The sequence below is a fragment of the Grammomys surdaster genome, unplaced genomic scaffold, assembly GCF_004785775.1.
Source record: "Grammomys surdaster isolate TR1022 unplaced genomic scaffold, NIH_TR_1.0 168, whole genome shotgun sequence".
Lineage (NCBI taxonomy): Eukaryota > Metazoa > Chordata > Mammalia > Rodentia > Muridae > Grammomys > Grammomys surdaster.
The window spans coordinates 4,560,932-4,674,024 of record NW_021604616.1 but is presented as its reverse complement, the minus strand read 5'-3'; the positions used below and the strand labels follow the sequence as shown (position 1 = coordinate 4,674,024).

Below are 113,093 nucleotides of genomic sequence, written 5' to 3'. Positions count from 1 at the left end.
AAGGAAGGAAGGAAGGAAGGAAGGAAGGAAGGAAGGAAGGAAGGAAGGAAGGAAGGAAAAGAAAAAAAGAGAAAAACTCTAGCAATATTATGATATCATAACCATTACAAAGAATAGAATGCCAATACTGTCATCTGGACAAAAGATAGGATTCAGATCCCACGTTTACTTATCAGAGTCTTATAGTTTCAGTTGTAGGTTATATCAGCTTCTGATCATGTACGAGAGGTCTATTCCAAGTGACATATGTGGTGGTTTGAATAGGTTTGGCCTCCATGTGTCTGGATGCTTGGCCCACAGCTACTTGCAATATTAGGAGATGTGGTGGTGTTAGAGAATGTGTGCCATTATTGGAGGAAGTGACTGTGGAGGTGTGCTTTGAGGTTTCCTGTGCTAAAGTATGGAATCAGAGCCTCCTGATGGCTGGCTGCAGAACACAGTCTCCTGTCTGCCTTATGATCAAGATGTAGAACTCTTGGCCCCTTCATCCTCAAGTCGTCTGCCTGCACACTGCCATGCTTCCCACCATCATGGCAATGGACTAAAACTCTGAGACTGTAAGTCAGCCCCAGTTAAATGATGGTCTGTGTAAGAGTTCCCTTGTTCATGGTGTCTCTTCACAGCAGTGATACTCTAACCAAGACAACATCCAAGTCTGGTAATATTGTCAAAATGTCAGGAATCAGGAGTTGGCAGATGGAAAGGACTTTTTCTGTCTTAGAGGTGATCAGAGGCATCAACATTCATTGGAAAGAGATGAGCACATGACACAATAGGCAGAAAATCTACATGTTTAGTTAGCAGCTAACATGTCCCTTTTTGTTGCTCTCCCTAGAGAGCAGTTTCCTTCAGCCTCTGAGATGCTGTTCTTTTCTTTCTGACAGAATGATTGGTTTTCTGAACAATCATTCTTATGGTTTCGTTATAGTTTGAATGTGAAATTTCCTGCACTGGTTCATGTACTTGAACATGTAGTCTCTAGGTGGTGACACTTTTGAAGCTCATGTGGCCCAGCTAGTTCAGTTGAGTCACTAGAGACAAACCTTTATTAGTTTTGACCCATCCCTGCTTGAGTCTCATATTCTTTGGTTCCCACACTTAATTCCATGTGAGAGGGACCCATTCCTGTGCCATGAGAAGCCATGTCTTCTCCATCATATTGGATTATGTGTTCTGAAACTGTGAACCCAAATAAGTCTCTTTTCCCTCAGGTTGCCTCTGCCATGTAGTCTGGTCCAAGGAGAAGAAAACCAACTGATATATTTTAGTGAAGTTCATATAGTGAGAAACATAATGATATAGTGTGTCAGCCATTGGCTCTGGTTTATGAGCAGACTGTGGAGGGTCCTGAAGCAGTGAGACAGAGACCTTTGGAAATCATCATCTGTCTAGTGTATTCTCTCTCTGATAGGATACAGCTATGAGAAATTTGACCCCAAAGGACTCTTTGCAAACATGGGCCAATTACTCTAACAAGTAATTATAAACTTAGCAAATCATAGTTCAAACCTGATTAAGTAGGTGAACTCTATTTGTAATTAAGTTTTATGAGATTAAAATATTTAAGTTGAATGTCAGTATTGGAATTCAAAATGTTCTGGATTTCAGTTAAACATCAGTAAGATATATCATTCCATGTTTAAAAATCAACTCTGCCATACAAGCTTAATGTCAGTTTAATGATTTCTTTGTCATTGTCCAGTATCTTTATATCTTATGTAATGAAGAATTTATAATAAATTATAATTCTTATAATTTATAAGAATTTATAATTATTATGGTGCAAAATTAATTTAATTCAATACTATGAATAGATGCAGAACAATCCTAAAAAATGAACATTAGGGAAAAAAACCCCAAATCATAGGTCAAGGTGATTGTGATCATATTAATTACTTCTAATTTCTTGTGATCAAATGTAGTTGTTCACAATTCAATACAAACTTTATGTCTTAAGGAGATGTTCCAAGGATCTTTTCAAAAACTTTTAGAAATAATTCCCTTGCAACTTTTGTACTCATGAGACTTTCCCATATAGTCAGAGTTAATGATCCTAGAAAAGATAAAAAATATATATGAGTGCTTGCCAACTTCTGAAAACATTTCTTGCTTCCATTAGGTAAGAGCCATTGATTACATTTATTTCATTGGCTTTTGATCAATTAACATTAAAATCATCAGTATACAAAGAATATTTGATTCACTGATACTATTAACATTTTGCAATTCCTAACCTAAAAGTTTAGTATCATGGTTTCTAAGTGACTATGTCATAAATAATGAAATTAGGTATACATGGACTGATCCTGTGATGTCAGTCAAAGCTCATAACAACAATTTCCATAATCATAATAAATTCATTGAAGAAAATGCTGCATGTCTATGAGAATATAATTCTAATATAAATATCCCAAATAACATCCACCAATGGAAGGCTGGACTACTGTTCACTGAATGAGGGAAAGTGACCTTCTGACTGACAGTATCACACTACAACCAAACTGACATGAGAAGAGACGTCATTTGCACTGGAGCACCAATGTATTTGGTAGATCTGATATCCTATTACAAAAGTTTTCCACAAATTTGAACAAAATTCACTCATATATAATTTGTTTTGTTTATAACTTAGAGACACAAAATATTTCCCTTTACAAAATAGAAATAGCATATATGTTTAGTTTATCTTATGATCCCAGGGCACAAGTATAAACCAAATTTGACACGGTAATTTTCAAACACTTAGTTCATGAAGTCAATTTTTCACTTGAGTTTTGGCTTTATGGGGCAAAGGACTTCTTTCTTGACTAGTAGTTTTAGGTTAAAACCATCTGATGACTCAGTTGGACAGTGATTTCATTAATGATGGCAAATTTTCTTTTGAAATTTTTTTGTCTTCTTTAGACATAAGAGTAAAATAGAAGAGATTTAAACAACAAAAGTTTTTGTGGGTAAAATAATGACTGTACACCAACATGTGTGTTTTTATTACGTATTTCATTTCATATTACAGATGTCAAGGTTCAATGTGGCATCCAAATAAAGGACAGGTCATAAATTTTAAAAACTGTGGTTGATCAATTGTTTTTACCACCTCTTAAGAATAATTACTGCTAAGGAAATCCAAAATATATTTATAGGAACTCAAAATACTTTTAATGGAAGCTCGTGTGATGATATATCTCTACTTAAAGTAGTTTCTACACTTTTCCAACCTATATAGTTCTGATTTACTTCAGTGTTCTTAAAATTTTTACCTGAAAGTCTATCAGTATAACCAAGAAGTTTGAGTACTATCAGGACTTCGTTCTGAAGAGGAGTGAAGTCAGAAATAAATGGGGCTTTGTCAGTATCAACAAGGATTCGTGGGGGTAGACAACTCTGAAAGCTGTATGATCTACTCAGGGTTGTAGGAAGACGGGCCACAGTTAAGTAGTATATAGCAATAGCCCATTTTTGCACAAAATTTGCTTCACTGTCAGAATAGTAGTCATATCTAGAAGACAAGTAGACAGAGCATCAATTAGAATTTATTTCCTGAGAATTTACATCTCATTTGGCACAAATCATCTGCTATCAAAAATAAAACACAGACATTATTTTTGTTTTGAAATTTGAAAGGAAGGTTGAGAATACAGTGAATTTGGCTTGTCTTTCAGGAGTTGTAAAGCTAGGTAAATAAAATATAAATCTATAAAGGTTGATCCAATTAATCACTTCTTTTTAATATTTTACTTTCCATTTATGATACTCCTTAGGCACACTGTGCATGAAACTCATGAAGTAAACATGTTAAAATCTCTACAGTCTATCTATGTAACAACAAATTCGAACAAAGTCTAATGCCACAAGCTAGCAATTCACAATTGCCATGCAAAGCAGGAAGATCAGAGGGTCCAGAGCTGTTTTCAGTTGTTAGTTTGGTATACATGCAATTCATTTTTTAAATTAATGAATTGATGAATTTGTTAGTAGATAAATGTATCATGCTTGTTACTTGTTACTACTTGTTAACCTTGGATGAAGAGACCAAAAGTAATTCCTGCAACTTGAAAGTTTTAACCTGTATAGAATTTGGGATTTTTGTTTTGTTTTTGTTTTACATGTTTTCTTTTGTTCTTAAAGGAAGTTTAAAAGCTGGGTATGGTGGTGCAGGCCTTTAATCCAAAGGAAAAGGAAAAGAAAAAAGAAGAAAAAGAAGAAAGAAAAAGAAAATTCTTCGTCTTGTCTTCTCTAATAGGAAAAAAAAAACAAAACAAAAAGAAAAAAAACCAAAACAACAATAGCACCGGACGTTGAGACTCTAAATCTCTAATTTTCTCTTGAAATTTGATACATTTAAGAAACCATCAACAATATAAGTAGTGATTACAACCACAAAATGTAAGCTCTAAATACCAACACAAAGAGCAGTACTGAACAACTCTATCCAGAGCACACTGGTTACACACAGTGTGAGGATCGTAGAAGCTAATCCATGGCTTCCCATGGTGAGGTTTCAAACGCCACTACACAAAACTGCAAATAAAATAGAACGTGCTAACTATATAAGTGTGTTTAAAGAAGACTGGCCATAACAGGGCTTGGTGACAGATGACTATCATCTTGACTACTCCAAAAGGTAAATTAAAGCATGATGCCACATGCAATTCAGGAAGATAAACACTTCAAGTCTACACTATGGTATGTACAAGTTCACATCAAGACCAGCCAGGCTGGGTCACTGTAACAAAACACAATCTCAAGATAAAAATTTAAAGACAGGCCATGGGATAAAGGTATAAAACTCCCAGGTAGGGCTTACTATGGATTCATGGGGCTCTGAGTTGCTTCAATTGGAAGCACCATAAAACAGCCATAAAGCACTTTTATTTTTATAATTATTTGATTTTTATTTTTTATTGGTTATTTTATTTATTTACATTTCAAATGTTGTTCCCCTTTATGGCTTCCCCTCCAACCTACTTATATGAGGGTGTTCAAGAACACAAATTGAGCCATTGTCTCCTTATACAAAGCTCAAGTCTAAGTAAATCAAGGAACCTCCACATAAACACAGATACACTGAATCTAGTAGAAGAGAAAGTGAGAAAGAGCCTCAAACACATAAGTTCAGGGGAAAATTTCTTGAACAGAAGACCAATGGCTCAAGTTCTAAGAGCAACTCTAGACAAATGGGATCTCATAAAATTGAAAAGCTTCTGTAAGGCAAAGGACACTTTCAATAGGACAAAATGGTAACCAACAAATTGGGAAAAGATCTTTACCAATCCCATATCTGATAGACGGTTAATATCCAATATATACAAAGAACTCAAGAAGTTAGACTCCAGAGAACCAAATAACCTTATTTAAAAAATGGGGTACAAAGCTAAACAAAGAATTCTCAATTGAGAAATGTTCAACATTCTTAGTCATCAGGGAAATGCAAATCAAAACGACCCTGAGATTCCACCTCATACCAGTCAGAATGGCTAATATCAAAAACTCAGATGATAGCAGATGCTGACAAAGGATGAGGAGAAAGAGGAACACTCCTCCATTGTTGGTGGGATTTCAAACTGGCACAACCACTCTGGATATCAGTCTGGCAGTTCCTCAGAAAACTGGACATAATACAACCTGAGGACCCAGCTATACCATTTCTGGGCATATATCCAAAATATGATCCAACATTTAACAAGAACACATGCTCCACTATGTTTATAGCAGCCTTATTTATAATAGCCAGAAGTAAGAAACAACCCAGATGTCTTTCAACAGAAAAATGGATACAGAAAATGTGATGCATTTACACAACGAAGTACTACTCAGCCATTAAAAGCAATGACTTCAGCTGGGCAGTGGTGGCTCACGCCTTTAATCCCAGCACTTGGGAGGCAGAGGCAGGCGGATTTCTGAGTTCGAGGCCAGCCTGGTCTACAGAATGAGTTCCAGGACAGCCAGGGGTACACAGAGAAACCCTGTCCCGAAAAACCAAAAATAAATAAATAAATAAATAAATAAATAAATAAATACAATGACTTCATGAAATTTGAAGGCAAATGGATGGAACTAGAAAATATAATCTTGAGTGAGGTAATGCAGTCACAAAAGAACACACATGGCATGTACTCACTGATAAATGGATATTAGCCCAAAAGCTCAGAATACCCATAATACAACTCACAGATCATTGAAGCTCAAGAAGTAGGAAGACCAAAGTGTAGATGCTTCAGTCCTACTTAGAAGAGGGAACAAAATAATCACAGGAGGTAGAGGGAGGGAAGGACTTGGGATGGACACAGGAGAGGAGAGGCAACAAAGCACTTTTAAGGAAGGAGGAGAAGAAAGAGAGAAGGAGGGATAGAGGACAGAAAGCAGTATGTGTACAAGTAGTGAGCAGCAGTGTTGATGGAGTGGGTATGTGAAGACAGGTCCCGCACTGCATTGTTGTAAGTTACTGCACTTTACAGAAGACAGGAGCCTGTCAGGCTCTGCCTTGCTTCAGGAGAGTTCATCTTCCAAAGCAGCCGTGTGCTCCCTTTTGAATACAAAATGAGGCAGAATAAATCTACAACCTGTCTGTGAAGCAAGCAATCACCTCCAACCAGCACTAATCATGAGATTCAGACTGATAATAACTGCTATACATAAAATATCATCACTTACAGACTTGCCAGCTTAAGTCAAGAACATGTGGACACATGGGCATCTCAAGGTCATATCAGAAACACTACACATATAAGATTATTGAACACTTAAAACCACCAAATTTAAAAAAAAAAAACTCACATCAGGATCATATATAAAGAAAGAAAAGTCATGGCTCATGGTAGAAGATGGGGAGACCACTGATACCACATGCATTATGGAATTTATAGGCAGGCTCTCAACTCATAACTGTCCATGATTTCAGTTCAGCAAGGTACCCACTCAGGTAATTGACTGCCCCTACTCCTTACTCTGAGTATCCCTGAGATTTGAACCAGCTTTGCTTCTGCAAATCTTCATCAGATAAATGATTGCCTGCCTTAGGAGCTACAGTGACTGATTGGTACTCTTTGTCTCTCTGTAGGTATGTATGTGAATCACAACAGATGATCTGAGAATGAATATCAGTAATTAATATGAAGTTAAAGAGATTGTGACTGTTCATTACAATAATTTTGAAGAAAAATTAATATTACATCGTATATTACAGGAACAAAATTGGCCTGGCATATAAATTATTATTATTATTATTATTATTATTCAGGAATTTCTGGCATTGTGTAAAAATACAAATATATTCATTTAAGTTTCTGATGAAGCATTTTCAAAATAGTTTGAATACAGCCAAGTTAAGTTTTTTTTAAATTATTTCTTCTATTTTCTGAGGATGAGATATAATTACATCATTCTTCTCCTCCCTTTCACCCTACATGACTTCCTATATACTCCACCCAGATCTCTTCCAAATTCATGGCCTTTGTCAGTTACTGTGTATTTGTGTGTGTGTGTGTGTGTGTGTGTGTGTGCGTGTGTGTATTGGAGGGGCATAGAGGCCTTGCTTAGATTCAGCTATCCTTTAATATGGGTGAGGCAGAAATAAATATGAAACAGAGCTTTTTGCTCAGTTTACTGGTTGTGGCTGTGCCTTATATCTCCTAAAGATAGAGTTTCCTCACTAAAGGAAGGGAACACACAGTTTATATTCTGTTCCATTCATTTACACTTATTTATACACTGTAGCAGTTTAAGAACATTTATAAGTTGAATATGACTTTTACAAATATGAGAAAACTCTAAGAAGAATAGGTCTTTTAAATCCAGCTTGTAAACCCCTTATACTAGAGGCAGCAGAGCCTGCAGGGAGAGGAGAAGACCTGGGAGTCACAAGGAATGTGAACATTAAACTTTCTATCCACTAGTTATACAGTATTAAGTGCCAAACTGAACTGACATGGCTCAGACTCTGTACCAGTAGAATGGAATAAAGCTGAAATTATGGTACACTGATGAATGTACTGATTTCTTTTAATATTCTTAATATTAAAGAGGAGTACACAATTATTATTTTATCTAACATATGCTAGCATTTTAATAATTGTCTTTAAAGATTTATTAGCAATCTAGGAAAAGACAAGGATGAAAAGCCTGAAGTTCGAAGAGTAGATCACAATGATCAAAGCAATATTTTGCTATAATTACTGAAGATATGATCCTGGTATTTACATCATTTAATAACTAAAAATGTCATGGTGTTCTATTTTAGAGCTTCCAAATAAGTATGGCCCTTCCTAAATGCAAGGAATTTGGATATATAAAACCATGAGAGAAATGAAGTATATCTGGAAAGAAAAACTTCTACAATCACTATAAATTTTCAATGTTCTGCATACTCATGATTGCTGTTCTCTGAGTTGTATTGTGCTGTAGCCTGGAGAGCTGGCTCAGTGGTTAAGAGCATAGGATCCTCTACCAGGAAACCCAGGTTTGATTCCTAGAGGACCTGGATTTGATTTCCAGAATCAACTTGGTGGCTTACAACCAGCTGTCCAGTCCTAGGACTTTCACAGTTTTTATCTGGCCTCCATGAGAACCAGGCGCATAAGCGGTGCACAGAAACACACATACAGGTAAAATGCTCATACAAAGAAAAATAAAGATTATAAGGTTTTATTCTTCTATTGATTACTCATTTATTTTTAATAGAAATATAAAAATTCTCTAAATGTAGAAAAGTAGTCTATAACAAAAGTTGCAGTTTGTCCACCGCTATTCACAAGGTAATTTAATTCTCTTTTCTCAGACTTCATGTATGTGCTTGAGTATATTCATCTATGTATGTGTGTATGTGTGTGAGTGTGTAAGTGTGTGTGTGTGTGTGTGTGAAGAGAGAGAGAGAGAGAGAGAGAGAGAGAGAGAGAGAGAGAGAGAAGTATGCATGCATGTGGAGGCCATAGTACAACCTCATGTGGTCCACCTATGTTTTTCCTTTGAACAGGGTCTCCCAGTGACTGCTAGGCTGGCCAGTGAGTCACAGGTATCCACTAGTTCTTACCTCCCCAGCATGGGTATGACAAATACATACCATGATGCTGGCTTCTATTATATGACTTCTAAGAACCAAACCATGTCTTCATGCTTTAATAGAAGGAAAGCCAGGGCAGGATCTCAAGCAATTGAGCCAACTGAGCTATGTTCTTTGCTGTTTCTCAGATATTGTGTGATGGAGATGGATGTAAACCTGGTGAAGAAAGAAGTTAGGTAGAGAGCAAGGTGCCTCAGGCTTCTGCAAATCCTTGAAGAGTCTTGAAGAACTACGTATGATATAACATGCATCAGCATAACAGCAGTGAGACAACACAAAGGACCCCAGCCCAGGGCAGTGGCTGCTTCCCTGTCTTCACAGAAATCTCCACAGAAATTGGCCTCCCTCAACAGGTTCCTGAACAGGCAAGTCAGATTCTGCTACAGAGCACAGGTTGTACTCTGATTTGCACTTGAACACATAAAGATACCCTAATTGACAAAATAACTACATGTAAACTTATGTACTAAACAATCAATTTATATCTGAACTCTGATGTTGGCCTCCGGAGTCTTTATCCTGAGCATCTTTGTAGGCTCCATGTCTACTCCCCACCACACACATCCCAGTCCCTGTATTCACAATAGTGTTTTTCTTGTCCCCACCTTCCCAAAATATATTTTAAGTTTGTCCTTCACCATCCTAATCACCAGTGACTACACTTGTTTTTGTTATTAAGATTAAAAGTTGTGATTTTTTGAAAAGAAAATTTAAAAAAATGAGAAAGGCTATGCTGGCTAGCTTTAGTCAACTTGACAACAAACCTAGATATATGTGGGAAAAAGGAATTTTCATTCAGGATTTGTGTCCATCCGATTGGCCTGTGAAGTATTTTTATGATTGTCCATTCATGCCTGTGGCCCCAATCCACTGTAGACAGTACCATGGCTGCCAGGTAGCCTTGAGCTGTACAAGAAAGTTAGCCAAAGAAAAGCAAGAGAGCCAGTTCAACACTCTTCCTCCATGGTCTCTGTTCCGGTTCCTGCCTCCAGGTTCTTGCTTGAGCTCCTACCCTGGCTTTTCTTGACGATTAACTATAACTGGTGAGCTGAAACAAACTTGCTCTTTCCCAAGTTGTTTTTGCTCATGACTTTTATTAAGTCAATGGAAAAAATCAAACTAAAGCAGAAACAAAAGTATTTCTTACCTATCTACAAAGGCACTGATGGGATACTCCAAGGATGAGGTATGGGCATCCCAAAACTTCTTCAGGAGGCCATCAAAGTCACTAGAAGGCAACTGCATGTACTGAAGGATAGAGGAAAGTGTTATGTGGGCAACTCTCCCTAAAATCCTCCCAGACTCAGAGATAGGAGCAACCATCAGCATGACTGAGAATGATGTTACAACAGGCTATATTTACTGCATAATAGCACGAGGAAAAAATAGTACTTTTTGGTAAAGCATATCAACAACTTGTAATGAGCTTCAAGTATCTACAAAGTTTCCATGTTTCCTACTTGGCAAACCTATTGCCATTTGTGGTATTTTTCCACTTGCATTGAGAACAGATAAATTTTGTGTTAGAAGTGTCTTAGAGTGGTGGATTCCTCTGGAACACACTGTAATTCTACATCATTTATGTTTTTAAAAAAACCTTACAATTTACATTTTAATATTAAGAAAAGTACATAATGCATAAAAAAACAATCACAAGGGACTTTTACAAAGAGCATGTCTGAGAAGTGTGATTTAAAATGTAAACAAATAACCTGAAAAAAGTCTTTCCATTTGTCCATTGTTTTGGGAAATGCAGATAGACAGCCAGAAAAATTATAACAAAATCTCATCTGATCCTTGGGTGGTGGCAAGATCGTGATTTGTTCTGGTGATATCCCTGTTTTTTGAGAATCAACCGCAGCAAGGAAAGGTAACACACTCAGATAATAATTTACATCTGTAAAAACAAAGGCTGGTTAGACCTACAGTCAGTGACAAAAAAAAAACATTTTTTCAGGAAGCATAAATCATTAAGGAAAATTCACAAATCTCAAATGATGATAAAAATTATCAACTAAAATTTATTGCGGAAAATCAGCTTTATAGTTTAATAGTCCTATAATCATGAGTATGTATACAAATACTGAAGTACCACATTTTAAGAAAGTCAATTTTAATGGTTTGCATAACAGTCTTATATAAAATCATTAAACAAATAAGAAAAGAAAAACTATCAAATTTTTCACAGAATGGTACAGATGTTCTCAGTGTTAATATTGTCAATACTAATTTTTCTATAATAATCAAGAACAATTATAAATTTGGAAAATGAATATTTTATGTTTTGCCACTTAGTCTAATTTTTATATATAATTCACTAAGTACTTTTATCCTGTTTCGCTGAAGCAAGAACTTTTGACTGGAAACCTAATAGGCTTTTCAGGGCTTCAAGCATCCCAGTTATAGAGAAGCAAGTCCTGCAGGTTTAAGCATTTTAATTTAGATAGTTAATTGGCTTATACTGATTCTTAACACTCCAAATTACTAAGCCAATCACAATAAATTGTAAATCAAGAGCTGTTGACAAGTCTGTTCATGTGTTTTGAGAAGAATGACTCAAGTTAGTGTCAGGGAAAATATCTGGTGGTTCATACTATTTACGAGTCACTACAAGAAAGTAAAATTTAATTCAGTGTGTCATTTATAATCATTTGAAAATTATTCTAATAAATTTCTATGTTAACCAATTTCAAACCAAAATATAGATTGAATTAGAAAATATATTCAAATTGTTTTTAGTATTGAATAAAAAATTATAGATTGGCCAAACAAAGTATAATGTTAGCCTGGCATGTTTGTGAGTTTCAGTATTCAGAACATTTGTTCCAAGCCAAAAAGAAAAGGATTATCATTTCAATATCAGGTTTCAAAGATTCTGAGTTCCCATCAGCAGTGCTGGTGCTTAGAAGCCTTTATAATTCCTTGGTTCAATTCTTTCGGGAAAAGTCTGACTCTATCCTTTAGCATTATTATATTCCATTTGACTGGTCAAATCTGCCACATGTCATCTAGACCACTGGTATATCTGATGAAGTGGATTCATTTTGAAAAAGGAGCAGTGCTATTTGTTTTGTCTTTTCCTCTAAAAATGCAGGTTAAATGAATTCTTTGAGACGAAGGTAAGATTTCTGTACTGAAAGGAACCTACCAGCCCACCAACTGTCCACAGAGACACACAGAATATCTTCATGTGCATTGCCACAGTCTGTCATTCCAGTGGGGTCAGCTAATCTACCTAGAGGACAGGGAAGGCACAGGTGTATTTGTTCATCATGAGCCTTCAAACTTGTTACATACACGCATTTAAGTTATAGGTACAAAATATTCCAAATTACTTATATTTTACTTACCATCATTCTCTTATATTGTATTTCTCCAGTCTCAACCAAATTATTTTCTATTCTTCAGCCACTTCAGAGTTATTGGATATTTTATTTACTGACATTTCAGATGCCATCCCCTTTCCCCATTCCTCCCTCCAGAAACTCCCTACCACACTCCCCCTCCTTTTTTTTTTTTTGCTTTTATACCATTTTAATTACATGCAAGTATTAAGGTCAGTTCTAGATTGAGGAACTAGCAATAATTTAAAAAATTGAGACAATGTGGTAACAACTTAGAAAATGTAGTCCAAAGTTTTAATTTGATGTTTACTCCCTTTATTTTTTATGTGATTGTTGACCCCATGATTTTTATTAGGAGCTAGAGAAGGCAATAAAATGTAAAGTTATGTAAGTAAAACTACCTGTAACCTATAAACTAAAAGTCAAAACTCTGAAGTGGCTGAAGAATTTTGACGTTAGACTAGAACAAGGAAGTAATTTCATGCAGGAATCAGCCTGCGCTCTTGTAGAATCCAGGACAGCCAGCCCATGGATTGCACACCTACAACGAGTTAGGCCTGCTCACATCAATCACTAATTAAGAAAATGACCTATGGTTTTGCTGACTGGTTGATCTTATAAAAGCATTTTCTCAACTGATGTTCCCTCCTCTCAGATGACATCAGCCTGTGTCAAGTTGGCATAAATCTAGACAGTATTGTAAAGTAAAGAGAATCATGTTTTCCTAATACATTCAGATTATACTGATATATAGAAGAATAAGTATCTTTCTTACCTGTTTGATACTGCCAGCCAAGCATCATAGGCAATCCCCACAAAAGATTTTGTTCATTTTCTGGACCATATCTTGCAAAATATGTAGCTGTCTCTTTCAGTAAGATTCTGTACATCCCCATTCTGTCAGTGAATACCCAAGGGTCAATTGTGTGCTTTCCATCCTCCAGCCTGTAGTCACTTAACTGCTCAGGGCTGTCTTCCCATAAGGGAGGATATGGAGCTGAGATATTAGAAATCTCTGCTACAGCTGCAGAGAAGCAGCCAGCCAGTACCCAGACCCAGGAAGCCAGGACAGCCATGGTGCCAAACTGGGAACCAAGAATGTGTCCAGGCTTTTATTGGAGAAGGAAGGAGGAAGCCAGGATACTTTCTTATCTCATGCTTTATAAGCAAGTTGTACTATTTTTGAGGCAGCGTGCCAATAAAGAAGAAACGTGTATCTTGCAGATAAGTATTAAAGATAATGGAGTTTAGTCATCATTCCATCAACAGTGCATTGTATCAGAACCTGAACACAAGCTGAAATTTGTCAGGTATTGAATGATGCAATTTATTAATGAAGAAATTCTTCTAGTATGTTTACAGTCTACTTTGTAATTACAAAGTATGTTACTGATAGCATTAGGTTGCTTCTCATTCACAAAAAAATGTTTAAATAATTCATAGAAAATACTGAATAATTAAATGTAAAAATATAGATATTTACAATAATGTATAAAAATATACTATAAAGTACATGTAATATAGTTATGGCATTCCTTTCTGTTTCAAGTAAAATGTTTAAAGTATATCAAATTATCTTAATCAAATAAATAAAGTCAATTTATTAAAAATATTTAAAGACTCCTATTAAATTTTCAACATTTGTACATTTTATCAGAATATTATTTAATAACTTACATTTCTGGATTTCTAGCATCAATAATAATAGTAAACAATAATATATACAATATATTTTATATTATGTCATATTGTATTATATTTTGCATGTCATATATACTATATTACTTATGATATATAATATTTATTATATGAAATATTTAAATTATATTACATTATGTTTAAGTAATATAGTAGGTGATATTGTTATATATTACATACAATATAATATAAGTAACATAATATAATAAATATATAGTATAATATATATATAATTATATACATATAATTTATACAAAATATTTAATATTAATATATATATAATATATCTAACATATGTAACATATAATACAATATACTATATATGTGTGTTATATATTATACATATAATATATACATTATATACAACATTCTATATAGTATATATATTATATGTTATATAATATATAATTTGTAGATATAATATATGTTGTGTATAAATATAAGTATTATATATCTATATAAATGTTTATATAAATATTCTATAAGTAAAATATAAATATATAACATTTTATAATATATGTAATGTATTTATATTCATAATATAAAATATATAATATGTAATATACAGTACATAACATATGATATATTACATGAATTATAAAATATAATTATAATACATTATGTGATATGTTATAACAATGAATATGCATAATCATATATGTAATTATATAATTATGGTATTTTATATATTATTATTATTATTATTATATGTAAATATATGTGAACCCCTAGAACTTAAAAATAAATAACATCTAAAACTGTTGTGATATGTCCTTTAATAAAAGATATAGGTCTTTTACCTTTCATCCATATTGTGACTTTTATCATACATAGAATGACCAAAATTCAGCACTGACCTTTAAATACACAGTACTAGTTTAATGACTGATGTAAAGATGATGTTATTTAAAGCCAGAAGACTGTAGAGCTATGGATGACCCTTGTATTTCTGGATGCATGTAATTTTATTATATTAACATTTAAAATTCAAGGATACCACTGATGCTGAGTTACACAGTTATCTGGTGCTATACCCACTAACTTAGTGTGCTTGAAGCCTGGTGTGTGATTCCCATCACTCAAGATGGGAGAAGAGGAAGAACAGCAATGAAATAATGAAACTGAGCAAATGTAAATGGCTGTATCCTGCTCTTATGCTGTTTGGACATTATCAGTAGACCAGTCTGTAAAGTTAAACAATGACAAGAGCTCTTTTATTATTAGCTAATTGTGACTTACTACCTATCCTAGTTAGCTTTGACTGTCAACTTGACAGAGCAAGAATCATCTGACAGCTTGGCCTTCATGTGTGCTCCTAACAACTGGAGCTGAGGCTATCCCAAAAGCATTTGCCTATCTGTGGGATATGTTCTTCTGGCTGGGCTGTCTTGTCTGGCCTCAGAGGGAGAGGAAGTGCCTAGCCTTGCAGAGCCTTGTTGTGCCAATGTAGGGGGATACCCTGGTGGGCTCCACTGGTCCACAGGAGAAGGGGAGGGGTGTGTGTGGGATGGATTGTGGCTGGAGGTGACCTGGAGGGGGCAGTGAGCAGGATGCAAAGAGAAAAAGTAAAAAATGAAATTCATAAAAAAGAAAACAGGAATGATGGACAAGAAAACCTTGTTTACAGGTTATCCAGTAGAGTAAGAGCTATGTTACAGCGTCTCTAAGCCAAGGAGCTAGAAATGTCGCAGCAGTATTGTATGATAAACCCTAGATCACAAACAACCCACTCATGTTCTTGCGTTTTGATATTATGTAATTACTCATGAATGTTCACCTCTGGCAGAGCCTGGAGCCCTAAGGGTGGACAGCGTGGATAAACAATGGTTATCATCGTCGTCATCGTCATCGTCATCATCGTCATTATCGACATCATCGTCATCATCATCATCATCATCATCTTCATCATCATCATCATTCTTTTGAAACAAGGCTTTGCCCACTCCAGGTTGATTTAGAACGTAGCAATGCTTAGCTGGCCTGGAGTGCTGGGTTTATAAGTTTGTCTTACCATATTTGGCTTTCAAGTCCTCTTCATGTCTGGATGCTTGAGCTCACTTTAAATATGATCCAGGACCTAAGTAAAACACTTGTATTAGCACAAATTACTCACTTGTAACTTCCTGGATACAAATAATGGACATACCAACCATGTTACTACATTCTCCACATATGGCAGATGACAGACCTCTACCTGTCCTCTCCAGAGTAAGGCTCATATTTTGGTACTCACCATTTTTGGCCTATAAAAATGTTAATATACAATGTTTTCTCTTTTTCTACGTGTGAGAAGTGACGTGATGCGACAGAAGGACTGTGCCGGACATTTATGCCTTGCCTACTTGTCTACTCAAGGCCATGCCTACCATGTCGACTCAAGGCCATGCCTACCATGTCGACTCAAGGCCACCTAAGGTTCCATCTTAGGCAAGAAGACATGGCACAGGGCTATCACTAGGATTTTTCTAAACTCTACCACTTATGTGTCACCTTGAGGTCTTAGCATGCTGACTATCTTAAAGGTTTTTGTGTGTGGTCAACTTGCTGGCTACTCACTACTTAATCAGGGTCATAAAAGTTCTTTGATATTTAGATTAAGATCATGATATAGGGCAAGTACGAGAAGAATTATAGGTTCTCTCTTTAACCAAAATGAGATATGTTTTCCACATCAGGAGAAAATTTAGGTAGTCCGAGTCCCAGGTGAAAGCTATGGACTGCTATGCAGAAGCCGGGCAATTTCTGGGTGTCTAATCCAGTGTAGTGGAAAAAGTAGAAACACAGAAAGAGGTGGTCTACACCACAGAATGAGAACTGTAGAAAGCCCAAAGCTAGCTCATGGTGAACTGATTACAAGAACTGTGCTGTTTCTGAGGAAATAGTCCTGTGTAACTCTGATGGTCTGTTTCACCTTCTAAAAAAGAATATTAGGCCTTCTGTTGCTATCAATCTGAACTACAAGTTTGAACTACTAAGTTTGATATTCTCTCTCTCATCTAGAGAATTTCCATCCAAAAAATGACAATATATTTGTTTGTAGTGTTGATATTTGGTAATTTTCTTTTAAAATTCTATTTCCTAAAGTTGCTTCTATTCATCCAATGGAGTTTAGCTTTCAGATCTTATCTTGTGACTTTTTAATCTGATTCTGTGTGTTGCCTTCACTGTTCCTTTCATTTCTACACAGTAACAGGACATTTGCTTTGCTATTGAAAAGGGTTAGGAAGCTACTTTTTTTGTCTCAGCTCTCTTACTAGACCCACATACACCAAGCCAAAGGAAGAAACTGAAATGAGTCAATCTAATTTTCCATTGTGTCAAACTAAAGCTAAGTCACCATGGTGCCATTTAAAAGATTTTTCTGTTTTCTGTTTGTTTGTTTGTTTTGTTTTGTTTTCATTTTTTAACCTTTAAGGTATAACTAACAAACTTCCTTTAGAATTCTCATGTATTCAAAATGTGCGGTTGAAAAAATATATAGAATTTTTAGTGGTTTGTATGTGTGTTTTAATATGTACTAAAACTAAACACCAAAATCTGTAATAAAAATTGTAAATCAGTGATTACTATACTAGGTCAGAATTTTTCAGCTTCTAGAGCATGTTGACAAGCATATGAATGCAAAATGTATAACTAGTATCACTGACATGACAGGAATAACTGGAAAGTCTATCTATGTCTGCGCAAGTGTTACTGCTCATAGTACAGATGTTAGCTATGGCAAAACACATTCTTTTCATATTGCAGTAGTCACTGGTAAAATTTTTGCTTCTGTCATGGATGGATATGTAATTTTATATATCAAATATTACTTTTTTTTTTACCTAATCTCTTTATCACATAACCCAGTAAGATCTTTCTTCTTCTCACAGTGAAATACTGTATATCCGTCAATCACCAGTAATCTTATTGAGTTCATAGTGAAAGGCAAACGTGGGCAGTTTGGGGAATAAAATAATTAGATCTTGCCTCCAAGCAAGATAGTAAATAATGAACTAAGACTTCAGACTGACCAAATCCTGCAGGCTTTACTCCCATTAACCCTTTGCTCACCTCAAGTCACACTGTCCCACTTTTAGTTCTTAGTTTATCAAGTTACAGAGCAATATGGAGGCTGGTCCTTAACCTCTTACCAGATAGATTAATTCTCCATTAATGTACTTACCTGACTCCTACATATCTTCTCCCTTTCAACTAACATTTTCTCAGGTGAACTTTTCCTTGTACTCCAAATTAGGCAACATTTCCCATTATACACCCTCAGCACCCTATATTTTTCTTTCCTTCATATAATTAAATAACATATAATTAAATAATTTATGTGACTATAGATTTAATATGTATTTCCCTAGACATTCTTAGGACACCCATTGTATGTCAGATGACTCAAAAGTATATAGGCACTGTGTGTATTGATATACCTTCTTGTTCCAATGAATGTTTTTAAAAGATTTTTTTGGAAACATGTTGTCTAATGTGAGCTCACTGTAGAGACAGTTCATGTCTGCAGGAGTTGGCACTGGATGCCATATGTCAAGAAGGAACTTTACACCATAGAGTTCAACCTCTTCGTCTTTTGTCTTCTAGAGATGATTAGAGCCATAGACAGATGTTGCTTTCTCAGAGTACCAATAAAAAATTCTCTCTTCCACTGATACCTCTCCATGGGAAGACAAACCTGGACCCTTCACACCCTAATCTTTTTGCTTTTAAATTGAATGGTAGCTTAATTGCCTGGGAGACTGACCCTCCCTGTATATCTGAGCAGCCATGCTGAACAACCTGCAAGTCAAGAAGGCAGCTCAAGGGATGCAACCTTTCAGTGATCACTTGAGTAATTTGGAGTGGCTCTTCCAAGATAGGCTTACCTTTAAACCACTAATGCTCCTGTAACCAGCTTCTGCCCAAACTCCTGTAAATAACCCCAGATAAGCTCATTGGTTCACTCAGCTAGAGTGACATGGAATGATTTCTTTAACTTGTCATGCATGCTTTAGGGCGAATACAAGTTTCTTCATCCTTCCCCAGGAACAGTTTCATAACAGGTGTGAAGTGTAGGTTGAGAAAAGTAGATGGTGCGCCAATCGATCCACAGGGCTGAGGTAATTCAGACAGCCAGAATGTAAGGCAATAATAAGGCTACAGTTCAGTTTGCTGGTTGCTTCCTGGAGAAAGCACTGCTCTTCAGAGGTGTGGAATTTTTTTCCCTAATGTGCACAGCAGCCCTGATCAGAAAGTTAAAACAAAGCTTTTAGAGTAATGTAAACTGGTTTTATGTTAAGGTCTTTGATATTCACTTGGACTTGACTTTTGTGTTGTGTCGGGTGATAAATATGAATGTTTGCATTTTTCTACATAAATACATTTAGTTAGAACAGCACCATTTGCAGAAGATAGTTTCTTTTTCTAGTGTGGATGTTTGGCTTCTTTTATTTAAAACAAGTGAACAAACAAACATGTGTCCATAGGTGTATGGATTTACTTCTGTGTCTTTGATTGGATTCCATTGATCAATCTGTCTGTTTTTACACCAATACTGTGTGGTTTTTATTACTATTGTTCTGTAGTACATCTTGAAACCAGGGATGGTGATACCACTGGAAGTTCTTTTGTCATATAGTATTGTTATAGCTATCCTAAATTTTTGTTTTTCCATGTGAAATTATTGTCATTTTGAGTCTGTAAAGAATCTTGTTGGAATTTTGATGGGGATTGTGTTGAATCTGTAGATTGATTTTAGCAGGATGGCCATTTTTACTGTGTTTATCCCATCAATCCATCAGAGAACATGAGAGATCTTTGCATCTTCTGATATCTTCAATTTATTATATCAGAGACTTGAAATTTTTATCATACAAGTCATTCATTTGCTTGGTTAGAGTTACAAGATATTTTATATTATTTGTGCCTATTGTGGATAGTGTTGATTCCCTGATTTCGTTCTCCATCTGTTTGTTGTTTGTTTATAGGCAGGCTATTGATATTTAATTTTTATTTTTATTTTTGTAGTTAATCTAGCTATTTTGCTGAAGGTGTGTATCAGCTATTGGATTTCCCTGTAGAATTTCTGGAGTCCCAGAAATTATTATTTATATATATTCTCATATCAACCGTGAACAGTATACTTTGACTTCTTCCTTTCCAATTTGTATCCTATTGATGTCTTTCAGTTGTCTTACAGTTCTAGCTAGAATTTCCATTAATGTACTCAATAGATATGGAAAGAGTTGACAGCCTTGTCTTGTTCTTGAGTTTTGTGGAACTGCTTTGAGATTCTTTCCATGTAATTTGATGTTGGCTATAGGCTTGCTATAAATTGCCTGAAGTATGTTTATACATGTTCCTTGTATCCCTACTCTCACTGAGACTTTTACCCTGAAAGTGTATAGGATATTGTTAAAGGCTTTTTATGAACCTGGTAAGATAATCATATGGCGTTTTTTTTTGTTGTTTTCTTTCAGTTTGTTTATATGGTAGATTACATGAATTGATTTTTGAATGTTGGACCATCCTTGAATCTTTGTCATGGAGCTTATGTGGTCATGGAAGGTAATCTTTTTTTATTATTTAATTAGATATTTTATTTATTTACATTTCAGATGTCATCCTCTTTCCCCATTCCTCCCTCTGCCCCCACCCCAGAAACCCCCTATTCCAACACCCCTCCTCCTTTTGGCTTTCATACCATTTTATTTACATGCAAGTATTAAAGTCATTTCTAGGTTTAGGAACTAGCAATACAATACATGCAAATTGTCAAGGAACAAGCAAGACAATAAACATGAATAGTCAAAGAAGAAGCAAGGCAATAAACAAAGTTCTATGATCACTCCTATGATCACTGTTGCTCAGAGTTTATCAGGATGACCAAAATATCTGAGCTTACTTCTCTGTCCTAGCCCAAAGTCATTTTTATGCCTGAAGCTTACTTCTTTGTTCTAGCTTAATGTCAGATTCCTGACAAACAGCCAATTTCCTTGTCCTTGGCTAATGTCAGATTCTGCCAAGCAGCCCCAAAAACCTCTCCACATTTGCTTCTTTATCATTTTATATACAAGACTGAGCATGTCTTAGGTCATTCTGACAAGAATGCCTTCATACCTGTCATGGAATATGCATTATCAAAAGCAATGCATTTCTGTCTTAGGTTGGTAAATGCAGAATCTCACCCATCCTTGGCTTGCCAGCCTTTTAAATTAATAACTCTGTATGGGGGTCCATTTTCAGTTTCAAGTCATGTATTTTGGCTGCCAACATGACAATGTTGTTAAAGACAAACTTTAACACAATGGGCAGGAATAAATTATTCCCAGGACAAAAAGGGCTAGCATGATCAAGCTATATATGCTTGAAGCTTGACCAAAATGGAAATATTGACCTCAAGCCATGGATAATTTTATCAGCAGTATCTGCAGCATCAAATCTCAGCAGAGCAGCGTTGTTTAAATTCATAATTTCACTATGCAAAGTTAAAAAACACAGAGAGGTGTTGGAATTGTACCAGATACCTTGCAAGTGTCTTTAAACCTTTTCTTAATTATAATGACTATCATTGTAAATTTTAGAAGTAACACAATTCCATTGGTATTTGGCATGACACTTGAGATGGTTCCTTACTCTTAAACTCTTAACCTCTTTCCAATAATTTGAATAGGATAAAGAGCATCAATCCAATGTTCCAAATGCCTATCTAAATCTTCTTCTAATACTCAAAACATTAGTAACATTTTTTTGTTAAATGATTAACAAAAGTAGCTGCCTTGACTTCTTGTGTCAAAGCAATTTCAGAAGCAGTGGTGCTAGCAATTAATGTAATTAAAGCTGTTATACTAGCAATAATCAACCCCACTACCTTCTTGCTTCTTCTTAAAGCCTAACTCGCTTCTTCCAGTACTTGGAAGCTTTTATCAGAATACCAAAGTTCTGTAATACTCAGGGTACTATAACAAAAATTGGTGGATAGACCCCATAACAGACATGCTAGGTTTCAACACACTAACACAATTAGAAAGTGTACAATCAATGCAACTTACAATAAATACTGCAGAAGAAACAAAATTAATTTTAACTTTACTGTTAAAAGAGTCTTAACACATGCACTAAGACTTGTTTGAAATATTTTCAATGTATTCTTGGGTCAGTTTGCTAGTATTTTATTGGAGGATTTTTGCATCTATGTTCATAAGGGAAATTATTCTGTAGTTATTTTTATTTCTTAAAATTCGGGTGATTTTGTTGTGAGATGACTGTAGCTTGTAAAATGAGTTTGATAATGTTCATTGTATTTTGTGGAATAATTTGAGGAATATTGGTATTAACTTTTCTTTGAAAGTCTGGTAGAATTCTGAGCTAAAACCATGTATCCCTGGGCTGTTTTTGGTTGGGAGATTTTGACGACTGAAATGTATTATAATTTACTAATTATGTTTATTTATAATTTTTACAAGTATATCAACTACCTATCAATTGAAAATCCAGATATGCAACAGAAATTAAATTTAGTCAAATTCTATGTTTTTCTGTCATGTAAACTACAGTTTTTCATATATATTTTATAATTTTATTGCTATGATGTTTATAATATGTTGGGAATATTTGCCTCAGTGTTTCTGCTTGCACTAAGTCCTATAGATGGAAAAATGGCCTGTTTACTTTCTCTACATCATGTAACCAAGATGCATTAGTTATTAGGGATCACACTGTCTTTCTACCTATGTCAGCATCAGGAGGTAGGTGGATTTTCTTATCCTGAATATCTTTCCACAGTCCCTCAATGATTTTCCTTGAGTTTTTATTAATGTAATACTAGAGACAGAAGCTAGGGCCATATGCATCTTAGGAAGACACTCTACCTCTGTGTAACAATCCTTTTTTTTTCAGTTGAAGTCTCATTATGTCACTTATCCTGGCCTTGAACTCACTTTGTAGCCTAAGTAAGCATTAAATCATCCTTCTGCCTCAGCCTTCAAATAGCTGGGATTTTAAGCCTGCTCTGTGAGGCCTGCTCAACATTTTCCCTTTCAGTGCCAAAATAATGTGCTACTGTTGTCTGAAAGGAACTTCACAGGTGTCATCAGTTCAATGTACAACTCTATGAAGTACATAACAGTGTTCAAAGACAGGATGAGGAAATATAGTCATGTTAGCATATTGGGTAACTGGTGCTTTATTCTCTCACTTCATTTTAATGCTTCATTCAGGTTTGATGTAGACACAGGGATGTGGGTGTTAGGAAAGCCATTTTAACCATATGAGCAATAAATAAAAATAGCAGTTCAGTTACTCCAGTTTTTGAGGCAAAAATAAAGTATGTAAAAAAGAAAGCAATGAAGCCTTGGATTGTGGGTTTAGGATTTTAATTCTATCCTCAAGAGTAGGTCTTATGTCTTGTTTTGTTGTTTTTTTTTTTTTTTTTTTGAAAATGTGAAGTGCAAAAAACCTAATTTTATCATTAGGAAAACTGTTCATTTGTTTTCAAGCACAAGCTTCATTCTCCTTTGTAGAACTAAGAGGAGAGATAAACAGTGTAACCCACACCTACAGTGATAAACTCTTGTTCCCACACTTTCCTGTTGTTCTCAAGTTTTGGCAGGAAGCACTAATCTCCCAGCTGGCTGCTCTGTGTAGACACTAGTGATGTGAGCACCAAGGTCATGGAGGATGGATAGATTATTTCCAGTTTGTACCAGCATTTCTCAGCCACATGTGAACTGAAGATGACTAAGAAATGAAATCATTCTATACTAAGGATGAGCCATTCAAAAGCTGCCTGTGATACTTTCCTAAATGTAGTGATTTTGCTTGTTTTCTTTGTGGGCTTTACTGTTTCCAAAGATAGAATCAAATTCATGATCTTCCTGTCTCAGGATCCTGTATATTGGGATTGCAGGTATGTGCCTGACACTTGGTTTATTTCTTGTTTGAAAAGCAAAGAGTTATATACTGGTGTTCAGATGCAGCTTGACTGGTAGGGTGTTTGCCTAATATATAGGAAGACAACAAACAAGGAGAGAAAACTTACAAAACAGATCACAGTGCATTGTTTACATAAATGTGGCAATTAGGATTTTATTGCTGTGAAGAGACATCATGACCATAGCAATTCTTTTAAAGGATATTATATGGGGCTAACTTATGATTTTAGAGGTTCATTCCATTATCATTAAGGTGGGAAACATGACAGCTTGCAGGCCAACATGGTGCTGAAGAAGGAACTGAGAATTTTATATCTTGATCCACAGGCAGCAGAAGGTGACTGTGTGCCATGCTGGGATTTCTTTCTTTTATCTATTGATATTCCCATAAGAGCTTTGGATGCTCTGGTGGTTTGAATATGCTTGGCCCAGTATTTGTGCCAATATTAGGAGGTGTGGCTTTGTTGGAAGAAATATGACACTCTTGGGGTGGGCTTTGAGACTGTCCTTTTAGCTGACCTTGAGATGTAGAACTATCAGCTCCTCCAGCACCATGCCTGCCTGGAAGCTGCAGTGTTCCTGCCTTGATGATAATGAGCTGAATCTCTGAATCTGTAAGACAGCCCCAATTAAATGTTGTTCCTTTTAAGAATTGTCTTGGTCATGGTATCTCTTCGCAGTAATGGAAACCCTAACTAAGACAGATCCTTATAGAAGTGACACATATTTTTTTGTTCGAATCAGTTACTTTGGGAGTCAAAAGTGGAATAATCACTAAGAAGTCATTCTCCAATCAGAATTCTAATAGATAAGACAATTTCCAGAAATAAAAGACACAGAAAAATGTTTCTGGCCATCAAGGTATATGAATTCATCTCCTCAGTTTTCCTATGTTTTCAAGAAATTAAAGTTTCTGAAGAAAAATAAATGAATGTATAGTTGAATAAATGGTGTAAAATGTGTGGGGTTAAAGATGTTTAGCCCTTATCTCCCACCCCATACACAGATGTCTTGCCCCAGTGCTCATAACTTATAAAAGGCTATGAGGGAAACCTTAGACACTATATTAATTTAGTTGTAAGACAGGTTAACGAAATATGATGATTTGAATGAGAAAGGCCTCTGTCTCAGTTTTGGTTACTGTTGCTGTGGTTAAACACCATTACCAAAGAAACTTAGGGAGAAGGATTTGAGCTTATCCTTCCACATCACTGTTCATCATTAAAGGAAATCAGGACAGGAACTTAAACAATGCAGGAAGGTGGAGGCAGGAGTTGATGCAAATGCCATGGAGGGGTGCTGCTTACTGGCTTGCTTTCCATGGCTTGCTCAGTTTGCTTTCTTATAGAACCCAGGACCATTAGCCAAAGAACAGCACCACCTATGGCAAAGTGGGCCCTTCCACCATCAATTGCTAATTAAGAAAATGCCCAAAAAGCTTGCCTACAGCCCAATCTAATGAACACATTTTCTTGGTTAAGGTTCCTGCCTCTCAAATGACTAGTTTGTGTCAAGTTGACCTAAAAGCAGACCTCCATGGTCTCATATATTAAAGTACTTGGCCCTAGTTAATGGAACTATGTGAGAAAGATTAAGAGGTTTGGGCTTGTTGGAGGAGATGAGTCACTGGGTGTGAGCTTTGTGGTTTCAAAAGTTCATGCCGTCCACAATGTTTCCCTTTCTCTGCCACATACGTGTGCATCAGATGTAAGCCAAAGGCTTGTTGATAGAATTCTTCTCTTCCCCTACTAAAGCGTTTATATAAATGAGCCTTTCAATTACGTAGAGAGAAAACTCTCCCAGGAAATCTGCTTGTTCCATAACTTTAAGAAATAATGTAAAAAGGCTGGTCAAGAGTATAATACTCAATTCAAATATAATTTGAGTATAATACTCAATTATAAGAATATTCTTATAAAAGACCCAAGCTTTACTTCCAGCACCCATAAGGAGTCTCACAGTCTTCTGCAGCTCCATGTTAAGAGGATCTGATGTCGTCTGGCTTCTGAAGATATCCAGGCATGCATGCGGTATACATATATAAATGAATTCAAAGGACTCATACACATAAAAGTGCAGCTATATACAATGGTCCCTTTGGCTATTGTCTATTTTCATTCTTAAATGATGTCCTTTGTGTAATGGTCTTTAGGTTCATTGTCTATTTTCATCCCATGAGATTCTTTCTCTCCACACTAGTTGTAAGACCACAGCCCACCGTCATTCCTTGATGATGTACCACTTTATACTGTGATGAGCTCTATATATGTTTGTCTGTCTATCTATCTATCTATCTATCTATCTATCTATCTATCTATCATCTATCTATCATCTATCTATCTTTTGTCTACCTACCTACTTACCTGTTCATCCATACTATGTTCTGTATGCCTCATCTAAACCATTTCAACAAGTTTTATAGGGGATGGAGAAATGAGGGAAAACCAGAACAAAATCCTGGTAAGAATAGGAAGCCTATTATTATATAGCTTTCATCTGGAGGTTATAAGATCTGACTCTTGCATGTTTGGCAAATACTATAATTTTGCAAATGAGAAAAAGATGACCATGAGATAGCTGAAGCGAGCAGCAGAAGTATCTCTTTAGAATATCTTTTTTCTCAACAGAGTGTGATCCTAAAGTCATAGTTATACCATGAATATAAATTTCAGCTTCAAAAAATAGTACATATTTGTGTTAAGACAACCATATGTAAAGATTTGCAGCTGGAAGCTTTGAGAAATAAATACGATAGACTTCACATCAAATCAAAAAATCTGGGATGGACATTCTCTGGCTGAGGGCAGTTGCTTATTGGGTAATAAATCAACAAATTCATTTTAAACTAATTATTTAAATAGAGATAGGTAAGTAAATAAATACAATATTGATTCTAAAAAGTTTTAATTGCTCATCTGAAATTCAAATGCCAGTAAGCATTATTAGTTAATTGATTAATAACTAGTACAAATTTAAAATGGGATCTATAAGGCTGGTGTCAGACACAGTCTTCTCACCTCAGCCAGGCTGGGATAGAGTATATCCAACTATATCCAGCTTGTTATTCTTTATTTATGTTTTTGGTCCTCCTAACAAAGGATATATATGGCCATTATACTTAGCAGAATTATTGTCCTTAGTAATTTCTTTATAATGACTAGGGCAAATCAACTTATTTGTGTCATATTTTTTAAATTAATAGATAACATGTAATGAAACTATCAAATAAAGTTTGTGTCACTTCATTGGATAGACATAAAATTATTTATAATATAAAAATGAGATTTCTTAGTTTTGGGGAGAGATAATTAAGCTGAAATTCTAAATAGAACACTGGAAAGCAGCTTTATTTACAAAGAAAGGCAAGAGCAAATTGTATGTTGTTTAAAATTTTTTTTGTATTTCTGTTCCCATAAATATTTTGTACAACAAACACAAAACATACTTTACAGCATAAAAGTTACCATATACCCAGTCCATCATTTTGTTGACTAACCAGAACCTCTGTCATCTCTCCTAACTAAAAGACTTAGTTCTGAACCTGGATTTTTTCTTGGCTTTAGAATGAATGTCAGCTGAAAACCATCCTTTCAAGTCTTTTCTCTCAAAGTAAATAGCTGGGATTGGCTATGAGACTATAAGTCTTCGACCCCTTCTGAATATCTTGTACCTTACTGATACAGATTGGTATAGTTCTGCTCTAATTGTATTTTGAGAGAAAAGTTTTATCTTAACTGGAAGGGTGATATGTAGGAGGAGCTATGGTGGGAGGAGTAAGGAGAGGAAGAGGAGGAGTATGAAGAGGAGGAGGAGCTAGGAGAGAGAGAGAGAGAGAGAGAGAGAGAGAGAGAGAGAGAGAGAGAGAGAGAGAGAGGAGTGGGGAGGGGAACATGGAGGTAGATGTTCTAGTGTCTCCATCAGTCAAAGATAGTTGGTATATCTAGGTATCTAGGTTGTGTATTGGGTTACACTTTACACTTCTGATTGTATGGGAATCTTGTTATTGAGCATTACCAAACTTATAAAGCCTTTGACTAACATTTTAAAATTAAAAATTAAAAAAAAACAAATAAAGATCTTAAGACCATAAAAAAAGTTACCATATTGCTATTTCTGCATTCTATGCTGCCCATCATTTCTCCTCAAGTCAGCAGAGTCTATTTGCTGGTTAATGTTCTATAATTCTTCTCGAAGTTTTTCTTCTCTTGGCTGTCACAGTCCAGATTATAGCAAGGAACGACTACTTGAGAATGCTATACTAGCAGCTCATTTCTTCCTCATTTTGATAACTTAGTACCTTAGTTATTACCTTAACAGAAACACCCCTGTCTGAGCTCACAAGTGTCTTCTTTGCCCCAAGCCTGTTTTCGGTGCCCCAGGGCACTGTTAATGAAATGGTCCCTTGCTCTGTTGTTGGAAAGGAAGTCAAGTGACCATTGCTTTCTCTCCACTACTTTTCCATATTGATCCACAGATAGATTGACCACACCAGGGGAGTTCCTTTCCTTTTTCCTTGACACAGGCCAGCCTGGTCCTGGGAGCTAGTACTGATTAGGGGTGCATGTCCAGTTTTTCCTTAACCTTTTGGCTGTAGTTGATAAACCTGTACCTTTCAAGGTATGTGGCAGCACATGACATGCAGGTCTGAACTGGAGAGAGACAGGTATGGTGTGTTCAATCCTCTCTGCCTTTTCATTGTGATTTTATGAGATTCAAAGGGTCTCTCCCTTAGTTCCAAGCAGAACTGAGAAAAATCCAAACACTTCATTACATCGTCCTTCCTTCCATTCTGAGTCTTTATTTCCTTTACAAAATTATAAAAAGTAGAAATATTTTAAAGAATTGTTTTAAGAGACAAAACTCAAATCAATTTTGCTTCTCATGTGTTTTTCCTCTTAAAATGGACTTGAGATCAAAATAATTTTTATGAATCATGTGCATTTGGAAATCCTTAGCTACAAATTTGGAAAATATATATTGGGCCACTAAGTATAGTTGTGGGAAAATAAACTCAGAATGATTTGAGGTAGATGGCACACACGTGAAGTTTAGCTTGAAGACTAATCTCCAATAGTTTCTGCCTACCTTTGAGATGAATTCAGTTCTTTTGTGATAGAGGTCTTATTCCTTATTCTCATTTATACACACAAGCTAATAATCTGAGTAAAAAGCAAAATTCCCCAAATAATCTTCTTTATTTGCTTCTCTGATAATTTTTGCACTTTCTGTAATGCTCTCTTCCAAGTTGAAATGTAATTCCTCATTGTTGATAATGAGGAGCTCCTCCTAGAAATCTTGCTACATTTAAAACACTGGAATAAATAGAGAATCATTTGACCAATAACACACACACCATTTAAAACCAAATGTTTAATTTTAGAGTAAGTTCTTCAAAGACAGAGGTCTGTACCATTTACCTGTGTATATTTTATTCTGTGGGACCAGTGGTGAGAGACTGCGAATCACATTCCCAAGCTCCCCCAGTACTGCAAAAAGATCAGGAAAAACACAGGATACAATCAGCCTATGGCTTCTAGCTCGGACCTGGTGGTTAGTTGCTCTTATGGTATTTCAAGAATGTTGAAAGGTGTTCCAAACCACAAAGGAGCAAAGCTTCCATGCTGGAACTTCTCCACATCAGATAGCAGCGAAGTAGCAAGCATCTATCCCAAGGCAGGTGTAGTAGCTGCCCCTGCTCTCTACATCCATAGCCATCTTTGTTGTCATTCCCTCATCCCCACCACCATCTGTCCTTCGACACAGTCCAACATCTTCCCCATGAGTTTCTATATGAGCTTAACTTCCTAGTGTTGTCTATGTTCTTCTGACTAATACTGATAAAAAGCTACTGAAACTCACATACTATAAGGAGTACTTAGGTTTCGACACAGAGTAAAAGGAATCTTCCAAAACTATGCTCCCTGTGAAGCAGAGGTCATGCTTCTAAAATGGAGACGTGAATAATGCAATATGTATTAAACCCAACATAGTTTTTCAGGATGTAAATGTGAAGATTTATATTTCAAATTAGCTTTTTTTTTTAAACTTAAAAATCTTGGCACAGGGCCTGTGAAGTGGCTCAGCTGGTCATAGCTCTGACCACCTAGCCCAATTACATGAATTTAGTTTCCAGGACCTATACGTTACAAGGCAAGAACTGAGACATACAAGATGTCCTCTGACTTCCAAAGGCATACTATAACACACATAGGCCTATATATCAAATTCTACTAAATTTTTTTAAAACTTCATGATAAACCTTCTTTAATCCTAGAAAAAAATAGGAAGAGGAAGTACTTTTCTCGTTTATTCTATGCAACGAATGTTACCTTCCCCAAAGCGAAGACATCAGAAAAACAGAAGTCCTTATTCACTCTGTGATATATGTCTAAAATTCTCAACAAAATGTTATAAAACTAAAGTCAGCAACTATAGGGTATGGTTTCATACCCTGCCTACATGTGGAATATTATGGGAAGGTTGTTTTATTTTCTCAATAGATATAGAAATGCATCTGGCAAAATCCAACTCTATTTCATGGTAAAAATCACTCAATAATGAGCAAATGGAATACCCCTTTGTAACTAAATATGGGAATCTTATAGCTAATATCACACTTGATGATGAAGACTGGACTCTTCCCTCTAAACAAGAAAATCAGGCTAGATGGGACTGGCAAGATTTCACAATGAACTGCTCTTGCTAAGACCTGAGTCCAGTTTCTCGTATCCACACAGAAGAGATTACAACCTCTTTTGACTTCAGATCCAGGCTATCCAAACCCTCTTTTGGGCAAAGTAGACATACTTACCCCCTTTCACATAGCTAACAATAAAATAAATCTTTAAAGTGGAAAAGGATATTCATTTTTACCATTCCTGTTCAGTATGTTACTGGATGTTCTTTCCAGGTCAACGAATATGGAAAAAAACCCATAAAACTAGCTTCAACAAATTTGAAGTAATTGGCATCATATTGAATGAATGTTCTCTCTGACCATATTAGAATCAAGTTAGAAATCAGTAACTGAAAGATAACAAGTAAGCCTAATTTAAAAAATTGAATAATATTCTAAGTAATCCATGGGTTGAGGGGTAGTCTTTCTATTGCTGATGCTATACACTTTGGATATTAGATACAGAGAAATCAATCTGGAACTGATCTAGAAGCTTCTTACCTACTATCTAGTGTTTGTTATGCAGTCTGCTACAGAACAAAGACCATTAAGGTTTTATCCAACCTTGGACCATGAACCTATAAGGTCTCCTTACTAGGTAATATATGCCCACAATATTCTGATTGAACTAAGGTCCTATTCCACAAGAGCACATACATGCTTGGTATTGTAAGCCTGATTTGAAAAAACCATTAGAGTTGAGAATGCCACAAGCCCTAGGGGGATATAGCACTCATGCATTTCTAAATGAGCATGTATTTAAACTACTTTCAAAATGTTTTATGTTTCTACTATAGACTAGCGTTCCTCTCAGTCTTGCCCAGAAACATCACCTTTGAGTGAAAGTCAAAGTAGTGAGTCTTGATTGGTCCAAATGTAGAGAACTAAATAACTGTTGAGTTCTCTGCCCTAAATATGGCATCAATATCATGTCTTTTAAGTCAAAGGGAGCATTGTGGACTAGGGAGTACATATTTGGAGAAAGAGAATTACTATGAAATGCTGTCTTCTGTCTATGTCATAGTCATTTTTGTCACAGTCATCTGGCAGCCATGACTACATGCAAGAACACATGAAAAGACAGAAAAACAGAAGGAAGACAAATGGACAAACAGGAGGAAGTAAGATAAAGTAACAGGGATGGAAAACATAATCATAGTGTATTGCATGCATTTATCCATCAAGTGGTCAAAATTTTAAAAACAAATAACAGACACTGCCAACCTAGCCAAAAGCAGATATGGAAAATATTTTTTTGTGTTTGTAAACAGGAACCTATCATGGCTGTCCTATGAGAGGCTCTACCAGCAGCTGACTGAGACAGATGCAGATACTTACAGCCAACCATTGGTCTGAGGTTAGGGACCAATATGGAAGAGTTAGGAGAAGGACTGAAGGAGCTAAAGAGGATTGCAACCCCATAGGAAGACCAACAGTGTCACCTAACCCAGACCCCTCAGAGGTCCCAGAGACTGAATCACCAACCCAAGAGCATATATTGCCTGGTCTGTGGCCCCTGGCACATATGTATCAGAGGACTGCCTTGTCTGGCATCAGTGGGAGAGGTTTCCCCTAATCCTATAGAGACTTGATGCCACAGGAAAGGGGGATGCTGTGTGTGTGGGGGGGGTAGCAGGGAGCACCCTCTCAGAAGCAAAGGGTGGGAGGACCTGGAAAGGGACAACATTTGGAATATAAATACATAGAATAACTTAATTAAAAAGTTAAGTAGAACTGACTTAAGTGGAAAACAACAAATGGAAATTTGTGCAAGGTCATGAAAATGGTGCTATAAAGTGCATTTACTTTAAATGCTTTCACCAGGAAGGGACAGAGTTATCAAATTAGTTATCTCATTGTCCCACTGAAGGAACAGAGAAAAATTACAAAAATAGACACAAAACAAAGGAGAAAATATGTAGGTCAGAGCAAGTATTAGTGAAAATGAGAACAGAGACTATATGAAGACAAAAATGTATTTATTAAAAAGATAAGTAAAAACATTAGAAGAGAGAAAGACCAGGGATAGAGCTCAGGGGTTGAACACTTGCCCAGCATGTGTGAGGCTATAGGGACGATCTCCAATGCAGCAAAAAGACACAGATGAGAAAGAAGCAGAGGAAGATGTAGGGAAGAAAAGGAGGATAGGGAAAGTAAGAGGGAGCCAAAACAATATTAACATTTCGGTGCCAAATGGTTTGTCCTGTGCATGATACTAGGATGTCTTAGTTGCTTTTCCTGCTGCTGTGATCAATCCTTTAAACAGAGGAAAACTCAAGGCAGGAATGCTTTATTTTGGTTCAGTTTGAAGTTAACAGTTTAACAGTTAACAGTATGAACTCATCATAGCAGGAAAGTCACAAGGAATAGACACTGAGGTAGCTGGTCATATCTTTTTTATTATTATGTTTACTATTTTTAATTTATGTATATACGAAAGTCTCTGTATGGGTATGTGTAACTGATTGAAGGTGCAGAACTGAGAAGACAGTCTTTGATTTCCTGGTGCTGAAACTACAGATAGTTGATAGCTGCTTAAGGTGCATGCTAGGAACTAAACTCAGGTCCTCTAGAAGAGCAATAAATGCTCTTGTCTGATAAGCAATTTCTCCAGCCCCTAACTCTCCTTATATAGTGCTGGAGCACACCTTAGGGAATGGTGCCACTCAAAGTAGTGTGTAGTGAGAAGACAAGAGTCAGAGGCCTCCTAGATGAATTTGGAATAAGTCACTCGGACGTAGATGGCATCAGTGATACCTATGGTCCAGATCTGCCTAGGGAGTATCCTGCCTCTGCATGGATTAATCTTAGAGCCAGAAAGTGTCTTCTTCTAGCCCCTTGTCCTACCCACTAGACAACAGTGGACGAATGCAGAACATTCTTGAACTTGATATCCCATTGTATAGGTTCCTGAAAGCCCAGTTCCCTTCCCATCAGACAGCGACGATCAGAATGATTGCTGCTACATCTTCACATAACACCACACTGCATTTGTTTGTCCTTGAGACTGAAATCTTTTCTTATTAAAACAGTTTGTTGCTTTAATGTGTATATAATGGAAATTTGTAGTCTCTGGGTTATCTAATTTTGTCTTGTCTATTCTATGAAGTAATGGATAGAATATTTATTTATTGTGTTCTCAGGAAACATTTATGTTCCAGGGATGAAATCAAAAGAAAATAACAGTAAAGGTGGAGAGAAAGAAGGACAGTACCACCTCATTCCCTTCTTGTCCTTTCTAGGGCTTCCCAGTGAGGTCCTCGGGTGGCATCCTGGCATTTCCAGCTCCTAAAGCTGTCCCATATTAAAATCCAAGGAGTACTGCCTCAATATTTCTTTCAGTGTTGTATGATTATTGTTCTAGTTGCCTACAAATGGGGCCTCACTTCCTACTTCTGCTTTTCAGGTTACAGATCTTGTATCTACCAGTTTCTTTCCAGGGACTCCTCAGTTCTACCGGAGCCCTGAAAAAGAAGAAACCGAAGCTACTTTTTTGAAAAACAAACAAACAAACAAACAAAAAAAAACCTGTGACTCATCTCACCCTTGAGCATTGAGGCTCTGGGTTCCCCGTGTAGTTGTGGTTTCAAGCCCAGATAGGAAAATGGGCTTAAAAACTAAATGATCCTGAGGAAACAAATTTAAGTGAGATTTAAATGGAGGTAACTAATTGATTGCTATAGTCTGATTGCACCCCTCCAGAATTCACATTGAAACTTAATCTCATTGCACCATTGTTAAAAGGTGGGCTTTTCTATTTACAGCACCATGAGGCCTTCTCACAGATAGATTTGTGGCCTTGTTAAACAAAGAAACCTTAGCTTTATTTGCCATTGTGATTTTGTATTCTGCTCTGGAAGGACAACACTCATATGTTAAGTAAGGCACAGCAACAAGATCCTGTCGTAGGTGTAAGGAATGTTATTACCAGACACTCAGTTTACTAGCAACAGCTGCCAGAGTTGTAAAAACTACAGTTCTGTTCCTCAGAAATTACCCACTTGTAGGCATCTTGTCACAATGAGAAGGAAGGGTTAAGAGTGCTCAGGGTGTTAGAATTATGCCAAATACCCTGGAAGTGTCTTTAAGCTTTTTCCTAATTATAATTATCATTGTAAATTTTAGAAGTAACACAAATCCAATAGTATTTGGCATGGCACTTGAGATGTCTCCTTACTCTTAAACTCTGAACCTCCTTCCAATAATTTGAATAGGATAAAGAGCATCAATCTGTTGTTCCAAATGCCTATCTAAATCTCTTGTATACTCAACACATTAGTAACATTTTTCTTGCTAAATGACTAACAAAAGTAGCTGTCTTAACTTCTTGTGTCAAAGCAATTGCAGAAGTAGTGGTGCTAGCAATTAAAGCTGTTATACCAGCAATAATAAAGCCCACTACCGTCTTGCTTCTGCTTAAAGCCAGACTCACTTCTTTGAGTACTTGCAAGCTTTTTTCAGAATACCAAGCTTCTGTAATACTCAAGGCACTATAACAAAAGCTGGTTGATAGACCTCTGTAACAGAAATGCCAGATTTCAACACACTAACACAATTAGAAAGTGTATAATCAATGCAACTTATATTAACTTTGCATAGTGAACTTGTGAATTTAAAAAACGCTGCTCTGCTGAGCATTGATTTGGCAGATACTGCTGATAAAATTATCCATGGTCTGAGGTCACTATTTCTATTTTGGTCAAGCTTCAAGAATGGCATATATAGCTTGATTGTGCTAACCCTTTTTGTCCTGGGAATACTTTTATTCCTGCTCATCATGTTAAAGTGTGTCTTTAACAACATCAACATGTTGTCATCCAAAGTACATGGCTTGAAACTGAAAATGGACCCCCAGACAGAGCTGTTAAATTAACAGGCTTACAAACCAAGGACTGGTAAGATTCTGCACAGAGCCTTACCAACTTAAGACAGAAGTGTATCACTTTTGTGGATAATGCATATTCCACAACAGGAAAGGAAGGCATTCTTGTCAGAAAGTCCTAAGACAGACTCAGTCTTGTTAATGAAATAAACAAAGGGGAAGAGGTGGAGAGCTTTTGGGGCTGCTTGGCAAGAATCTGCGTTGGCCAAGGACAGGGAAATGGGCTTCAGGCAGGAAGGAATCTGACATTAAGTTAGAACAAAGAAGTAATTTCAGGCAGGAATCTAAATCTTAGGCTAGAACAAAGAAGTAAGCTTCAGGCATGAAATTGACTTTGGGCTAAGACAGGGAAGTAGGCTCACATATTTTGGTCATCCTGATAAGCCCTTAGAAACAGTGATCATGGGAGTGATCATAGAACCTTGTTTATTGCCTTGCTTGTTCTTTGACTATTGGTGTTTATTGTCTTGCTTGTTCCTTGACAATTTGCATGTATTGTATTGCTAGTTCCTCAACCTAGAACTGACCTTAATACTTGCATGTAATTAGAATGGTATGAAAGCAAAAAGGAGGAGGGGGGATGGGACCAGCGATTTCTGAGGGGGGTTGAAGGGGGCTAGGGGATGACATCTGAAATGTAAATAAATAAAATATCCAATTAAAAAAAAAGAGTGCTAAGGATGCTGGCCCTCATTCATTCTGCAGTTTGTTGTTATGACCTGTGAAACTTTTCTGACTCTTTTGTAGACTGGGAAATGCCAGGATTCAGTTCATACTGTATGGATACTGATTGCTCACTTACTGTACCATCCCATACTGTCCACACAGAAATCCATATGAAACCAGAGAGTATACATGGAAACCAGTTTTGTAACGTGAGTGTTGACTGCAATATTGTGAAGCTATTAAACAATATGAGTAGTGAAGAGTATCATGCCCAGGTCACTGCAAGTCAAAATCAAACTCTCAATGATGCCTATCCTCTTGTTTCCTCTTTCTCCTCTGCCTTTCTTTATGGGAAAAAAGGATTGATTGCGGAGGCTTACTCAGGAGACCCTTCTGTTTCTAAACACTATCTTGAGAGACACTTAGGCCAGTTGTCATTCTACTTAATTCCCTTTGTGTAGTTAGAAATTGCAAAGTCTGTCCTGAAGTTTGCTCTAAGAAGAAAACAAATCATAGAACAAGAAAGTGTTTTGCAAACTTTAAGTCACACATGAAACAATGTATACAGGGGATCAGATTGTGGATATCCAAAGCCAAGCTTGGCGTCTATTCCTGGGCTGTCAGAGATTTCACACCTCTGAAAGACGCTGTCAGGGATCATGATGGTTGTCAGCATGCCTCTGGGAAAGTCTGTGAGGGTGTTTCCTAAAAAAGGGGAAATTTCCCGTATTACATGAAGGAAAAACACTCATTTCCTTCCTCCAATGTACCCGAGTTCTGAAGGAGCTTAATGGAAAAGCTATTGATTTTTGTGCTACCACTGTGAGTGTGCTTTCTGATGCCATCTTGTCTCTTCTGATGTCCTTGTCTTACATCCTCACTCAGTGTCTTCAGTCCCCCCATGTGAACCAAAGCCCAGCAGCTTCCAAGGATCCTCCTTCTGTACCAGATTCTGACTGCAGAGGGGACCAGCCTCTTGGACTGAGCAGCAACCATGTTCTTAGACTCTCCAGCATGCAGCCAGTTATTGTAGAATAACTACCCAGAATGCATCATGTCAGATAACCTAACAAATCCCCTTAGTATATATCCATCCTCTCTGCTCTCTCCCTCTAAGACAGTGATTTTTGAAGATGCTTCTAAACCTGGACTCTTCGTGAACTTGACAGGTTCCTCCAATGTAATCTGTTAGATTCATAAGATTACCGGAAATGGGCTCCATTTTAAGTCTTATGATTTATTTTGCTAACATCGCTTTACTGATATAAAAATAAATTTCTATGGAAGTGACACAGGAGCAGGCATCCCTCTGAAGTTTTCTAAAGGATGACTTTCCAATTTATTTATTTTGTTTGCCTCATGATGCCTCTCCTTTTTTAAAAAAGTGTATTTTCTCAGTGAAGTGGATAAGTTGTAAATTCTACTTAAGAAAACCACATAAAATTCAAAACAATAGAATACTATACAAAATAATTGTTATCTACCTAAAACTAATTTAATTTCATCATATAAGTTCTAATTTCATAGATTTAATACCATTTAGATGGAAACAGTGGATGTGTGCCCAAAGCTATATGATGTTGTATGTGGCTATCAACAGGTTTGTTTTAAACTCTGGTTATTCTGGGGGCAGCTGAATTAAACAATAGATATATTTAAGTTTGGAATAAAGGCCCAACTGGCATTCAGTATCAGAGGGAAGAAAATAAAGACATTCTTGTGTCTACAACAGTAAGTGTTTCCATACTTATTTTATTTAATAGCTTCCAGTGGCTGAAGACTTCAATATCAAATAATTATTTTTTATCCAAAAAATGTAAGTTTAAAGATGTTTTTAATGGAACTTAATACTCTTTTGGGGATTGGATGTTTTGTTTTAAGACTTTGTGGTGACCTTGTTAAGTCATTTACATAGAAGTAAATCATGCTTTGGAGAAGGGTCAGCATAATGAAACTTTCTCTTCATTTCCTATAAGGACAAGTGAAAGACATGGGTCATGTTTGAACTACTGAATAATACAAGTTATCACTTATATTTTATATTCTGTTTGGGGATATAAGGCAAATATTGATAATGTACATGAAAGTACAAACAGAGTGAGAAGGGAGAGGGAGGAGGGGAAGAAGGAGAAGAAGAAGAAGAAGGAGGAGGAGGAGGAGGAGGAGGAGGAGGAAGAGGAAGGAGGAGAGAGAGAAAGAGAGAGAGAGAGAGAGAGAGAGAGAGAGAGAGAGAGAGAGGGAGAGAGAGAGATTGAGATTCAAGTACTTCTGGTTCTGAGATCAGCTAAAAGTTTCAGTAATCGCCTGTGAAAAAAAGAGTTTTAATTTTTTTTTCAAAACCTGTTAGGGAAAACATCTCTAAATAGATATTCCTACTGAAATACTCCTGTAAATGATTAAAAGACCTTAACCCCAAGGACGATGGCATAATGAAAGTTTCAGGAAAGAAAAATGTCTACCCAGAATAGAAAAAGAACCAGTTAAAAATCACAACAATTAAAAAAATATTTTCACTGACAACTTCCACTTCCCTGGTAAATTTTCCCATAAAATTTATAAACTACTTTAAAAGAGAATATAGACTAATAATTTGTTTTAGTTTCTCCAGTTTTCTAATGAAGAAGCTCGACTACATGCTAATTTTTCTCAGTTCTAATATTCACATTAATATACGGTATTAAAATGGTCTCATTGGTCTATTCAAATGATAATAGAAAAGGTGGCTTAAGATTTTGAAGCCTGGCAAGGCAATTGTTTGTTGATAACAAAGAAAACTAATAAGTGATCAAAGACACTACACAAGTCCTAACCCACTAAGGTTTTCCTCAGTGCCCCTGCTTCCAAGCCAATGTGGTCATCAGATATATTACTTTGTTTTGTTTTATTAAAGACTCTAAGAATCCTAGGTCCCTACTGTCGGAAATCTTTATCATTTTTGGGATGAGATCAGAATTTCCCATTTTTGAAGGAGACCTCAACATTCTGATTTGAACATAGACAGGTGCTACAGATCATTCCCAGACTGCCTGGAATTCAGGGGCACCGAGGAGCAGATGTGACCACACCAATAATTTTAGGTTATCATTTCATGCCTCAAGGAACCACTTCTCCAGTGTTTTCTCTCCTCTAGTGGAAAAGTACTATAACTAGTGTCTGGTATCTAGGCTACGCTCCTGTGGTAGAAACGGTCCCTGAAGTATGCAAGATTGAGAAAAGTGGATCTATAACCTTTGTGATTTGTGCCAGACTCACATTCTAGACACTTAATTCCACTTAAGCCCTAGAAGTCTTCTTACTGTAAACCATGAATCTCGCCATCACCGTGCTACAGTCTCGAGCCTTTTAAGGCAATCTGTGATTTAAAAATTATTTTCCTTACTTCGGGGAATGGTATAATAAGGTGGAATCCTCTTAGTGTCTAGGATATTATAAGCAGAAAGCCCACTGACTTTGTATGGCAAAGAGAATTTCTTAACATTTTGGGTGAAGTAGAATTAATATTTCACGGACCGTGTAATATAATTGAATTTAAATGAGAACAAAGTTGTTTCTAAGATCCTCTATGTAGGATTCTAAGTATCTTAGCCTACTTCTTCTAGGCCACTTCTCAGTACAGATTTCATGTATCAGGTGTAAACAAATTATACCCTTGATGTACATCACTGCCCCTTATATTATTATCAATGCCCAATTTAGTTTGAGGCCTTTTTACACAGTATAAGAAATTCAATATAACTGAGCTGTCAACAAAAAATTGTTCATGATCATTCTTGTTATACATAACAAAGTGAATTAGTTTTTTATCTACTGATTTTGTGGAAATGATTAGAAAAGATGCATAAAAGAAAACAAAAAAACCAACCAAACAAAACAATCAAGCAACTTACCTCTACAGAGATAGAATTCCAGTTAAAGCTGACAACTGAAAACTTGGGACAATTTTAACAAAAGGGAAAATTCAGCACAATGTGATGCCTTTCTTTATCTCATTTAAGGAATGTTTGTTATTGAGAATGACAAAGTAAATTCATTACTTTGTCCTGTCAATATTAAGGCAGTCAAGTATACAGTTAAAGTCACATGAGACTACCAGATGGTATATTAAAAAAGCATGTGTGAGCATCTTATGCTTGCTCTAGAAGGCTAGTATATTAAACCTGTGACATTTTCATTTAACAAGAAATAAATAGTATCAGCTATTTTTACATGGGTTAAAATGCTATTTAAGATTGATTTCTGGGAAATTGTTAATGTTAGGTTTGTGTATAATTCTTATTTTTCAATATAGTTGGTGGCCAAGGAAGTTATTAAGTGATATATGAATGTCAAATGCCTTAGGTGAGTACCTATTAAAAGGTATGCAAAATATAAATAGGATTGTATATTTTCAATACTTTAAAATAAACACAAAGAATATATAGGTCTACATGTTATAATTTCAAAGTCAACACTAGCACATAATCTTTTACCTAAATACATAACCAGAATACTTCCTATGACAAAACATGCACCCACAAACACATGGCCATGCACAGAACCTTGTTTTCTGCATTTGCAAGGAAAGTTCGAATATACAATATTGTACACTGTGTCAACTTAAATCATATTGGAAAGTCAATGAGAATGGCAATAAAAAAAATCTAATGTAAGAAATTAAAGTACAGGTAGATAACTATCCCATAGATTAAAAACACTGAAGACTGATGGAAAGTTAGGATTTAGATTGCTTGTCCCAGTGGTCTTAGAAGATACAGAACAGAATAGGACTGTTTGTAAACATTCTGAATATTCAGTTTGGCAAAAGGTATGAGAACTTTTGTAATCCAGCAATCCAGGCTAGAGATCTAGAGCATCTGGGCTTCTGTTTGCAGAGAGACTTTATAGCTGTGGGCAGTGCTCCGCAAGGCTGGGGGTGCAGATGGTGATCTGGATGCCCATCTGGATGGGAGCCGGCGATTTGCTGGTCTAGCAGGTCGGGAAAATCCTTTTCCATTGGAAGGTTTCACTGCTATGAACTCCTACAACATAAACAAATGCTGTAATCTCTTAATACATACCACCTTTATCAAGCAAATATCCTTTTGATTATCATCATCGTCATCATCATCATTGTAACAATAATAAAAGTGTTCTTGAGATTTTATAGTTATGGTTCCAATGAGTCTTCTTTCATGAAATCGTTTTAGATTTATTTGTTTTTATTTTCTATATATGGATGGTATGTATGTATGTATGTATGTATGTATGTATGTATGTATGTATTATGTATGTGCACCATGTGTGTGACTGGTTTACACGGAGGTTAGATTTCTAGTTCCAGTGGATTCCCTGGAACTAGAGTTACAGACACGTGAGACAGCATGTGGTAACTGGGAATTGAACTCAGGTCTTCTGGAAGAACAGGAAGTGCTCTTATCTGTTTAGCCATCTTTCCAGCTCCTCCAACTGGTCTTCCTAATAAAGCTAATATCTTTAATCTGAGACAGGCAGCAAGGACAGATTCAGATGCTATTATCTCACTCATGGACAAGCAATAACCCTATTTTTTATGGCAGGAGCTCTGATTGGATAGAGAAGAGGTAGGCGGACCTAGGAGTGGGAGGAGGAAGGTATGAGGAAGGAGGAGAAGTGAGATGGAGGCAGATGTGTCTCATACTCTCCCCCTCCCCCTGCCTTTTTCAACTACCCCATGCTACAATTTGTTTATTGTCTCTTTGGAGATTTAAATTTAATTCACTGTTTTTTTTTTTTTTTAATGAAACAAAGCAATACAATCTGTTCCTAAGGGTCAACACTAAAATAATGCCTTGCAAATCCCTAATCAGTGAAAAGGTGGAAACACTCAGCATTTATTCTTAGTTCAGAAGAAATCTATTGGTTTTTGTTTGGCTCCAGTCACAGCTCCTACAGATTTATAGTTTCAGCTAAAACGAAGAGAAGTACAAAAGCCAGGGAATTATTTGTAGTGCTTGTTAGTGATAATAGCACACCATACAACACCTTATAAATCATGCTGTTTGAGTCACATATAGTAAAGGGCATTTTGTATGAGTCTTCATAGTAAATAACAACTTGCTTGGCCTTTCCCTTTACAACAAATGAGGACTATCACTTTTAAGTGGATAAAACAGGATAAAGGCTTAGTTAAGCACCCATTTCTATTAATTTCCAAGTAAAGACTATCTGTGACTATCTGTATTATGTAGACAGGCTTGTAGTGGCACAAACCAATGAGTTCTACTAGACATTGTTTTGAATTATTTTACCCACACATTCATATGACTAACATGGGTCATAGAGTGGGAAAGTCTGAACCAGTGATAACTGGGAAAGTGGAAGTAATTATTTATGTACAGAAATAATAAACCTTTAGAGTAAAACTCTGTAAATCAAGAAATATATATTCTGTTTCTTAAAGAAAGGAAACAAACAAATAACCTTCCCCATCTTGAAACCATTTTATATTAATCATCTCTCTATCTCTCTATCTCTATCTATCTATCTATCTATCTATCTATCTATCTATCTATCTATCTATCATTTTTGAGGCTTGGTGTCACTACATAGTCCAAGATAGCTTGAAACCACTTTGGAAACCACTCCAGTCTCATAGAGATCTACCTGCTTCTGCCTATAGAGTGTTGAAATTAAAGACACAGGTCACCACAAGTCAATGCAGGTGTCCCTAATATTATTTGTCTTAAAGAAATAATGTGCTAGTTCAAGTTTTAGAAACCATACCCTTGACTAATATTAAGGTGTTTCCTCATGGAGGACCAAGACCTTAAGAAGATGCCAAAATACGTCTGCATCCTCCATACATGATCAAGCAAATAGATTTCAGATCTATTGCTAAAGATGGACGTAGTCCTTGCTGTCTCAACTCTGCAATCTTATTTGAATCTACTCCTTGATCCACTTGCTGATTCCCATCTAGAGCAAATGTTCCATTTGACGCATTCTAAACACTGACTCAGTATGATGCAACCACTTACATCAGAACTACATTTGGTCCAGTTATCCCTGAAACATTTTGAGTTTTGCAGTGCAGACCTTGTCTCTGTCTCATAGGTTTTCAGCAGCTTTTCCACAACACCGTAATTTGATCTGGGGTCAGCTGACTTTGGCCGGCTAGAAAAACTGCTTGGTCGCCAATCATGCTCGTGGAACATAAGCTGATAGCTACTAGGACTCTCATGTGTCTGCATTTGTTTGACCAGGCCTGCTGAGGATACATTTGTGGGATCACTGAACATATTTTCCATGGGCACAGGAACATCGTCACTAGCTTTCAGAACATTGGTCCCTCTGTCACTTTCTGATATGTCAGCTCTGTGAGTAGTGGAGATATCACAGGTATTGAGATTGAGATTGTCAGGTGATTTTGTATAGCTTTCACTTTGCTGTATTGCTTGACAACTTCTGTCTGTTCTAAAAACAGTTCTGTTAAACTCATCAATCTTTGCAGCCAGCTTTTCATTCCTTGGAGTTGGGTCAAAATTGCAGTTGTAATTTCTAACTGGGTCCCTCTGTGTCACTGAGGGAACAAAGTCAGTTTTCACATGAAGATCAAGATGAAATTTTGTAGAGTTATCTGGAATCACCTTTTCAAATTTTGTTCCACTGGAGGTAAAACTAGTTTTTTGAGATGGCCTGGAAGGGCTCTTTTTTGTACCTAATACAGTGTCACATGACCACAAATTAAGTCGAATGTCTTTGTTACCTGGAGGCTTTCTATCTATTTTGACTTCTGGTGTCCAAGAGGAAAACATGGTACTATCTTTCAAACTCTTGCCTTCTTGTGGAGACAATGAGGCCTGCTTCAAGAGGAAATGAGGATTGCTATTTGTTTTGTCTTGACTCTCATGGGCCTCCCACATGTGGTATAAACTTTCCTTCAATCTTTCCTGAGCTTGTTCAGAATATGAGCTGGGGAGATTTCGAGAGGTACTTCTTGGAGGGGGAGTTGGTGGTGTTTCACTTCTTTGTAAACCAGTTGTACTCATTCCACAGCTGTGCATAGAATTGTTTTGGAGTCCATTGGTACAGCTCAGATTCTTTTTCTGCTTCTCTTTCTCCAAATTGGTTGGAAGAATGCCCTGGCCATTACTGATCAAGTGGTCCTCATGAGGCACATGGATTGTATTTGGCATTGCCTGGAGAACATGATCTGATTTCATCCTAAACAATTATAAGTTAAAGCATATTAATGACAATTTTCTTTTCAAATGAGCTTTGAAAAGCCATAGTTTTTTTTAATGCATTTCTGCTATAGAAAAAAGAGTCACAATTTGATCAAATGTTTATATATCTATAAATATATACTTATAGTGTGTGTGCACACATATAAATGTAATATATAAGTAATGCTATATATAAATAATATGATATATAAATAATGTGATTGTATATAATGTTACACACACACACCACACATTCTAAATCCACTTACTGCAAGTTCTCTTTATTGTAGGATAAAGTTGTCAGTGTCATCCCTCATTTTTCTTCAATCTGAAACTTATGCTAGACTCAAACTAGACAATGTAGTCACTTGAGTTTCTGCTCTTGACATTCCCATTTCTACAGTCTTTCTCCTGTCATATCTTTTCTTCCTCTTTTCCTATGCAATTTCTATTTCCTACTCATAATTCCTCTTCAGACTTCACTTTTCTCCTTGGATGCTAAATAACATTTAGAATGCTATTGTTCTGAATGAAGTATCATGAGTGCTAGATAACTCCAAATTAAATGTGTCATTCGAACTTGAAAGGAAAATAAGATTATATTTTATTAATCAAAGAAATGAGCTCTGATAAAGTGTGTCCACTGAGCAAAGAAAGTGATCATGAGTGACACAGCGGTGCTAGAGTGTAGCAGATCTTAGAACAATCTCATTAAAGAACATGCTGAGGCTTTGAAGTGCTTTCTGGAGGCCAGAGGGATGATGGTGAAAGCTTCACATTTCAATATTTGTGGCTTTTTTTGTGAGAATTTCATACAATATATTTTGCTCATATTCTTTGATCTTCCCTCAACTCCCCCGACGTGTCCTCTACCTCCCTACTCACCCAACTTCATGTTCTATTTTCATAAGAGTTTTGTACTACATGTGATTTGTAAATGAAAAAGCAAGTCTCTGCATAAAATAAAAATAGAGCAACAATGTGGACTACCAAATAATAAAATCACATAAGTAAAATAAGTCATATTATACAATTTATAAAAAAGCTTCAGTGACAACTTACAATGACATACAATAAGCACATACCAACACATGACATCAGGAGAGCTCAATAGGCAGAGAGAGGGCAGTGCACAGTGGCTGGCAAACTCTGTTGCAAGCTAGCACAGAAATTCTCAATTTCCTGACAGTTAAATAATAATAAGGAATCTTATGGTTGTAGTATTCTAAGAGAATATCAGATTTCTCAATGAGCTAAATATCAATAAAGAATAATCCATATTGACTATGCACAGAATTCCAAATTGTTGTTTTTTAACTTAGCTAGTATTTAGTCTAAGAGTTTGTGCCATGTAGACATGTAATGTGTTATTTTAAAATGTACATTTACTTCTATTCAGTATACATCACTGTTGAGAAATAAATGACCCAGCCATAAAATGTTTAAATAGAACAACTTACATTGTTCAAACACTACATTGTTAAAGTTGTCACAGTTTAAAAGCCAATTTAACTGGGTTTGCCAATTTGTATATTCGTCCTCTGGTCAAAAACTCAGATGGAGAAAGAACTTCAGTACAGGATATATAGTCATTCTGGACAGACAGTCTAGTTTACCTAAACACTGAAAGAATACAGTACAGTACTAATACTTACTTACGTTATGAAACATACTGGAAGATTACCTTTAAGGTTCATGAGCTAAGGTACACATGATGAGTCAGTGTAGATTCATCAACTATGAACAGAATTCTTTTTCATTCTCTGGTCTACAGTGATCAAAGGTGCCAGCCTACCTTCTGTGGTTAGAACGCTTTCGGATTTCCTCTTGAAAGGTACACAATTCTTCACTAACTTTTGCAAGTTCTTCAAGAGCCTTCATACCATATCACATAAAAGAGAGCTGCTGTTAGTGTGCTGAAGTGTACATGCTTCTTTAGAAATAGCTCCTGGCTGACCCCAATGTTACTTACTGTGTTAAGGGCAACAGAACACTCTATCGTCTCCTTAGAAGTCTTCTCCCCAGCCCAGGGCTCAAGTGCCTTCCTGTCTGTGGCCAAAGGATCCTGAAACCCCACTTTGATTTCTCTGTGTGTATTTTGTTCTGGAGACACTTGACTTTCTTCCCCAAGGAAATCGTTGTCTGTTTTCTTTTCCTTTTCTGGATCATCTTGGTCATTCAGCACTCTGAATTCACATTGTCCTGAGTTGAGGTGATCCGGAGGAAACTCCGTTTTATCTGGATCATGGCGAAGATCAATGACCTTAGAATGTTCATTCATGTTCATTTTCCTCCTCAGCTTTACTTCCTGGCAAAGCTGTAAAAATTAAAGATTAAAAATTTATTTTCCCTAATTTACTTGACCAATATATTCGTTTAAAGGCAGTCTCACTTTGTAGCCCTGGTTAGCCTAGAAGAAATTCTGAAGTCTAAAGTGGCTTCAAACTCCTAAAGATTTATCTGCCTCTGAATACTGGGAATAAAGCTGTGTGCCAGTATGGCCACATTTGATCAATATTCCTGATACTAAGCAAATCATTTGCGTTCTCTTTGCAATATTACTATATACTACCATTGGTGGTAATGCTTGTGCATACAGGCAGTGTCTCTAAAATAGAGTTGACTCACTGAGGGGGTGAGTAGTAAGGGCTTAGTGAGAGCGGAGAATATGTTTGTTTGCTATATGATATGGTCAGCTATTTAGGCAGTTAATTTTACTATTATAAGAGTGCATGATTTAAAAACATATGATTTCATTAATGTTAAACTCTTGCTATATCCAAAAAGCCCTTAGAGAGAATAGTCAGTAATAGATTCAACACACTGTAATTTTGTGAATGTACTTTTGCATTTTGTATATCTAGAATTATTTTATTTTTCAAAGAGTTGATTTCTCATCAGAAAAATAGAATGTAATGCCCATGCATTGCCTTACTAAAATTAGTCTTTATGGTTTATGGTTCCCCCAAGCTTTTCTGGCTAATCTCTATTCCAAGTTTCAAATGGTCTGAGTATGTACATTCTGGATTTTCAATAGCAGTTGCCATTAGTGCAGACAGGGGCTCAGCAGAGATGCATAGCACCTCCATGACCAATGTTGGATGCTCTCACTAGGGGATATTATTACTTAACATCATTGATTTTATCAGTGCATACTTGGGAATACACACTTCTCTAGCATATGGCTCAATATCCTGAAAAAATTTAAAACTAGAACCAATTAATTTTAAACAAAAATGCTCTATTTGTTAAACAATATAGCTATTAAATAAAATACTCTATTATGCTTTCATAATTATATGATTGTGTTTATGTTTTGTTTTTTAGTTTTCAGAACAAGTATCGATTTTCTTTAGTCTGTGAAAATATTTTCAGTTTTATCAGCATTTCATCCTAGCATTACACACTGTAGATTGTTATGTACATGACCAGAAGAAGACACCCTTCTGGAACTGAGATATTCTCTATGGGCAGTATGAGTACTCTCAACTATGTTGTCTTAAGCACAGGTAGGAAGTCCCTGGGTAAGAGGAGATGGAAGGAAGAAAGTAGAAAACGGTTTCTAAATTGTTGAAGGTCATAAAGGAATCATTATTCATAGATGTCTCAACTTATTTTAGAGGAAGGATGAAATAGCCCCTTTCTTCTGTTTTCTGTTTTGGTGTATCACTTTTTCACTCTGCGTTTTAGTCCCAACCTATTTATTTGTTGTTAGTCAGGGGAAAAAAGTGTGTTTTCATTACAAACATACAAAGCACTTACTTTCCTTATCGGCCTTAAAAAAGAGACTCAGTAATCTGTTAAATAAACCATAACATTTAATATTGCGTATTAAACAAAATAGAGCAAAATAAGTATAGTTAACTTTCAGCTGGAGAAAGCTTAGATGTACACCAAAACACATGTAGAAAGAAATATTTCAGAGCACAGTATGGGATGGCTAAGAGATGATTAAGGAGAATAAAATCACTGGCTATATCAGAGCCATGACATGTCTTTTGAAAAACCCACTTCCTAGTAAGTGTGTTAATATCTGGAGGACCCATGCCAGAATAAATCTGATGGCCACTGCTACTTTTCTATTTGGCATATGGCACACTTTTTGATGCTGCTGAATTACTTGACATCCTTTGGTATATATTACTCAGATATCACCTCAAAAATGATCTTTATTCTTGTGTTGTTATAATCTTAATACTATATCTCCCACAAATTATTTCCTGCATTTTCATCCTAGGTTCTAGTATCTGAACACTTATACAGATATATACATTACTTCCAGTACCATGCCTCTGAATTCAGAGAATAAGAAATTGATACATTGTAGAATAACATTACAAAGTCTTCCTTTTCATGTAAGACTATAAAATAAATGTCTCAGAGATATCACTTGGTGGAACTGAGCCAGTTTTGCTCTAGTAAATATAAGGAGATGTTTATTTCTTTGATGGAAGAAGAAACACAAAATAGTTCCCAATATCAATTGCATGTCAGCAGGATTTCCATTTCGAACTTAGACTTTACAGTACATTTAGAGTAAATCAAGCCTTACCTCTTCAATCTTCTTCTGCATGATCTTCCACTGACTCTCCCATTCTTTTCTTTCATTGTCAAACTGGTTCAGTAACTCCATCTTTTCCTTATGCCAGTCGGCTGCTGTGGTCTCCCAATGCTTACATAGGTCCATGGCAACTGTGTGCGTGTCAGCCAAAGGATGTCTGCTCATCTCTGCCTTCTCTTAGCTGTTTCTTGGAAGTGTTAAACTGTTTGATTTGAAGTGGTCTCACTTGCCTTTAAAATAAAGCCTGAGATAAACAAGACAGAGTCCCAGGCTTATGTGCTTTCTGTCAACATATGATTTTTGTCAAAAGTCAATGACATAATCAAACTATAGAAAGTTAAACAAAAAGAAGAGAAAAGATAACAAAAATCTGCGTATAAAGGAGTCTTTTTTTTTATAATACAGTCAATAAAGTGGTATTGTCCTAAGATCTTTTCCTCTTCTTTGAGATTAACAGGAAAATTACAGTGGACAAGCTGGCTAGCTGCACATGTAGGATATAAACATTTCCTTACCTAACTGCCTAATCTAAATAGACTTTCTTCATAAATATTCACAAGTTTGAGTATGAGATACAATTGTATGGTTGCATCTGCCTAGGTGTGCTCACTCTGTTAAAATGGAATTAACTGTTTATGTGGCAGTACAGGTTAGTTACATATGCCCATGATTTAAGATTGTGAGCCAGTTCAGGATAACTGTCTGAGTTCTGTATTCAGAAACCAAGCCCATGTCAAGTGGGAAGAATGTCCCAAGACCCAAAGCAGATAGTGACCTCTAGAGTCTCATGTCTCATCAAGAAAGTAGCCTAACTTAAAATTGAAAAGGTTGTTACTTTACTTCCTCAAATAAAATCTAAAGTATTATTGTTCTGTAAGAATTTTAACATATGCTAAAACTTATTCATAACCTCTTCTCTTTCACCTGCACTATTTATGCCTAGAATATAACTATAGAAAACAGTTATAGAACAATAACTATAGGAAACTGCTTTCTTGGGCTACCCTAAGGAGTCACCAAAGTAATTTGATTTCTCACATTCAGCTTAGGAATATTTAGGGTTTGAGGAGACAATTTAAAATACCAGATATGGGGATCAGAGAGATGGCTCAGATCTTAAGATTGCACACTGTTCTTACAGAGGACCCAAGTCTGGATCTCAACCCCCATATTGGGTGACTTACAACCATCTGTGACTCCAGCTTCAAGGAATCCAACATCTTTTTCTGAAGTCTGTGGACACCCACACTCACACATGCACATAACTCCCACCACACACACACACGCACACACAGAGTTAAAAATAAACTTCAAAAGGCTGGATATATAATTCTATTACAGACTTTGGTATCCTATTTATATTAAAGTGAGGATATTTGTAGAGTTATTATAAACTTTAGACAGTATAATAAATGCACAGTAATTTGAGAGATTAAAACACTTATAATTTGCACTTTAAGTTTTTTTGCTTTTTCTGAAGAAAGTTTTTATTAATAAAATTATGTGTCTTTGTACTGAATAGAACAAACATATTTACAAATGAATGACTGTATTTAAAATAATTATGCCAATGAGAAACATAGTGTTTCAGGAGGAGCACATACTTAACTTATCTAGGCCCTGGGCTGATCTCCCCAACTCCCATAAACACACACACACACACACACATACTCAAAAGAGAAGAAAAGAAAACTCCTAAACCCTGATTGTTCTGTTTACTAATTAATTATCAATTAATCAGCATTCACTAATCAATTAGCATAATTACTCATTAATATATGGCGGCAATGCTACAACCTTTCTGTTATTTACGTACAAATCTGCCAATAGTCAATGTGCACTGTTTCTGGCAGAATTAATTCTGCATGATTATGTAGGAAGAACTACTTTGAATTCACAGCAGATAGATGCATATTTCATAACTCACATATTAGATGACTATGAAAGATAACTTTACTTTTTGCCAGGCTTCTCCAGTCAAGATACGAATGAATTATGATAGACTACAAGGAATTAAAAACATAGCTCTTTATGTAGGCCTCCATTTCTTTAAAACAAAAAACTTACTAATGTTAATATCACTAGTTTCTCAAAAAACATTTACCAGTTGCACTTTGATAGTATTTGCATATTTCCCTGTCACTCACAGTATCATTATTAATTCAATCAAGAAAAGCAAACAATTTCCAGTTTAGTTACAAGCAGGCTCCCATGACCCTGGGTCACTCATTCACTCTCCATTTCTAACCTCATTTTCCTTTGCTTCCTCATTAGTCTTGGTTTTCTTTTGCTATGCACCCCACTTATAAGCCAGACATGAAAATCTAACAAAATGAAGAGTAAAGAGTTTCCCAAATTTAGAGTTTTGTTTTTGCTTTACATAAACTTGACTAATATTATCTAGTGATCCTTTAGGTCTATGCAAAACCTATTCCCAGGAGACACAGACTGGGTTTGTGTTGAGACTGAAAGACTGCTTTAAACCTATCTATAATGACCTGTGAGCTGAAAGTAACTCTCCGGCCAGGAAGAATTACCTCTCAGGAAAAGCAGAGACCTTTGAGACATCACAAGACCAATACAAATTTACCCAAAGACATGGTAAAAAGGGAGTGGAGTGATTACAGGATATTTAGAAAAGAAGCTTTATAATATCTATGCTTTGTTCCAACTGTGTTTAAATAGTGTAACTGGTCAGAAATCATCCTCACAAGGATGTACTACAATCAGTGTAACGGGTGTGTGCAAGTATTTGTTTGTTTGTTTGTTTTTTATTTCTAACTCCTCTTGAACCATGCACACCTCAGACTTTAAAGTGGTCAAGCCTTCCTATTTTTATCTACAATAAGGTCATCCGTAAACATCCTAGAACAATGTTGCCCCTTACAAGAGGAATATGCTAGCCCAGGAAACAGTCACGTGGGCCTGAATCCTGACCTTATTATCTGCAGAGTCAAACTCATCACTGCTGAAGGGTCAGTCTACACAGCTTCCTCTTTCCAGAGCCAGAGTAAAACTCGGTTCTTGACTGGTAATGGCTATGACTGAAAACCAACCATAGCCATTTCATACAAGAAAGAAGGCGTTCTGAAAGTTTATTTACAGCTGTTTCTCTGGCAATGTTTTTTTGGAAGGGCATTTCCTTAGCTTTGCTAGGATCTCAGTCTTGTCATCAATACACACTGCAACACAGATGCATCACCCTCTATAAACAAAGCATGGGGAGGGGCATAAAAAAACATTCTGAAGAGTAAGTAGCAAGTGAGAGAATGCATAACAAGAACCCAAACGCTGCTGTATCATAAGGAATTTTTTTAAAGATTTATTTTATATATGAGTGTTCCATCTGCATGTACACTTGCATGCCAGAAGAGGGCATTATATACAGAATATTACATTATAGATGACTGTGGGTCACCATGTGGTTGCTGGGAATTGAACTCAGGAGCTAGTGCTCTTAATCACTGAGCCATCTCTCCAGGACCACAAATTCTTGCTAAGTGCTGATTTCATCTTCCCTCTTTCCTCTCATCCTTTCCTTCACTCATCTCCTTGTAAGCCACCTTTTTTTTTCTAAAGTAAAACTGAGTATATCAGCTTTACCTCCTTGTAAGCAAATCTCAATGGGTTAACTTATATTCCCTTTGTCTGTATCTTGCCTTGGTACTTCTCAGTTTTCTTAAAGGCATACGCCAAGTTAAATATAGTGCAAAACAATTTGTCCCTAGTAAAAAGTTGGATAAATATTTAAAACTACTTTTTGTTATCATTCTAAATTGAGTCTTTAGAATGTTAGGCTAAATGATCAATTTTGTGGGGACAGAATGTTCTGTGATGAGAAGTTTCAAGGCCAAGTGGATCAGCCATTCAACAGCCTGGTTTTAGTGCTCTCCACTGAAGCCAGCATAAAAGCTCTCCTTGTTCTTAGCTCTCAGTCTTTCCCTCCCACAGATTCTGGGATCTCTGTGGGAGAGCAGAAAGGATTTCTACATCCTACATCCCCTTCCCTATAGCTCCTTGCTGTTTCATTTCAGTATCCCCAAATTTCAGAATAGAAGTTTATTAGAGGAAAGTGTAGAAAGAGAGGTAGTTACATTTGTTAGTTACACAAATGCCCCGCCCCTAGCAACACTAAACTAACATTCCATAATTCCCTTTAATCTATTTCTCCCCAAAACTAAGATTGTAAAGGATTGAGAATGGGTTGTGCACATGCTGTAATGAGAAACTGACGGTTCACTCCTGCCAGGGAGCAACATTTAAGAACAGCAAAGGGGGTCTCATGAAGTATACATGATAAAATACAAACTTTGATTATACACAACTTTGGGTTGGGAGGCAAAGATATAAATGCAGTAACATTGAGCAGAGGATTACTGCTGCAGTTTCGGCCCCTAGACCTACCTCGGTTTGGCCATGGTCACAGGTCTTTACCCAAGGCATGCTCAGTGCTTTCTACATCACAGTTATGATCATTTGAAACTCCATCTTGTCTGCTGAAACTGGATTTTAGCCATGCCAACTAAGGAGTGTCAGGAGGGCTGATCCTACTGCTGCTTCTGTCTCGGGAGAATTCTGCTCTGAGTATTTGGTTTGTTCCCATTATTTTCTCTTTTTCCTGGGCATATTAGATTTCTTATATTTCAGATTTCTTATATTTCAAGTCCTTTACACACATGAAAATGAAGACTCCAGAAAGAATGTCAGAGACAGCAATACGGCCAACCTCATAATTCCTAGAAGAAATCATTTGGCCTGATGTCAAGTTGCTACCGATCAATTTTGTGGGATTAGGAAGTCCCGTGCCTATACCTCAAAATACTGTGTCACCTGTCTTCAAAATTCCTTCCCTCACTTTCCAGGCTTTTATCCACCACTGGAACCATTTTAGGCAATTAAGGAATCCTATTCCTCCTGTGCTGTTCATCAGCAAATACATCTACCTAGAGACCTCTCACTTGATTTTATTAGAAGAGTAAAATGAAAAAAAAAATGCTGCTGTTCATTGCTATTTCTGCCTGCTCCTCATTTTCCCGCAAGGTCAAAGAAATGTGGCACAAAGAATTCCAAAGAAGTCAATCTTATTTTCTCACTGGGTCACTGTCTTTATTCTTGATTCTCCAGCTATTTACTGATAGTCTCAATTTAAGCTACAGATACATCATTTTTAGTTCCCTTAACCAATATGATACAAGCTTTGAATACAAACAACTTTTAGCTTGGGAGAAGCAAAGATCTAAAAGTAATAACAACCTTGAGCAAAGTTGCCTCTGCGATTTCTCAAAGACACCAGTGCCTGTGAGCTCACACTCTCTCAGAGTATGATAGTAGTCTTGAATAAAACTATATATATATATAGTTTTAGATTACAAATTTCAAACAACAGTGCACTCATGGGTTGTAAATTTTACATCACAGATATTAAAAATAACTTCATCCCACCACAGATTGCATTCTAATGAATAGTTAATGAAAACTTACACTGGGCAAAGTTTTTCTGAACTACTGAGAATAAATGAGAAACAGTCTCAGGGGTGAGGATGTTGCTGTCAGTCCAGGCTTTAGAAATCCACCCTCAGCAGCTGAACAGCCTCTTCTCCTAGTCAGTTGAATCCGTTATATACCCCGCCCACTGTTCTGAGGCCAGGACACCAGCATAGTCAGCAGGGGAGATGCTGAAACCACACTTACTTAAACCTCATCTTTAGTCTAAGATGCAGAAGCAGTCCCTTTGTATCCTTCCCTAACTGGTTTCCTCTTTCAAGTTTGCCGGGAAGAAACATACCTTCTTGCACTTGGGGGTTGTCCTGCGGCAGGTCAGGCTCTGCATGGCCAGTCTAGCAATGGAAGAGTCGAGGCACAGAGCTAGTTGTCTTAAAGAACAGTCTCAGTGATTCTTTTATAAAACAAAGGCCATCCATTTTCCACAATAGTCCTGACAAACCCCTTTGCAAATTGCACCCTCAAAGGGCTACTCAGCTCAGTGTCACAACAGCAGCTGGGCTACAGTGACGTCAGGGACTTGGAGGCGGCCTTAAGGCTGCTGCTTCCAACCAGAGCTTTGTAACTTTAGAGCAATTCTCCCTCTGGGTAAACAACTCCAGGTCCAGGACGTTTTTAACTTTTATAATGGAGCCCAGCATTTTCAAACTTGCCAAGAGAGGTCTGCTTGTTAGCTGCACATGATGATAATGGCTGTATTTAGGTTTCTTTTATTTGGAAAGTAGACTTTTTTTTAGGAGCAAGAACTATCTTCTTCCCCCATCCCCTCTCTTTCCCTCTCTCCCCTCAGTGAGATGCAGTTTCCGTGCCTTTGAAGTCTGGCCAGGGATGAAGTGGAAGTGCATCTATCATGTAAAGTGAGAAAAATGTGAAATATACACACACACCAGCAAGCGTGAGTCAAAAAGTATGTTGGAACATATTGAATGTCTGCCTTTATGTAAAATAAGAATGGGAGACATATAAAAAGCAGTGTGTGTGTGTGTGTGTGTGTGTGTGTGTGTGTGTGTGTGTGTGTGAGAGAGAGAGAGAGAGAGAGAGAGAGAGAATATGTATTTTGCCTTTTATATTCAGGCATCTAATGGTTTACTTTAGTCAATAAAGTCTCTAGGGCTAATATATAGCAAATAAGCTACATTGAATTTTAAGTAATAAGCTCCTATCTTCAAGTTGAAGTTTTCCACCTGTACATATTACAACATGTTATTTTTTGCCTACCTCCAGGCACCATCTCATATATAGATAAATTGCTTAACAATGGTAAACTGGTCATGGTAAAAATGCATTTATTCAATGTAATCAACTGACTAATGAATTAACATGTAAAGTCTTACTTTGCAGAACAGGCTAGTCTAAAACTCACTACTGCATCCCAGACTGGTCTCAACTTAGTACAATCCTGCTTTAGCTTTCCAAGCCCTGGAATTATGGTCATGAGCCACCAAGGTCAGCTTCTTTATTTCCATAGAAGGATGTTATACATGCAGAATAACTGAAAGAAATGCTTCCCTATGTTTAGAGAGCTGGGCTTCATAAGTCCAACGGCAGCAACAACCATCATAGTTACAGTAGTAACACTAGTTATTCATTGTGAGCAGCTTTAAGCAGAGCTATGTCCTAAGGACATCAGGTGGAGCTTTGTGTTAGTTTACTCCCTTAGCAACTGTCTCCACAGTTTTCATTAACCTGATCTTACTTATATCCATGGCTTAGAGAGCTAAAACATCTTGACAAAGCCCACAGAAAGGCCTCTGAGAGGCCAACTAAGACTTGGAATCAGTTTGGGGACCCTGGAATTTTGTCACAGGGACCTAGAGCTCAATTCTTCTGCCCTCATGTAACTGTGTGAGCCTGTGGCCTCTGTCTCTTCCTTAAACAATTAGATGTATTTACTTCATAAGGTTGTATGGAAACAGATACATGGAGTGATAGACAGTCACAGTTGGTTTCTCCTGCTTGCCTTGGTGCTAATGGAAACAGGAGGGTGAAGGAGAAACTTTGCTTAGAACCATCAGCCGGAGCTCTCAAGTACTGCCCCCAAGGACTCTTCATTCCAAATCATTGAGTTTCTACGTGTTCCCTGTAACTCAAGTTAGGCTTTGCATCTGGGCATGTTGGCATAACCCTGAAGTCCCAGAACCTGAGAGATTCAGGCAGAAGGATCAGCAAATTAAGGCTAACCTCAGATACTGGGGAAGTTCAAGGTCATCCTAGGCTCCATGAGATCCTATTCTCCAAACAAACAGACCATAAACCCATAAACAAGAACCAAAGAGAAGAAAGAAAGAAAGTCCTTTCCGAAATTCTATCAAAAAGTCAAATAGCATTTTGCTGACTTTCAGAAGTTATGTTGTGCTATGGACTCTGGTCTTCCCCGGGGATATTTCAATGTCCTTTTTCCTGCACTAATAAAAAAGAACTACGGTTCCTTTTTATTAGCTTCTTATATTATATGTAGATTTTTACCAATGAGTCACTTTAAATTTAACATTAATGTGAATATCTTCTAGCCTTTTCTGCTGAATAATTTTGTAAATATACATACACACATACACACATATATGTATACATACATACATACATACATAAACACATATTCTTTTGGTCTCTGTCTGTCTCTGTCTTTCTGTCTCTCTCTGTCTCTGGCATAGGCACATCAACAAACTGGTAGGATACAAAGAAAATAACTGTTCAAAACTGCTTCCTAGAGCTTCCAAACTTCATTTTAAATGGGGTGGCTATGTGCACAAGATACACGAATTGAAAAAAACTAATGATGGTATACATAGTCCCATAGTGACATTTTTACTCATTAAACGATTTGACATTCTAAAGTAGGTGTTAGAGTAACAACAATTTTATAGAAAACATGTCATTTATTGTGTAATGCAGATGATTTGTAAGCCATTTGGACATTTGATTTCATCTCAAAATAATAAAGCCACTCAAATTGTTGTTGTTCTCCATTTTAGAAAGTTTTACACACTCAGAATTGCATGCCTGCTAATCCAGTTTCAAACTGAAACAGAATATACACAGTATTTAATAAGAGTTAATAGAGAAGGACCAGCTACTATTAAGAAATAATACAGCAAATTATAAAAATGGTTTAAAAACATTCGCACTAATGATAACACTAGCCACGAGCTAGAGCATTTTGGAAAAGCAGAAGAGCAAGCACATGAATGGCATGAGCAGGTGTTTCCGGAGTCACCAAATTTAGAGCCAAAAAGAGCCTCTGAGGTCATCGAGCTAACCTTCTCAGTTTACAGTGAAGGGGGAGACCCTGTCATGAGATCATCCGCTCAAGGTCACCAGTGATGCCAAGAATAGAATCCTGGTCCTCTCATTCCCAGTGCAGTGCTGTGAAATTCAAAATTCCGACCAAGAGACAAGAATCAAGATCTGGGACCAGCATGTTGGCTGTGACAGGTGAATAAGATGCTGGCTTCCGGCTTTGTCAAATTCTGTTTTCTTCTGTGTTGAATCAAGGGAGGCCATAGTCTCTCTCTCAAGTGTGCCATAAACGCCGTATAGCTGAGAGTTTATTTTGCTAATCAGATAAAGAGACTTGGACCCTGGGAGATGGCTCAATGGGTAAAACTGTTAGTCCCATAAGCTTAATAGATCTGCTTCGATCCCAGTGTACAAAGCTGAATGATCTGGTGTGCATCTGTGACCTTAGCACTTCCATGGAAAGATGGGAGGCAGGGTTAGAACTGTTCTGAAGCTGAACAGCAGCAGAGACTAGGTACCCTATGCCCACATATATGGCATAGAGAGGACTGATGTCTCCAGGTTGCATTCTGACCTCTACTCTTCAAGCTAAGACAACTCTGGCTGCTCTAAGATGGGAATATCTGAGTTCATGCCTGCACATTTCTTTTTCTTCCTTCGTTACCATTCAACAATATTTACTGTGCGTTTCTGTTTCTATAAGAATGACCAAGAGCAGAGAATAAAATTGGGGAGAAAAGAGCTCAGAATTTTTATGCTATAGTTGGAGACCATATTATAAGCAGTATGTTTGAGGTAGTCATTCCTTCCACTGATAACTTTTTGACATTGCTGTTTGTTGTTTTGCTTGTTTGTTTTGTTTTTTTAAGGTAGAGTTTCTCAGTGTAGCCCTGGCCATCCTGGAACTCACTACGTAGACCAGGCTGGCTCCGAACCTGCCTGCCTCTGCCTGCCAAGTACTGGGATTAAAGGTGTATGCCACCACTGCCCATCCTTCCTTCCAGAACAATGTCTGCCTTGTGTAGTTTCTTTAAGGTATATGATCTCACTTGCTAAGCTGAACTTTTCAATCTTAACGTATCTCCATTTCTTTTTTTAAGGAAGAAAGATCTGGAGTATTTCAGTTAATATTTCACTTATAAAACTTTGATAAGCAGCAACAATATCCCAGGTCAGAATCGGGGGATTTGAAGAATAAGACAAATTCATGTATTCCAAACGATACTGTGAGGAGTTGAGGACATGGTGTCCACAGCATGGCTCCTCAAGTCCCTTTATTTGTGATTCAGTAAAGCGTTCCACCCAGGGATTTGGCTCAGTGTTACAGTCACCCACAGCTCACACTGCTCAGAGGTTTATACTGAGCTACTAGTGAAAACTAGAGTGTTCGTGTACTTTGAACTTTTCCAATCAGTTCATCCAGTGTGGACCACACCCCCTTCCCATCAAATGTGGTCTGTTCTCTGCATCCTAGAAGAGCAGAGCTTTAAGTGTGTGTTAAGAGAGCAAGAGTGACTTTGATGCATATGAGGCTCTGATTCTGGGTAAAAGCTGGGATGGCTACCCCAACAACATTTTTCCCTTCGAAGTTATATACTTAGCTGATTACATTTCAGCTAATGTACTGTTTTCCCAGTGTTGGATGCTTTTGTCGAAAGTCATGGGATGCTGGCTTCTTCTATTCTGAGGTCTGGTGACATGTAAATAGATATTTTACTCAAACAGATCCATCATGGAATTTATATATAGGCACTTCAGATGTAAGAAATAGTCCAAAGAAACACTTTTGAACTATCAAATTTTATTTTAAATTCTATTCCAAATTCTGAGTAAAATAACATCATATTTGAGAAATGTATGTTATTTAAAATTAGAAAAAGACAACTCTTTGAGATTTCAAATTAGTGTTTAGCATCTAATTCTACTATTTACATATTTATGACTTGTTGGTAATGACCAAAGAATCAAAATAAGGAGGGCATTCTGCTAAGGGCGTCTATTTAGTGTTCGCCACTAGAGAGCAAACCTGAGTCACTTCTCTTTGCCGGTAAGTTCTGAGGCCCAGACTGGCCATTTATTTAGGGAGTGATTTGGAGGAAATAATCCATAGTGTTCGTTAAAAACAAAAAACAAAACAAACAAACAAACAAAAAACAGTGTCTATCCCACAGGCCATAGCGTTATGTTTCTAAAAGTTGTTTGCTACAATGTTAGTGATATAGGAAGCCAACTGCTGGCTCATCACAGCCAACACGGAAAAGGAGAATCACCGCCATATAGAAAAGACTGGAAGGAACAAGCTGGGAGCGTAGGACAGTTACTTGTTTCACTTATATGTCATGGGTGAGAAAGAGGAGCGAGGACTGGAAAGGAAGGAGCAGGGCTGAGGACTCTAGTCTGAGGCATCCTGCAGAGCGGGAAGAATTGTGGCATTGTTGTCCTAATAGTGAAAGAACAGCTGCCAGACTCATTCCCCAAGGACAAGGTATCTCAGTGAGCCCACATGAGCTTGGAAACATGATATCCTCAAAGAAAGCTTGTCTGCAAACATCTCAGAAGTCCAAAAAAACAGAGAGATTAAACTGTTATGGCATTAACTAAGGAGATAGTTCAGCATCTGATGAAGTGTGTGTGTGTCTGTGTGTGTGTATCCTCCTCTATCTATCTGACTATCTATCTATCTATCTATCATCTATCTATCATCTATCTATCTATCTATCTATCTATCTATCTATCATCTATCTATCTATCTATCATCTATCTATCATCTATCTATCTATCATCTATCTATCATCTATTTCTTCTATCATCTATCTATCTATCTATCTATCTATCTATCTATCTATCATCTATCATCATCTATCTACGTTCAAGCAGAGAAGGTATTGATGGAAATGTATTAGGTTACATAGCAGGAACCATTTGAGTCTATGGCTCCACAAACTTTCAGAATGGCCATCATGAAAGAGCCACCCGTTCCTCCTCACCCTAACTGTTGATACAAAAGCACTATGCAGAAGCATGTGGTTGCTACCGTGTTCATCGAAGCATATTGGAAACATGAAGCATCCTTCCTTTGTTTCTCTCTGAAATCTTTCAAGTGTCATGAGAATACTGGGGCACATTGTCATCAAACTGTATACAAAATCATCTCACCTGCTTCAAACGATATTACAGATTCAAAACTGCTTATCTTCCTGTACCTTTCTCTCTTGTAAAGAGGGCTCTAACAGATATGTCTTTATGCATAATGTTTTTGAATTGTACAAATTTCCATTATTCCTTTCCTCAGATTTTAATACTACTGTCTACCACTTCCTGTTTATTCCCTACAATCAGTTAGAGCCTAATTCTACTGGGGGAGACTGACTCGAGGAGAATGTAGCTACGACCCTGAATAGAGTGGCTAGGCTCACATTCCAAACTTCAGTGGTAGACAATCCAATAGCCACATCCCAGTCTACCACACAAACTGCACATTCTGGCTTGGACCAAACATTTCTTTGCTTAATGAGTTTCAGTCATTTTTATTTAAAACTAACCAAGCAGATTCCTGTTTTTCTTAAGCCTAGGCTAAATTAACCAAAACTCTTGTTTCTATGCCCAAGAAAGTGCCATAGAAGGAAATCATCTATAATATTTTTTGCTTTAAAGAAATATGTTTAGTATGCCATTTCAGCTTTGAAAGTGAAAAGATTCCTTGTCTCAAGAACTGGGAAACTTTGTAAGGTTGATCATTTAAAACCAGCAAAAATGAAATAACTGCACACTGAACAAAGTAACAAAAATAATGCTGCAGTGAGGTCAGAGACAAGGCAGGGAAGAGTGAGGGCTGGGAGAAGGGGGAGGTGCTTAGGGGGAAGGGCTTGCTGGGAACTCTCACAGGTCTCAGACACCATCTTTCTTAACTTTTCTTCCCAACTCTAAGTACTAGGTTCCTACAGACGAACCTAAATTTAAAAGGATATTAGAGAAAGTCACTTCACGGGTAGTTTACTGAGACCGCCTTCCTTTCACTAGCTTACCAGTCATGTTCTCTGTGACACAGGGACCTCTGACCACCTGACTCTAATGAATTTATTTCACATCACAGCAGATTGGCTGTGTGCACATGCATGCGTGTTCGTGTGTGTGCATGTGTGTGCATGTGTACATGCTGAAGCACATGTAGAAACCTGGCTGAATAGTTGACAGACCAGAGCTAGAAATGCCTTTCTCAGAATTTACTGGGATAGTACATTTACATCCTTAAGTTCAACGATGCAGTAAGAAATCCAAATCCCCCAGAGTACAGTCAGAACCAGGCCAGTCCTATACAACCTGATGTCCCTTTTCCAGTATCTTAAGACAGTTCCATCTATGGAAGGCATGGCTGCGATGTAAGAGTCGCATAAAATTCTTGTACTAAAATTCTGCCATATTAGTTCCTATCCATGCTGCCAAATGAGATCTAAAGACAGTGCTATTTGGCTAGCCCAGAGAGCAAAAATCATTGCTACGGTCTTTTCATTACCACTACAGACATTTCCAGGACCTTTAAGAAAGCCTATGAATTTGTTGTTACATCGTACAGGCTCATCATGAGGGTTTGATTTATTGTATTCATCGACACATCTGTAGTATGCATTCCTCGAATTGTTCCATCCTGGTTTTTCTTCCCGTTGCATAAGTGTTTCTTTTGTTTTCTTAGAATTTGTTAGTTTTGAGAAACTGAATTAGTGGGGAAAGTTTTTCTTTCTTCCCGAAATTTTAATTTTATGTTTATGTATATTTATGTGTATGCGTGTTTGCCTGCAGGTCTGTATATGCATCATATGCCTGTAGTGCTTGCAGAGTCTGGAATCAGGCATTGGGTCCCCCAGAGCTGGAGTTACAGATAGACAGTCGTGAGAAGCCAATGAGAATGGAGCCCAGGTTCTCTGCAAGAGCACTGAGTACTTAAAGCCTTCTCTTCAGCCCCATCTTTTAAAATTGGCAACAGCACAGTAGAGAACTGCCCAGTCATTGTACATCGTGAAACATTTCCATATATTCCCAGGAGCTCCACAGGTAGCTAAGGACCACTGCTGGGCTGGGGCATTTCTGACTCGAAGTACTGTAGACATTCTGGCAATCTTCAGTTTCAACCCTTAAACATTTATGTTCAGTTCCATTGAGTTTGTAACTTGGGAAAGTATCATAAACCTAGCAGACAGGTTTGGTTTTTTAAGGTGTATGTGTGTGTGTATGTATGTGTGTGTGTGTGTGTGGTTGTTGTTGTTGTAGTTACATGACTGGGTGGTTTTGAGTCAGTCTCAGACTGTAACCCAAACCAGCTTCAAACTTGCCATGGTTTCTTGCTTCAGACTCCCAACCGTTTTAACCCGTAGGCTTGTGACACCAATTTGATCATGTACAGAATTTTTCTCCCTTCTTTCTTCTTTTCTCCTGAAAGCCAACATAATCCTTAGCCCTTTCAATTTCAAGATTAAAAGCCAGGTGTGGCTGGACATATAGTTCTAAGGTAGAGCATTTGCCTGGCGTATACAAGACCCTGGGTTCCATTACTAACACTGAAAAACCAAAGGGAAAACATCCAATCAAACAAAATCTATTGATTGATTGGTTCCTAAGTGCTGCTAACTATTCACCAGACAATACTTTCCTCCCCCCAAATCCACAGAAATAATTACAATTAAATAAACAAAGTAAAAAATAATACCAACCAAAGAAAAGATAATGAGCTTTAAGAGCAGTTAAACTGAAGTTTTCAACTACTGTGAAATTTTCTAAATTTAAATTGTGTGTATGTGTGTATGTGTGTGTACTGCATGCATGCAAGTGTGCAGGTACATGCACTTATGAAGGTCAGAAGGGGATATTGTATGTATGAATGTGTAGTGTGTGTGTTGTGTGTATATGTGTTGTGATTTGTATGTGTAATGTGTTGTGGTGTTATGTGGTATACACGTGTGTATGTGTATATACAGGTACTATATGTATGTGAGCATGTTGGTACATGCACTAGTGAAGGACAGAGAAGGATGTTGTACTGGTGTGTATGTGCACATATGCAGATACTACATGTGTTATGAAGATCAGATGGGGATGTGGTGCATATGTATGTATAGTGCACATGTGTGGTGTGTGTGTTGATATGTGTAGTATGTGTGTAACATGTAGCATGTGGTAAGTTTATGTGTGTGTGTGTGCTCCCATAGTATATGTTATATTTGTATGTGTGTGTGTAATATATGGTATGTGTATGTAGTGTATGTGTAGTAGGTAGTGCATATGTATGAAGTATGTGTGTATGTATGTAGGATGTGCTGTGTGTGTGTAGTAGGCAGTGTATATGTATATAGTATGTTTGTGTGTATGTATATAGTATGTGGTATGTGTGTGTACTGCATGCATATGTGTACTCAAGTACAAGCACTTGTGTAGGCCAGAGGAAGATGTTGAATGTCCTTCTCTATTTCATTCCTTCTTCTGGCCTTGTTGCAGCATGCCCACCCAAAATGTACAGCCATCCACAGCTCTGTGCGTGGATTCTGGGGATTTAAACTCCAGTCCTCATGCCTGCTTAGCAAGTTCTGTTACCTACTGAACCAGCTTCCTGAAAAATTTTTCCTAAAGTTAATATTAAAAAAAAAATGGGGCTGTAAGAGGATGAGGTAAAACACTTTCCTGCAGATTAAATTCCTGGAATTCCAAAGGCCTACCTGCATATTTTTTAGTTGGCAAAGTTTCCCACAGGATCTGTTTCCTGTTGTCAAGATACTTTATTTTATCATAGGTTTTCATATCTACTGACTAATGCATGAACTGAGAAGAATATGATTTTTCTTATTCTTTTTTTTTTTTTTTGAGGTCTGGTTAGATAGCTTAGGCTGACCTCAGATTCACAATCCTCTTGTCTTACCTTCCCCAGTATTGAGATAAATGCAGGTATCATTACATCTAGGTCCCGGGCTGGAATTCCCATGTACTCTGGGATTCCAGTGGGTAAGCTATCAACAAGATGGGCAGAATAGAACCTTGAGTCCATAGCGTTTACCCAGTTGACTTTAGATACATATAAGAAGACAGGGTTGCTAGGGGTCACAAAAGTCAGTTTAGGCCTCAGAGTAGCTCCCATTGGAATGACACTTTGGGTATAGATTTTAACTCAAGGAAATTCTGCACAGTGTATTTATTTCTCCTCTCAAGCTATTTCTCATGCTGTTTCTAGCATGTTTTCTGCAGAGAAGGGAGTTCTGTGTGGTAGTTTATCATAGAAAAGAAGGCACTCCAAGCAACATAGTCAGTCAGGGATACATGGCTTCATATATAATACATAAATGGAGATAGCTGGCTTAGTGGAAAGTGGGAAAAATTCAATAGGAGGGGACTGCTTAGTTTCTTATTAAACTAAAAGATCATTTAGACGCATGCTTCCAAATATACCTCTGGAGACAGACCATGTCAGGGTCAGAACATTGTTTACTTTCCAAGAGAGCTACATTTCATCATATCATATTTTCAACAGATATTTATTAGACAGTGATGTTTTTCTTTTGGTCTAACATGAGAACGGTATACTTATAAATCTACATAATTTATATCAGAAATAATTTATAAAACATCTACATTGACTTATACCTCTTAATGCCTCTGCATAAATTTTGAAAATGCAACCAAGTGAAAATTTCCAGGCGTAAAATAATACTCAATTCCTACAGAATAATTATGAGACTTAGTCCATTTTTCACAGTCAACCTGTCAACTATGAATCAAGAGTACAAAACAAAGAAAGATACAAAAGAAAGAGGCAGAAAAATATGAGATACACAAAACTCTGATAACTCACTTTTCCTTACCTGAAACACTTTGGTTGCTGGGGTTTCCTAGTGAATTTGACAGTGTAAGATGAGATGTGTCTTTTTTACAGAGATGTGCAGTCTTCAGTGTTTTTTTTTTTTTTTTACAGCATCAGTTACTACAGAAATGATACTTCTTTTATGTCTTGTCTTGAAGGGTGGACAAAATAAAAACAACTGAAACACTACAATGAACAGCAAATAATGGAAGATTTACAGTACAAAAAACAGTGTAAAGAGGAAGACAAGTTTAAATATTGTTGTGTAAGACAGGGATGAGAATAGGACAAGGATGAGAATTAGCAGAATGATAGGCTGGAACATCTGGGGAGGCAAATGTGGAGACAGAAAGAAGAGCCAGTTAACAATTACTGTACACCTTCACGCCGCATCCAAACTCTGACTCAACCTGAAGTAAAGGCACCCCCAGCCTACACTTGCAAATTCTTCAAGTACTTTGTTATAAATAGCACTTTCTCTCACTCTGACATACATACACACACCCAAGAGTATAGCTAAAAACACATGCTTGCTATTCAAAAACCTGCAAACTGAAAACCAAAAACCAGCACCAAAACATACTAAATAGAAAAGAATAAAATTTAACGTTGTGAAACCCAATGGCTTCCATCATAATTCCCTGCCCCAACCCCAGCAAAGCATAGCAACGTGCAAGGTAAGCGACAGGCCTGCGAGTTCTCTAGCCGTGGTCAGCAGGCAATTCCTCTAATGCCATGCTGCTGCACAGAAACTGGGTTTTAAATACGGGGTTGGGGCGGGCTCAAGTGTGTACAAAGCCATGCATGCTGTTGTACTTCAGTGGGCTCTCCGATGGATACAGGGCATCAGGCTGCTGCAAGAAGACAGTACTGCCTGTTTTGGTCCATAAGTATCTTTTATGTGGTTAACTTGGACAAATGCATTGATCTTTCAGTGGCCACCATACCTGGCCAAAGCTGCTGAGTCCAATTCATCCGCTGTGTCTCTACAAATCAGGAGGGAAATGCTGCTTTCCCCTGTGCTGGAATACTTATTATTATTTCTTTCAATTAGTATGGCCTTAAAGCTATGCTACAAACTTCTCCCAACAACAGATCTCCATTATTGAATTGAAGGTATTTTAATTAGAAAGAATCACCGTGTTACCTCAACTTAGGTAAAGGGGTAGCTTGTATGTGACTCATCCATAGGGCTCTGGACACAAGAACGTTATCTTTTTACGTCCAGCTTGTTCATTTATCAGAAGTATCAATCAATCTTGTTTAATAAAAAAAAATTTTTTTAGACAAGGTTTCACTATGTAGCCCTAAGGATCTGTAATCACAGAGACCCACCTGCTTTTACGTCTCTCAAGTGCCAGGATTAAAAGTGTGCACCACTACCCTGGCTTATTTCGTAATTTTTATGATCTTAAACTCAATTCAGACCTATTCATAAATCTCACAAAACTTGAAGGGTCCTATTCAGGACCTTTATGCTGGCCAACCTGTTAGGGAAATGCTGAAAATGTTGACCTTTTAAAATGATAATGTGCATTAAAAATGCATGAATCATTATGCAAAAATCTGATTGCGTCCGTGTTAAATTTCTCCTACAAACAGAGTAAAAAGGAGTGTTAATGATCAGTTGGGTTTCGAGAACCTCTGCCTGGTGGAACATGGTGTGAAAATACAGGTGCCTTGAGCCCAACAAGGCCTTGAGATGGAACTTCCCTAAAGTGGGATGTGGAAGTTGGGGTTGGAGATGCCCCACGAGGGACCGCAGCTCCGCGGGCCAGCCTCGCCATCGCCATGGCTCGCAAAAGGCAGAACTGTACCTGACTCACGGATATGGGTTCCTCGGCTCCGCGGTCATCGGCAGACTTGGGCACCTCCAGGCGGTCGATGAAGGTCTGCAGCTCCTTGCGGAAGGCCTTCATCTGCGCGTTGATGCGGTAGAGCAGCTCATGCTCCCGGATGCGGCTGCCGTCGTCCTCCTCATCCATCAGTCCAAACAGGTCCCCGTTGGCCACGTAGATGCGCGCCTCGGTGATGATGGTGCTCGTATCTGCGATGAGCCGATCGATGGTCTTGCCCAGGCGCTCGGCCTCGGAGCGGATGTCCTTCATTTGCTGTCGATCTGAGAAGCTCTTGGGCCAGGGCCCGGGCGTGGGATAGAAGGAGCGGGTGGGAGTGAGGGAGCGGATGTTCCGCACCTCCTCTGAGTCGCTCTCGCCACCGATTGGCCCTTCACGCTTGCGATGGGGAGGCCTGGAGTCATCATCACTCTCCTTCTTGCCAGTGTCGCTTTCAGCGTCGCTGTCACGAGGGCTGCCACGGATACCCAGGTGTGAGGCCAGGTCGTAGCGCTGCATGTTGGACATGAGAACACGGTTCTCATACTGCAGCTGCATGACCTTGCCGCTCAGCTCGTTGATCTGCAGGCGAGCCGCCTTCAGCTCCTCCTGCAGAGCCTCAGTCTTGGCATTGTCGTGGTGCCGCGAACTGTCGTGGCCGCTGGACTTGTACTTGTACTTGTTGAGCTCTGCAGTGATGCGTTTGTTCTGCTCCTCGAGATCAGCCACGTTCCTCCGCAGCAGCTCGGTCTCATCTTCCACCAGCTGCAGATGCTGTCGCAACTCCGACAAGGACTCGCTCTGCTCCCTCATGAGAGGGTTGGAAGAGCCATTGAAGTCGTCCCCCCGCAGGTCGTCCAGTTCCGCCTTCAGGCCTCGGTTCTCTACCTCCAGCTCCACAATTTTCCTGCCCAGGATGTTGGCCTCTTCTTCCACCAGCCGCAGCCTCAGCTTGAGCTCAGCCTCCCTGGTGCTGGGAGGTCCCCCTGCTTCTCCTTTGGGCAGAGGACTGTCTAGATCCCCGTAGAAGGATCTGTACTTCTGCAGTTCGTGCTCAAATCTGTCCTTTTCTTTATCAATCTTGGCCATTTTCTTTCTCATCAGCGCGGCTTCCTCCTTGACGAACTGTAGCTGGCACTTGAGGTCCTCGTTGTCGTCCTCGTTAGGGGAAAAGTAGGAAAGGACACGAGGTCATTTCTATGTAAATAGAGAAAACAACCAAGAAAGGACATCTGCCCGCAAAACTAATTTATTTTCTTTGTAATCACATACCACATAGCTCTGTGTTTACTCCACATCACCACATCACTTATAGTCTTTGCCAAATTAAAAATTAAGATGGGGGACTGGAGAGATGGCTCACCAGTTAAAAGCACGGGAGGTCCTAAATTCAGTTCCCAGCAACCACCAACTACATGGTAGCTCACAACCGGGATCCGATGCTTTCTTCTGGTGTGTCTGCACACCAGCTATAGTATACTTCTATGCATAAAATAAATAATTAAATAAATCCTTAAAAATAATTAAGGTCGGGTGTTCTGGAAACCAAAAGAAAAGAGTATCCTCTTTTCTTTTGAAAGAAAGGTGAGAAAGTCTGACCACCACTAGGCAGGGATCGTTGTACATGCTAACAGCTACCAACCATCTCATGGACCTCTTACTAGTATTGTTTTTACTCTGAGTTCCCCCCAAAACTGTCCCAAGTATAAATTTGTTTGCTCTAAGGAACATGTAGATGCTTGCACTCACCCAGGGCCTTCTACTGAGCTTGAGTGGGAGCCAGGCTTCTTTAGCTCTTTACAAAAAATGATTTGATTTAATAGAACAAACGTCTCAACCTACAGGTTTACAGGTGTTGAGTGAGATGTTCAGGGGACACAGTGGAAGAGAAGAAACGTGATATATGACTTCACTTCTCTCTGAAACGATGGCTCTTGAGCATTGTCAGCAAACAACCCTCCCTCCATTGCTATTGAAGGAGAATTGTTTCACTGCCTTTAAGAATGGAAGGATGATCCCTGAAAGGTGAAATTGGCAGGCAGGCTCTTTGCATGGCTTTTGAAATAAGATGCACTGCCATCTGCTAAAATGGATAGAATTGGATCTGCTTGCTGAAAAAAAAAGCAGTAAAGTAGACCTGGTGAGGGTCCTCTCACAGTTTCTAACTGCAACTGAATTGACATGTATTGAAAAAGAAACAGAAATCTCTTTAAAGATTTCTCATAGTTGTCTGTGGTGGTTTGAAGAATGGACCCATAGGCTCACAAGTCTGTACACTTGGTCCCCAGGGATAGAACTGTTAAAGTTGATATTTAAATGGTGCACTCAATCTGTCTTGTTTTTACGAGGCCGTCATCTTCCCGACTAGGCAAGGCCCGAGGCCGTGAGCGGCAGCATGCTCCTACCGCTGCTCAACTCTGACCGCAGCTCATGTCAGCCCAAAAGCACCGGCCCTGCCACCCACAAGATGCAGCATGGGAGATGGCTATGTCCAGCTATCATGCTGTCTCCACAAGACTCAGCTGACCCCAGATCATCCTGCCATCCATGCAGTACCAGTAGAAATGAGACTCTAATGCTTAAAGATTATCTAAAGGCGTTATATGTTTGGTAATGCTCAATTAACAAGATGCCCACAAAATTAGAGGTGTTACCCAATTAACTAACCTAGATATAAATTGTTACCCAGGACGGTACTGGACCTATGGTTCTCCATGGCTCCTACATCCTGCCTCTTCCCTTAGCTCCTCCTCTTCCTTTCCTCTCCTCCCACATTTGCTCCTCCCAGATTACAGAGTTTTATTGTAAAGTGTAGCGGGGAGAATATTCTGCTACATCGACTATCTGGAAAGGATTAAGAGATGTTGCTTTGTTAGAAGGGGTGCATCACTGGGAGCCAGCCTTGAAGTTTCAAAAGACTCAGGGTATTACCAGTATACTCTGTCTGCCTTCTGTGTGTAGATTGAGACATGAGCTTGCATCTCTTCCCGATGCCATGACATTGCACTGTCGTGGTGAGATTCAACCTCCTAAAACTGAAAGCTCAATTAAATGCTTTCTTTTCCCTGCTCATGGTATTTTCTCATAGCAATAGAAAAATAAGTAATACAGTGTCCAAGAATAGTTATTCCAAAGGCCATTGGGGTTCCTTATTTAGATGAATTGATAGATTGGTAGATAGGCAGAGATAGAGATAGAGACAGAGAGATAGAGAGAGAGGGAGAGATAGAGAGATAGTTTTTGCAGCAGAGGGGATAGAATCTAAGGACTGTCACATGCTCTACAAGCATTCTACCAACAAACAACATCCCTAAACTTTCTAAGATTAAAGTAATCATCCCTTCTTCACTCAGACATCTGGGCCAGAGGTGCTTGATAAAGCAATACAGAGGATGAGACACTGCTAGAGAGGTTCAGAAAACAATGATGGAAAACTACAAGTCTCTTGCCTTGATAGAAGGGAGGGTTGGAGAGCTGGACACCACAATCCTTCTCTCTTTAGAGCCTCACTCCATCAGAGCAGATGGATCTTTGACCCCTTTACAGAGGAGAAGGGTTATCATGGCGGAACACGGTTAACACACAACAGAGCAGAGTCTATAGCTGATTGCAAAGATGACAGTATTTGAGTTTCTTCTAGAACAAAGGCACAGGTGAGGAATCTAGGGCAGTGGGGTAAAGTTGAAGACCTAGGAGGCAACTTTATTCTTGAGAAGCCTCGCTTGAGCACAGAAAAGAGCACAGTGAACTGAGGTGACACAAGTTCCAGTAGTAGAGAGAGTGGAGGCTAAAAGGATTCATCACAAGCTTCCATGGAAGACTGCATTCCACAAGAGAAGAGAGAAGCAGCCATGTAGGAAACTCGAGATCAAGGATGCCTTACAATGTTTAAGACCACAGTGGTCAAAGATACAAAAATAATCCAAAGTTCTGAGCTATAGGATCTTGGTAGACTCTACTGATGATTTCAGGGACATAAAGAACAAAGAGGAACAAATTCTGAGTGAAGAACATGGCCTTAGGTATTTATAATGTTGTATTTATTATGTATTTATTATTATTATTATGTATTTATTACCTAATAATAATGTATTATTATTAGGTATTTATTATGATGTTTTGTTATGATGGTTGAAGCTATTGTAACAGTTATGGAGGCAACTAAACATGAGAAGAAGAGAAGGGCAAAGGGTAAGAGATGCGAAAAGCTTTGGCAGGTCAGGAAGACCAACAATCAGAAACCATGTCTGACTAGTCAGAACCAAATGTGCCTTGGCACAGGGCAAGTTTTATTGGAAAGTGTAATTAGATAAGCCTGGGAAGCTGGGTAGCGTCACCTTTATGGTAGAAAACTTTATTTTCTATTACAGAAAAACATTTCCTCTACTGACATATGGGGTGGTTTTAATCTAATTAGCACAACTCTTGGTTTGATACAAACGACAGAGTGGAGCAGAACAACTCTGCACTTCGCTGTGTCAAGCAATCCAAAGATAGAAGCATGTCTGATTTGTATGCATATCAGCTCTCCTACCTAAAGGAATAAAAACATATTTAAGACATGGAAATATCCTTTATGTGACAAAGCCATTTTAAAGGAGATGTAGTGAGAGGACGTGGGCACAAGAATTCATTTGCTTATTAGAGGCTAAGTCTTCTCAAGCTGCAAACGGTGCTAGCTTATGCAACTCTGAGAGTTTAAGAACTCTTTGTGCCGATGTGCTTTCTATATCTTATCTTACAAACAGTTTTAAACTTATCTATTTAAAACTGGCCATGAAAACAGCACTCACAGTTATTGTTAAAAAAAAAAAAGACCCACAGAAATTCGTTCTGTCCAAAGTAATTGGTAAAATATATGCTCCACTTTTCTATATAAAAGGGAGGCAAGAAAACTCAAAATTCTCTGAAATGTGAATCAAATTGTGATTTCTGATCATGTCAAAGACCCACTCATCGGAAGATAAAGGAATAAAATGTATGTATAAAAGATGTATGAGGAAGGAAACACAGAAGCAGCAAATAACTACCAAGATGCAAGGCCAGCCTGGCTTTGACCCAAAAGGCTAATGCTAGAAACCAATTTACATTCTAATCAATTACATGTATACATATATATGTATACACACACACACACACACACACATACACACACATTTACTTATTTAAGTACTCAGTAATTCTCAACTAAGATCTGATGTATGTCTCTGAAAGAATGAGAAGCTTATCAAAAGTCATGTAGAGAGCATATAGTAATGATTTCAATATTACTCCCTTGTTCCAATGTTCCTGAGCCCATGTTAAGTTTATTTTTTAAGGCTTTCTTTCCTTCCTTTTGTCTCCCCAGTTACTGGTACCAAGAATGGTGTCATCAGCTGCAGACTCTCTCACCTGTTACCTCTTTCTATAGCACCCTTTTCCTTATTCTGCACATGCTATAGGAACAGTCATTCCACTGACTTCATTGATTACAAAAGAATGAGATTAGCAGTCACAGAATGCACCATGTGTTGCTATAGGCTCACTGTGAAACAGCCCAGGATAGGCAAGCTAGCTTATAAGCAACTATTCTGTACCTATTTTACCACCCATGTATACAGCTACGTAACTGAGACGCATGATTGACATGCTTCCCATAAGCCTAGTTAGTCATTATGTCTATTTATAAATGTAGCTTGTTAACATGTGCAGTTGGAGGTGCTCCATGCATGTTTTAAATGTTTATGTTGACATACCTCGGTGGGCGTCTGCTGAGCCTTTTTTTCAGATTTTGGCAAATCTTTACTTCCTCTTCTTTTTAAGGATAACTGAAACAAAGCAAGAACAAGTCTGATAAAGAATAGTTTTCAACACTATGTGTTTTTAAGCACCCTAACCTCATATAAAACCAAGACATATGAGTTCTCAAAAGAAGTAAAAATTCCCAAGATAGAATCAGATACAATTTCACTGGAAACAAGAGAAGTAAATCACAGTAGATTGTCGCTAACAATTAGCCATGTACTTTGAAATTTATAAAACCAACTCAGACAAAACACAGATCAGTGACTCAACATGCTATTGAGTTCACAAGTAGGTGAACTTGTAGTTTACAAGTAGTTCACAAGTAGGCACGTGCTCTGTTAGCACTCATCATTGGTAAGCAAGAGAAAAGAGAAGATTATGTTATTTTTTTTCCTTTGTTGGTTAGGTTGTGACACTTCCAGTGGACTCAGGTAGAATTTACATATTTTCTTCCTCTCACCACATACACCTTCAAACAAATACCCATGACATGCAGTGGGAAGTGGAAAGAAAGAGGTCAGAGGAGAGTTCTCCATCTCAAGGAGAGGTAGCCTGAGAGCCCCCAGGAAGCTGGTAACCACTCAGAAACTGCCCTGCCATGAGAAGTCTGGATCATTACATAAAGGCTCACATAATTGATGGACTAGTTGAAACACCAATTCACAGAAAATTAACTACAGCCTGTGTCATGGACGAGCACTTTATAGTCATTGATGCTCCCCTCCACTTCCTACACTAATATAAATAGAGTGACCTGTGCAAATACTAATTATCTACAGATGACTGGCTTCTACATGGCACTAGATACTGAACTACAGAATCAAAGTCCAATTGGTTAACACACATACCAGCAGAGGCTCAAATTAGACAAAGGAGAGAGGAAGCCGATAGTTACATGGTGGAAAATGCAATGTTTGGGCTTTGGGAAGCATGGGTTTTGTTCTTAATACAGCATCACCTCCATGACAACAAATGCTTTCCACTTGGCAGAGGATGAGAAGTATTTGCTAAACAAATGAGCAAATACAAAATTCTAAGTTCTAAAGCCAAAGAAAAGAACAGGAATCAAGAGACAATGAAAGCAAAAATAACTTCTCAAAACAGGAATCTTTGTGTGAATACAAGGAACTAAAATTAAATTCTTCATATGAAAATTTCTCATGCTATCCAGTGGTAAGTGAAGGTATCTGTTTCTCCCTTCCTTGGGGAAAATGTATGACTAACTGCTTTTATTCAGAATGAAATTCAAGTGACCGAGGTCAATGGGTGGTCCATGTGGCTATTCAATTGTAACTCTTAGAGTAAACTACGTTGCTTATAGAATAAGAGTTTCCTGCTAAAAGACTACACCTCCCAGTTTCCCTTGCACCCAGGCAAAACAATTCCATAAGGGAGGGACTACAGGAGGAAACTACTGCTCCCTCTACTGGTCCTCTGAATTTTTATCATTACATTTCCTAAGACAAGATAGGATCCTTTTGCCTTATGCCTTTGGTCTAAGACAGCTAGGCTGACTCCATGACAAGCTTCAAATTGTCAGTTCAGGAAACTAGGCCTAAATCTCTGTTTCCAAGAACTGGGCAACTTCAGGCAAGTCCAGGCAAATCAGGTACTGAAAAAACCCTAGGACTCAGTTTGCCAGTCAGAAACTGCCTTGCCATCAGAAGCTGCCCCTCCACCTGGCCTGAGCCAAGAACAGTGTATGGCAGCAACAGTTTCCAGACTTCCTCAGCAACAGTTTCCAAATTCCCTCAGCAACAGTTTCCAGCCCCCTACACCCAAGCAATGGTTCTGGAATGTCCCTAGAGATAGAACCAACAAATTAAGATAGAGGCTACCTACCCCTCCCCAGGATTCCCCTAATGTGCTTTAAATAGGGCCTGCAAGCTCACTGAGATACCTCCATCTTGGTAGATGGTAGACCCAAGCATGTCAGACTTCTGCAGAATAAAAATACTCTTTGCTTTTGCATAGTATTTGAGTCTGGAGTATCATTCTTCAGTGAATCATGGAGCCTTACAAGCTTGCCTATGTTTCTGCCCCCTCCAAAGCCTAAATATGTCTTTTAGTGCTCTGTATACTACTCTTTTTGATTGTGGTGGTTTGAATAAAGATGACCCCCCCTCCTTTCCTCATGTATACCCATAGGGAGCAGAACTATTAGAAAGTGTAGTCTTGTGTGGGTATGGTCTTGTTTGGAGGAAGTGTTTCACTGGGAGCAGTTTTGAAGTCTTGGAAGCTCAAGCCAGTCTTAATGGTTGATTGTCTTTTTCTGCTGGATGTAGATCAAGATGTAGAACTCCCAATTCCTTCTCCTGCACCATATCTGCCTGCACCCTGCCATACATATGCTTCCCACCATGATAATGGACTAAACTTCTGAAACTGTAAGCCAGCCCCCATTAAATGTTTTCCTTCATAAGAGTTACCTTGGTCATGGTGCCCCTTCTCAGCAATTGAAACCCCAACTAAGACACTTATTTTGTTTACTAAAATTGGCAGGGTTGCAGATATCTTTGAAGCTTTTGCTGAAATGAAAACTTTCTTTATCTTAGGATCTGTAAAACCATTGGAAGTATAGTTTAAAGGGCTGTAAAGCAGGAAAAAAAGTTAACTTAAAATGTGTCACAAAATGGGATGAATAGTCAAAAGTCCATGTATAAGTAATCTTGACTTGCCATAGTATACCATATATGTTGAAGGGCTCTAGCAGGCTCCAGCATGGCAAACGTGTCAATAGGTTTCACCTTTTAACTTTCTTCCCCATCCCCTGTACCTTGATAAACCATTAGATTGCATTCCTAATACTAGTCACCAAGGTCCATTTCCTTATTTGGCCACTTCCTCCTCTTGAGGCTGACCACCAGGGTCCAGCTATCACATACTGAAGTCCAGTAATCAAAAGCCCCCTTTCAGCTCTCCTAATTAACATGCCCAATCAAAGTTAAACACCCCATGCTAACACAGGGTTTCCTTTTTTCCCTTTATAAACTGCCTTTTGCCTATGGGCCAAACCTGCCTCCTCTCTATCCAGAGGCACTCCTTTGTCCTTCCAGGGCAAGTACCCCTCCCCACTCCCTTTTCCTTTCCCCTTCTTCCTTATTCTCTATCTCCTGTCCTTGTCTCTTATTCCCTGCCCTTTGTCCATCTTCAGCAAATAAACCCCCTTTGTGCTGTGAACTTGGTCTTGGGTGTCTTGGGTCAATTTCAGTCCTTCATATGTAGGATTCTACTCTTGCTTAGGAAAAATATATATTTTCTGAAGCAAAAGCAACAAACAAACAAAACAGGTGTGTTTGATAGGAGGACCTGCTCAGGAAGCTAGGCTTACCTGAATAAAGAACAGTCATGTGGCTGACTGCCATTTTGACTAATAGCCTCCACTAGATGGAAGCAACTATGTTGTTACTGGCCATCATCCTAACTGGTAACCTCATCAAGATGAAAGCAACCACTATCTTTACTAAGGTTATAAAGAAGACATGTCATGACCGTCACTTTACCACTGTCTTGGTTAATTTGACCCTGTGGCATAAACCAATTATGGCGGTACCCTAATCTGTCCCCTGGTTATCATCATATCTCCTTTTCATAAGACTAGGCCTTCAGGATGGTTTGTTTTATCATATTTTCCCTGGACCAAGAAAGCAATGTCAGGCCTTCAAGTTACTTTTGATAAATATGGATTTTTTTTAATGTGGAGAGATTTGTCCTGCAAGTGATGGGGACAAAACTGTGAACAAGGTTTATGGAAAATAGAGCTTAAGGAAACTGTGTCTGATGATTCAATTTCATGAATTCCTAGGATTATAATGGTCTAGTTAGGCTAACAGAAACTGGCTTCTTAAAGCTTCTCTTTAGAAAAGCTGAGTCATATAAAAAACTGTGATATTTTCTAAAAGTACACAATAAAAGGATCAGGAAAATGCGGTTCCCAGTCTTTCTGTGGACTGTATTTGTGACTTAAAATTCATTTTGATACTAAAAGATCTTTGATTTTAAGAATGTAGTTTTAAGAATATAATTTTTAAGGCTCGACCTAGCTGAAATAAAATTATGAAATTCTAATCTCATAAAAGCTACTAACTTATTATAAACTATCAAAGATAATTAAGGTATACAGGTTAATGCTGAGTCAGGTTGTAAACAATCAAATTCTTTAATATGCCTCAGAACTATGTTTGCAGTCATGCTAAGTACAAATGTAATTTAACATAGAGATAAGCTTAGAGGGAGAGATCAATTTACATCTCTCCTTATGTCTTTTTCTGTATATGTTGTTAAAATTAACCCTAAAGCAAGGAGCTCAAAACAAATTTAAAGAGCTTAAAGTTTGTTTTGTGAAAAATAAGATTCAAAATAAGGTATATATTTTTAAAAAACCGGTTATGAGAAGTTGAGTGTTTGAATAAACTGGGTTAAATTTACTTATGCTGGCACAGCAGGATACCCCCAGGCCCAGGTTATTTCCTTGGATGGAACAATTCCATCAGAGTAAGTTGCCTCATACAAAATATGGATGTTTGGAAAGAATACATGCCAGAAGTTTGCTGCTTCTGCCTCCAGCCCTGTGGGCCGGGGCTGCCCCGACTGTGTAGGCCAGACTCCAAAACCTTCCTCCCTAGCTATAGAACAGAAGAATTACTCCTCATGTCTCATATGACAGGGGGCTGATTCTTCCCCAGTGCAGGATCTCAGTACCCACACTGGCAATTTTATGCCTTTAATGTCCCCTGAAGTGATATATGAAGATGCTGTGAACAGCAGAACCTTGTACCTCAGCCTCCCACCTGACTAGTATGGGGCTCTCACAACAGTTCAATTGGCCAAATCATTTACCTTGGCTTTCAATTTTTCCTCTTAGTCAAAGCTAATTCCAAGGCCCATATCCTAACTACCCATGCTCCCTGATTAAAGGAAGCTGCCAGATACTTCGTCTTCAAACTCACAGCTTTGGAATGTTATTCAGAATATAAAAGCAATATTTTTGAAATTTTGCTAGACAATCCTATAAAAATAATACAATAGGATGGTATTTCTCTTTTAAATTGACAGTTAGATGCTGACTTTAACTGAGTATTTTTACAAAGCTTCAAGGGTTTTGCTCCTTATGGAACAGTCTGATGTAAGGAAACAGCAAATTACAGGAAGTTATTCTCCTACAGGACTCTGGTGCCTGGTCCAGCCAACTGTATAGTTGGATTTTACCTTTTGTGAACTTTATGTTACTCTTGATGTTACTTTGTTTCTTTATCCTCAAAAAGTTGCACAGTTGTACCTCCTGACTTATCTTCTGGGTCTTTGTCAAGGTTTGTCATGGTCCCTTAGATTCCTTCTGAGGCACTCTTAACTGCTGACTCCCATTGTCAACTTACATCAGCTTGAAGCAGTTAGAGAGATTGGCACCCCTAAGCTCCTGAAGGCAGTTCCGGTGACCAATGACCATGGGTCTTCCTACTTTTCTGTCTTCTTGAACTCAAAATTAAAACAGCTGGACTGAATTCTTCTTTGAATTAAGTAACCTGTCTTGACAGTTCTCAGAAAAATCCTTATGGAAATTTCAGATCAGCTTAACATCCATCAGGGCCAGTTAGATTCCTTGCTTGCTGCAGTATTCCAGAAGTAAAGGGGACTAGATCTAAATACTGCTAGTGATGGGATTTGTGCCCTCCTCCAGGACCAGTGCTTCTTCTACACTAATACTCATGCCTGGTTTGAGATGGGGCCCTACACACAGAGAACATAAAAAATTCAACCACAAGCCTCCTCCTAAGTAAGAAGTTCGTGCTCCTCCCACCCTAGGGTCCTCCTTTTGTTCTCTTCTTCCCTCCTTGCCCTGTTTTAAAATGTTTAACTTACTGAGTTTCACCCTTTGACCAAACTAAGTCTTCCACATAAGTTCTCCCAATGGCTCTCATCCCACAAGTAGCTCAATTAGATCTATTTGTTCCCTGATACATCTGCAGAAGAACTTGTCAGGCACTGTGGAGAAACTCTGGCTGCAGGAGACCTTCAACCTACACCCTAGGACAGGTAGACTTCTTTATAGTCGTCCTGTATTTTCCTCTCCTTTCTGTCTTTTTGTGTTCTGTTGTTTCTGCAAGCTCATTGTGATACCGCAGTCTTGCAGTGGGACTAGTCCCCATGAGTCAACTCCAGGCCCACTTCCTCTGACTCACCCCATCCCTCCTACCTCTGCTCCTCCTTTCTGCCCACTTTCCTGGAAAATCTCAGTTTTACTCTGCAACCAAATCATCTGCTTACAGATTATTATTCAAAAAATTCTCCAGAAATGCAGGGTGGCAATCACTTGATCCATCACAGCCAATAGAGTTAAAATTTCCCTTCCGTTAACTGACCAGAAGACTCCTCTCTTCACCAGCACTGAACTAGCCCCCTCCAACAGCGACCCTCCTCATCAAGAAACAACTTAAGAGTCTATGCCCTCATTTTTCTGCATCTCCAGTTTTCTACGTTTCCTTAGATTTTGAAATGGTAGTTTTCTGCTAAAAAACTACACATCCCAGCTTCACTTGAGGCCAAAATACCACTACAGAAGAGAACCATAATGGTTCAGTAATTTCTATCCCTATAAATGGTTGCAGCCATCTCTCTGCCCAGACTTTCTTTACCACCTTCATGGTGTGAGACATTCTCAACACCATGCCTCTTCACCTTGTCTATCAAGGATGGTGGTCTCACCTCCCCAAGATCAGGGGCCTCTGTTTTCCAGCCTTCCATCTCTTTTAAGCCACCTCAGAAACCCTTTTAGAATTGGAAGCTCTAGTTTCTGAGTTACCTGTTGGCAAGAAATAGTCCAGAGAATACCAAGAATATAAGGGGCTGAATTAGAAAATCTGAAATGCCACCTGTGCCATAGTCCAGATAAAACTAGTGCAATTCCCATTCTTTGAAGAGTTCTCAGTATGCTTGCTATGGCCAGCTAACAGTGCCACAAAAATGCTGAAAATGTGAATGGATGAATAGCCACCCTGGATTGTGCACTAATTCATGGCAATGCTGAACGTGTACCTCAACTAACTGCTTGGAAGATGGTGAACTGAGAACTTAGCAAAATCGATAAATGTTTTCTAAAGTTCAATCACTAAAACATCACTAATGTCACCAGAAGCAGTAAGAAAATCAACTTCTTGAGACCCTTCCTAGGTCCAGTGAATCAGAAACACTGAGGCTGATCGACAACTTAATACAACCAGTAGGTTCTTCTAGTTTTTTTTTTTCTTGTAAGAGTTTCAGTTCTGTAGCTCAAGCTAGCCAGAACTAGCAACCCTCTGCTTCATCTTCCTGAGTGATGGAATTAGCCTCAGTCTCTGATTCTGATGCTAAGTCTGCCTTAGTCTAAAGTTACTACTTGGTTGCCAGGAAAATTGCCTAAGTCAGAGAACTTAATTGGGTTCTAGGACTCTTATATTGGAAAGGAAGGTCTGGTTCCTTTATTGTAAGTTTTAAATGATATAATGATAAAACCTCTATGCATATCCCTACATACAACTGTGAGACCTCCCCCCCCCCCCGACAAATTCACCATAACAACTAAGGGAACAGAAAGGGCAAATTAAAAAGACATAACCACCCCACTGGCCAGGCTGTTCCTGATAACAAGGAAAAAGTTAAAAAAAAAATAACAATTCAGAGAAAAACCACAGAAAATACTGATTAGTAACCAGCTGTGTCCTTCACAGCCCTAGATAAACATAGCCCACCAGAAATAATTGCCTGAGTGAGTGTGGCCAATAAGTTTAAAGGCTAAGCAAAGTGTCCAATTAGGTTTAGGCAAGTTTTGCTGTTGCTAAAGTCTGCCTATGCTAAAGTACAAAAGGTGTGTGCTTCAGAAATTCGGGGTCCTTCCTCCTGCAAGACTGAGGTGACTCTGACGAGTCAGAATAAAATTCCTCTTGCATTTTGCAGCCATCTCTCATGTCCGAGTGGTTCTCTCAGGGGTTCTCTGGTAAACTAAGGCTCTGCTCACTAGAGTCTTGCACAACGACCACCCTACCCCAAATAAATACATGTAAAAAATTCCAAATAACTTTTGTACTGGCTGGTTTTGTGTGTCAACTTGACACAAGCTGAAGTTTTCACAGAGAAAGGAGCTTCAGTTGAGGAAATGGCTCCATGAGATCCAGGTGTAAGACATTTTCTCAATTAGTGATCAAGTGGGGAGGGCCTATTGCAGGTGGTTGCCATCCCTAGGCTGGTAGTCTTAGGTTCTATAAGAAAACAAATTGAGCAAGCTAGGGGAAGCAAACCAATAAGAAACATCCCTCCATGGCCTCTGCATCAGCTTCTGCTTCCTGACCTGCTTGAGTTCCTGTCCTGACTTCCTTTGGTGATGAACAGCAGTGTAAATGTGTAAGCTGAATGAACCCTTTCCTCCCCAACTTGCTTCTTGGTCATGATGTTTGTGCAGGAATAGAAACCCTGACTAAGACAACTTGGTACATAGAAGAATCATATTCTGACCTAAGTCTGTGAACCCTAACTGTTTCCAAGTAGATCACATAGGAGAAAGGATTAACCCGGTCTGTGGCTAGACCTGGTAGGAAAATCGAGGCATGATCTTTAGAATGAAGTAATGTCACATATTAAATTTGATATATAAGTAGCCAGGTGATGGTAGGTGGAAAATAAAAAAAGAAAGAGAGAAAGAATTGTAAAGCATTTATGGAAAAATAATCTGTTCCTGAGAAACATAAATCCAGTGTGGGTGTGATGGAAAAGGAGATGCATGACCCAAGATACCTGGTGACCCAAGTCAAATTCAGAAAGACATACAAGGACTGAATTCTACCACACAGTTGTCAAATGATGGCTTTAATTAGAACCAGAGGCAGCTTCTTCTTTTTTTTTTTTAAAAAAAAAGGTGTTAATAGACCATCACAGTTCAAAAGTACAAAGGCACACAGATGGCAGCCCAAATGGCTTCAAGATGACAGGCAGATGTGCAAGAGTTAGGGGAAATAGCATGCTCTAGTTCTGAAAATATTATTTGTTCTTTGTATCTCATGGATTTCACATATATAACATGATGTTTAGTTTTAATTGCCAACTGGAAACAGTATAAATCACCCAGGAAATGGAATATCAATGATGGATTGTCTAAATTAGACTGGCCTGTGGACATGCTCATGCTTGATTATGTTAATTGTGCTGGGGAAACTTGCCCAGCCTGTGTGGCACCATTCCCTAGGCAGCAAATCTTGAGCTGAATGGGCTGAGAGCCCCAACCAGAAGCCTGCATTCCTTCATTCCTTCATTCATTCATTTATTCATTCATTCCCTGGTCTTGTCTGTGGCCTCTTCCAGCTGCTTCAAGTTCCTGTTGTTTTAGCTTCCTCACAGTGACCCAGAAGGACTAAAACTGTGAGCTTTTAAAATAAATGCTCTCTCCCCTAAGTTGCCTTAGTCAGCACCAAGAAACACTGTAAACAAATGTCATTAAAAATAATATTTCTCCTCAAGTGGTTTGAATTGATTCAAAATGAGACAAAATTATTTAAAGCACTAAACAGAGTTATCTAAAGGCAACAAAGGAATAACACATGTAAGGCAGAGGACAATGGAAGAATCCGTTGTTCCAGAATGGAAGAATTGCAACAAAGTTACCCAGAAAGTCTGACTGTTGAGGAACTTTGCAAAATTAAACTGCAGGAAGAAAGATGTAGAGAGGTGAGAATACCTAGAGACACATTAACTTCAGAGGAGCAACAGTGGGGGCAGGGACCCTGGCGACAGGGGAGAGAAGAAAACAATGAAAAGATGAAAAGATGAATTTTCTTACAGAGCTAAGAAAGCTCACATTGTCCTGCAGCCAATGTAAAAAGGAGACTGATGAATTAGTGCCGGAGAAATGCTGAAACTAGGGCATGCTTTCCTGGGAGGCACCTTGTATTTTACTCTCATTGAAATAGCATTCAAATATGGTGCTAAATGAAGCTCTGTGCAAAATCCCGCCCCTTGCAATAAAGGTGTGTTGTGTTTAAGAAAATTGTGGGACTAGAGTAACTTTAAATATAACATTCAACTTTTCAATAAATATTTATTATCTATTCATGTTCTAGTATGATTTCATTAACTTTCTGATGCCTTTAAAACAAAGGTAGGTGACTGATGAGCATAGAAAAAGTTACAGCAATGACATCTCTCATCTTCTTCAGTTGTTACTCTTCTCACACTTCACACACTCAGTCTAGAAGTTTCTGTGTGTATCTGTATGTGTGAATGTGTGTATGTGTCTGTGCATGTGTATATGTGTATACATGTGTGTGCCTGTGTGTGTACATGTACATGTGTGTGCATATGTTTATATGTGAATGTGTGTATATGTGCATATTTGTGCATGTATATATAAGTATGTGTGTGTGTGTGTGTATTTGCAAGTATGTGTGTGAGTAGAGGAAGAATCAATTTGGGCAGTGACAACAGCATCTCATATCCCCTGTGTTGGCAGCATGGCCACTTTAGATAGTTCTCCAGAAATGTTTGTGGGAAACATTTCTTGTTCACTTTTTCTTGCATTCTCATACATAACTTGTCTGAGAGAGGCTGCTATGCCTTCTCTGATATGAAAGCCCAGAAGTAGAGTGCTGCCAATAATTATGTGTGCATGGCAATTATATAAAATGGATTGTTTATGTTCTCAAAGTGCTAGAAAATTGCTCTTCTAATTGAAATTTGGTCTACTTCTGCTTCCCCCCTACCCAATCCCCTGACCTGTTTTGGTTATCTTAACAGGGAGTTTGCTATGCAGTTCTGACTGTACTCACTATGTTCTGCTGCTGATTAACCTCAACCCTCCTGAACCAGCTCGTGAGTGCTGGGATTACAAATGAACCCCCAATAGATTCCACCAAAGATATATTATGTGTTTCATAATGTAAAGTGAGATCCATTTGTATGGTGATTAAATCAACGAACTAAGTATATTAATGCCTGTGATTTTTACAGAGCAATGAATACTGCTATGTTCTTTTCACCATTTCAGGTATATCTCCTCTTTGAGTCTGTCCGCTGCTCTGAGTGTGACATCATAGTCTCAGTATCTTGTTATTGCTGCTGGATCAACTACCCAGACAGCAGATGTCAAACCAGCATTCACAGAGCCAGTTTCAGATGCACAGGAACAGAAGTGCAGTCTAGCAACTAGCTTTATTACTTCTCTGTTTTCAGAGTATGGCTGCACAGGCATGTGAACCCCCTTCCACATATTACACAAATGTATTGTGTCTTCCATCATCTTCACAACAAAAGTGATGGACACAGTGGCCCTCATAATCTGAAATTCCTGTTATGTCAACACTGGAGGGAGGTCCAGGCATACACCACTGAAGGCTGGAGGGACATTGAAAGAAGCAGGAACCTGTCCCAATTACTTCTTGGAATCTGGGCTTGGCAGTAGACTCTTCTCTAGTGTTTAGGAAGGAGGCAGGAGGATCAGGAATTAAAGGTTGCCAACTTAAGTCAATAGCAAACTTGAGACGAGTATAGACCTTATTACAAAACAAAACAGCAAAGCAAAGCAAAGCAAAGCAAAGCAAAGCAAAGCAAAGCAAAGCAAAGCAAAGCAAAGCAAAGCAAAGCAAAACAAAACAGAAACCAGCCCAGCAACCAGGCCTTAGAAAAAAAGGGCCTCTTGTCTCTAAAGTCAGCCACGTCTTCACTGACATGAGAAGACCTGGGAGAGCAAGTGAGGGTATTACTTAGACTACAAGTCTACGTGAGTTCCGCTGTCCATGTTCATTCTCACCCTATAAGGATGAGCTAGGTTCCCAAGCTGTATACCAAATCATGATCTTATGTCTGAAGGAGAAGGTGGGCAAGAGAGGCAGAAGCCAGTGTAGTTAGCCCAGTGCATTCTTCACCAAAGCTCCCAGTTTCCCATACTCACAGGAAGCCATTAGCAAACTTGATTCAATAATACACTTATCCTAGGAATATTGGATAGGGTCACTCTGTGATCCACAAAAGCTAGTTTCAGATTCATGGTGATCCCCCTTTCATCCTCCTGAGTGCTGGCACTGCAGGCATGAATCACCACACCTGGCTTTTTAAAACATTTCATTAACATTATCTCCCTAGAACATTTACCAACATTTGATTCTAGAAAAGATTTTTTTAATGAAAGTTTTAAATTATTTGAAAAAGCTCACCTTCCAATTTTAAATTGCAAATGCACCTTTTAATAAAAGCGTTTCAATTAGCACCAAAGGTGTGATCTGAGTTAACAGTGAATGAGAGAAATAAACCCAACATTCACACTTATTACTGGGCTTGACTAATATCACACATCTTTGAAATGTTTCTTCTATTTGAGCTTACTTTTCATTCCTCATCTCCAGGAAGAGATTATGTGTACATCTTTACAGTGACCCCTTCCCAGAGCTAACATTCAAATTAAAATCTCTCAACCCCTGGAGAGTATACAGAGAGTGGGAGGATTTGGATCACTCAGTCTTAAATTAGATGTGTGCATCAAATCTCTCCCCTCAATGTCCACTGATGTATGTAAAGAGGGGGAAGGAATATTTTAAGAACAAGAGGTGATGGATTACGCTAAAGAAACACCGTCTTCCAGGTATAACAGTGTTGCTGCATATATGAACTCACAGAGACTATAGCAATATGCCCAAGACTTGCAGAGGTCCAACTCAGATGGGGTCCCAACATTGAGAGGGGGAAGTGGACAGAGGCTCCAACCCCTAACCAAGAAGCTATCTGCAGTTGATACTAGATGCTAAATTAAAAAAAAAAAACAGTTTTCTTCAATGGACTGTTACTATGTGTATCAACTACACGGCAGGACAGAGCAAGACCCAGTGAACTTCATGTTTTTTGATAGGTGTTTTATTTCATTTTTGCTTTCTTTTGGCTTGTTTTTATCTTATTGGTCTTTTGGTTGTTTGTTCTGCTTTTCATATATATATATTCGTTTTGAAACACAGAGAACGGACATAAAGTCAGTTGTGTAGAGATGTGGAGAGGATTTAGAAGGTATTGGAGAGAAATGCTTAAAATAATGCCAAAAATGCTTAAAAATATAATGTATGAAAAAATATCAAATCTACAATTAGTTTTACCAAATTTGTCTTTTCATTTTGCTCCTACAGTTTTTCTAGGCAGAGGAAGAAAGATAACTTTCATTTTCATAAGGCTTCCTAGTAAGTCATAGTTGAAACATGAAGACAAATGCAAAGAGAGAGCTGTACCCAAGAAACCCTAGGATTCGGGTTGTCAAGGTTCCACGGAGAGGCAAGAGGTAGCGAGCAGGGGTGCACGGCACGGAGAAAGGAGACAAGGCAAGGCATAACTCATCCACTCTGGGAATCAGCCTTGGAAATTGACTGACTAACTCTCGGATTTATTTCCAGGATATAATACTGAATATAAACATTGGTTTTTTTTTTTTATGCGCAGTAAGAATGGTGTTTCCTTCCTGAGGATGCTCAGTCACAAAGGTGCAAGTCAGACGTAGAGAGGTGAGTTTATGTTATGTAGGTGATGCTCCAAATCTGCATCCAATATATCAACCTTTTTCTGCCAAATAGTTTCATCTTATTGCAGGCACAGACCAGTATGTTCTGTCCAACAAATGCCTAAATAAAAACAACTTTTTAACTCTGCAAAACATATTGTTTTGCTCTGAGAACTTTTACACAGTTGCTGAAGAGAGGGCTCATCACTAAAGAGCACTTGCTGCTTTGGATTTGAACCTGGATTTGGTTCAGAGCATATCCATGGTGACCCTCAACCATCTATAATCCTAGTTCTAGGTGATTCTCTACCCTCTTCTGGCCTCCACAGGCTCCTGTACACACATGGTGCACATACATACACCCAGGTCTACACACATGCACATAATAACGTAAGTCTTTTAAAAATATTTATTCAATGCTAAATTGAAATAGTAAAGATCAGATTACATTAATAATACAAATAATTCAGTGACTTTTCCCTCTTTAGCTCCTCCATCTTTTTCCCATTGTGGTAAAGAAGATACATATAAAATATTAGATTGGCTTTAGAATTATGTGAATTCATTGTTATTAAATATTATAACACATGAATTTGTAAGTTACCAAAGAAAGGGAACACTATAGTACTTTTCTGTTTGAGAATCAGGGTTCTCAATTCAGGATTAAATAAATTATATATAGTTCTTTACATTTTTGTTGCTTGTTGTTTTGGTTTTGGTGGGTCATTTTTTGTTTTTGTCATTATTTTTGTTATTGTTTTGAGGTTTTTTTTGGTTTGTTTGTTTGGGTTTGATATGTTTTTTCCGGACACGGTTTTTCTCTGCATAGCCTTGGCTGTCCTGCAACTTACCCTGTAGACTAGGCTGGTCTCGAACTCAGAGATCTGCTTGCCTATGCTGATGTTTTTTTTTTTCTTAAAAGTCATTTTAAAGGTAATAATGACTTTGGAAAACCTCTAAACTTTTCTTACCATATTACTTGGTACAGTGCTTAAAGGCTTTTAGGTGAGAAAACTGACTCTCCATAACAAAACTTAGATGAGTCAGAATTTAGAAACTCAACTTCAAAGAGATTAAAGGTCTTTAAGGATATGGACCAACAGAGAGAAACAGAGGCTTTTTTTGTTAATGGGATTCTGTTGCTGTGGAAACAGGAAAACTGGGAGGAAACTAAAGCTGAGGCTCACACAGCGTTGTGAAAGTGTCCCTTGTATAAATCAGGTTTAGGTCCAATAACTGCTGGTCTTTCATGGTGTGGTTCCTACTATATGATCAAATGATTTCTTGACATGTAGGAAAAACTTGATTATTCAAGTTTCTCTAGGTTCCCCAGGAACAGAAAGCATCACATATATAATGTGATGTTTAGTTTTAATTGTCAACTATAAACAGTACAGAATCACCCGGGAAAGGGAATATCAGTGATGACTTGTGTAAATCAGATTGGCCTGTGGGTGTACCCATGATGCCAAGGGTATACTGATTATGTAAACTGAGCTGGGGAAACTTAAAACTACTGGTGAGATAGTTTTATTAAACAAATAATTTTTTGTCATTACTAAAACTTTCTGTTTGAATATGGATAGCCATTCAAAAAGTCTGCCCAATTGTCAATAAAAACTGAGCTCAAGGCTAGGGCACCTGACTTCTCAAAGCAAAGGCACATTATAAATTCTTCTTTAATATTCACATCTTGTATTATATATAGTCAGATACCAGCCAAAAGCTTTAGAAAACTCTACTGAAGATTTGGAGTTAAGACTGGAATATTTTTGTACAATACATTGTTGGTTTTGTGGAGGTTTTGTGTTTGTTATTTTAATTTGAGAGTCTGATTAATAACTCATGAAATAATCATTAAAGTTATTTTATTCCCTTGATACCCCATCCATGGGTAAGGTATGCTTTTTAAACTGTGACTAACACCTATCAACAAATGCAGAGATTTCAAGTTACATTTAATTAGCTGTGGTTATTGAGTTGGATAATAACCATTCATTCTAGTCCACCAATTAAGACATTTAGAAATCCATGTATGGGAAAGGTAGCAGTTCCTTATGGGCTTTCTCTACAGTGAGAAAAACAAAACAAAAGCCATGTAGAGAACTTATAAAGGAAAAGTCCAATCTCTACTATGTGATGCCTCAACTAACTCCAATAATGAACGAGATGATTGTAATGTGAGTATATTTGTTTGAGAATATTGTAACAAATATGCCTGAAGGTGCTATTCCATAATGTCAGGATGCTAAGGAATGGATATAACATGAAGACTTGAAAATTTTTCCTTATATGAGCATATACTTAGGATACTTAATAAAATTTTTCTGTCAGAACAGTCAATCATTTATGAAATGCCTCAAAAGGAGGAAGGAAATTCCCTGGAAGTGGTTCTTAGAGATTATTAAAACACAGGAATCTGAGGTATTCAAACACCTGTCCCTCTTCCCTGTGTTCTCAGTACAAGCACAAAAATTGCACTTGCTCACGCTAGTGCCTGAGCCCAGTGAGCCCAGCCATTGAGACACCCAGCTCCATTGCAAAGACTAGTGCTCTGCTTATTAAAATTCCAATATAGCAAGGAACCCTGCAGGGATGGGTAGATGATTAACTAAACAATTAATCCCAAGATATGATTTTCCTTACCGTCTTCACATGTTAAAAAGCCTTGGAGGCAATATATTGTTTTGTTATACTACAGATAAGCTTCCTTCAAATTTTTCTGAGATTAAAGTATTCTCTAAACCTAGGGTCACCGAATGTTCAGACTTAAACTAATTTTGTTTTTACCTTAAATAGAAAAGGGTTAGATTGATTGTTAGTAGGAGTAGAAACTGGAAGGAAATTACAGATCAAGCTGACTATACCTCTGTAACAAAAATGGAACAAGAGGCATACAGTGAACAGGTAAAGCCTCCACAGTGAGCCAATATGACACGTACAAATATTTCTTTTTGATATTCAATGAGATAATTAAAAAACAATCAGAAAGGAAAAAAATATACCAAATGTATTTTATGCAATGAGGGAAAAATGGCATTTTGAGATGGCCAAGTCTCATGACCAATCTGTGTTCAATATCCAGAGCTCACAAGGTGAGAGGAGAGAACTGAGTCCTGAGAGTTAATATTTGACCAATACTGTAGCACGTGCACATGCTTATCAAACATATGTGATACATAAAAATTAAAAGATGGCAAAAGGCAAAAACAAATGGTAGTGGGGATGACGAAGAAGGGAAACTCTTACATATTGCTTTGAGGAACTTAAATTAGTATAGCCACTGTGGAAAACAGTAGGGAAGGTCTTTAAACTAAAACTATCAGAGGACCAAGAAATGAAGATCTACAGGAAGCAACCCAACCTATTAAAGAGATATCTGTTCATCTATGCTTATTGTAGAGCTATCCAAGATAATCCAGATATGGAAACAATAAGATGTCCATAGATGAATGAGTGATTAAAGCATGTGATGTAACCACTCTATTAATTACCTTTGTATCATCTGACAAAGGTAACTTAAGGGAAGAAGGATTTTAGTTTCCAGGCTGAGAGGTTTCATTCTATCCTGCAGGGAAGGTATAGAGGTATCTCATATCAAGACGGACAGGAAGCAGAAGACAGCCAAGACACAAAGATGCCACAAGGACACACTCAAAGACTTGCTTCCTTCAGTCAGGGTCATCCTTCTTCAGTTCTACCAGATACCAAACTTTGAATCCACTAATGTATCAAACCTTTCATTAGATAAGAAAGCCCAAGATATGCTCTCCCTTGGAAGTTTCTCACTCTCCTAATCCCATAAGAATTTCTATATTTAGTCAAGTTAAACATTCATATCCACTATAACAAACATGGTGGAATAATATCTATCCACAAAAGGATGAAATTTTGTCAGCTGTGGAAACAAACCTGGAAGGCATTATGTAAATTAAAATTAGGCACAAAAGGATAAGTACCAAACTGTCTGGCTTATTTTGGAAGCTAAAACTACAGATTATATAGAAATATAGAGTAGAACTATGACCACTGAGAGTTAGAATGGGCAGAGGGGAAAAATGACATTGGATAACTAGAATAAGCAGGGAAATCAGTTTAAATAGGTTATGGTATGGTAGTGTACCCAATAATCTATAACCCTCTATTATATACGTCAAAATAACTAGGAGATGTTCAAGCTTCCCAATATAGAGAACTGTTCATTTCTAAGGAGCTATAAACTAGCTATAAATGCTAAATATCTTGACTTGATAATTGTATGTTAAGTATATGTATCAAAGTATGATAAAATATCTTGCAAGTACAAACTTTGTATAGCAACTAAAGAATAAAAAAGTATAAAAAAATAACACATAGGCTGCTGTAGAGATAGCTCAGTGGTTAAGAATGCACACTGCTCTTACAGAGGGCCCATATTCAATTCCCAGCACCATGTCATATAGCTCATAGTCCCGTTGAGCTCCAAGAGAATCTGACCCCTGCGGCCTCTGCTGGCTCCTGTGATGGCAGACAGGTGCACATACCTACCCCAACCCTGAAAGATGCATACAAAAATAAAATAAATAAAAAACATTTAAAATAGATGAAAAAATCATTTATATGGTGAAAATCTGGTATGTGAAAGGTAAAAGGAGCCTAAATTAGACTTCAAAAATATGCACAAAATGCAACTAAAAATAGACATAAATAAAAAGATAAATCATAGATATTGCAGAAAACAAGAAAATAGACAATGTACATATAAAATGATAGTTAACATAGTAAGGAAATAGAAATTTAAACCACAATGGTATTTTGTTAGAAATTAGTAATGTAGCTATAACAAGAATTCAATAGATAGTCAATACTGGCTATGATACAGACAGTGGGAAAGGTGGTGGTGCAGATGCTCTGGAAAATGACTGTTAGAGTCTTAAAAGTTCTAAATAAATTCACTGTGTGACACAGGATTTCTATTTAAAAATATGGAAACACATTTACACAAAAATTTGTTGTCCTCAGAGACATTAATCATAAAATGAGAAATATGCATAATTCTTCAGGTGTGTTGTCACGCACTGGAGGCTGAGACAGTAAGATTGCTATGAATCTGAGGACACCCTGGGTTATCTAATCAGCTACAGTCCAGCCGGCCCAGGAAAACAAAAGTATTGGCAACATTTATTTTTTAATAAATGAATAGACAAAAGTGTGAATATGTAAGTGGTAATTTGAAAAGAGAGTATTCTACATGGATAAACCACCTAACAAACTTGGGTCTGTGCAAAAGAAGCCACAGAAGCTCACCCATTGTGATTATAATCATATGAAATATTAAAAACAGCACAGTGTTTGGAAAGTGGTAGGTATCTTCATGGTTGACTGAGGATCGGGAAGAGGGGCTGAGGACAGAGTGTGAATACAAAAGAGCCTCGTGGGAGCTTTATGGGAAGATTTGAATATTCTAAGATTGGGTATGGTTGAACCCCTATGTACTAAAACCCATTAAATTGTGCGCCTAAAAATGGAATGGTTTGAAAATTTGTGGCTTTAAAGTATACCTCAAGCACCAAATAAAATTTATGAAGTTGATTTTTTGAAAATTAGGAAGAGGAAAAGGAAAAGCAATCAAACAATGAGAAATCAAACAGATTTCTGAAATCTACTTACTCTGAGAAAAAGAAGGTTTTAGCCAACACACTGTACTCTTAAAAATAGCACAGAGAGTCTCTATGGACTAAGATCCAGAAGAGAGGGCTGAACTGGTAAGGGTAGGTCATAGCTAGGTCGCTCCTGTGAATAAGATAATTCAGACACTAAAACTCAACACATGACATCTGAATGTCTTTATAAAGCAGACACGCTGGCATGGCAAAGAACTGATACAATGATTCTGAGATTCTGAGAAATTTTCTAGGGATACAGAGAAGGATCAAAAGCAAATGGATGAGAGGTTAACTGTCCAGAGTTACTGAAGTAAGCGTTAAAAAGACAAAATAGAGCATGTGATGACCAAGTCTGTGTAGCACAACAAGGCTCTTTTGAAATGAACAAATGCCTTCTGATTTAGAACTTTCATAGTTTGGATATACTATAAGCAAAGATGATCATGCATATATGCCCAGGCATTAATCTCTGATTTTGTTATTCTCTTTGTAATTACCAAGATATGTCTTCTTCTTTCTCTGCATTGTTCTGTGCTACAGGAAGACAATCTAAGCACTGTTCACTGGAGGTCAGAAAGGGTAGGGAGAGTCTTCCAAGTCCCCAGCCTCAGTCACTCAAACTTGGATTCAACCAACAAAGTCACTGGCGGGAATGCTGAGGTCAGAAGGTAGGAGGTGACGTGGGGCAGGATATTTCTCATGTCTACATCCCTTCAACACTACATAAAAAGTAGAAGCTAAGTCCCTCTTAGTCAGTCAACAGTCAACAGATACCACCAGGTATACATTCTCCATAGATCAGCTGCCACTGCATCTTTAATGCTGTTTCCACAGCTTGCTCACCCTACCATCCATCCATCCATCCATCCATCCATCCATCCATCCATCCATCCATATCTAACAATCAATCACCTATCTGTCTATCGGAGTGACAATGGTATCCAGATATTGTTGATTTTCTCCAACTGCCTGCTGAGCCCTACTTGATTCTCTTAAATCTGCATTCATCACTAAACTCACATTTGCTCATTGCAAGCACAATCCCAGAGCTAAAACAAAATTTGAGTCAATAATAAGAGAACCATTATTTTCAGTTCAATAATTTCAATATGCCAATTCCGTATGATGTTTACTAATGACAACTTTTGTCAGTGTTCCAGAAGAGATAGTGTCTCTAAGTTTTTCTGGAAAACAAATGCAAAAATATTGTTTACAGTTCAGTTGTATAGAGACTGGGGTTGAAAGTCATTAAGTACTACCATAGGATTTTTAGATGGCTATATAATGGCATATGAAAGCAAAGATGGCTTGAAACTGAAGCCATGTACTCTAACAGTGAACTTAGCACTAGCTAGCTTAGCTGAGGCACCTCTTTGTATTAATGAAGTCTGGTTTATGGTCTCAGGGTCTGAATGACCTGACTTTTTAATTCCTTACTTCATTTTTAAGTTCACAAATTGAGAAAGCTGAAAATTATATAAATATATATTATAAGAAAAACCAAAATTCTTACAGTTAATAGCAGTAGAACTAAAAACAGGATAACTACCAATAGAGTCCTTATAAAATACAGTTATTCTAATTTATACTTAACCAGACCTCTAACAACTATAAATATCTTTGGGAGAGAATACCTTCCAGGTGAGATTTTCCTAAGTTTAAATATGTGGATCATGGTCTGAAATCTTACTTCCATGTGCAAGGAGGCAGAGGATAGATATACCTTCATACAAACTGTCAATGTTTAGCAATGCAATACCATGCAAATAGGCTCTATAATTATTTATGCTATGATTTAAGATTCTTAGCCAATGGGATAGAAACTTTGTAAAGAAAAGAAAAGGTAACAGAGCTAATTTTATGAGGCATTTGTTTTATGATTAACTGGCTGGACCATTGGAAACAACTGAGCAGATGAGAGCAGGGTACTTTGAATTCTTTTAAATGCTTCTAAGCTGAATAATGCTGAATATAAATGGCTTTATTAACTGAAATATGTAAGTATAAAGTGGAAAATGTCAGGAGGGAAGCTTAATGGCATCTTTAAATGTCATCTTAAAATGTCATTTACCATCTGTATAAAGATCAGTTTAAATGACCAGAGAATGTTAAAAAAAAGGAATTATATTTTAAAAGGTCAAATAAATAACTGTATATCTATTACAAGCATCAAATAAATAATTGTACATCTCTTTAAAACATCAAATAAATATTTGTATATCTCTTAAAATGCAGTCAAATCTAAAAATTGCCAAAATAATTGAAAGTTTAATTTAGAAAATACTTCTTAATATTTAATGGAATTGTGTGTTATCTGTTGCAAAGCAGTGTGGGATTTAAGGGACCAAGGAACCAAGTGAATTGCGACTTCTAACAAGATTCCGACAGCTAACAAATGCTCCTATGGCATCAAGTTCATCTTCTCAGCACCCTCCTCTTTAGCTGTGGAGTCACTAATGCTATGGAACAACCTAGCACACCTTGTGCTCTGGTACATTTGATGAGCAGCGCCTTTCTCTGCTCTTCAGCATGCAGAGTCGTGGGGCAGGAAAGCGGAGCAGGTGAGGCTGCATTTATCCACTAGCTCTCTTCTCATCCTGTCTGTAATACATTAGGCTCCATAGAAACAGTTTTATTTTGATTCACTGTTCTGATGTTATTTTGTTTGGTTGGTTGGTTTTGTTCTGTTTATAAAACATATGTCTTAATTACAATTTTATAATTTTTGTTATTCATAATTACTTATTGTTCATCAGGTTTGTGTCAGGCTGTCCTCTGGTTGCTATGGAAATAGTGAAGATAAACTCAACCAAGTCTGAGGGAATTTTTATTACAACATGTGAAAACTACATTAAAATTAAGTATAAGCAGGCTGATCAGTACATGTCTGTAATTCTGGCACTTAAGAACTGGAAGTAGGAGGGTCAGAGGTTCAAGGGCATCCTCGGCTACATAGTGAGTTTAAAGGCAGCCTAGGGTATACAAAACATGGTTTCAAAACAACAGAACCAAGACAAACAAACAAAAAGAAATAATAACTATGAAATACAAGTTATCATATTACAAATAAAGATGGTCAAATTGTCTATAGCCTGCTACAAAACTGGGTGTTGAGAAATCTATAGAGAATACAAGAAGTCTGGACCTTGATCTCAGAGAACTCAACCTGGATGTTCTTACGAAAATCTTCTGACATCATGGACATCAAATTATTTGGAATACTAATTAGCTGTCAAGGCATCATTCATTAAAATCTGTCATTCCCATAATTATTTTATTCCATAAAATGATTAACGTGAGTGCATAGACTATCTCCATGATGACAATATCTGATAGCCCTTGTAAATATGTATTTTATGTATATATGCATGTATATATATATATATATATATACATATATGTATATATATATATATATATATATATATATATATATAAAACAGTAATTCATGTTTGTTAAAATCAAAATTGTGTGCATTTTTATCTATATAAAAAAGAATTAAAGATATACAATATGTTACATTCTGACCATTCTAGTAGTACACAAAAGAATTTCTCTGGTGCCAAGATTGACCATAGTAAATGGATCCAGTAGAGAACAAAACTATTAATTATTGCCTGTTATTTGCTGTGACAAAATACCTAATAGAAACAGGTCAAGAGAGGAAAGATCTATTGGAGCTTATGATTTCAGAGTGCCGAATTCATGGATACTTTGCCAAGTATGTTTGGGAAACTCCATGGAAGAGGGAGAATGTGGCTCAGGAGGCTGTTAGTCTTATGCACAGAGAGTAGCATGTGAGGGGGAGGCGGCTGGGAACCAGGCAGCACTCTGAAAAATAAATTTCCCCTCACCTAATTTTCTTGCTAGGCTTAACCTCTGACATTTTCAGATTCTCCTTAAATAGCACTGTCAGTCAGGGATGAAGCATTCAGGCATGAGCCTGTGGGGAACACCAAATGTGAACCTAATACTGCCCCAAAGTCTAAAGGCACCACCTATAGTATGTAGCTTTCAGTTAAAGACTTGGAATTCAGTAGATGATGACAAGATTCTTAATAGAGGCCCATTGTATATGAGGTTTATGTTTGTCATACATGCAAACCCAAGGAAAATTAGAATGGTGAGAAACTGGAAAGAATTGCCAGTTTGACTGGAAAGAATTGCCAGTTTGATGTTATCTAGAAGGCGAGCACTGAGACACATCTGTGAGAGATTATCTAGATTACAGTGGGATGGGAAGACACACTCTAACTATGGTACCTCGGGTCCTGGATTGAATTAAAAGGAGAAAGTTAAGATGATCACAAGCAGCCTTAGTCTCTTCTTTCTGATTATAGATGAGCTGCAAACTGACACTCTGAGCTCCTGCTGCCATCACAGACTGTGTCCCCTGGAACTCTAGGCCAAAAATAAACCACTCTTCCCTTATTTGGGTTCTGTTGGATGCTTTGTCACAGCAAGGTAACTAACTCAGTAATAAATTCAACTTTACCCATCATCATAGTAGTTCACAGGAGAATACAGATGCCCTTTATAAGGGGCATTTATAAGGACTTTTGAGAATACTCAGTTTAATTTATGTACTTGTAAATAAAGAGATCTAGCTCTATAAAATTCAGGTATTTGTCATAAGAAATATGGTTTCCAGACTCCAGAACATAAGCATTTTCTAATCAATCACACTCAAATTAGTGAGTCATGAGAAGATACCTGATTTATTTTCTGAAAACTTTTAGTTCCTAATTTAAGGCTCATGTAGTCATGTAGCGGAAAAGCAAGCATTGTTTAGAAAGCTTATCCATCCATACTGGCTGTGTAAAATAATCAACAGTTCTTAGCACCTAAGTGTTGCCTCCAAATCTGGCCATTGCTGGGAAACAAGTTCTTTTCAACCTTTCCTCTTCCATTGCTGTGAAACTCACAGTATGCATCCCTTGGGCAGAGATTTACTTTCATCTTCTCTGAACTTTTGCTTTTAAACCTTTGTTTCAATTGTTGACTAGCTTTATCATGATATTTATAATTCACTTATGAAAACCAAGCTGGATGTAGAAGTCAGACCTATAAACAACCTTTAACTATATATTAGTTATTGTAATGAGATTTTTCTATAACTGCTGACTTGCACTCTCAGGGATGGGTCATTCAAAGCACAGCTCAGGGCTCTTAGACTGTGTCCAACTGGTCTGAAGTAGAGACTCAGGGCTCATAAATACATCTTATTAGCAAATTCAGCAGATCTTCAGGCATATCTATTGCATGATGATGCCCATTATGGGTTTTTTCTTTTTTCAAACTCTAGTCTTTTTGATTCTGAAATTGATTTTTTAAAAGATTTATATATTTATTTTATGTATGTGAATATATGTCTTCAGACATACCAAAAGAGGGCACTGCATTTGGTTACAGATGGTTGGGAGCCACCATGTGGTTGCTGGGAATTGAACTCAGGACCTATGGAAGAGCAGTCAGTATTCGTATGTGCTGAGCCATATCTTCAGCCCACACATTATGTTTTTAAACATTCAGGTCAATGGGAATTTAAGATGGAAAGTGGTGGTGTGCTCACAAAGAGTTTGCTGAATTAAGTGAAATTCCTTTTCCCTCCCATCTCTTTCCTTTTTCTTTCCTCCCCTCCCCTTCTACTTCCTTCCCCTTCCTTCTCTTCTTCCTCCCTTTCCCTCTCTACCCTTCCACTTGCTCTTCCTTCCCTTCCTATTCCTTCTCTTTCTGTGATGTTTGGACCTTGTACTGACTGGTTTTGTGTATCAGCTTGACACAAGCTGGAGTTATCACAGGGAAAGGAGCTTCAGTTGAGGAAATTCCTCCCTGAGATCCAGCTGTAAGACATTTTCTCAATTAGTAATCAAGGTGGGAGGGCCCATTGTGTGTAGTGCCATCCCTGGGGTGGTAATTTTGGGTTCTATAAGAAAGCAAGCTGAGCAAGGCAGGGGAATCAAGCCAGTAAGTAACATCTCTCCATGGCCTCTGCATCAGCTCCTGTTTCCTGAGCAGCTTGAGTTCCAGTCCTGACTTCCTTTGGTGATGAACAGCAATGTGGAAGTGTAAGCTGAATAAACCCTTTCCTCCCCAGCTTGCTTCTTGGTCATGATGTTTGTGCAGGAATAGAAACCCTGACTAAGACAGCCCTTGGGCATGAGGACTAACTGCTTTGCCACTGAGTCATGTCATTAGTCCATAAACTTTGTGCTTATGCAAAGCTTTACTGCTTCCCATATATAAGGTTAAAATTCCAACCAAATGAAGAACTGGAATCTGATCAACTGTGTGTGTATGCTTGAGGGTGTGGGGTTAGTACTTTTATGTAAATAGACATAACTTTTATATAGCAATTCTGTAATTTATATATAAATATAAAAAAAATAACTGAAGTATTCAGTGTAATCACAAAATAATATACTATTGTTTTATCTAAGAACTAACATTACTTCTGCTTGACAACTGGGAAAGAAGTCACTTGCCTAAGACCAAGTTTGGAAGCTTCTTCTGAGTATATGTTACTACATAGGTGATTTCACTTAAAAGATCCATTAAAATTTATAATTCCTCAATGAACATAGTTTTGAGAATTTGTTCACACTTGTGGGACATGACTCAGCAGGTAAAGGCACCTACTGCCACACCTGATGAGAGAAGTTTAATCACTGGGACCCACATGGTAGAAAGGAAATCAATGCCTACCAGTTGTCCTCTGACCTCTGCCTGGGTGCTATGACTTGAGCATATGCATACATGAAAGAGGACAAAACAAATAAAATGCAATGAAAAAAATTCATTGACAACAAATAATAGCTTTTTGGAAGACAGGCTTCCCAAAGCTTCCCCAGCAGAGCCTTTTTAAATTTATTATTCTCTTCTATGCTTTTCAATAAACTATTAGCTATGACTAGAAAAAGAACTCATATGTTTAAAAATAATGGTCATTTCAACAACATTAAGTATGAAAGATATTTATTTTATGGGTATGTGTATATGTATGTATATGTGTATGTGAGTAAGTGTGTGTTTGTGCACTGTGTACAGAAGACCAAGGAGGTCAGAGGGACATTGAACTCCTTGCAACTGGAATTACAGGTGGTTGTGAGACATTATGTAGGTGCTGGGAACTAAACCCAAGTCCTCTTCAAAAGCAGCAGGTGTCCTGAACCAAGGAGCCCTTTCGGCAGCCCTCCCATTTTCCTGATTTTAATAAGCCACCAGGACAAGCAGAAAATAATCATATGTTGATAAATTCCCCATTAAAACTGTATCATAGGCAATCCTGTCAGTGATACCACCTTTCTACACCTTATAACGTATGCAAATGTGATCTACCAAAACCAATCTGCTATAGTTAATAGCAGAACCTAATTTTATATAAGAAAGTGCATACAAAATTGTAAACATATAAGGCATAAACTTATCTATTAAAATGCCCCATGTGTTAAAATCATCAGATGTATGGCTATTTTCACAATGTATTAAAAGAACAGTGATGCTTCTGCTAAAATTTATAGTGTTAATTATTTCTGTGTTTCATGATGAATGCTTATTATAATAGATAGGATATATAAACACAGAAAATAAAAGTCCCCAATGCAAATGTTGCTCCTGCAACTAGCTGGTTAAGAGTCTTCTAGAGCCAAAAGTGGAAGATTTTAAGAAAATTATTTTCTCTAAGCTTCTTATGTAAGACTGAGAGAAGAAACAACAAAACTAATTAGAGGTTCTGAAATATAAAGATGCAGTGAACGCTTTGCACCACCAGCTCATTTTTTTGTTCTTCTTTAAATGACTTTTGTTATGAACTGTTTTTCAAACTGTGGCCATTAAAAATGACCTAGGAAGATGTCCTCCCTCATTATGATCATAAGAAGCTTTTAAGTACCAAAAATGATGCTACCTCTAATAACAGCAGGAAAACTCCATGAAGGGAAGCAATTGGTCTCACATGGACAAAAACTCACCCAACCCAGAGAACATGTACAGAGTCTCCTACCAAGCCCTAGCTTTATCTTATGTGTGCACAAACCGATCGTGACAGTCAAAGGGATCCTTGTTTGTGTGCAATAACTTTCACCAAACTCTATATATATTGCTGTGATCCTTCATGATGCTGAAAGTCAGCCTGTCACTTTCTCTGGGTGATAGAAAGGTAAAAGCATTTTACTCCAGGAAGAAGGCATACTGCTACAGGAAAATCAATGTTTCATAATGGGGACAAGAATGCTATTAAGGTTCGAAGGCAGATTTTAAGAGGCCCCTCTTGTTTACAGTTGACAGAATATCAGCTGTTTCAATATAAGGAACAAATTGCAAGAGCCTAAGCCAATTCCCCTCATCCTGCTTCTCAATTCTTACTCCCAAGTGGCCACTCCAACCTCTCAGAGGGAGACAACAAACAGATGAAATGTATGCAGGTGCACAGGACGGTGTGCAGCCACCAGCTCTGAGAGAATTGGTCAATACCCTTGAAGCTAGTTAAAGTTTTAGTAAATGGTTCCAAACTTTAGCAGATGGTTTATTGGTCTTAGGAGCACTGTTCAGCATTTGTACGGATTCACACACGCAGCTAAAATCGTAGGATTAGAATACTGCCTTTATTTAATATTTCATGATTTTACTCTATTACTACTGTCTTTTCCTCAGAATTTGACACAGCTCTGTTTTTCTCTGTGCGCAGAGTGACACAAATGGCTTCTAGTTCACATGGTTAATTCTCAGTATCTAAATATCTTCACTTTACAAATAAGAAAGCTGATGGTTATTAGCTCCATTCTATAAGATAACTTTATTTTTATTATTGCTTCATCTATCTATCTATCTATCTATCTATCTATCTATCTATCTATCTATCTATCTATCTATCTATCGTGGAAGTCACAGACCACAGATGGAACTCAGGGAGCAATTTTAGGGAGTTGGTCCTCTCCTTTTAAGATGTAAGTTCTGAGACTCAAATTCGGATTGTGTCAGGCTTAGAAGCAAGTGCCTTTATTTCCTAAGGCACCTTACCAGCCTGGAGATCAGTTTTAACATTGCTCTCTTAGACAATAAAAACATCGTTGCAAATTTGAATTCCTTATTTGAATAAGATATTTCTGACTTTTAAACTAAGTTTCTTACAGGTGCTTTCCTGACACTCTGAAGTCAGCCTATGGCAGATGGTTATGCCTGCCTGATTATTTTTCATTTTCCTTATTATATTTAGTATTTTCTACATTTCTATAAGTCATATGTGTCTTTCTCTAACATCAACTTTTCCTCCCTCCTCCCAATACACATTTTCTAGTATTATTATTATGATTTTTTTAGTAAAATGGTATTTTTAAGAGCTAATGTCCTGGGATGGGAAGACCAAATTTGTTCAGTGACCAAAGTGTCTGTTGAACAAGCATAAGATCCTGAATTCAAATCTCCAGCAGCTACATAAAAGTCAAACCTGACAACATACAACTGCAATCTCAGCATTTGTGGGAGGAATGACAGAGACAATAAGATCTCCTGCCTCTGCAGCCTGGCCAAAACAGTGAGCTCCATCCAGATTCAGTGAGAGACACTCATTCAAAATTTGAGCTAGAGACCAAGAAAGGGAAATACCTGATGTTGACCTATGACCTCCACACACACACACAAATGTAGGTGAATGCACCTGCACACAAATGAACATAAACATATGGACCCCACACATAATAAAGAAAGCTGGTATCTTGCAGAAATTCTGCTAAATTCTCTAGACTTCAGGACTACCTCATTTAATCAGAGACTGAGCTTGAGATCTACTTATTTTTTGGTGAATATGGATTATCTTTCAAGCCCCCACTGTCTGGTACTGTACCCACATTTTCCTAATTGAGAGCCAGAATCTTTGAGAAAGCAAGCATCACAGGGAAGTGATTTTTATTTTAGGATTCAGGATGGCCTATCTGTTTAGCTAGTGGATGGGTCCATGAGCATTTTCCTCTTTTCAGAACACAGGATGAAAATCAGAAAACCCTTATACCATTCTGTTTCATGTGCACTTGTGTATGTGTTCACATGGGGGCATATGAAGATTGGAAGCTAGTGTTCAGTGTCTTCCTCTATCCCTTTCCACCTTCTATTGAGGTACATGGCCTCTTCCTGGACCTGGATCTCCCTGTATCATCTAGGCTTACTGTCTATTGAGGCCCCAGAATCTGCCTGTCTTTGCCCTCTCAGCACTGGAGTCACTGATACATGATGAATGTCATGGCCTGCGTGGCTTCACAGGAGGGTTGGGGATCTGAACTCACGTCTTCATGTTTGCCCAGTGAATATTTCATGCACCGAGCCATCTCCAAATTCCTCAATATAAGCTATTCTTAAACACAAGTTTCAGAATATCCTCTTGAGAAATAGTCACATGACACCAAATTACATGGTATTTCTCTTTTATCCCTGGCAATCAAATAAGGTTTGTTTTTACTTGAATGTTTTTGATGGTGTAGACAAAGACCAGGAAGGCTTCCCTCCAATCAAAAAAATTCACACATAAACAGGAAGAGGCCTCATGAGAATGACACTGGACTCTCACTTGTCCACACTAAGGTGATCTTCCTTTACTTTCTTCCTCAAATGAATGTTAAACTCTTAATTCCCAGTTACAAGATGATTGCTAGATTAGAGAAAATTATTTGGAAATTTTTTTTTACAAAGTCATGCAATTGAAAGGAAAGTGATTAGTGTAGACTTCAGTCTAATATGACTTGTGTGCTTATAAATAGGAAGCATTTGGTGTTGGGGAAATAAATTAGACAGTAAGGTGATAACCAGAGTACCTGAGTTATATTCTTAGCATCACATCATGAGCCTGAGTGTGGTACTGCATGTCTGTAAGCCTTGCTTTGAGGCAGTAAAATGATATGGATTCCTGGAGCTTCCTGGCTAGCCAGCCTAGCCTAGTCCTCCAGTCATAGATGCCAGTGAGAAAAACTGTCTCAACAAACAAGGTAGATAGATTCTGAGAAATGAAAATTTCTATCTGAGGTTGACTTCTGACTTCCACAAATATCTATACAATATATACACACACAAACACACATGGTGGGGTGGTGGCGCAAGGTGGGGAAGAGAGAGAGAGAGAGAGAGAGAGAGAGAGAGAGAGAGAGAGGGGGGGGGAGGGGGGGGGGGAGGGAGGGAGGGAGGGAGAGAGAGCGCTCTAGTGAATGAGGTGTGACGTGCATATAGACACCATTAGCTACCTTCTTGGTAGGAAGCCTGCCATGGGGGCATGAAGTTGATTATCAACAACCTAAGGAGGAAGGCTTAGGCCAGATCCTTCCCTCATGGCCCTTAGAAGACACCAATCCTGCTGGAACCTTGCTCTTGCACCTTTGGTCTCCAGGATAGTGAGAAAGCAAAATATCTGGTATTTTATGAATGCAGCCTTTGAAAATTAAACCATTTACCTACTTCATTCTCTCCTTCCCCAGAAACACAATAAAATTTTGAAACTCTTTACCAAAATTGCCATTATTGTTTAAGATAACACATACTTATGCATGTATGTATATATTTCATATGCAACTATCTCATGTATGCAAGACAAACCCAACTAATGGTTGGAATAGACTGAAAGGCCTTTACAGCCCTGCCCATTCCAGAACTTTATTGTTCTAGGAACACAGCGATAATCTCTCTCACAAAATTGTTCCCCTCAACTAACAAAATCATCACGTAACCCTTGTCTATATCACGTGTGTCTGTGTGTAATAGTGTAGTACATAATTCTCACACATTCCAACAACACAAGCAGCTTATAGCTGCTTGTAGCACACAGTAAGTGACATTAAAAGTTCAGGGGAGAGCATTTTCTTTACTATTCACTTGTTAGTATGAAATCTTCTATCCCTTACTGTATTGAGTGGAATGACAAGTTGAATCAGGAAAGAATAACTTTATCAGTGATGTTCATCCTTGAGATTCTGTTCTGAAGAGCAGAACTAACACAGTGAACCAGGAAACAGCCAGATACTAACCTCCTTCATTTTTTCCAGTTCATTCTGTAAGGCTTGCTTTGCAATTTCAACTTCTATAAGCTGCTGCCTCAGTTTCTCATTTTCGTCTTCTGTTGTTGTCCTTTTCTCTTCCACATTTTCCAATTCATGGTGAAGTCTCACAGATACATCCTTTGCAACCTAAAATGATGTGTTTGTAAATATAAAATATAATTTATCCATATTGAAGGCATAAAGAGCTAGTATTTCCAGAGTACTTCCTTAGTGACAGTTTTCCAAATGCCTCATCTGTAAGTCATTCACATGTAGCAATCACTTGATCCTCACAGCACTTCCATGGGATAGATGCTATTGCTATACCTGCTTCATAGATTGGGGACATATTAAGGAAGATGTTCAAGGCTCTACGCTAAACAGGTAGTCAGATGATCTGGGTTGACTTCATCCCTTAATTTCACTACATCAGAATCACATGTGTTCTATTTCATGTTCAGCTATAGATAGATTTAAGATATCTGCCTTAGTTTTACAGTAACACCATGAGCTATATGCTCCCACTATGGTTCCCACTGAAAATGGAGAAAGACAGTTTTAACTGCTGGGTAGTTGGTCTTGCTCTTTTCCTTATAACTCTAGCAAGTTCCAAGTACTTAGGTTTAGAAATATTCTAGTTTTTGAGATTCCTTTTTGTTTTACTAGTATGTATTTTTACCCCAACTTTTGAAATTTTCTTGAAAATTATAGGGCTTTGAAGGTATGCTGAGCACCTAGTGTTAGAGGCTCAGGACACAACCAGTTCTGGTTTAAGTTGGACGGAGGGAACTTGGCTATTGCTGAGCTTGTTACAAGGCCCGGGTATATGCATAGAACTTATGGAAAAGGTTCTGTTGGTTGGGGTTGGAGAGGTACCTAAGTGGTTAAGAGCACTGAATGCTTTTCTAAATGGTTCTTTGTTCAATTTTCAGATGCTATGGCCTTTTCTGGCTTCCAAGGGCACCAAGTACTCATGTAGGGTGCAGGCATGCAAAATACTAATACTCATTTTTTAAAAAGTGCCATTTGTGCACCTAAAAGTATAATCTCTACCTCACAGAATTTTTCCTCGAAATCAGTCAGTATTATATGTAGCAATGCTACAGATTCCGATGAGTCAAGACGGATTCCAAAGCAAACCAAAAGAATGGAGCAAGGACTTCTGTAAGATGTTTGCCAAGACTTGTGTATCGATGAAGTTAATATAGTTAAAAGTATATTTGGTTGTCAGTGTCTAGTTTGCCTTGTGAATAAATCTGCCTGTTTTCAAAATGAAGAGAGAGCACTCCGTGAAAGACTCTACTACAGGCTCTGAGCTGTCTGGTAGCCTGTCCTCTGGGATACGTTCTGAATGGGCAACTTCATTTGAAAACAAGATGTTTTCTTCTGATTCACTCTCTTTCTTCAAATGGTTTGCTATTTAGACAGGCTGCTTTTCAGGGAGTTACAGAAGTGGTGAGTGCTGATGGGGAAGAATCCTGGGTAAAAGCTGAGGAAAGGGACCTTAACTATTTTCTCAGTGCTGTTCCTATTTTGGACGTCAGTACTCCACAGTAATTCACACTGCTACTCTTGGATGCCTGGTTCCACCTGGCCTTCACCGGAAGTACATCACTGGAAGCTAGATCACTGGAGTCCAGGCCCTGTAGCATCTGCTTTACCATGGCCTTGTTTCAGCCCAGGAGGGAGGCGCCCTGTTATTACTTCGGGAAGAGTTACTCCCAAGAGACATCTTCCCTACCCCCACTAAACTGAATATTTCCTTCCTTTCCCTTCCCAGATGCTAATATTTTGTGCTGAACGCATGGAAACTAATGCCCTTTGCCATCCTTCAGTGAGGCCCTTTTAATGCAAAGAGCCCTCCAAAGTCTCCACTCATCGACCCTATCGCGCCCTGGCCCTGGCCCTTGCCCTCCCCCACCCCACCCCCGCGGTAGACCTTGAGATCCTGCTCCAGGCTGCGCAACAGCTCGCCATCAATTTCCCCAGTCTGCGCGTAGCGGAGCCTTTTGCGCTCGGCTTTGCGGAGGCGGTACTGCAGAATCCGGCAGTTTTTGTTGGCTCTCTCCAACTCATGGCGCATTTCCTGCAGTTGACAGGCATCCTCCTCGAAGAAAGTATCCCTCATCTCGTCCATCTCAGTCCTCAGCTCATCGATCTCGTTCTGAGACAGTGACAGGCCATGGGTCACAACCAGTCTTGCCGCTAGTCCTTCAGATACGCACCATGTACGTCCCATCCCTACTCCCAAATCCCAGTTTTCTTGCCTCCCTCTGCACAAGACAGGACTGACAGGGAGCTGAAAGCAAAATCCGTAAAACCAGGCCTAGTTCAGGCCTGTCTTTCGTTCTATTACTCTAGCTTTTCCTGCCTGGGAGAAAGTGGGGCAAATCATGATAATTGGGTAAACGAAAGCTTAGCTTTGGCTTCAAATACAACAGTATTAGTTCTGACTCAAATTAGGAGCAGGCCGTGGACCACGCCTGGTCCCCATCTTCCTAGTTTCCCTCCCTTCGTGTGGCCCTCAAAGGTTAGCAGCCTTCCAACCCTGCTGGGACACGCCCTAATCATCGGAGGCCCCGCACTTCCCCTCCCCCATTCGGGTCCCACCCCCTCTCTTTCTCACCTTGAGAGTCTCATTCTCTTCCCGCAGCTTCTCCATCTCCTCTTGCATGTCTTCCTGCTCTTGGAGCTGCTGAGAGTGTGGCTGGGACGAAGGGGGAGCAGCCGCCTGCATGGCCCCGCCGTTGCCGCTGCCCTCTGCGCTCTGCTGGGGGCCCTCGGCGGCAGCCGCCATTGAAGAAGAGGAGGGAACCACAAGGGGCTCACAGATGGCAGGAGCGCCGGCGACCGGGGAACTGCGGCTACCGCCGCCGCCGTTTTTAGTGTGCATCTGAGCCGTGGCCGCCGCCGCTGCAGCCCGCTCCTTCTTGAGATGGAATTGGATGAGCTCAGACTGCAGACATCCCTCCTTCCAGTAGCTCCCTCCACCACCGCTGCCGCCCCCTGTGCCGCCGCTACCGGAGTTCTTGCTGCCTGGGCCGGGGTTTCTGCTCGTAGCACCGGTGGGTGGCAAAGGGGAGACTCCCTCCCCGCCGCTGCTACCCCTCTGCGATGCACGGACGCCTCTCCCTCGCCAACCCCTGGGCGGCGGCGGCGGCTGCGGAGCGCCCCCCTCCCGGTCCCCCTGGCCACCACCGGCTCCTCCTCCTACCCCGCCCCCTCCTCCTCCCCCGAGCGGAGGGGGTTCCCCGACTTTCGGGGGCCCCGATTCTATCTCCCGGGGTGGCTCCTCCGGCGGTCCGGACCTCTTGCAGCTCACAGAGGCCAGGATCGCCGCGGGGGACCCTTCAGCACCAGGCGCGGGCTGGACAGCTCCGAGAGCAGCCCCTTTGGGTACCGCGGGCGCGGCCTTCTCCGCCCCGCCTCCGTATCCCCTAGAGCCAGCCCCCGAGGCGCCCCGACTGGTTATCTTGTTACCCTGCTGTAGCTGCTGCTGCAGCTGCTGCTGCCGAACAGAATTGAGTTTGGGGCCAACCCCAAGCGGCGACCGCGTGGCCCCGGCGGCCTGTCGGAGAGAATTGTCCCTAGGCCTAGCTGGTGATTGAGCTCTCTGCTGCTTCCTGCTGCTACCCTCCGGGTGCATGCGAGCCTCCGTGGCTGCGGCGGCGGCGGCAGAAGCTGAGGTTGCGGCTGGGGCAGCGCCCCCGGACTGTGGCTGACTCATGGCAGTCTAGAAAGAACCTACTGGATGCCACTTGGAAGAGTCCATGTCTAGATCATCCTCTTCTCTCCTTCCTGTGTCAGCTGGGATGGAAATAAAAGAAGAAAAATATATAGTATGTTTACACTGCTGCAATGTGCTGTGCAAGAGAAGCTAGAGAGAATTATCAGATTCGAAACCAGACATTTGATGGAAGCTTTGACTAAGTAAAAGATTCAAGGATGTTAGTTCTCACTTTGCCCAAAGTGGTACTGTCTCCATTTTACTCCACCTCAGCCAAATGGATCCGAAGGCAGCTAAAACTTGCATTCCCTAGGTACCCTGTACCAGGAAGGGTGAGACATAGGTTCAGAAAGAAATGAAAGTGAAGGAAATGAGGGGAGGGTAGTGTTTAGATATTATAGTTTTTAAATGACTTCCTTCGACATAAAATCTGTATTTTAAACTTAGTTTAATGTGTGTGTGGGTGAGGGGGTGTTATTTAATTAGTATTCCCAGTTGTCAATTAAAGAAACAAGGTTACAATGTAAGATTCTAGAGACGATTTACCGTGGATAAATGACACTTTTCTTGTTCTACCCCAGCCCTTAATGTTGTCTTTAGAGGATTTTAGCCAACTTCCTTTAGAATGGAAAACAAAAGAAAATATAAAGAATGAATATAAATCAATCCCAGGCTCAAGAAAAAGCTGATATTAAAAATTAGTTACAAGATTCTGTCATTGGCAACCCAAAGAGATTATTTTAGTAGCTTAAAAATACTTGTTGAAAAATTTGATGAACAGCTCTCTCTACAGGCTGTGAAGTTTTTAGTGATGAATTTGTCTGTACTTGCTTCTTCTTGACCTGCACGTATGGAGGACTAAGTTACAAGTACAAGGTAAAAAGCAGTTTCCTTCTGAAGCATCTCCTTAGATAGTATATAATGTCTGAATGGAAGCTTTAAAATGTCCACTTGTGGGCCTAGAGAAATAGTAGAGTGGTTAATAACATTGGCTGCTCTTCCAGAGGACACAGGGTCTGCTCCAAGCATGGATGTGACATCTCATAGCTCTCTGTAACTTCAGTTCCAGGGGACCCGACACCCTCTTCTGTCATCCCTGGGCACCAGGTCCATATGTGGTACACAAATATGCATGCAGGCAAAAGGCCCATACACATAAAATAAAACTTAAATTTAAAAATGTTAAAATGCTCACTCATTCCTATGGAGCCAAATTCTGAAACAGAACCATGGAACACCATGAAACCTAAAGGCTGTTTGTCTTCCTTTATGGTAAGATACATTGTGTTATCTTTCCAAAATAAACATACCACTTTAAACTAAAGAAGAGAAAAGCCTGTGGATTTCCCTTACACACCTTGTAGGAGAGATGACTTCCCAGTGTCTTACATTATTACTCTTACTGTCTGTTGTATCTTAATTGAGGATGTAATTATTTGTCCTTTCATAAAGAAAGGGTACCCAAAACCTTCTCCACCTTTCTTTCTGTCTCGGTAATCTCTTTTCAACTCCCTTTGTAATACAAAGATAAACAACGACTACTTCAGAAGGAAAAAAATAAAGTTACCCACTGATAAAACATCTGGCCTACTTTACCATGCGTCAGACTAATGTGGGCCACCCAACTTAATTATACTGACAATATAAAGTTATATTTAACTAAGTAGAACCACGCGGGAACTCAGAAAGACATCAGCTGAAGCCTACCCCCAGCCCCCAAGACTATAACCTCAGAGAAAGCTTGAGTTCCATTAATTAACTCCACAATCTAAGGCACCTAGTGTCTGTCACCTGTTCCCTGAGAAAGTAACAAGGTACTGTATCTCAAAGCTTTCTCCAGTGGAAATCTCCATCCAAGCAATTACAGTAAGGACCAAACCAATTCTTTTCATCTCAAATCCTATCAGTCCCTGGACCCACCCCGTTTCTCATCGTCATCTCTTTAGAAATCCAGAAGATCACATTTCTCTGTGGTGGCTTTTGCTTCCAGGAAGTTGATGCAAACCAACAACACTGCCTTCTTCCTGGTCTTCCGGAGACCTCCGAGTTTAATTTTCTACCTTTCAGAGAAAGTTCAACTTCGTAGTGTTGTAGGCGGATTTCTCTCCGGGCAGGCTTGCTTGCACTGGATCCACACCCACTCGGTTTCTCCGAACAAAGGCCGTAACCACAAAGACTGAGAGCTCTGGGAGCTGTGCTTGGTTGGCTGGGCTGTAAATGCAGCAGGCAATACCCGGGGTGCCAAGCAGTGCCAGACGCTCCCCAGGAAGTGCAGCGGTATTCATGAGCTGACCTCACTGGACTAGGCTGAAAAGAGGGCGGGATTGAAGGGAGGACCGGAGAGAAGTAACCGGAGTGGTTGCTTAAAGAGGAAAGAGAAGGTGAGGATGGGGAACCGGAGTAGCGGGTGGGAGGCAAAAAGATAAAAAGGCCAGAGCCACGCCCGAGATGCAGAATTATCAGCCTGGCTCATCAAATTCCTCTTTCCTTTTCCATTTTCTGTACTTGGCAGAAGATTCCAAGACTGCTTAAAATCGGATGCATCGGCTTCCTGCAAAGCTTTGTCTCGGATCCGATCAATCTCCATCAATTATTTACTTGAGCTCTTTTCCTTGGGAGACCAGTTGGAGCGGCCTGCACTCTCAGTTTGACCCAGCGGAGTCTCTTCATGCAGCTCTGAGAGGCGCTGGCGCGGGCTTCTGGGACTTCTCTTTGTTCACTCACTTTAATGCTCAGTCGATCTCTCCACGCGCGGCTCCTTCCCCACCCCCAGCTCGGGCGGAGTCCTGGGGTGGCATTTCCGCGAATAGACAATGCTCGTCAGACCCGCCGTCCCACAAACAAAGGGTTCTTGAGAAGATATGAAAAAAAGGACTAATTTAGGGCAAACCGAATAAATATGAGGAGCTTCCAGGGTGGTTTGGAATAAATATGAGCTTCCAGGGAGGTTTGCTGACATTTACTTAGCACTGAGCGCCACGTTTCCCCTTCCCCTCACCGAAGGCTGATTTCTTCAGTGAAAACAAACTGGTGATTTCTGGCGTCCACTTTTTTTTTTTTAACTGTTGTACACGTGAGTCAGAACGAATGTACCAAAGAATCATCTGACGGTGAATTAAGAAAAACGTGTTTTCAGTTTACACTTATCCATATTGTTTTACAGTAATAATACTCTTAATATTTGAGGGGAATTTTCTCCTTTTCCTTCCAATTTTACTTCAGAGAGCAGGCTTGAGAGAACCCCTTCAGCCCAGAGAAATCCCCTTGTAAGCTTGCAGGTCAGAATATATAAACCTGTCTTTAAAGGACATTTTTGAGACATTAAACTTCTCTTACTTTGTTGTGGTGGTTTTGTGGGGGCAAATAGTTAGATAGTCTGCAACAGTATGTTTACCTAGCGTTAATTTTAGAGCAAGAGACTTCATTTAAGAGTGAAATGACGATTTGGAGTAATCTGCACAGAAGCAGTGAAATAAAAGCATATTTAAGCCGAGGTAATGTATACCTCCAATGATCTCACATATGATATCACAAGGAAATGATTTAGGCTGTCAAACTGTTCATATGGAGCTGTTTGTGGCCAGCACTGTCCAAGGTGCTGGAGGTACAAAGAAAGTCGAGAAACCATCTCTGTGCTGAGAAGGCTCAAAACATATTGGCAATAGTTGAGGTAATAGAGCTATTGTTCTTAATCTTGAATATATGGAAAGCTGAGAAAGTGAATCCTGTGATATCTACGATAGGACTTGCATCGCTGATTAGAATAACAAAATGAAGCCACAATGTCACAAGTTATTTTGAGTTTGTGTTGAACAGTTCCTCATTATGTACCATAATATATATGTTGCACTAGGCGTCTCTCTCTCTCTCTCTCTCTCTCTCTCTCTCTCTCTCTCTCTCTCTCTCTCTGTGTGTGTGTGTGTGTGTGTGTGTGTGCGTGCGTGTGTGTGCGCGCGCGCTTCTGTGTGCTTCTGTATGTTTCTTTCCTTTTGAGGCAAGTCTCAGTATATAGCACTGGCTAATCTGGAACTCAGGATGGGTGGTCTCAAATGCATCTTCCTCCTAAATACTGAAATTGAAGTTGTGAATCACCACACCCCACTTTCTAAATACCAATATTTTAAAAACCACTAAGGTTCACATATCCCATTCAATGAGAATGAGTACAATGGATAAAAGAACTCTTAGGACAATCTTTATAAATAAAACATTCTTATAAAAGTAAGTTAGAAACACAAAACAGAGTTCTGCTTGCCTGAGAACTTGCCTAGACATATCCATTTCAGTGTTTATTTCCATGCAAACAGTGGCTTTTGTTCGGTGAATGTCTAATAAAATCAAGAATGTTTACATCAGAGTTCATGTACCCAAAAGGATAGTTTTCTACTTTAGGATTGTGCAATCTCAGTGCTGTAAGCCATAGAAATATGGGATGAATAGAAGCAATACTGACATGTCTTTACAACTAAAGATTTTAATTATAATTGTATTTTTGGTTATCCCATTATTTACTGGTTAAAAAATACACCTCTGCACGAGGCTGGAGAGATTTCAGGTTCTTAAGTTCAGTTGCTGCTTGTGATAGTTTGTATGTGCTTAGTCCAGGGAGTGGCACTATTAGAAGTTGTGGCCCTGTTGGAGTAGGCGTGTCACTGTGGATGTGAGTGTTAAGACCCTCATTCTAACTGCCTGGAAGTCAATATTCTGCTAGCAGCCTTCAGATCTAGATGTAGAACTCTCAGCTCCTCCTATACCATGCCTGCCTGGATGCTGCCATGCTCCCACCTTAATGATACTGGACTGAACCTCTGAACATGTAAGCTACCTCCAGTTAAATGAGTTTGCATGTTATAAGAGTTTGCATGGTCATGGTGTCTGTTAACAGTAGTAAAACCCTAACCAGGACACTGCTCTCATAGAGTACTAACATTTAGTCCCTAGGACACGCTTAACAGCTCACAACTAGCTGTAAAACCAGTTTTAGGGGACCAGAAAGTGTGTGTGTGTGTGTGTGTGTGTGTGTGTGTGTGTGTATAA

The 113,093-nt window shown here is 38.4% G+C and overlaps 3 protein-coding genes across 3 annotated transcripts; all 3 read right to left on the bottom strand.

Moving 5' to 3' along the window:
• Nucleotides 1–1,952: 1,952 nt before the first annotated feature.
• Nucleotides 1,953–13,475, bottom strand: LOC114620373 (protein LEG1 homolog). Its single transcript, XM_028766468.1, has 6 exons — nucleotides 13,175–13,475; nucleotides 12,204–12,290; nucleotides 10,768–10,952; nucleotides 10,203–10,303; nucleotides 3,258–3,496; nucleotides 1,953–2,053 (listed from the first exon to the last, which is right to left on the bottom strand). The coding sequence occupies exons 1-6, from the start codon at nucleotides 13,473–13,475 to the stop codon at nucleotides 1,953–1,955; spliced, it is 1,014 nt and encodes a 337-aa protein (XP_028622301.1).
• A 27,604-nt stretch (nucleotides 13,476–41,079) lies between these two features.
• Kiaa0408 (KIAA0408 ortholog) lies at nucleotides 41,080–65,625 on the bottom strand. The gene is given in 7 exon segments (XM_028766483.1): nucleotides 41,080–41,243; nucleotides 43,100–43,179; nucleotides 43,181–44,416; nucleotides 46,214–46,293; nucleotides 46,391–46,735; nucleotides 48,971–49,223; nucleotides 65,560–65,625. Coding segments are annotated over 6 exon segments (2,079 nt in total). The 5' UTR covers nucleotides 49,145–49,223; nucleotides 65,560–65,625.
• Nucleotides 65,626–65,772: 147 nt separating this feature from the next.
• On the bottom strand, nucleotides 65,773–110,018 carry Soga3 (SOGA family member 3). Its single transcript, XM_028766482.1, has 7 exons — nucleotides 109,977–110,018; nucleotides 106,956–108,136; nucleotides 106,269–106,493; nucleotides 104,318–104,476; nucleotides 73,129–73,200; nucleotides 67,376–68,551; nucleotides 65,773–65,883 (listed from the first exon to the last, which is right to left on the bottom strand). The coding sequence occupies exons 2-7, from the start codon at nucleotides 108,054–108,056 to the stop codon at nucleotides 65,773–65,775; spliced, it is 2,844 nt and encodes a 947-aa protein (XP_028622315.1). The 5' UTR covers nucleotides 108,057–108,136; nucleotides 109,977–110,018.
• Nucleotides 110,019–113,093: the final 3,075 nt, after the last annotated feature.

Coding starts and splice junctions, on each gene's coding strand:
- Soga3 (XM_028766482.1), bottom strand. CDS start 108,056: ATGAGTCAGCCACAGTCCGGGGGCGCTGCCCCAGCCGCAACCTCAGCT. Junction 68,552..73,128: donor CTCAGCAGACGCCCACCGAG/GTATGTCAACAT, acceptor TCCCCTAACGAG/GACGACAACGAGGACCTCAA. Junction 65,884..67,375: donor AACCCATATCCGTGAGTCAG/GTACAGTTCTGC, acceptor TTGCCTCCCCAG/ATGTTCCAGCCTATCATTCT.
- LOC114620373 (XM_028766468.1), bottom strand. CDS start 13,475: ATGGCTGTCCTGGCTTCCTGGGTCTGGGTACTGGCTGGCTGCTTCTCT. Junction 12,291..13,174: donor TGGCTGGCAGTATCAAACAG/GTAAGAAAGATA, acceptor CCTGTCCTCTAG/GTAGATTAGCTGACCCCACT. Junction 2,054..3,257: donor TTATACTGATAGACTTTCAG/GTAAAAATTTTA, acceptor TATCTTTTCTAG/GATCATTAACTCTGACTATA.